The following is a 114,113-nucleotide window of genomic DNA, read 5'->3' as shown; positions in this document are numbered from 1 at the left end:
TCAGCTCTGACCTCCTGGCCCTGACGGGGACACGGTGCCCCCGTGCCACCACCCTCCATGACCCAGCCCCAGCTCCCAGTTTCAGGCTCTGCCACCCACAACACGCGCTGATTCGATGCATAAGGGTATCGAGGGGTCAAAACCTCTTTTGCTGCCCCCACGGGAATCTTTTTGGCTCTCAGCTTTACCCCCCGTAGTGAGATGTTCCTTCATTTTTCCCTATTTCTTTGGTTTTTTGACAGATCCGAGTGTACATGGGGGCCTTCGCCGCCGATTTCAACGAGAACGCCGACCTCAGCGCCCTGCGGTTTCTCTCCGTCAACTCCATTGTCGACCCCTGGGTCTTCATCATCTTCCGCACCTCCTTCTTCCGCATGTTCGTCCGCAGGGTTTGCCGGAGGCTGCATTCCCGGAAAGCCACCTTAAAAGGACCCGGCCCGGGGGGGGACAAGCAGTTCTGTCCCCTGGGCTGGCGCAGGACAGACACCCCGCAGCTCGGCTTTCCCTGAGCGCGTGGGTCTTGCAGAAGCCGGCGGCTGCTGGTGAGGATGAGGAGCGAGCGAGCTTTCGGCCCCGCGCCCCCATCCCGGAGCATCCCGGGGCAGCACGGGGCTGTTGCAGGTGGGGACGGCGTCCGACGGGGACGTCAAGTGTTTCTGCCCCCTCCCCAGGCTGCGTTTCGCCCCGGAGAGGAACCGGGGTGGGGGGTGGGGGCTCCCGGATACCTGTGAATATTTCCGAGCAGCAGCACTTTGTGGAGGGGTTGGGGAGCCCCCGGCTCCAGGAGAGCAGGAAGGGTTTGGCGTGTGGCTTCAGGGCAGCAGGGACGCGCAGGGAGGACAGAGGGGTGCGTGTCCCCGTCAAATAAAAGTGGTTCGGAGCCCTGCTCCATCGCCTCGTCCTGTCCGTGATCCCGTTCCACGCCGATGGGGGGGGGGTTGATCTGGGACTGGTTTGGGGTGTCCCCAGCCTGGGTGAGGGGGGGTGTGAAGGAGTATTTGGGGATGTGGAGGCACAGAAAATCGAGCAGCAGCTCACGGCTGTGCCGAGGAGCCAGAGGGTAGACAGGGTCCCATCCCAGGACCCCCATCATCCCTCCCCGGGACCCCCATCATCCCTCCCTGGGACCCCCACCCCCTAACCCCGTATCCCCCCGAGCAGGGCTGTGGTTTCTCCGCCCTGGCTTGCTCTTCACTCGAAAAATTGATTCGTCCAAGCGCTAATGTTGCATTTGTGTTACTCAGACGGCTACCTGTCCTGCTGTAATTATTTTAATTCGGTATTTATGATGATCCCCAGCCCTAATAAGAGCAGTAATTGAGAGAATACAGAGGCCGGGAGGTCTAACCTCAACGGTGCAAGCACGCAAGCAAGCGATCATTTTAATGAAAGATCCATTTCCCCTCGACCACACGTATTAACTGGATTTGGTATCTGCCTCAAGTGACCATTTAGGCCAAAAAAATTACGATGACCAAAGTCCCCATCTGCTTAGTGTCCTTGGAGGAGACAGGGCAAATACTTCTCCCCCTCGGTTGCAAGGTGTAGTCGTGTTCCTGCCAGTTCTCACGTGATATTTACTCTTGGTGTCAAATGGATTCTCTTTTTGAAGGAAGAAACCCACGCAAATCTATCTTGGGGGCTTTTTGGAGGTGACCCGGTTGGGTTGGCTCTGGCTGTTTGACCGGCCAGGGCTCTCCTGGCTGGAGAAAAGGACAGTCCTGGATTTGAGGATGTATTTGGGGGACCTGCAAGCTCTCAGTGCCTCTTATCGGGGTTTTCTAAGGAGAAAGAAATGAAATGAGGGTTGGTCCGTGGATCGGTTTCATGTTACCAGTGTGTTACTGACTTGGAGATGGCTCACGTGGGACCGCAGAGTCAACAGCACCGAGCCTGCGCTCTGGCTTTCACCGGACCTGTTTCGCCGTGGCAAGATGAAGGCCAGGTGAGATAACGGCTCTGCAAAATCTTGCTGTTGTTCTCCTTGGCCTGACATCTCCTCCACCCTCTGGATCCATGCGCCGCTCGGGACGGAGGACCAGGCACGGCCAGGCTGGGATTGTGGAGCAATGTGAGCCGTGGGCGCTCGGTGCGTGCCCGGACTGGGACAGACCATGACCCCAATGAGGATTCGCTCCTGGAGAGCCTCCCAGGAGAGGTCCCTGCCCCACCAGATGTGACTTTAGAGCCCAGGATACCGTGCTCCTGGAAAGCAGCAATTAAATTAAAAAAAACCAACCAACCAAACAGTTTTTTTTATTAAGGTGCGTGACTACAGACTCCGATCCAAGCCCCAAGATGATGCGCACACCACGGTGTCCGACCCATCCATGAAAGGAAAAAAATTATGGAGCGCGGCGAGGGCTTGCGGGCTGCCAGGGTGACTCCCCGGTCCCTGCATCGTCCCAGTTGCATGTTCTGGCGACCTTGACGTGCTCGTCTGGCTTCTGGTGGTGCTTTTAATCAGCGTTCTGCCCTTACTGGTGTCCTACCTGCTCTGGGAACAGACTTGGAGTCTCCAGCCGGCCACCGTTGCCTCCGGGCGAGCCCAGCTCCGGCTGCAGCCCGGGAGGTTTTGTTCTTGGGGCTGAAAGCCAGGCAGATAAATCACTCCTCGGCGTCTTTCTGGGGCCCAGCACTGCCGTATCGCCATCCTCTCCAGAGATGGCAGCACGTCCCCAGCCAGGGCTGGCCTCCGAGCTGGCCCCAGCGCCCTGGGCATGGCCACTGCGAGGAGGGGGCTGCCACAATCCATCCCGAGTTGCCCCCTCCGCGGGCACCCAACCCACTTCTTAATGCCCAGGCGCGTAGGGTTTGGGGTTGAGGGAGTTACATCAAAGCTCAGAGCCCTTTGCTGTTAGTGGGGTTGGAAAAAAAGCGGAAATAAAAGAGAAAATAAAATAAAAAGGGAAATAAAATTAATAAGAAAAAGAAAAGAAAAGAAAAAAGAAAAGAAAGAAAAGAAAAGAAAAGAAAAGAAAAGAAAAGAAAAGAAAAGAAAAGAAAAGAAAAGAAAAGAAAAGAAAAGAAAAGAAAAGAAAAAAAGAAAAGAAAAGAAAAGAAAAGAAAAGAAAAGATAAAAGAAAAGAAAAATAAAAAAGGGAAGGGAAGGGAAGGGAAGGAAAGGAAAGGAAAGGAAAGGAAAGGAAAGGAAAGGAAAGGAAAGGAAAGGAAAGGAAAGGAAAGGAAAGGAAAGGAAAGGAAAGGAAAGGAAAGGAAAGGAAAGGAAAGGAAAGGAAAGGAAAGGAAAGGAGAAAATAAAAAATAAAATAAAAATGTAAATTAAAAAAAAATCCCTGCAACATGCCATTGAGCTGTAAATGTGGCTAAACAGGACTCAACAAAGCCCAGAGGCTCAGGGCTCTCAGGCAAGATGCTGGAGGGGGTGCAAGCTGCTGTGTGAGTCCCCCCCCCAGCCCCGCCACGATCGCATCCTCCTCCCAGGCTCCCGGCACTGCTCCGTCATTCACTGCTGGCCCCTTGGTGCCGGATTGCTCCTGTGCCAGCCAGCCCCAAAGGGACGGACCTAATGCTTAATGGAGGCACTAAAGAGCCGCCGCTCGCCTCGCACCAAGGATGCTCTTTCCGGAGCTGCTGTGCCGTGCCCTCCGGCACTGCTGGTCCCACGCTCACGCTGTCACCGGTGTCACCGGCATCACCCAAACCCGCATCCCGCTCCTTTGCTGGACATCGAGTGTGGTCAGGGCTTTTTGGGTTTTTTTTTTGGTTTTTTTTTTTTTTTTGTTTTTTTTTGTTTTTTTTCAACTCGTGAAATCCAGGCACGACTTCGCACAAGCTCATTTCCCGGCAAATTGTTTAGTTCTTGCAGAGAGCTCTTTTTTTTTTTTTTAATTTTTTTTTTTTTTTTTTTTATTGTCTGCCTGCATTTTTCAGCCGTTCTGGAAGCAGGAAGGCGCGTGCCTGGGCAGGCAGCAACGCCGGGGCTGCCAGGCACTCCAGCCAGGGCCTGCGGGGCTGGAAGACACAACCAGCGGCTTGATTTTATTTTTAACCCCTGCGCCCAGGTGCTCGCACAGGACGGCGAACCAAGGCGCCGGAACATGAACCCGCCACGTTGGTGCTCAGCCCTGCTTTTTTTGAGGGGGGTAAGCGAGGCCGCTGGCAGCACCAGTGCACGAGATAAGGGATGAGGATGAGAAGGCTTTGGAAGAAAAATGATGTCTGGCTTTGCTAAACGCGAGTTTTTCGTTTAAAAGAGTTGAAATCCATCCATGCGGTCCGGTCCATCCCTCCACGCACAGGAGGGATGGTCTTCTCCCTGCCTGCGGTGACGAAGCTGGCCTTGAAAAGCCACCGGGATCCCGGCGCCCACCCCAGCCGTAGGCAACAAAATCCAGGCGGTTGAGTCCTCTTGGCTGCAGGGTTTCTATGAAATTCATGCAACTTTCCTACGAGCCCAGAGAGTTCTTTTTTTTCTCCAAGTGGGCCAACAAATCTTCTCTTAAGGAAAACAATGCCAGTGACCCTCGGGAGGACATATGGTCCTTGTTAGAGGCAAGACACCCGAGATAAACATGGAAGCAAAAGGAAGACAACAAACACTTCCCAAGAAACAGACAGATTGTGGCACGTTCCCTGGTTTTGAGCTCAGAAGGGGGAGAAAAAACAAGAAAAAAGCCCATCAATTTTCCTATTATTGCAAAAATATCCCATCAGAGGCGACTGTCGGTTGAGAAGCCTGAAGCCCCAAATGGGTATTTAAGGCTCCATTAGCTGCCAGGAAAATGAGCTCCAGGAGATGCCAAAACCCCTTCCTGAGCGGTGACATGAGACACCAGAAAGGAGTGGGAGGCTGGGAAAAGCCTTGGAGCAACCACCCTATGGGGTGCCTTCTGCTCAGAAAAGGTCTCCAGATGAGCAGACCGCAGCCTCCGTAAGCTGCTTGGATGGACCAGGATAGGATTTAGCCTCAACTCCATTTTTTAACCTGATTTCTGTGGATGCCACAGAAGGATGAATGTGGTGAGGTCCCATCGAGCCCTTGGGAAGCCAACAGGATTGTTCCCACCATCGGATGGGTTCCACGTGCTTCGGTGCTCTGCTGGCTCAGGTCTGCAGGGCTGTGAGGGAGGTTAAAAGAGGTACTGGGAGGGGTGTTTTTCCAGCCCACCTGGGTGGAGTGTTAGTCCGGGAACCGGCTAAAACACCTTCCCTTCTGTCACACCCACTGCTTTGACCACGGGTAAGGGAAGGGCTGGGGCTGCGAGTCCTCCCCGCCGTGGTGAAGAAGACTTCAAGCTGCGCGACGAACAAAACCAAAGCGATGAATAGGAGCAGCCCATCAGAAACGGAGGTGCTGTCACAAACCGCAGCTTGCCCGGCCCTGGAGTTTGCCATGTACCGTATTTCCTTTGTGAAATTTCCTGTTGCAAAAGCAAAAGCAAGGTTTTAAAAATAACAGCCAAGACGCGCTTGTGGCAGCAACCTGCCGTGTCCATGCTGGGGTCGATCAATGCTGCGTCGACTCACCGGGGTTTGGGGGGACCAGAGCACTTTGTGAGGACAGTTTTCCATTAGACTATGGATGAAGGGGTGCACCGGAGCCCTGCCTGTTCCCCTGTGGAGCCGGATCCCAGCTTGGAGGTCAAGGGTTTGCTTTCAGCAAAAGTGGGGAGAGGATCAGGGTCACGACCGGGGAAACGCTACGCAACAGCGAGAGCTTCCTGTGCCATCTGTGGTGAAACACTGGCCCAGGTTGCCCAGGGAGGTGGGAGATGCACCATCCCTGGAAACATTCCAGGCCAGGTTGCACGGGGCTCTGAGTAACCTGGTCTAGTTGAAGATGTCCCTGCTCATGGCAGGGGGTTGGACTAGATGGCCTTTAAAGGTCCCTTCCCAACCAAACCATTCTACGATCTGCCAAGCACAAAGCCTCAGCAGAAGCAGCTTTCCTGGAGCTGGTATTTGGGGCAGATGAACCACGCTCAGCCAGGCTTGCAGTGGGAAGAGGGGTTCCCTCCCATGTCGCCCCCACACCCCACTCATGACCAGACACCGGCTGCACCCCCATGGGGACCTCCGATGACATATAGGAGGTCAATGGGGACATTGTGTGGGGCTGGCCATGGGGCAGGGTGTTCTCAGGGGGCTCTGGGTGCCTCTGGGGCCATGGGGGACCCACCTGCATAGCTTGGGCTCAGCTGCAGCTCACCGGTAGCCCGAGATGGCACCGGGGCTCATCACACCTTGGGGTCCTTGGACCAGCACCGAGGGTCCCGGAGCAGCACCGGCACCACGGCTTGACGTGAACTCAGTGCTCCCAGACTGACACCGCGTACCACCATGAGTCGGGGAGTCATGGATTGGTACTGGCTCTTGCTGTCCCTCTCAGGGATCCCAGAATGGCCTCGGGGCTCACGGAGCAGCACCAGGACTCCCGGGCCGATACTGGGACTCCCGGATCAGCACCAGGGCTGGCTCTGCCTCGGGGCTCCCGGAGCTGCACCAGGACTCCTGGACTGGCACCAGGACTTGCCAGGACTCAGGGCTCCCAAAGCCTCATGGGGACTCTCGGACTGGCCAGGGGCTGGCTATCGAGAGCTCCCGGATTGGCACCGGGACCCGCCGTGCCTTGGGGCTCCTGGAGCAGCACCGGGGCTGGCCATGCGAGGGGCTCACGGACTGGGATGGGGACTCACCATGCGAGAGTCTCCTGGATCGGTATTGGGGTTAGCTGTGCCGAGGGGCTCCCGGAGCCACACCAGGGGTCCCGGTCCGGTACCAGGACTCTCGGACGGATTGGGGACTGGCCGTGTGCAGGGCTTCTGTCCCGACACCGTTGCTAGCCCGGCATTGGTTCTTCCTCAGCAATGCCGGGACTCGTGGACCCACCGGCATTCGGCAGTACTCGGGGGTCCCAAAGTTGTACCGGGGCTCTCGGACTGGCTGGGGGCTGGCCACTGAGGGGGCTTCTGGATCAGCACCAGCGCTCCCGGCCCGGCATCGGGGCTGGCCGTGTGAGTGGCTCCCGGCCCGGCACCGGGAATTGCCCAGGACTCGGGGCTCCCGAAGCCTCACCGGGACTCTCGGACTGGCCGGGGGCTGGCCATTGAGGGGGGTCCCGGATCGGCACCGGCGCTCCCGGATCGGCACCGGGACTCCCGGCCCGGCACCGGGACTCACCATGCCTCGGGGCTCCCGTCCTGGCACCGGGACTCGCCGTGCCTGGGGACTCCGGGGCCGGCACCGGGGCTCGCCAGGACTCGGGGCTCCCGGAGCCGCCCCGGGGCTCCGGTGCCCGTACCGGGACTCTCGTCCAGTCCGGGGGCTGGCGGTGCGCGGGGCTCCCGTCCCGACACCATTGCTAGCCCGGCGTCGGTTCTCCCGCAGCAGCCCCGGCGCCGTCCGTGCTCGGTGCCGGGGGCGGCGGCCCGGGGGCCCCGGGGCGGTTGGGGGCGGGCTCGGGGGCTGCGGGCGGGGCGGGGTGGGGGGGTGGGAACGGGGGGGGAGGGCGGTGCCGGCGGGGCGGTGGCGGCGGCGCAGTCGTGCCGCGGCGGCGGGATGAACGGGACGGGCCCGGGGCGGTGCGAGCACGGCGGGAGGCTGCCGGCCGGGGCCGGGCCCCTGGTCAGCGCCCTCATGTTCTCCGCTGGCCTCCTGGGCAACCTCCTGGCCCTGGGGCTACTGTTGCGCTGCCGCCGCGGACCCCGAGCCCGCCCGCCTTCCCTCTTCCACGTCCTCGTGCTGGCCCTGGTGGTCACCGACCTGCTGGGCACCTGCTCCGTCAGCCCCTTCGTCTTGGCTTCCTACCACCGCAACCGCACCCTGACGGCCCTGGCCCAAGGAGGACACATCTGCCTCTACTTCGGCTTCGCCATGAGCTTCTTCGGCCTCACCACCATGCTTATCCTCTTCGCCATGGCGCTGGAGCGATGCCTGGCCCTGGGGCAGCCCTACTTCTACGAGCGCTTTCTCAGCCCCCGCACGGGCTTGGTTGCCCTGCCTGCCATCTACACCTTCTCCGCGGCCTTCTGCTCCTTGCCGCTGGTGGGCTTCGGGCGGTATGTGCAGTATTGCCCCGGCACCTGGTGCTTCATCCAGATGCACCTGGACTACCTCCAGCAGAACGGCGGAAGGGAGGTGTCTGGGTTGGACGTCACCTTCTCGCTGCTCTATGCCACCCTCCTCCTCTTCCTCATCCTCTCCGTGCTCCTCTGCAACCTCAGCGTCATTGCCAACCTGGCCCGCATGCACCACCGCGGGCAGAAGACCCGACGGCTGGCCACGCTCGAGCAGCCCCGGGCGGCTGGCGGCTGCGGCCGGCGCATGTTCTCCATGGCCGAGGAGATTGACCATCTCCTTCTCCTCTCCATCATGACCATCACCTTTGTCATCTGCTCCCTGCCGTTCACGGTGAGTGCGACCGCCTCTCCCCTGGGGGTTCTTCTCCCTCCCTTTATGAGGCTCCCCCCCAACTCCACTGCCCAAACCTCAAGGGCTGAGGTCAAAGCTTAGCTCCTCCTGAAGCTCAGGAGACCCTGGGTCTGCCACAAACTGGCCAATTTACACATCCTACTGTGGGGAACTGGGAAAATCACCCCCTGTATCCCAAGTGCCGGCAGGAGGATGGGGCAGTAGGAGGATGGGGTGGCAGGAGGACAGGACGGCAGGAGGAGAGGGTGGCAGGACAGGGTGGCAGGAAGATGGGGTGGCAGGAAGATGGGGCAGCAGGAGGAGGAGGACGGGGCGGCAGGAGGACGGGGCGGCAGGAGCAGAGGCGCCCTCCCATCCTGCAGAGGCTGTGAAGTCGGGCGGCGTGGCCCAGGGAGGGTCTGGGGTAGGGGTCCCCTGGACTGCAGTGCAGTTGCAGTGGTTCCCAGGAGCCAGGCCATCATCATGGAGGTGTGAGAGGAGGCAGGGCCATAAATTAGACATGCAAAGATGGGGATGAAGGAGGTGCCGCTAGGCTGGGCCAGAGACAGCAGGTATCTGCGCTGGGCAGGCAGAGTTATCCCAGATTTCTGTGGTGAAGGGGAAGGGTGGAGCTGGAGATTGCAGGCAGCACCCACCTCACCGTTAGACGGAGGTCTCCATTCCTCTGCAACAACACTGGGGTGCAGCACGGAGATGGGGGGTTGCTGGCAACAGAAATCCAACACATGGGCCACAGCATCCCTCATCCCAAGGGTCACACCCGCATCCCGTGCCCCTGGGTCTGCTTCCAGCAGAAATACGGGGTCAAAACACGGCAGCCAAGCGAGGAAGGGGAGAGAGCGAGACCCCTGACTCTGCCCCAGGCTCTCCCTGCCAAAAGGTCGCTTTTCATCCATCCAAGCCATATTACACCGGCAGCATCGCAGAGTCCAGAGCACCTCGAGCCACTCGTGTCCCCTGCCTGTGTACGTGAGCCCGCCACCGTGGGAGGTCATTTTCTTCCCATTAGAAGCGAGCCCCACCAAGGTTGGGAGCGCAGCCAGCGCTAATTTTGTGCTCACGGTGTTAAATAGACGTTACCTTCCCTCTGTGCTCCCTTTCTTTTCCCAAGAGAAAAGAAAATAACCACAGGCTGCAGCCGAGCCAGGCTGCCTGGGCTTTAAGATGGAGAAAGGACAAAGCAGTAATGTCCGGGTGCTTGCGAGCATCCCGAGAGCCAGACGCGGCATCCTGAGAGATGGTTCAGCTCCCGTCAATGGGCCCACACATGATGGGCGGCTCTGCCCATGTCCTGAAAAAGCTCAGGTTTGAGCGCTGTGGTCATTACCCCTTGGTGGGGACATGTGGGCAGGGCCCCGCGGGTCTGGGAGGGGGCAGACGGGATGGGAAAGTGCTGCTGGTGGGGATCCCGTGGGCCCTGTGACAGCAGATATAGCCTTATCCAGAAGCACAGCCGGCTTTTCTTTTCCCGTCGCCCAGCTCCCATGCGTTGGGCTGCGTTTTGGCAGCGTCTCAAACCCAGCCTGCTGCGCGCTTGCCGGTGCCTCCTTGGTGCGACACTTTCTCTTCTGGCTGGGGCTGCCCACGGCAGCCACCCTCCGAGGAGCAGCCCGGGCACACCAACCCAGCGAAATCCTTCCCAAAAAAGCCCCGAGCCTGGGACAACCCTCCGGTACCGGCTGCACCTTGGCCACCTGGTGCCCGGGGATGCAGCATCCCTGGGTGGTACCTAACAGATCCCAGCTGGAGGAGGGATGCTCACGCCTCCCGCGCCCCCAGCTCCTGTCCCCTCTCCCCCAAAGCGAGGGGGTGGCGATTCGCCCCGTGTGAGTAAGGAGTGCTGAGTCACCCTTCCAGGAAGCCCCGTAAGCATCTATGAGTCGGCATGTTGCAGGAAGGACCCGAGCGGTCCAGCCCCCCGCATCCTCTCCGTCTCGTACGTGTATCTGTCCCATGTGGTTTACAAGGTGAGACCCACGGCTCCCTCGAGCTGCCTTCGTTGCCTTAGGGCTAAACGAAGCCTCGTCGCCGGCTGAGAGCGGAGCGCGGGTCTGGCTTTCGTTAGCAAGAAGTTCATTTGAACCGGTGGAGGCAGGAAGTGCTCTGTGACAGAGAAGAGACAAAGTGTGTGCTCCTTAGGAAGGACATGGAGCTGTTGGAGCGGGGCCAGAGGAGGCCCCGGAGATGCTGGGAGGGCTGGAGCCCCTCTGCTGTGAGGACAGGCCGAGAGAGCTGGGGGGGTTCAGCCTGGAGAAGAGAAGGCTCCGCGGAGACCTTCCAGCCCCTTCCAGTCCCTAAAGGGGCTCCAGGAAAGCTGGGGAGGGACTCTGGATCAGGGAGGGGAGCCATAGGACAAGGGGGAATGGCTTCAAACTCAAAGAGGGAAGATTTAGAGGAGATCCGAGGAAGAAATTCTTGGCTGTGAGGGTGGTGAGCCCCTGGCCCAGGTTGCCCAGAGAAGCTGTGGCTGCCCCATCCCTGGAGGTGTTCAAGGCCAGGCTGGACGGGGCTTGGAGCAACCTGGTCTGGTGGGAGGTGTCCCTGCCCAGGGCAGGGGGTTGGAGCTAGATGATCTTTAAGGTCCCAAACCATTCCATGATTCTCTGACAGCACAAATCTCCCCAAGAAGCTGCCCGGGGACCAGCTCCTGGAAGCCCAGACCCGACATTATTTCTCCCCATCGTGTTTTGCAGATCCGCGCCTACGTGAACAAGTTCAGTGGCAAAGAGGACACTGACAACACCGACAACTGGGACCTCCTGGCCCTGAGGTTTCTGTCTATTAATTCCATCGTCGACCCTTGGGTCTTTGCCATCCTGCGGCCGCCAGTCCTGCGGTTCATGCGCTCCGTGCTGTGCTGCCAGGTGACCCCCGTGAGCCAGGACAGACGGACTCCGTCCCCCGCAAAGACAAAACTGGCAGCCCGGCTGGACCCCTGTGGGCAGTAGATCCATCAACCATCCCAGGAGACATCTGCCAGGTGAAGCACAGTCCTGGCAGATGTTAAGGAAGCTCTGCCTTGTGGCCCATCAAGAGACGTATCTGCTGCAGGCTGGGCCAGGTACGGGTGGCCTGGCCAGGTGTCACCGCGTGTCTGGGAAGCCCCTGGAAAGCCAGCGCGGTCTCTCACAGGGCAACAAAATACGATGGGACAAGATCGGAAGGGCTGATGAGTACCTGGATACCGCTGTCGCCTTTAGACGGGGCTGCTCCCACCCGGCAAAGGGTACAGGCTGCGTTCGGCCACGCTGCGGGAGGGTCGGGGGGTGAGGCGTGGGGGGGGCTTTGCTATAACACTACTGCCCGGCGTGTGTGGGGGGGATGTCGGGGAACAGAGCTCCCAGCCAGGTCCCCTTTCGGGCTGAAGGCACCGTGCAGGTAGGGGACAGGTCCTGGAGATGGGGCTGGGTGGCCACCGTGGCTGCAAGCACCCATCTCTGCCCCCAGGGTCCATAAAGATCAAGGAATGGAGCAGTGTATCCCCAAATATTCCCCTTCGTTTGGGAGGCTGGCTGCCTAAAGAAATGCACTTTATCAGGTGTAGGTCTGTGTGCATGTGTCTGTCTGTGTGTCTGTCTGTCCCCTGCCCCCAGAGATTTTTAGGCTCCGGCGGGTGCCAGCCCAGCTTGTCCGAGGGGCACCGAGGCAGAAAAAAAAGCCAAATTGTGGCACTTCTTTTGGGCTGTGATGGCAGCTGAGCGCCCTTTTTGGAATTTTCTTTGCCCCATGGTTTGTGCAGGAGCCAACAAGAGGAATAACGAGCCTGACCAAGGAACGAGAGGTTTGGGTCACAGCCATGTACTTTATTCATGTCCAGGGCGATGCTGCCGATGGGTTTTGGGACAAACCGGCTCAGGAGCAGGTTTTATTTGAAAAAAACAAACAAACAAACAAAAAATCCCAAACCAACAAAACCAAAAAAACCCAAGTGCAGAAACGTCCAGGTGATCAATCCCACCCCGTCCGGCAGCATCCTTCAGCGCTGCTGTTTTGTTTCGTGGGATGCCTGTTGCTCTTCGGGGCTCCGGGCTGGTCCCCACTGGGGACAGGAGCATCTGGCCCCCCCGGGGGAGCTGGGTTTGTCCCCGAGGCCATTGCTGCCATTAGGGGTTGCTGGGGGCCAGGGGGTGTTGCGGGGGGGGGGGGGCAGGGCGCGGAATTGTGGCTCCCGTTTGAGCAGCATCCAACAAACGTGGTGTCTTGGTGGGGTGTCTCGTCGTCCGTTTGGGAGCTGCAGCTCCCACTCGGAAAGCCCCAAGGTGGCGAGGTTTGGAGCTTTTCTGCGGTTCGTTAGTTGAGGTGATGTAAAAGAAAAAAATAAATTATTATTTAAACAATAAAGGTCTCTCAAAGGAGCCTGCGGAATCGTGCGTGGGTTTGTGGTGAAGGCGCACCTCAGGGTAGATCTGGCTCCCAGAGGAAATGTGTCACCTGCCTCGAGCATCCGTGGGACGAAGCCTGGGGGTTGTGGGGGGAGAGGGCAGGAGGGGAGGCTGGGAGGGCAAACGCGTGCCTAAAAAGTGAAAACAGGCTGCGTTTTATAGATGTATGATGACATTTCACCTGGCCCCCGAGCTACCAAAATACCCTCCTCTCTGAGCTCTTCCCTAGAACTCGTATATCCCGAAGCCGGGGCGAGGCAGGCCAAGCTCCTACCTGTTGTCAAAATAAAATAGAATTTGGAAAAAAAAAAAAATTAAAAAAAAAAAAATACCCACCCTAAAAAAAGGCAGAATTTATGACACTTCTGTCAGGCAGCCAACATCCACAGGAAGTTTACTGGCCTCCGAAATGTGCGTGTGGGCAGATGTCAGGCATGGGCTGCTATTGCTCAAGCCCTGCCGGCGGGATTCTGGCAGCACCCTGCGGCTGAAGGAGGGGGGTGGGTGGGAGTTCAGAGGGTGGGTTTTGGGGGTGGGGGTTATAGATGTGCCTTGCACGGGGGGGACACGCTGCAGCTGGGGCGCTCCCCACGCTGTCGTGTAACTCGGAGCCGTTATCCCTGTCGCCGCCTCCTGGGTGTCCCGGTTTGGCAGACTCTCAGGTTGCCGCTCGGAGGTGACGGGTCGCCCCCTCCCCAATTAGTCCCCCCCACACACACCTCTGTCCCCACTTTGTGGGTTCGGGGGCTCGTGCCCACCGTCGTGTCCCAGCGGGTGCCTGGCTTGAAAAAGAGCCAAAAGCTTCGGGAAGGGCCGTGGGTCCATGCATTTTATTTGGCTGGGTGGTCGTGACTTGGGTGTTCCCTCTGGAATTTCGGGACCGGTCGCCTAATCCTCTCCTAAGCCGGAGGGAAAAGCTGCCCGGCGTGCAAAAGATGGAAAGAAAAGATTAAAAAAAACCCCCATCACGTTGGAAATGGCGGGGGGGTGGGGGGGCAGGGTGTGTGTCACATCCCGCAGGGAACAGCCTGCCGAGGCGCGTGACAGCGGTGGGAAGGGGACCTCGGGCCATCCATGGCAGCACAGGGGACAACCCAAAGGCGGGATGCTCCCGCTGGCTCTCACTCCAAGGATCTGCTCCCGCCGTCCCACCAGCTCGGCTGCTGACCGCTAATTGCCGGCTGCTTGTTTTTTTGGGAGGTTTATGGCTCCTCATCAGGAAACGCGGGGCTGGGGAGACAATGTCCCAGCGTCCATCCCGCTGGGATCTGCTTTTCGCAGGGTAACGCTGCGGTGGAGTCGCTCTCATTGCGAGCCTGTCCCCGATAAGGGACGGCAATCCTGGCAAGCGGGGTAAGGGGAAACGGTTTGGCTGAAATTGAATGCAAAAATATAAAAGAGAAAGGGATGTGAGGCCGGGAGAGGCTCAGTGCCTGCAAGGAGCTCCCCCCCCGCTGCACCCCGAGACCCACATCCCTTTGCCTGATGCATCCCGCAGAGGTGGGTACCCCTCCTGGAGATGCTGCGGGATACAGCTCTGCTTGGGGACCGCTCTACGTCCCCTCCTTGCGGTGGGACACGGTCTCAGCCCCCCCTCGCGGGGGCTGCTGGCCAGGGATTACCCCAGTCGCTGCTGCCTCTAAGCCCAGAAAATAAAAAAAATAAAAAAAAAAGCCCTATCAGCCCTCCTGCTCCTTCTTTCCGATGAGAAAAGCAACTTAATTAGAGCTCTGCAAAGCCAACAAGGGCCATGAATCTCTCCGCATCCCGAGCCATGAGCCTGCACAAAACACTGCTTTTATTAGCATCACGCAGGAGCCATTACGGAAGCCAAATTAATTTGCCTCTCTTCAGCTCAATCGACGTCTGCTCGGCTTAAACGCAAGATGCCAAAGTGTCATTTCGTTGTCTGCGCCGGCCCTTAATGATTTTTTATTTCCATACAGCGGAGCAGAGCCGGAAACCCGCCGGTGCAAGAAAGCGCCAGGGCAGGTCCTTACGTCTGCCCTTCCATCTGGAAACGAAGCTGCCGAAGAGCAGCGAGGGAGAAGCCACCCCTTGGGGACAAGGGATGGCATCAGCTGCCCACCAGACCTCTTAAAAACGGAGCCGGACTTTCCGCAGATGCTGAAGGGAGAGGGGAGCTGCGGGACACGGGGGATGGGGACCATCCCCAGCTAGCCGGAGTAGCCCGGGGTGGTGGCTCCGAGTTGTCCCCCACGGCAGCAGGCAGGTCACCATCTGCCACTCCTCCCGGCCTGTCTCCCTTAAAAATTAAAAACACGAAGGGTCCGGGCAGTGGGACACGGTTTGGATGGGGAATGATGGCAGCGCGATGCAGCATTTTTGTGGGGGAAATGGGCATTTTTGCAGAGTAGGGAAAAAAAGGAGGGGAGTTTCCCTCCTGTTTGCTCCTTTTCTAGCCTTGCTTGGAAAGATGGGGAGAAATTATTTAGCAGGGCCTGTTGCAATAGGATGAGGGGGGATGGCTTTAAACTAAAAGAGGGAACACTCAGACTAGATATAAGGGAGAAATTTTTTTATGCCGAGGGTGGTGAGACACTGGCCCAGGTTGCCCAGGGAAGTGGGAGATGCCCCGTCTCTGGGAACATCCCAGGTCAGGCTGGACGGGGCTCTGAGCAACCTGATCTCATTGAAGTTGTCCCTGCTCATGGCAGGGGGTTGGACTAGGTGGCCTTTAAAAGTCCCTTCCCACCCAAACTACTCTGTGATTCTATGATTCTATCATCTGTGTGCTGTCAGCGAGGAGTGAACCCTCATTTTTTTGGCCCCTTTGACCTCCTGGCTGAGCCCCATTTACTTGCCTGCAGCTCTGCCGGGAACCCCGGAAGCCCCGTGGCCCCATTCATGGGAGTCACCAAGCTTGGGCAACATTTGGGGACACCCCGCCAAGGTGGGTGACATGATGTGCTGAGTGTGGCGCTGCGTCCCAACCCCGGCATCCCTCCAGAGCTGGGGATTGCTGGCACCTCTGGGATTGCTGGTCCGCTCCTCCGGGAGGCTGGAAGGAAAGCAGAGCCCCGGGAAGACGGGAGGAGGCAGGTGGGGGGCGGCTGCCCTGCAGAGGCGGCCACGTTTCCGGGCAGAGGACGGGCAGCGAGCCCATCTCCCCGGGCTCCAGGAGGGCTTGCAGCGCGAGAGCTATTAAACTGGATTAAATAAATTAAGCGAGGAAGTGACTTCAGGGAAGATGGCACGGCTGGGCTCCCAAACCGGTTCTGAAGCTGTGCCAGGGCTTACCTTGGCGTCGGATGTCGGAGCTGACGGCAATTCCCCCCCCGGCGGGGGAGCACGGGGAAAAGAGGGAGAAGCGTTTGGCTTTACCGTAGCTGCCTTCTGCTTTCACAGCTGGTTTCGGATCTCTGCATCCCCATGTACTGACGCAAAACCTTTCCAGCTCCTCTGGGTTCCTCGGGTCGCCCCAAGTCTCCCATTTCCCTGGATTCACCAGGTTCCTGTTTCACCACCGGGAACTACCGCTTTCCTACAGCATCCCCAGAGGGGAGAGCTTGCAGCGTAAATCAGGCTGTATTTTACCTCTGATTTTATGCCTATGGTGTTTGGGGTAGCCCAGCAGCCTTCCTGGAAAGGGCGATCAGCCTTTTTTTTTTTTTTTTTTGCAATGTATGAATAATAACAATTTTCTTCATTCTGGCTTTTTGATTCAGCGTTGCAGGGAGTGAAGGTCTCCTCTGAGTTTTCCCCAAAACTGGCTGAATTGCTGCCGTTTTGGCTGTTTGGGGGATTTTCTGGTTTCCAGCACGCTCCCAGGTCTTTGTCCCTCCCTGGTACCCGGCTCCAGCTCCAGGAGCCGATGCACGAAGGGGGAATGCGGGGATGGAGGTGCAGTCCCCCCCCCCCTGCTGCCGACAGCTCCTCCTTTCTCCCCACAGCTGGATCGAGGCATATCCTGGGGGATGAGCTGGAGGATGCCGGGGACAGCGCTGGGGCCTGGGATGCCGAGGGCAGCCCTGCATCCGTACTGGCCATCCTGGAGCCAAAAGACATGTGCAGGGGTAGGATCAGAGGGAGCAGAGACTCCCCCATCCCGGGGTCCTCCGTCTGCGGGACGTGCTGCTGCGGGAAAACCAACGGAGGGGACAACCGATGGGCTGGGAAAAATCCAGCCAGAGCTCGGAGTTGATCCATGGCTGATTGAAAACACAAGGAGGGAAAGTTTTACAAACCCAAGTGGGATGCGGAGCTAAAAATACAGCTGCCGTGGCCGGGCGAGGGAGCGAGCCAAGGCCACCGCTTGTTTGTTTGCTTGCTGCGGCGATGCGCGCGCACGGTGGGGCTGGCACTCGCCCCCAGAGAAAGTCCTCTCCCTGAAGACCATCCAGCTGAGGCATTGCAATAATATATATTCTCGCTTGCCGCTTTTGGGAGACACGTTGCCTTTCCCCGAGCGGGAGATGCCGGCGGCGAGGACTGGACGGTGCTGTCCCGATGCTCAGGGGCTTTGCCGTGGGGACAAAGCCACCGCGAGAGGTTTGGAAAGGACACACCGCGTCCCTGCTTGAAAGCCCGAGGTGGGCACGTGTTCGCTCCTGGAAGTCTCAAGGGTTTCTCATGCCGAGCTGCTTTTTTTCACCGGACTTCCCTGAAATGTGGAAACATCCGCACCCGTCAAATCCGCAGGGAAATGCCGCCGATCTGCCAGCGCTGGTGCGGTTCCCAAAGCGATCTGGATCTTCAAAAACAAGAGACTAAACAGTGTCAAACTCATGTCAAGCATCTGGCTTTTAAAAAGGCCATAAAAGTTACGAGGCATCGCTCAGCATGATGGATCGCTCGCCACCCTGCCCCGCGTGCCGAACGCTGTGACCTCGCCTGCAAAAACCCATTAATTAGGTAAAATCGGGGCCCCGTTAACAGCCTCGTGAGTTGAGCTCATGCGAGGAGGAGAGCAAAGGTCCCCCCCCCCGGGGTTTCCGAGCGAGTCAGGCCATAAATCTGTGTAGGGTTTTGGGTCCTGAGAGCAGCCACCCCCACCCCCCCCACCCCCCGCCGGGCTCTGGTTTTGCTGCGGTTCCCGCGGAGCCGCCCCAGCTGCAGAAGGTGCCAGTTTGTGGCTGAAATAAAAACCCTCTAAAAAAAAAAAAAAAAAAGCAGAACCCCCAAAAAGAAAACACCTGCAAAAGCTTGTTTCTCTCAGCGGCCAGTTTGTGAGTGAGGTCCCTGCCACGGTCAAAAACACCCTGCAGTCCTACGAGTCTGGTACCACGCTGCATTTCTCTGCCTCAGTTTCCCCTCTGGGCTCTGGGAGCATCTTTTCGCAGGCTGGGAGCTGCATCCCTCCCATGGCCGTTCCCCCAGCGAGGCTGCGTCGACTGGCAACATTCCACAAAATTAATAAAGGGACTAAAAAGGGGAAATAACAACGGGGAAACCGCCTGGGAGCCAGGGCTGGGGATGGCCTCTGCCCCAGGGCACAGGGCTCTGCCAGCCAGAAGCTGCTGCTCCCTCCGGCTCCTGCCTTTGCTCCTGTTGGGGTTGGCAGCTTTTGCGGTGATGAAAGGTCCCTGCTCCAGCTCAGCTTTCCCTCCCCGCAGCCAGCCCCGCGCTGCCGGCACCGTGCCGTGCCGAGAGGAGCCCGGCCGAGCCGCAGAGCGAGGTTCCCACAGGGCTGGCGGAGCCGTTCCTCGTGCCGAGCGTCCGCAGACTTCGCTCTTCCCACCATCTAAAGAGCACCCACCAGATGCAAACAGCTCCAGCAAGCTTTCCCAGCGAATCCTTCCTTATTTTGTTTTTCTGCACGGCTTTTCGCTCAGCTGGGATGCTGGGGAGGGGGCAGGATCGATTCACAGATCGATGCTCCCCGCCGCCTCCTCGTCCTCTTCCTAGAGGGACTGAAATGGTGTTGGGAGAAACCCCCGGAGCCCGTCGAGCCCACCACCCTCCCCAAACCTGCTCCAGCACCAGCGTCCTCACTGACCTCCTCCCTTTGCCATCACCTGCACTGCAATTTCAGCCCTAGAAACCACCTAGATGATGCTGAATGAGCAGCACAGCCATGGTTTGGCAGGACCAGGGTGGATAAAACCCACTAAGGATGCCATTTACTGTGAGCCCAACGTCCCCAACACCGCTGCGGCGGCACGCCGGGGACAAGGTTTTATCTCTCTATAGGTGGGAGGGAGGGAGGTGGGGGGGGGGCGGCGGGAGGAGATGGTGTCGCCTGGGCCAGATGTGAGACATCAAAGCAGACAGCGTTTTGAACAGACTTAAAAGGAGAAGTAACTGTGTTTACAAGAAGCCATTCCAGGGCTGTTTGGTTCGCCTGTGTTTATCCCCGAACATTCGTGCTACTAGAGTTTTTTGGCCATGCAGCTGATTGAGCGCGATGGAGTTTGTCATGAGGAGTGGATGTATACACCAGCAACCATTTATTTGTCATGAGCAGCTGCTATTTCCTCTGCTAAAGACCTTTTTCCTCCAATCGGGGCTGGGAAATGCTCATTTACAGCCTTGAGGACTCGCCGAGGGCCCCGGGGAGGCCGGACCGACCCGTAGCAGCTCCGTGAGGATGAGTCTTCGGCACTTACCCTCAGCAAACTTGTGCAAGTCCAGACAGTGACCTGGCTGGGGGACTCTGCCGAGTGGTCCACGGGGCTGCTGGAGGAAGCTGCTCTGGATCTTGGAGTGATGGCGTCAGTCATCAGTTTTGGAAACCTCTTGCACGCTGCAAGAGTGGTCCTGCTTCCTCCAGGACCCTGGGTCATCCCTGTCCCCAACACCTCCTGGGGCTGTTCCCCAGCAAGGCCACCACCATCCCTCGTTTCTGCTGCAGGACCACGTCCACGGTGTGGATAAGAAAGAGCATGAAGCCTCTGCAAACCTCCTGCAGCTCCTTATACTGGGAAGGGGACAGGGGAGAGGGAACAGGGGACAGGCAACAGGGGAAAGGCTTCTGGGCTCTGTCCTGGCGTGTTTGGCCATCAGGAATTGCCATGTTCAGAAGGTTTCTCTGTGGGGAGTGCTTTGCCATCAGCCACCCGGTCATTGACTTTTGCCTTCCCAATCCGGGCTAAATCGTCCTGGAAACCTGAGCGCTCCCTGCAAGACGCTCAGGGAGCCAGAGGCTTCTCGCTGCCAGGGGGGTTGGGGACATCATGGGACAGCAAAACGCAGAGCCCCGGGCGAGTCTGAGAGGGCTTCAGGGGTCAAAACCGAATACCAGGAAATCCAGGGCAGGATGTCCTGTGGTTTGAGCCCCATGGTTACTCCCTCGAGAGGTCCTTCCCTCTGAGTATCCTTCCCAGGGCGGCTTTTTCAGTACTTTCCTCCCTGGAGGAGCTGTTTGTGGGCATCAGGGCCAGTTCTTCCTCCCAGGCACAGCATTTTTGGGACCCCCACCTGCAGTTCTGCATCCAGCTTTGGAATCCTCAGCACAAAAAGGACACGGAGCTGTTGGAGCGGGGCCAGAGGGGGCCCCGGAGATGCTGGGAGGGCTGGAGCCCCTCTGCTGTGAGGACAGGCTGAGACAGCTGGGGGGATTCAGCCTGGAGAAGAGAAGGCTCCGGGGAGACCTTGGAGCCCCTTCCAGTCCCTAAAGGGGCTCCAGGAAAGCTGGGGAGGGACTCTGGATCAGGGAGGGGAGCCATGGGACGAGGGGGAATCGTTTTAAACTAAAAGAGGGGAGATTTAGATGAGATCTGAGGAAGAAATGTTTTATGCTGAGGGTGGTGAGCCCCTGGCCCGGGTTGCCCAGAGAAGCTGTGGCTGCCCCATCCCTGGAGGTGTTCAAGGCCAGGCTGGACGGGGCTTTGAGTGATCTGGTCTGGTGGGAGGTGTCCCTGCCCAGGTCAGGAGAGGGTGGAACTGGGTGATCTTTAAGGTCATTCGAACTCTCACCGTCCCATGATTCTATTTTCCTGCCAGCGTTTCCCACCAGCACCAGCTTTGGCCATGCCGCGAAGCAACTGGGCTCAGCTTCAAACAGCCGCGATGCCAAATGCTTCTCGAATAGCTACGCAAGAGGCTCTCGATTATCTTAATTATTTATTATTGTGATGAATGCACTGTAATTATTAGAATAAATCATGAAGATTTGCAAAGTTTATAATCAATAATCTCTCCCTGAGAGGGAGCTGCGGGGCCCTGGTGCACAGCGTCCCTTCTGCAGGGTGTTTGGGAGCATTCAAGCATTCAGCATCTGACAACTTTTTAAGGGAGATCATCTTCTCCCGGGGGGCGCGGCGATGCTCCCAGGGGTATCTGCTGCCGATGGCCCCACTCCTCCATCCAGCCCACCCAAAGGCCCCGGGAGCGCAGTCCCCATCCCTACCAGGATGCAAATGCAGGTCAGGTCAGCAACCACCATCACGTTGCTGCTTCGCTTTATTTTTTGACTCTCTCGGGGGAAGAGCAGCTCATGTTTTCTCACATTTTTCTGAAGTCATTCTGTGTTTTTAGAAGGACACGCTAAGCCGGGAAGGATTTCTTCTTGCGGGCGTGTTTGCTTTGAGACTTGCCTTTGCACAGCAGCGCCCGGTGCATTTTTTAAATCGTATTTAATTGCCCTTTCCCCTTGCTTGGACTCGCTGGTGCCTTTCTGGGAGTGGAAGGGCGCTGGCAGCCTGCAGGGTCACACGGCTGCTGGAGCAGCAGATCTCTACAGGGGACACCTTTGGGGTCCCCGTCCTTGCAGAGCAGTCCCTGCCCTCCTAGGAGGTCCCTGACCTTGCAGGGGGGTCCTGTGGAGTCCTTGTCCTTTCAGGGCGGTCACCGTAGGGTCCTTGTCCTGGCATAGGGGTCCCTGTTCTCACAGGGGGAGCTCTGTCTTTGTAGGGGGTCATTGTGGGGTCCTCATCCTTGCAGAGGATCTAAGCCCCTTGTAGAGTACCGTCATCCTTATCAGCGGTCCCTGTCCTTTCAGGGAGAACCTGTGGTGTCCCTGTCCTGGTAGGAGGTCATTGTGGGGTCCTCATCTTTGCAGTGGGTCTGAGCCCCTTGTAGGGCACCATTGTCCTCATAGGGGGTCCCTGTCCTTTCAGGGGGGGCTTGTGGTGTCCCTGTCTTGTAGGGGGTCATTGTGGGGTCCTCATCTTTGCAGCGGGTCTGAGCCCCTTGTAGGGCACCATTGTCCTCATAGGGGGTCCCTGTCCTTTTGGGGGGTCCTGTGGTGCCCTTGTTCTCATAGGGGGTCATTGTAGGGTCCTCATCTTTGCAGAGGGTGTAAGTCCCTTGTAGGGCACCATTGTCCTCCCTGTCCTTGCAGGGGGGCATCCCTGTCCTCAGAGGGGGTCCATAGGGCACTGGAGTGGCCGGGAGGCAGCAGGGCTGTGTCCCACCAGCAGCCACATCCCAGGGCCTGGCACAGCAGGGGACAGCCAGGATGGAGGGGGACGAGGAGTCGGCTAAAAACTCCCTGTCAGCCTGCAGCTCTGCGGCGTGTCCCACCCCGGCCCGTGGGACCCCCCAGTCCATCCCAACACAGACCAACGGCCACTGTGGTTTGGAAAAACCCCACGTAGACCCATGCAAAGGGCGCCAGAGGGGCACAGGGCAGGCGGAGGTCACTGCAAGAAGGCAACAGCCAGGAAAGCAAAGAGCAATTAGTAAGAGCTGAGATTTGCTGAGAGTGAAACGATGACAGCAGTGTCATCATCCCGCTGCCAGCTGGATTTTGCAGCCTGGGAGGAACAAAAAAATATCTTTCTCTATTTGGGCAAGAAAACGGAGGGGACCTATCTGCTAAGTCCAAGAAAAATACTTCCTATCCTTGATATCAAGCAGTAAATGGAAGGGCTTGGGTGAAGAGCTGGGGCATCTGGGTCTCAATAAGCTCATGTTGGTGCAGGGACCGGGGCACCAGTGTCCGTAGCATTGTGACACCACTAGTGAGCCCAGACTGGGGGACTGGGCTGGGTAAAATAAGACATTTCTCTCTACGAAGACCGGTCCCGCTCCCTGCTGAGGCTGGGCAGCAGGGACCCCATCCCCGGTGGAGCTGGGGCTGTCACCAAGGTTGGCTGGTTGTAGGCAAAGGGTAAGCAAAACCTTCCAGGGTAAAAGCCCAGCCCTGCTTTCCTGGGAAACTGCAGGGTGCTTCCCGGCACCACTGGAACACTCTTTTACCCTGGAAATCCCTGACCCACCACGGCAGGGCGAGCGCACAGAGGCGTTTGCCCTCGTCGTGCTGTGGTCTATCAGGGAAGACCCGTGGCGCGGGAGAGAGGAGAGCAGGGCTAAGTGGTCCTCGCTGCCGATGACTCAATTTTCAGCCATCCTCGGGATCTTGGAGGGGTGTTGCTCAAGAAAAAAAAATCATGGAAAGCCAAGGAGGTCCAAAGGAAATGGACATCAAGGAGGGTTGTGATTTAAATGGCTTTAACTCATACCCTTAAACACATAGATCTACTTTGGGAGCTGTTTGGGGAGAGAAATGTAACGCTGGCCCTGCTGGCTCACACTGAAGGTCTCTTTGTAGCTTATCTCCATCAGCAGACGTTAGCTGGGATTTCGGGAATGAGTTCAAGAACGGGGCAAGTCAGATCAACCTCAGCTGGCCATGGCCAGCAGACACCAAGAACTGACCCAGCCCCTCTGAATTCTCCTACCCCCTTTCCAAAGGGACCACCACCCCGCAGCAAGAAGCTTGAGGTCTAGCCAGGGGTGGGAAACGCACCTCTCAGGGACAGGGGACGCGGTGGGGTGTCCTCCCAGAGCAATGCTGGGTCCCTGGGGCCGTCAGCATCGGGGAAAGGCTGGGAAGAGCAGCCAGCTGGCCCCGCTCCTCCGGTACCACAGGACACGGCTTGCCAGGGGAATAGTTGAAGCTTTGCCACGGGGAGCTGGGGACGGCTGGGTTGTGTTGTGAAGCCCTTCCCATTCCCTGGGAATCAGGCTGCAGAGATAAAGTAAAATATCTGAGACCTCGTCCCAGCTGGAGTCGAGTCCTTAAAACAAACTGTGCTGGGGTCCTGGCTGTGATAAAGGAAGGGAGAAATCCCTCCTGGTGGAAGATCCCAGCTTTCTCTCCTACTCAGCCCATGCATCATTTCGGAGACCTGTGTGTCACCCCCGGCATCTCGCTGCCTCCTCCGCGGCCAGGCTGCAGTGAGCCAGGGAGAGATGCTGGCGTCTGGCCGTGCCCCGTCACCCAGAGCCCTCTGCACTGTGGGATGGCATCGCTGGGTCACCGCGGTCCCCATAAGCCACAGGACTTCCCAAGCCATGAATCAAGCGGGTTTTCCTCCGGCTGGTGCGGCGCTGCCCTGGGGTGACACAGCCTGAATCATGCTCCCGCCCTCCCTTTTCACTCTCCATGGCTTGGCCCAGCTTTGTCCCAGGGAGATCCCCGTTTGCCCAGTCCAAGCACTGGGGACAGTGAGGGACCCATCTGCCTCCGACGCAGAAAGCCCTGCGCCCACCAGTTGCAAACTGGGAGAAAGGACTGGGTGTCCCTCCGGATGGATGGGGAAAGGCAGGGCTGGATGCCAACCCCCTCCTGCCCTACGCTGCTGCCGTCGGTCTCTGGTGCAGATACAGCCTTGGTCCCACCCAGGATGGCTGTCCTGTTGTCCCTGGGGTCAGTGAGGGTGCCACACATGAGGTGACCCATCCCCAGCATGGGTGATGGGACCTCTGAGCCCCTTGGAACCTGTCTCCAAGCCCTGCTCCAACATCCCGCTGCCCGAGACTGCAGCATTGTGGCCGAGCTGGCAGCCACCAACATCCCCAGCTCCTCACTCAACCCCCCACTGCAAACCGTGGGGTGAGGACAAACGAACAGGTTGGGCTTCCAGTGGCTTTTTCTTCCTGGATCCTGGGTTTTGCTAATCCCCTGGGAACAGGGATCAGTGGGGATCACACACACTGAGTAGTGCTGCCCGAGAGCTAGACGGGACCCAGGGACACACGAATGTCACAGCCAGCCCCAACGTGGAGTCACAGCTTTTGCCAGCATGTAATTAAGGCTCCAAAAGGACTTTGAGTGCATGCCCTGGTGAGGAAGGCTCTGATGAGGAGGTCTCTGCAGAGAAGAAGAAGAAATGAAGCAGGTTCCTGCCTGCACCCGGAGCCTGCGGTGCCTTGCTGCTGCCTCCTCCCCGGCCCGGGGGGAAGAGCAAGAGGCTGCAGGAGAAGCAAAGGGACCTGGAGCTTTTGGGATTTGTCCCTCTGGGGTTCTCAGCTATCCTCCCTGTCCCCCAGGAGCTGGAGCCCCTGAGGGCTCTGCATTAGAGGGTTGCAAGTTCGTATTTTTCATGGTCTTCATTAGGGGCAGGAGAGGGAGGTGGCACCACGCCGAAGGGGGACAGGAGGTTGCACCCTGGGGTCTGCTCAGAACATGGTCAATTAACCCTGGAGAAACCCAGCTCTGTGCAAAAGGCTGGCAGTGGGAGCTGCTGCATGCAGCGCGAGGAGGAAGGACGAGTGCCACCAGGGTGGGGACCATGGTGGGGGACCATGACTAGGGGTCAAAAGGCAATCATTCACACCCTGGTTGTCATCTTAGCTCATTCATAGAATCATAGAATCATAGGGCTGGAAGGGACCTCTGGAGATCATCTAGTCCAACCCCCTGCCAGAGCAGGGTCACCCAGAGCAGGTGGCACAGGAACGCGTCCAGGTGGGTTTGGAATGTCTCCAGAGTTGGAGACTCCACCACCTCTCTGGGAAGCCTGTGCCAGGGCTCTGCAACCGTCAAAGGAAAGAAGTTCCTCCTCATGTTTAGGTGGAACTTCCTATGCTCAGGTTTGTGCCCATTACCTCTTGTCCTGTTGCCGGGCACCACTGGGAAGAGTCTGGCCCCATCCTCCTGACACCCACCCTTTAAGTGTTTATAAGTGTTGATCAGGTCCCCCCTCAGCCGTCTTTTTTCCAGACTGAAGAGACCCAAATCCCTCAGCCTTTCTCCATAAGAGAGGTGTTCCAGTCCCCTCAGCATCTTGGTAGCCCTTTGCTGCACCCTCTCCAGCAGTTCCCTGTCCCTCTGGAACCGGGGAGCCCAGAACTGGACACGGCACTCCAGGTGCAGCCTCACCAGGGCAGAGCAGAGGGGGAGGATGACCTCCCTCCACCTGCTGGCCACACTCTTCTTGATGCCCCCCAGGATGCCATTGGCCTTCTTGGCCACGAGGGCACACTGCTGGCTCATGGTCATCCTGTTGTCCACCAGGACTCCCAGGTCTCTTTACAGCAGGTCACCCCCAACCTGTCCTGGTGCAGGGGGTTATTCCTCCCCAGGTGCAACACCCTACACTTGCCCTCATTGAATTTCATAAGGTTCCTCTTTGCCCAAATCTCCAGCCTGTCCAGGACTCTCTGTATGGTGGCACAGCCTTCCTGCGTGTCAGCCACCCCCCCCAAGCTTTGTGTCATCGGCCAACTTGCTGAGGGTGTGCTCTATCCCCTCATCCAGGTCATTGATCTCCCACGCCTGGGAGATGGGGTTTGACACTGCGTGTACTTTCGGGGGCTGTGCTCTTCCCGGCGAGCGGGTGGGGGCTTGGGGAGAGACTGGGGGGGTTCAGCAGGAGGGAAATGGGGAAGCTTGGGGGTGGTTCAGGAGGAGGCAGGATTGGGCTTTGGAGACAACATCCCAGCGAGGAAACACACTCAGATGTCCCTGGTGCCTGTCGCTGCTGCCTGCTCAGGTTTACACCCAGCTCCGGCTCAGTGGGAGCGGGAAGGGGCTTTTGCTGAGGTTTTCCAAGCATCTGGAGCTCCAAGCCGGGTGTCTGGAGCAGGGATCTGCTGCACCCTTCTCCCGCCTTACGCCCCCCCCAAACCACACAGCCCCCAGGGAAGCTCAGACTCACCCCCCAGGCACTGAAGGATGCTTCTTGGTGGGATGCTGTGCCCGGACCCCTGGCTTGGGGGGGCCTGGCACCTTGCTGGGGGGGTCCCACCCCAGAGGGGTCTCTGGTGGCAGCAGTGTGACAGTCACTGTCAGCTTTTCCTGCATGTCCCACCCCAGGGTGGCCTGGCCGGGCTGCTGCTGGGGATGGTGGGTGGACTGGGGACACGAGGAGCAGATTTGGGGCGACCTGGGTGCTTGGCAAGGATGGGGGCTGGAGCTCATTTGAAGCCTGCGTTTGTCACGCTGGGTCTCCAGCGGAAATACTCCATCGGAGTGACCCTGCCAGGATCCCTGTGTCCCCATAAGCCATCCCAGCATCCTTCTGTCCCCAGCATGGGGATCATTCCCAGGGCAACTCAGTAGCCAAGGAAACAGGCTGCTCAAGCACTGGGACGGGACGGTCCCCTCCCTGCCACCCCAAGCTCAGACGGTTCCCAATTAACCTGGACACTGGGCTGATGTCTCATGATGGGGTCACTTGGGTTTGGGCAGGTCCCTGGGGACAGGGACGTCTGCCTAAGCGCCCCCCCTCCCCGTAGCTGGTGCTAATCCCTTTGGGCTCTCAAATATCCTCCCCCTGGCCCATAGTTCAACAGAGGTTGAATTTGAACTCAAAGGTGGTGACTCCTGGGAGCCAAATGAGGAGATTGTCTGGATGCCAGTACTCAAATTTCAGCATCCATGCACCGATGAGGGAGGAGAGGCTGGTTTTCACCCCCTCAGCTGCCAGGTCCGTGGGGATGGGGTGTCTCCAAATAGCTCAGCCAAAAGAAGCCCCAGAGACCCCACACGCTGCCCCAGTGCTGGCCACATCCCTGCTCTACCTCTGTCCCCAGCGCTGGGGGCAGCTCCGGGCCTGGGGACTCCGGCTGCTGCACACGGACATTGTTCCAGCTTTGCTCCTGAAAGTGTTTGCAGTTATTTTGGGGCACTTACTGCCTTTCCAAATATTTGCCTTGGTGTTAGTGCCTGGTCCCGCTCGCAGCTGGGGCTCCCTCCTCTGCTGGCTGCTGCATGAAGCTGAACTCTCCCAGCCAAAGCATCCTCCCCGCGGCACTTCCATGTCCAGCATCCCACCTCTCCCCAAGCAACACTTCTCCCACCCACCACCCCACGGCAGGTTTGGGGTGCACAGAGTCACCCAGAGCACCTCTCCAGGGCAACACAGCCCTCCAAAACTCCCGCTCCCCAACATGGGTCAGTCAAGCCCAGCTGCAGGAGAGAAGATCCCAAGACTTACATCTCAAAAAAAGCCTGAGGAGATGCTCCAAGCACTACACCGAGAGCCTCTGCTCTCTGCTCTTCTCCAGACAGGACCACTCATGGAGCAAGGCTCAGCCAGGGACACCATGGCTTTCATCCCTGAGAGCCCACTTCAGCCCTGGCTACAAGAAGCCACAACAAGAAGTCCATGGCTTTGCCCTCAACCAGGGTCCTGGTTTTCACTCTTTGCAGGTCCATGGGCAGAGTGAGTCCAGCCCGTGAGCATGGGCAGCTGCCAACGGAGAGGAACAACACCAAGTTTAGCGATACGACTATTTGTGTTGCAAGCAAGCCAAGAAATCCCCAACTGACGGAGCAAAGGCCCTTCCCCACCTCCCCACCCCGCCCGAGAGCCCAGCATCGCCCTCCAGGGCCGGAGCGAAGCTGGGAACCATCCCGTGTGTTACCACCGAGGGCTGAATCACGGTATTGCAACCACCACCGCTCTTTCAACATACAAAAGGGATTTGGCAACCCCATGGGCTATTAATAGAGGCGTGCTGTTGTCCCCAGGCCCCGTGCCGCGCTGGATGAGTGCGGGAGAGCAAAGCAAACTCTACGGGAGGCGAAACGCTGAGTTTACCTAAGGAGAGGTCGGGCGAGTGGGGAAATAATGTGCCGGAGACCAGGAACCGGAGCAGTGCCCTCTCTCCCCTTATCGCTTTCCATCCCCACGCTGGCTCCAACGAGCCAAGAGGGAACAATGAACAATGGAGCCAGCGACGTGGCGCCAGGGGATGTGCCACCTCCGCTGCCTTCCCAGCCCCACAGAACCCCGGGGGCTCCCACTCTGCAGGGGGAAACACACTGTGGAGGGATTGCCATGGGATGGTCCATTGTGGTTGCTGTTCTTCCAGCCTGGTCTTTGACTTCATCCACTGGGTGAGGGTCACCCTGACCAGCAGTGGCATGAGCAGCAAGTTGCCTGCATGGACAGCCACATCACCTGGCTTGGGGACAGAGCAGGACGCCGTAGACGGGATGTAGTCCCGGAAGGAGACGCTGGAGGTGGAGCACATCTCTGCTGGGAAGGGAAAATACAGAGAGAAGGGGTGCAGGGAGGAGCTGGTTTGGCTGCTCATCTCGGCTCCATCCCAATCCCCAGCTCCAGCAGGATGGAGCCAGTGGTGCCCTCGAGACCTGTGCTGAGCATGGGGCAGAAGGGATGGAGGGCCCATCATGGCCACCTTGCAAACCACCATGGGCAGCACGGGGTTGAGTGCTGCGGGCACCTGCCCTGGGACTGCACCAGGAGCGCGGCTGTATTTTTAGCAATGGAAGCGCCAGGCGGAAGAGCCACCCTAGGCAAGGAGGAAACCCATCCTGCCCAGCTGCCATCCCTTATCTCACATCCCAGTTCCATCCTGCCCTGGCACCCTCCCTTCCCCAGCGCAGCTCCTCTGCCACCTCCAGCCCTGCCAGTAAGGCACCGAATGCTTCCCGTCCCACCCCTGGACCAACGTCTGTCTCTCCGTCTGTCTGTTTCCAGATTCCCCACCACCGTGCTCCAGCCACCAGCCCTGCCCCACATGGGCAGGCAGCAAGGGCGTCGTGTGGGCTCGGGGAGCTGGTTTGGGTCTGGCCAGGGGGACCCGCTGGTGATGGCAGACCACCCCAGGCACCGCCGAGCCATGGGACCCTTCTCCCATCCCCTCAGGCAATGCCAAGGGCCCGGGGATCACAGCCCCAGCGTCCCAGGATGGTTTATAAAATTGGTCGTCGCCAGGGATGGACTGAGGTCTGGCCGTCTGCCTGCCCATGGCAATTTGAGGAAGCCTCAGCAGGAGACCAGCCTCACCCAGCGACTCCGGGCAAACAGCCCTGGCCACGGCTCCGTCACTGCCGGCCGGGCCCCGCGGCAGGGGAGGGTGCCCCATGGCAGGGATTGTGGCCAAGCCATTGCCGGGCGGCAGCAGGGAAAGCATCCCTGCCAGGCTGAACATCCAGCTGGGATGGAGTGGCTGGTCCCCACCTTCCCCCGAGCCCTGCCAGATGCCAGGCACCGATGAGACCAAGAGACACAAGCCAGCCCACCAGGTCTCTGTCCTGCTCCGCATCCTGGCAGCGCTGCCAGGAACGGCTGGCGCGGCAGCTGCCTGCCCACAGGCAGACGTGTCCTTCCCGTGCCCCCGCTCCTGCCTTCCAGCATCTCCCTCCTGGGGACAATGTCAACTCCCGCCTCCTCCCTCCTACAGCCTTCTCTTCCACCCTCCTGCAGCTGTATCCCTATGGCATAGCCGGACAAGAGCCTGGCCACAGAGCGAGGCTTACCGGGAGGGACTGTGGCCATCAGTGGTCCAGGATGGGTTGAGAAGAGCCGATTTTGGAAAATTCACCTTCCACCACAAGGAACTTGTCTTTCACCCTCCTCCTTTTGCTGAAAGGGCCAAAAAGCTGGGAGAAACGCCACGATTGCTTCCCGATGTCCCACGGGTTGGAGAGCACCCAGCAGAGAGGTCGGAGGGTGGCAGACGGCATGGGAACAACCGTCCCACAGCCAGGTCCCCAGGGCTTTCGTGCTGTTCAACTCCCCAACCCCTTGGCCCAGCCAGGCCATCGCTCTTCCTTTCAAAGCTCTTTAAACGTGGAAAACGCAACGAGTACCCTTGATGTTCCCTCACACTGCTGCTGCAAGCCTTCCTCCCTCCCAGCCGACGATGATGGCTCTGCAGGGCTCATCGAGGATGGCGAAAGATCAGTCAGACCGCAGCACGTGGAGAATTTTCTGTCATTTCAGACAGTAATTTAAATTGTTTTGCTCTCTGGGGCAAGCACGTAATCCTTTTTTTGTGTGTGTGTGTGTGCCTGTGCGCATCGTTTATCTTCTGATCAACCACTGACATTTAAACACCCCTTAAAAAGGCTCCCAAAGGGCACGAAGTACATGCAAACCTCCAGCTTTGGCGCAGCGCTGAAGTAAAGTACCATCAAAAGAAGAGTTTGGTCTGAAGCCATAAATAGCCGATCCCGTTATCTGTCCGGAAATCTTTCTGTTCCTCAGCTCAGCACCCACCTCGCTAGCGTCACCTAGGGAGATGGATCCGTGGTTTACCCAGACAGACACGTCCTTTGGTGTCAAGTGGTTGGAAAGGGAGCTGATGGCATCGGCGTTCATTGTGCTCTCGCCTCACTTCAGCATCGGAGTGTGCCGAGACCCGCGCACACGTCCCCGGCCGTCGCCGCTTCGCCGAGCGGTGCCTGCGGGACGGCATCCCACTCCTCCAGCCCGGTGGGATGCGCTCCGTCCCTCGCAGCTGCCCCCCCAGGGTTGAGACCTCTCCTTCCTCCGACTCGCTCCTCTCAAGGCCATAAACATCCACGGAATATTTCTTTCCCCACCCTTTTTCCCCCAGAGCCGTAACTATAAAAAGCAACCAGGAGCATTTCCTCCAGCGAGTGAGCGCACTGTGGGATGCAGACCCCAATCAAACCGTCCCCAATATCTCTAAGGTTTTCTCTCTATCCGTACATATCCTGGCACATTCCTGCCTCGATAGATTTCCCTAAGCACCTGCTTGTGCTGCTCAATGAAAAAGATGGTTTGCATTTTAAAAAAAAACCCCAAACAACACACTCATGTGAGTGTGCTGCACCCTGATGCGGCCCAGGACCCCAACCCGTGCCTGTGCTGACAGTCAGCAGCTCCAGCAAACACTGCTGCCGACCCAGTTTGATGGTGGCAATGGTGGGACACGGACAAGCACGTCCCTTCCCCGTGTCACCGTGGGTGCCTGCACTGGGGGATGCGCTGGTTGGGCTGGGCTCGGGGCTCCTGGCACCCCCAAACCCAGCTGAACCCCAGCCAGGAGGCTCAAGCTGGTGGATCCCACCATTGATGTGGGGGCTGAAGCCTGTAGAGTCGGGACTCCCCAAGCCCTCCAGGCTTGCTACAGCCTCTGCTCCTGGGACCAAACAGCCCCTCGGCCACCAACATCCCCACTAGCTAGCCGTTCCTGTCCCGCCATCACTTTGGCGGCAACGCTGCGGCATCGATTTAACCAACACTGGGAGAGGCAGCAATTTTTGCGGCCACAACCGAGATGTGGCACTGACCCCTAGTGACAAGCTCCCGCCCCGATGCTGCACAAGAGAAGGACTGCGCTTGAAAAAGGACGGGCGGTCAAGAACAGCGGGGATGCGGGAAGGCTCCTCATCTCGCACGAACCCTGCAGAAGGAAGAGATGCTTCTGCTGCAAGGAGCTGGAGGAGCATCCCCATAAGGACGCAGCCGCCCCAGCCCAGGACACCAGCCCCTCCGCTCGCCCCGCTGCACCCCACAGACACGGATTGACAGCACTTGAGACAGAATTTATTGAAGACATCCACGACAAGCCCGAATATCGCACTTCACCTGCACCCAGCGGGAGAGCGATGCTGCAAGAGCAGCAGTGGCGTCATGAGGGACAGGATGGGAAACGACCGACGTCCAGCTCATGGACCTTATACAGCAGAGGAATGACGGGAACTCACGGAGGATCTGTCTGTGCCCCGACCTACTCCTTCCCTTGGGAATACTCAGCTGCATGGCAAGCTCTCCCATCTGCATGCTGCAGTTTATTACTTTAAATACATACATTTTGGCTCTAAGCCGGTCATTAAGTCCAAAAATGGTCTGTTTCAATTAAGGGCTTCAAGGAGAGACCAGGACTAATGGTCTATTTCTGGGCATTTCAAAATACTCCCAACCATGCGGGCTGCTTGCAGGATGAGAAATACAGACATTACAATGCTCTCAGCAGTTCCTTACCATCAATTTTTCCTCTCCTCAGAGCCATGAGGAGGAGGAGGAGGAGGAGGAGGAGGAGGGGGGTCCGACCCTCCCGGCACACCTCAGGGGTGCTGTGGGAGGGAGGAGATGTTTATTGTAAGGGGTGGGAAGATGGTCATGGGATTAGACAGTTTCCCTCCAAGCAGACGGCTCTCCCCAGCCCACGTCCCATCTTGGCCTGCAAGCTCAGCTCCTCCAGCAAGGAACGACCGAGATGGCATCTCCTGTCCCCAGGAGATGGGTAGAGCCTGGCAAGCCAGGTCCTGCATCTCCCCATCGAGCCATGGATGCGAAGCAGCTCCATCCCACCTCGGAAGGGTCTGCCCCCAGCACTGCCAGCCTTTTCCCTCATCTCCCTCCCCTGGTTTCCAAAGAGCTAGGCTTTCTGCGGACCTCGCTCCCCGCACCATCCCCGGCTCACAAAGCACCGACCTCGCTGCAGTCACCGACTGCAAAGAAAAATCGAGGCTGCAAATAAACCCCCGGGCTTGCAACCAAGAAAATGCCAGCGTTGAGCAAAGCCATCTTCCAACCTGCCTGCCCTTGGGATTTGCTGGCAGATTTTTGTCCCAGCTATTCGTGGCTGTTGTGATGATCCGAGCTCTGGCCTTCGTAATAAAACTGCTTTAACCAGATACTCCTCTTACCCCCCTCCCGAGGATGAACACGCTCACAAATTCGGTTCATGAGTGAGGTGTAAACACAAGCGGGAGCCAGTTTCAGCAGCTCTGGAGTGGGTGACACGTTTGCCCTCTCAGCTCCGCACAGTTACAGGGCGGATTTAATCACTTTTTGAGAGCAGGGCTGGCCGACACACAACAGTAGAGCTGCTACTGCAACCTGGGGGAGAGAGAAATGTGCTTTTTTTATCCTGCAATCGCTCACCCCTTCCTGCTGGGGGGCCACCGAGGCGCCTTAGGTGAGACATACAGAAACTACAGAGCAAGGCTGCGCTGATTCGACTTTTCCAGCCTCGTCTGTCATGGGGGCAAGCTTCCAGCGCGCGGTGAGCTCGCCCCATCTCAGAAGAAGTGCTGCTCTCGTTGCTTGCTGTGAAATACAATCCCACCAGCAGCCGGGGGTGGAGGTGGGGTGTCCAAGGTGAGGGATGTACCCACACCTTTCTGCCATCAGGGGCCACAGAAGGACCAAGGTACCACAGCAGGGATCTCACACTGAGACTTAGGGGCTGTTTTATCCCTTCACCGTGAATTTACAGCTAAAAGCACTTCTCTCCTTGGTGTAAAGGCTCCCGGAGGGCTGGAAAAGGGAGCGGGTTTTCCGGGCACCATCCCACGTCTTTCGCTGTCCCAGCTCTCAGAGCTCGCTGTGCCTCTTGCCCTGCTTCTCCCTTGCCGCCAGCCTGGGGGCAGTCCCCCGCAGGTCCCTCCCAGGGGACCCTCCTTTCTCTGCCTTGGTCTCCTGGGACGGCTCCTCCTGGATGGTGGTGTCCCCTCCTGGGTTTTTGGGCACCAGCGTGTCCCCATGGTGGTGGGAGGGGTGGAGGGGGACCTCGGGCACGGCCGTCTCCATCATCCGGAGGAAGTCGTAAGCAGGGAGAGGTGGTTTCCAGTCTTCCTCAGACAAGGTACCTGAGAAACGGATACAGTCCCACGTTAATGAGTAATGAATTATGCAGCCCCACTCCATGGACATTTCCCTTTCAGAGGAATTATGACCTTTTTTGCCCTTCCAGTGAAAGCAAAACAAAAGATCTTTTCTGCAAGGTCACCCTTTGTCCTCCAAAACTAATACCACCACCCAAATTGAACTAGCCAGGGGTGCGTTAGAATTTACTGGCCAGGGCTCCGCTCCCTGAAGACTCGGGGGGGTCCCTCTGTCCCTTGGGGTCTATCCACCAGTGGGTGGCTGTTTTGTCCAGGTCTCAGACAACCGTGTTCATGGCTGTGCGTTACTGAGATGCCACCAGGAGTGAGGGGAGGCTGCTGTCTATATTGGGAGGAAGCGGTCCCATTACTTGAGGATGCTCTTTAATTTCTGCTTTTAAGACCGCGCACAGGGTTGGCAGCACTTAAAAGCCTGAGGAAGGAGGCCGCGAAGGCTGGCACAGCCCTTGGCTGCGCCGTGAGCTGCTCAGCCACCAACACACCCTGCTGAGACCCCTGAAAAATGAGGTCCCCACCTACAGACACACTGACCTCCTGATCTAGTGGAAGATGTCCATGCTCATGGCAGGGGGTTGGACTAGATGGGCTTTAAAGGTCCCTTCCCACCCAAACTGTCCCATGATTCTATGATACGTGACAGCCGGTGTCTTTAGCAGTGGCAATGGAAAGAGGTGTGGGAGGACGTCCTGGCTCACAGGGTTCTCCCAGCGATTACTGAGTCAGAAATGGTGTCTTCAGCCCCGGCAAGAGCCTACACATCCTACTACCCCACTACGCTTTTGGAAACACTTGCTTTGAAAGGCTCACTTTAAAATTCACAAAGATCAAGTGGAGTCACCCCATCGCCTCTCTGGAGCCCGGGGCAGGCTTGCAGCCGGCAATTCCCAAGATCCCTGCAGCACCCCGTAACACACGAGGAAGGCACATCTGTGCTGCCTTCCCCCAAAGCTTCAGCGGGCTGGCCAAGGCAGGAGGGACACAGTGAAAAGCTTCACGGTACAGGCCAACCCTTTACGTCCCAAAGCACCAGCTTCCTTATCCTCTCCCCTCCAAAAAAATGCTGGAAGGTGCCCAAAGAGCAGCTATTTCTTATGCTGACAACTGGGAGTCAGAAGATTTTTTTTTTTTATTAGCAAGCTGTGTTTCGGAAGGTCCGTTTGCAGGAACCGGAGAGCACAGCCAGGTTGGGGGATTATCGCAGGGAAGAGATGTCGATTCAGAGCTCTTCCCGCTTGGCTCTCAACATTAAACAGTCCCAAAGCAAACTCGTGAGTGCGGGTATTCTCTTCTGGCCGGACTATTTGTACTTCTCCAGCTCAAACTAGCAGCGCTAGTTTTTCCATCATTAAATTCCAGGGCAGACAATTTATTGCACGTAGCATCTTCTCATAAACAGACCAGAGCTCACAGTGCGTGCTTAGGAACGTTAACAAACGTGTGTCCACTTACTGCTGGGAATCTCCAGGCCTGCTTTTAGCCTCTCCAGCCAAGACAAGACGTTCATTTCGGTGATGGTCTGCTCTGATGGGAACTGGAATACCTGACCCCCGGCGTGAAGGTTCACCCAGAGGAGGAGAGGCGGCGAAGGCACGGTGGCAAAATAGACCTTCAGGACCCCGCGCCCCACCGGCGTTTTTTTCCTGTTGGGAAGAGGAGATTCGAGTTGCTCACCAGCGGTTTGGCAGCACACCAGGACCGAGAGCCAAGCAAGCACCAAAGCCCTTGGGCCGCATCCAGCAAAGCAGAGAGTTTTGCCTGTGGGACAGCTGTAGAAGCTTACCGTGTTATTTATAAGCTCAACGTCTTAAAGCAAGCCATTAGGGTCCGATGGAGAAGGAGCGGACAGCGGATTGGATGCGTAAAGAAATCCTGGAGCAGGAGGAGCTGGGGCAAACTCTGCAGGAGGGTGTGAAATGTTCTCCACCGTAAGTTTTTAAGGACAGGTGAGACAGGAGGGGGACAGATCCTGCAGTTCCCCCCGCCCCTGTGGTGAGCTCCTGTTTGCAGGGAGAGCTACCAGCTCCCTCCAGCCCACCCCGTGGCTGTGTCAAGTCCGCAGGGGATGGAAAGGCAGAAGGAGGTGATGCAGAGGGCTGTGCTCTGGTGGTCCAGCCCCTGGGCAGCCGCTGGGTGGTTCCCACAGCCTGAGGAGAGCTGGGACGGCAGCTTCCCCAGGCAACACAGAAAGAGCCAAAAGAGGACACAGAGATGGAGGGACAGCAAGCCCGTGAAGACGCCGAGTCTTTCCAGCCCTATTTTCAGGCTGGGAGGGATGCTCGAGGTCTGAGCTGGCTCTCGCCATGGGAATGAGGTCCTCTTTCTAGGACTGTGCTGCTCTTTCCAAACCAATGGCCATATTCTGCCCTCTTTTGTGGCTCTGACAAAGGCCAGCTCGCTCTTTCTCAGGAAGGGAGAACAAAGGCAGATGTGTAGGTGGGGGAAGTTCCAGGGGCTCTCGTTTCTTGTGCATTACTGGCAAACAAATCGCCTTCTCTTCGAAAACATGTGCATTCCCCATCAGCTAAACTTCAGCCCACGCTGCGAGGCGCTTCCCAGACTTCAAAGCACGTTATGATTAAGATGGTGAGGTGTCTCTGGGCTTGGGCAAAACAAACAGGGGCTAAAAATTGAAAATGCAACCAGGGAGGGGAGGACTAAAACAAATCCCCGCTGCTACAACTTTGCCTTTCTTAGCTCCTGGATTCATTTTGTTGCTTGAATATTTTTTTAAGTTTGCCTTACGAGGCTTCTTCTGGCTGTCCCTTCTTCTGAGGACTTTCTTTCTCACAGTCAACAATCAGTAATTGCCCTGTTGTGCTTCCCTCTAATAGCGGGTGGAAAAATCACCACAAGATGCTCCAGGAGGGCAAACTTCCTTTTTTTTGTCCCACATGTGACAAAAATACAAATAACATCAGAGCCAGGGTGAAGCTACCGTGCCATATCCTTGAGAACGTTTTACTCTACTGAAAATTATTTCTGCAATCAATTAAAAAATTACTAATTTTGCTTTGTTGTGCAATTTTGCAGCTGCCCAGAATACACCCTGAACCACTGCTAAATGATTTGACCTCCCAAGTCGTGATGACTTCAGACCGAGAAATCACATTACCAGCTAGACAGCGTTTTCAGTAATTGCAGACTCAGTTTTTTCGTGCCCTGATACGCTAAGAGCGAGCGAACGGAAAGAAGAAAAGAGGTTTTTACACACTCACAAGTTCAACCAGCAAGCCACAAACGCTTGCCGGGGTCTTCCTTTTGCCAGCTTCAGCATTTCCTCGCTTTCCATTTCACCGATGTCACCATCGCTGAACAAGATGAGGAAGGGCTTCCTGAGTTGCAAGTAGCGGGGTAGATTTTGCACAGTGATTTCTGGCTGCAACACATCAAAACAAGAAATTGAGGTTTATGGGGAGGAGAGAACAGGACAAAATTAGACTTTCTGTCCTTTCGTGATAGGTGAAAGGGCTAAGCAAGGCTGTAGGGTCCGTGCTGAATGCAAGGACCTCGAAAAGTAGGTTAGAGCCCCTCTGCTGTGAGGACAGGCTGAGAGAGCTGGGGGGGTTCAGCCTGGAGAAGAGAAGGCTCCAGGGAGACCTTCCAGCCCCTTCCAGTCCCTAAAGGGGCTCCAGGAAAGCTGGGGAGGGACTCTGGATCAGGGAGGGGAGCCATGGGACGAGGGGGAACGGTTTTAAGCTGAAAAGAGGGGAGATTTAGATGAGATCTGAGGGAGAAATTCTTGGCTATGAGGGCGGTGAGCCCCTGGCCCAGGTTGCCCAGAGAAGCTGTGACTGCCCCATCCCTGGAGGGGTTCAAGGCCAGGCTGGACGGGGTTTGGAGCAACCTGGTCTGGTGGGAGGTGTCCCTGCCCAGGGCAGGGGGTGGCACTGGGTAGTCTTTAAGGTCCCTTCCAACCTAAATCATTCTGATCCTATGATCCTATAAAGACAAGTGCTGATGCTGGGATCTTGGAGCATGTTGGAGATGTCTATGCCCAACCCAAGTCTGTGCAGGCTGAGATGAATGGGTGTGAGCCCAGAAGGCAGAAGCAAGGCCAGTTCAGCCCAGCTCCATATGTTACAGCGCTCTGGAAGGCACCTGTGAGAGGCAGGGAGCAGCCCGTGTGAGGCACCAAGCCACCCCACCAGCGGGTCTGTGACTACGAGCACAAGCCAGGCTATCGACTCCCAGGAGACCACACAGCAAACAGCAGATTTCTGTCCAGCCTGTCTGATCCGAGCCACAAAATTTAAAAACAAGTGTAACTCAGCATGACAAAAATAAAGAACAAACATATTAGGACAAGAGGAAATGGTCTCGAGTTGTGCCAGGGAAGGTTTAGATGGGATATTAGGAAAAATTTCTTCACCAAAAGGGTTATCAACCCAGGGAAGTGGTGGAGTCGCCATCCCTGGAGGTATTTAAAAGCCGGGCAGACGTGGTGCTAAGGAACATGGGTCAGTGTTGGGTTTGGCAGTGTTGGGTTGATGGTTGGACTCCATGATCTGAAAGGTCCCTTCCAACCCAGATGATTCTATGATTCTATATTTATTCTGCACAGCTCCACGCTATAATCAGTGCTTCTCCGCTTCTCCAAACGACCGCAATGGAAAAAGGACACTTTTATTTTTTTTTTTAACTTACAAAAATGTCCAGCAATTTGTATCTGATCATCCGCACCATGTCCTGCGCGCTCTGTTTGGACAAAGCGACGCCTTCCACGCTCTGACCTCCGCTCCTGGCGAGGAGGAGGGCTGGGGGGGACACTGCGTATTTACGGGATCTGAAAAAGAGGGATGGAAATAAGATCTGGCCGGGGGATTTGGCACGCAACAAACCTTGCTGGTCGCAGACCTGGCATCCTCATGGTGGGGACAAGTTGGGACAGGGATGTCAGGGAGGGACAGGGTGATGTTAGGAAGGAAGGTCCTGTGGGAGGAAAGGGTCCTGAGCTGCCTGCCCTGCCCATCGCGTTCCCCATCTCTCCAGCCCCCGCACAATCCTGATTTGAGCCAACGGGGAGAGATGGAGCTGACGCGTTCCCTCGTCCCCTTCGGAAACAGGCACTCACCCAGCTCGCACCTGATGCTAAACACACACACAAACAGCACTTTCTTCTGCAAAAAGCCATCAGCAGCTAAATAACAGGGAAAATCCAAAACCACCATTTAAACTATTTGCTGGCATTTCTCTTTCATTTTCACACCTAAGGTTAGGTAGTGAAAATACCCACCCAGGGCTTCACCCTGCCTCCCAAACCAAGGCAAACAGAAGGTCTTCGACTCCACCCGAGGGACACCCACCTACACAAAATAAGCTCCAGGAGATCTGATTTTTGGCTCAGTGAACACGGGCGACTTTGCCAAAGTCCAGCCCCACGTTCGAGCAACACAGACAACCCGCGCACACGTACTCTGGGTGCAGAAACCAGCTCACCCTTTGTTCCCCAGTGCTCTTCTGGTTAAGAGGGTTCAAGGGTATTTAAAGAAAAGCTGAGAAGGTGGAAAGAGCAAAAATAGGAGAAGTCTGGGCCATGAAAGGGCAGGGGGTACACACCAAGACGGGAGAGTAATTTTCTGGAAGTTTGAGGAACTTCAGTCCCGAAGGCTCCAGATGTCAGTGCCCAGAGGAAGGGTGCGACAGAGGAAGTCAGCTGCCTCAACAGTTGTTTTTTTTTTGAGGGGTGTCTGTAGTTTATTTTTCAAAGGCTGCTGGCAATTTTTCAAAAGCCGTGACACCAGAATTTCTGGGGAAAGTGAGTGAGCTGTAAGGACATTTGAGGGGGAGCTGGGGGAGATGGAAAACCTTTGATTCCCTTTTCAAAAGGAATCTGGTCCATCTCCATTTTTCCCCCGGTGAGAAAGATACAACAGAGACTCAGCCAACTGCAGAACAAACTACTTATTTTTAAGGAAAGGCCGCTCGTAGAAAAGTCATGTTACAACCTCTTGCACTTCCCTCCACAGTTTGCTCAGGCAAGTTCAGTCTGGGCGTGCGCTTCAGCAGTTCTGAATGGGATGGAGAAGTGTTTAAATTTGCTTTAAAAGTCTCGGTGTTTGGTGGTTTAGGTCACCAATGACAAAGCAAGCGGAGGGAACCGTAGACGACACATTTCCATGAGGTTCAGCTCATCCGCAGGCCTCTCGCTTCCTCCACCACAGCACTTATCTGCCTGGAAATAATACACCCCCAGCAAATTTCTAAGGGGCACCCCAGATCTGCACTGATGTCTTGATAAAGAGCAGCTGTAATGGATGACCTTGGACTATCCTGAGGCCTTCAAGCGTTGTGAATCCTGTTGCTAAGCTGTTCTTGGATTTACCCGAGCCGTTTCAGTTACATTTTGCGGTATCCTCTGCTTTTTTGAATTTATCTTCGTAAATCCAGCCCTGAGCTAAGCTTTCCCCTTTCTGCCCAGGCTCCCACACTCCACCAGTCAAGGAGGTTGAGTTTTGCCCTTCTGGTCATTCCTGGGAATCCTCTGATCTATTAGGAAGCTCCTTAACCTTCCTCTCTGCCGTTTTTCAAACTAACCTGTATTTGCAATCAATGAAAAATGGTTAAACCCTAGAAAATTTTTAAATTCAGGGATTTTGAACTTCACAAACTTCCCCAGGTCTTAAAGAGACTCTCTGGCTTGGTGACTTCTCAGAGGAGGTGAGGACTCTGGCTCCCTATGTCTAATTACATCAAGCTGTTCAGCAGCCTTTGATAAGGAAGTTTCTTAAATACTGCCAGAAACGCAACAATTCCCCCACCTAATACCTAGAGCCTACCCTGAAATCACTTCTCACGTTACTGCTACCGAGGGCTTGTATCGTCGCTTACGACAGCTTTCGGGCAGGGGCATTCGATGGGTAACGTGAGACTTGCATTTAAATGAAAAACATCTGCAAACAAATACTTGGCAGGAATCTGTGACATCGAAATATTTGAGAAATAAATAATGACTTCATTCAAAGTATTTCTTCCTTAACGCTTTTTTTTTTTTTTTTTAACCAACTGAGCAGGTGCTTGCTGAGCAAACAGTTTTGCAAACAACATTGTGTATTTTGTATGCCTTTTTCTCTGGGAAGAGGGGACTCAGCTCTCCGTGACCTGGGAGCCACAAACGTTTCCTCCTTCAGCGTTTAGCAGAAGAATAGCTTTTCTTTTCTTAAGAAGGGAAGTGAGCCTGGCTCTTGCATAAGGAATTCCTGTAAGTGTTTACTTTCTACTTACAGTTGCGAAGAAGACCATCTACAGTAGCTTCACCCACAAGCCACAGCCAAAATCCAAACTTGGCAGAATGAATATCTACATAAACTGTACCAACTATTCCAGCTAAACAGGAGCGCAGCCGGAGCAGGACGGAGGTGTGTTCTCCCATGTGTCACTGCTGAGAGAACACAGGCTTTTTCTCTTGGTATCTTGTTTTGTAACGTCACCTTCACTTTTTTCCCTTTATCATCTGGGCTGAGATCCTTTGGGGAAGAAAAGTCTTTCGGCACCGGGGGTCAGCTTTTACACCCAGACGCTGCTGGTTTTGCCTCCCGTACCTGCCGTCGCCCACTGGTCCCCCCACCCCAGCAACGAACAAGCCTGGCACCGTCTCGCCTCTACGACCCGACCACAGCTGGTGCTTTGAGCACAGTTCGGTTAATAGAGACGTACCCTCACGATATTTCCATTTTTATTCTCCGTGCACGCCACAAAAATGTCCGTGTCTCATCAGACATGCTAGAGACGCGGCGTGTCTGTGAGAAACCAAGGAAAATAATTCACTGTTGCGTTACTGGCTGCTAAACCCACACCTGGAAAACAGGCCAAGGACCTTCTGGGGTTTTTAACTCTGCCTTGGGAGCTAACTCCCGATGGAAATTAAATGCTAGGACAAGCTGAAGATTCCCCTTGGATCTAGCTGCGTTTACGGGCGCTGACGCATCTCTCTCAGTCCAGTCCAAAGCGCTTTGCCCCTTGCTGGGGTGTCTATAATGACACAATTAAGCGCGTGGACTGACAAATGCTCAGGTCCCATTCGCTCCAATTTGGCTTGAAGTTAGGCACGCAACCGATGCTCTTATTCAATCAGGAACTGACCAAGAAAGCCTTGACTTCGCCTTCACCACATTTGCAGGAGGAAGGCTGCTATATTCCGCCAGCGCTCTTCCTCCAGGAAGAGGACGGACCTCCCCAAAGCTCTCTCTGGAACTGGTGGTAACATCTTGCTCGGGCCAAGGGGAGGGAAAGGGGTGGGTACGTCTTCCAAGAAAAAAAGATCCACGGTAAGATTAACCGCTGAAAAGACAGAGGGAGGTTCCTCCCCACCCTTGGCAGTTGCAAACCTCTGACAGCCAGACGCGAGTGCCCGCGAGGAAGCTGAATGAGACCAAAGGGGTTTAAGGCCTTTCACAGTGCTGCAGAAAAGCCTTCTGCTCCACACCAAGGCAGCTCCATGGAACGACGCCGTTTATTTCGGGGCTTTCAAACCATTTTCCAGCACCCAGACACAAGAAAGCATGCAAGTAGTCGCCAGCAGCCCCTCTCTTGGCTGCTCTTGGCAAGTCTCATATTTACCCCCCTGGCTTTGCAGCAACGCCCTCACGCTCCCCCTCCCCGTCCCCACCTCAGCAGCTGCTTTCACAGCATCAGGGCAGGGAAGAGGAGACGAGAAGGTGAAGGGACCGCAGAAAGAGGAAGGCCAGTGACCATTTGTCACTTCTTCCTGACGGAAAGAGAAGGGCCGAACTGTTTTTCTTCCTCACAGACTGATCCTAGCTACAGGGTATCATTTTTCCAGCCTGTAAAGTTTGGTCCTGTCTGTATGAGGAACCCAAGAGACGCACGGCGGGGCTGGCACAGCTGGAGGACTGAAAATACCCAGCGTGAACACGAACAGCAGGAAGGGAGAGGACCGTTTATTACACCAGGGCTAAATGAGTTGACCGTGGGCAGGTTGGAAATCAGTGGCAGAGCCAGGGCTACATCTTTCTCTGGCCGAGCCCTGACCAACCTCCCTACAGGAATAAGTCACTCGTAACTTTTTGGGGCTGCTGCTAAACACTCGGCATGGCCGGTGACACTCGCTCTAGGCATTGGCTTTCACTAAATGCAGATCAATTTGAATCCTCTCCAAAAAAAAAAAAAGAGAAGCAACTTACAAAGCCAACGCATCATCTTCAAAATACATCCCCATCGTTACATGGCCACTTAAGATGTTTCCTGCCTCTTCAAAAGCTTCCCTGGCTGTAAAAAAAAAAAAGAAAAAGACACACAAACAAACGATAGAAAGAGAAGTGTCAGCTTCCTCCTGCAAAACAAATCGCCGTCTGCATACGTAACACCCTCCCACAGCAAACTGTCAGCTGGGAACAAAACTAGGATTAGAGGCTCATGAGAAATGGATGTGTCTCGTGGCCGCAGGCTACGGGAGGAGGAGTTGGCAGCGGCCGAAAGGATCGGAAGGAAAGCTCCTATTATGAGAACGGCATTTGCTCTTTAGCCACCAGCACCGAGCTTCCAGGATCTGCATGGCAGAAGTCACTGATGGAAAATGAAATGTCTTTAAGGACTTAAAAGTCCGTAAGTGTTCTTAGAAACAGGAGACCAATTATTTAAGTCTAAATAGTGATGTTATAAATCCCAGTGACCTCTTGGAAATGACTGACGATGACTTAACTGGAGTAGCGCTAAGTGCCCAGCAGATAAACCAACTTCTCCCCCGATGTCTTTTGGTTTTATCTGGTTCCTCGGAGCAGGCAGGGTCTGCTACAGCCACCAGCTGGGACAGGGAAGGTGAAAAAAGTAGATGCCTCGCAGACACAGCGTCCTCCACCGCTTTGGGTGGCTGCAAGGAGAGGGCAGGACCTCTGCATGGCACGGTCAGGGAGAGGATGAGGAGGAAAGGACCGGGTTGTGGTCCCGGTTGATTCAGCTTGATCCGTCACAGCTGAATCTCTCCGTGCTGGGAGACGGAGAGCGAGAGCTCCCCAAATGAAGCTGACTCCAGAGCTGGTTTATGCCCTTATAAAACAGCCACGGTTTTAGGCGGCTGGACGCACGGGAGAGGCACGACGGGTGAGAAATACGCAAACCAGAGCGTGTGAGCTTGTAAAAGACAGTTATGGACCAGAGATCAAACCCCCTGCTGCCAAAGGTAGGGTGCAATCGGGAAGGATTTCAACCCCGCCCCTCCTCCCCCTTTGGATTGAGCAATTGAAAGCAACAAAAAAGGCTCTTCCGACTTAAAGAGAGTGAGAAATCACACACTCTTTGGAGAAGTTCGGTTTTCCCAAGAGTTAGGCTTACATCTGATACAGCCATGATGTACGTTGCTTTATAACTTAAATAAGATCTCATTCAGATGCTATTTAGTGATCCTCATAACGTTCACCGCAGTGTCACTACTGGCCAGCCCAAGCTCTTGGGACCGGTGACTCAGACCCCAATAGCCTGAGGCTGGTTCACCACTGGTCACTTTTTGGTCCTTTGCCTCCTGCTTTCAAGCTATGTTCAAAGCCATATTTTCCACTGTGTTCCCTGTGGAACCACAGGGACCACAGACTTTCCTTTATCCTATTTTCATTCACAAATGGAACCTTAGATCCTTAAAGGACTGGCTCATTGAGGGCTCAGACATTGCAGGAAACACCACAAATACAACAAAACTGGCGACACAGCTCGGCTGGTTCATCTTGTGATATAGAGAAACCACCGTTGGATGGGTTTGACATTGGTTTCCAGCTCTTTGATCTTCGGTCACTTGATTTTATCAGCGTTGAAAGAAAAGCAACCCCTAGGACCAGCTGATAAGGATCACCGAGAACTTCAGCAACAAACCCCTTGTGAAATTGCCTGTGTCCCAGCTACAGGAGAGAAGGCCATGGGGCAGACGGTGAGCCATAAGGCACTGAAGGACACAGCCTGACGTGGAAAGAGCAGGCTCACATCCAAACTTCCGCAGGAGAGCATTTCTACAGGCATTTAACTCTAAACACCCACTTGAGACGTAAGCCCATGCTGAAGTGCTGCCCTGCAGCGTCCCTGGCTGCAGGAATTCTCTCCTAAATCAGGACAACCTTCAGCTCACTCCTTTCGTCTGGGTGATTCCCGACGAGATTTCCCCTCCCTATCATGCTTCCAAATTTTCTCTGTATTTTGAGAACCGTGCCGACCCCAGAGCCAGGCACCTGCCTTCGTTTCTCAACAGCTCACCGTGAGAGCCTCTTAGCGCTGCACAAGAAACCCCCCAAATTCACACGGCTCCTACTACAGACACGACGTGCTTTTAGAGAAGCTATTTAAATATTTCCTAGAAAACTTAGTCCCCCCCTAAGAACGCTGTTTTAATTCCCCGTGGGACCCGATCACGTGCTGCAGCACATGCCTTGAGCCCAGGGAATTGCACAAGCCCAGCTGCACCGCAGGATTTGGGAAGGAGGAGGAATAGAACGGCCAGATGACGAAGGGTTTTCGGTAGCAGGATCTGAGCATCGCCCCTCGCCCCTCCAGCAGAAGGCATCTCACGAAACCGCGCTCTCCAGCAGCACCTTCGCATCCCTTCTTCGCTTGGTTTACCGCGATGCGGGCAAGCCCATCAACGGTACCTTTGCTTTGCAGAACACGGGTGTATTTTTAAATATTTAAACGAGTTAGGGCAGTCTTACTTCCCAAGTATGTTTCCAGTTTCTGCAGAGCAAACAAATTTCTCTCCTATCCGTTCTCCAAGTTTCCAGGAAAATGCTCATTCATTTTCCTGGTAATACCATTCACTTCTTTCTTTGTAATAAATTTTTATCATTAATTTTCTGACAAGCCTTTTTTAGCTCATTGAACGGCTTCTTAACATAGTTCTGACGTTAAATGTTGGGGAAAAAATCCCAGGGCTTTATTTAACTGGACATCTCGTTGCTCTGTTTCAGTTAGTTAGAAATGGCAATGACATGGTTCAGGTTAGAGCAGGAATTCTCACCGTGAGAAAATCATTGGAAATTCCAGATAAATCTGCAGGCTGATAAGAGCAGCCATGTGGTTTCCCTGACTCGGGCTCGGGTTCGGTGCCAGAACAGCCGGCTCCAGTTTTCTGCTCCCTCAGGTTATTCTGTGTGACGCTCCAACACCCCTCAGGTTCCAGGCGGTGAAAGCATCCCGGATTTCATCTCCCTTGGCATCAGCAGCTGCGTTACCCCAGACTGCGGATGCCGTTCCAGATTGCAGACGGAGTGTGCCCTGAGGGAAGAGGCAATCTCCAGGCGGAGCCGCCTGGAAACCTCCAAGATTTTTGTTTGCACCAAAGGAAATGAACAGCTTCTATATAGGAAAGAGTCGGAGCTCACACGTCCAGCGGGATGCAGGCACGTTCCTTCCATATCTCTCTGTCCCCATGTTGTCCAAGGTCCTATCCCGGGGCTAACTCAGGCTCTGCTACCGCAGAGAGTGGAATATATGGAATAAAGGGGAGATTTTGGAGCTCAGCTGATGAAAACCAGGTAAAAATGGGCTAAAGGTTTCTGAAGATCAGTAAGATTTTCTGCTATATTTAACAGACAGACCCTCCAGAAGAAGACAGGCGTGTTTGCTGTCAGCGGGCTCGGTGAATGCAGCCCAAGTGTTTTCCGCTTGGCTCCAGACGTTTTATTTTGTTCTTACCTCTGAGCACAGCAGATTCCCTCTGGGCCTCCTCACGTGAGACAGTAGCTGGGTTTGCATTTAACCAAAGTTTACAGGCACAAGGGGGCTTCAAAATGAAAAAATGGGCTGAAATTTTGATCTTAAGACAGACTGGAAAATTCTCCTTTTTCTTTTAATGCAGTAATTCCCAGGGGTAGGTGGCAACTGAGAGACCGTGGGGTTGGAAGGTCCCAGCTCGCCGCTGTGGATCTGACTGAAACGTGACATGATGTTCCCTTTCCAAAATGACTTTGCTCCCTCGCCCTCGTTAATGTGTAGGACTGACACGTGAAAAAATCACGGCAGCTCTCAGAAAAATCCATTTTCCCATTCTCTCAGAAAGGAAACCCAATGGATCCTGGATTGCTGGAGCAGCATCTGAGTGACCAACAGCACCCTGGGCAGCCACTGGCCAGGACTATATTGACCAAGACTATGAAGTGAGACAAATTCAAACAAGCTTCATTCCTTTTGATGTAAGAAATTTGCATTTTCCCTTATTGCTGCTTTTTTTTCTTTTTTAATATAAAAAACAAAGGTTTGGGATTGTGTGTTGGTTGCCAAGGACTGGGACTACCACATCTGCAGGAGGAGGAGTCAGCAAGATAACGATCAAGCCAATAGTGGAAAGGCCTTTCTTTAAGAAAGAACGTGCTGTGACATGTTTGCTGTAGATGGACTACAAGAAGAGGCTGACGGATCCGGGCTTGTGCAGACAGAGGCTAAGAGGGGAATTAATGGCAGCCTATGACTACTTTGAAGAGCACTTATAAAGAGGACAGAGCCAAACTCCTCATGGTAAGGAGCACAAATTGTGGCTTGGTGAGTTCAGACTGGACATCTTTGCAGAGACAGGTCACCCGGGGCACTGTTGTTTCGTACTGTGCCAAGCACGATGTCTCAGCCTCCGTCGGGGTTGTCAGATGGTTCCACACTGGGTGTGGTAAACACGCCTGGCAGCTGGATGTCCTCTGAGCCAGGAGATGGACCTTTACGTCCCACATCTGGAATCGCTTGTTGTCTTCTACTTGCCAAAATAAGAAGGGTGGTGCCAGGCAGGCTGTGATCTGGGCAAAGGCAGTCAATCACTTAGAGAAAATGAAACACGGAGGAACTTCTAAGCACCTGGAATCATGCCGCATCCCTGGAGGTGTTCAAGGCCAGGCTGGACGGGGCTTGGTGCAACATGGGCTGGTGGGAGGTGTCCCTGCCCAGGGCAGGGGGGTGGGATTGGGTGGTCTTTAAGGTCCCTTCCAACGCAAACCATTCTGTGATTCTAGGATTCTACGATCAGGAAAGAAATCGAGTGTTTAGTCCACAAATACCACACTAACCTTCACTCGTGGCCATGCTAAATACTCCTAGAACCGAAGTGTGGTGATAGGATGACAGCTCAGATGGAAACTCTCCTCTTAAATATCCTTCTGCTTCCTCAATCGTGGCCAGCTTCAGAGGGCAGGAAACTCGGCTCCTACGGAACGGCAGGGAAACAACATGGGCTGCCTTCTCCTTCACTTTTGGGATGAAGAGACAAAAGGGCAACCACAATCCTCGTTATAGTAACAACCTCCCAGCCCAATATGCCAACCGTTATGCCTCGTTAGAGACAAAAATCAGTCGCCTGGGAAGGAAGGGCAACACCTAGTCACAGAAAGGCACTGGAGCTGGTTATGGGGAAGGGAGAACAGCCCTGAGCCAAACTAGTTGCTCTGAGATCCTTGGGATCCCCATTAACAATAACAGAGAGAGGGACAATGACAACAGATGGATGCACTGTCCAAGAACGGACGTTCCCTGACATAGAAAAGCACAAAAAGTTATTAAGCTAATTTCAAAACCAGGTCTACAATCAGATCTGACATTAATGTTCCAGAAAGGATTTCCATTACACAGGCCGTGAAGTATCCAGAACATCATCTAGCAGACGTGCCAGTCCTACTGGGTGGGGACTCATTAACAAGACACTTACAGCATGATGAAGCTGGTCAGTTCTTCGGTCCCCCACATGCCATCGTACATCACCCATCGCTCTCCCTTCTCGTAAATCTTGATGGTCGGAAACTGAGTGACATTCTCCGTTGCGCAAACTCCGGGCCAGTCCCAGCAGTTTACCTGAGCGAGCAAAACACCCTGAGTTCCTACAGTGGGAAACAAACATGTATAACTAATAATTTTTTTTAAAAAAAGAAGGTCGAAATAGAGAGTTTTGTGAGCTTCTTCGGATATTATCACATATAATTGTATTAACACTGCCAGAACTCCTGTTTGCTTTGGCGTGCACCCTACGGGGCTGGATCCTAACAAACTGGAGCGAGCCCAGGTGGGCTACCCCTCAGAAGCTGCTGGACCATTCCCAGAGTCAAATGCTGCTTCCTGAGGACAGGATGCCAAAATGCAGCCCCATTGAGCACAGGCTATCCCCGTCTTGAAATCATTCATGGATATGCCTTACGCTTCTTGAGGATAATAGTAACTATTTCCAGCCTGCGCATGTGTTAAGTACCCCCCAGCAGGTGTGGATTGATCCAAACAACAGACCACGGAGATAATGAAGTCAGGGAAGTGGTCGGTTGCACTTCTCAGAAGGCGATTCCCAGAGGCATTCACATCTGGCTGGTTACTCAAAGGAACACCATGAAACCCTGAGGCAACTGTCCAGGAGCACAAAAGGCAGTAAGGAAGGTACTGGAAATACCTTAGGAATAAGGCCAAGACAAAGAAACGATGCAGGCCCTCACTTACAGGAAAGAGGGAAGATAAAGCTTGGCATGGAGGAGGCTGATGCATTCAAAGATTTTTCATTTATAAAGGTGCTCAGTATTGAAAAGTGTCCGTTCTACCTAAAAGCATGGAGCCCAACATACAAGGAGCAGTTAAAGGTGACATAAACACGACAGATGTAATGGAGACCGGCAGTTTGATGGCATTCACGCTATTCTACCTATGCAAGCTGCTCATCTCCAAGCCACTAGCAGGTACCTTTAGGACCTTAAGAAAGAGCCTGGGGTCTCACAGGTAAGGGAAAGGAAAGGGAGAGAGCACTTGGGAATTACAGAGCAGTCAGTCCAATTTTGGTTCCTGGTACTAAAAAAGCTTTTTATGGGTCTTACCAAAGCAATAAGCTCAAGGATTCATAAGCAGTGAAGCAAATGAAGGTTGGGTCCCCGCATGCTCTCCAGGAGCCCAAGACCACCTGCAGCTCCAGCACGCCCTTGTCTTTCTCAGCCTTTCTTTCATCTGCAGCTTGGGCAACGACCAGCACACGCTTCTGCTGGTCCATGGCTAAGCCCGTGCTGACCAGCTGGCAGGTGAACCCTCACCGGCTTCACTAGCCACCACCCCTTGTTTGCCAGCCTCGCCTGACCTGCCTCCTACCTACTTGCAGGCTTGACCAAGGACAAGCAGGGTTGTGTACAGTCCTTGGGCCGTACGTCGTCCATGCCCACTGCAGGAATGCCATATCTCAGAAATCTTCATGCCTTCCCTAAATTCCCTTGATCAGGATTCAAGATTTACATGGGAAAGGTGGGACGAAACCTAGAGGCAAGTACGCACAGGGAGGCAGACCATCGCAAAGTGGCCTTCAGAAACCAGGGTGAGGGCAGGTGATGAGGATTTCTCAAGAGTCCGTCCAAAACAATCAAAACAGCCAAGCTTTCTTCTCTGTCTGTCCTGGGTTTGATTCTGATCGCTATTTTCATCAAAGGCCTGGCTGATGGAATAAAACCCACACATCCAATCTGCAAAGGATCCCAAGCCCAAAAGGGCAGAAAGCAATTTGAAGGGCCAAGTGTAACAACACTCAGGGCGCGCAGATATCAACAGTGCTGCAGGAAAGGGCAAAGCTCGTTCTGGGATGAACTCTCAACAGTGCCTGCAAGACACGGGAGGAAAACGACACTCTTCTGTCCTGGTGAGACCCCTGCAGAGCCCAGCGAGTCAGGCTGGGAAACACATCCTTTTTTAAAGGCTTATGCAGATGAGAGAGAATCTGCAGAAGTTTGGAAGATGTGCCTCCTGAGGAAAAACCTAAAGAACCGTGTTTCTTTTGATTGGAAATTGCCCGGAAAAAAGAAACAATAAAATCTAACAATGTGTAAAGTCAGCTCTGGAGGCGACAGCGAGATCCAGCTGGGCAAGGACAAGCAACAACCCATTCCCAGGTAGGGAGGTTTGACCAAATATTAAAACAAGCTACTGAGAACCAAGCAGAAATGAGTCTTTTTGGCAGAGAAGCTGCGGAAGGGTTTTTTAATCACAGGTTAGAAATGTGCCTGCCAGGGATGGGCGAGGCATCTCCACAGACAAGGGGTGAACGCAGAGGTGACCTTACCATGTCTCCCTATCCCCTATCCCTATGTCCTTGGCATCCCACCGGACCATTTTCTGCGAACCTCATTTCAGGTTCTGCTTTGCAGCTCACAAGAGGAGTTTGCTGCCCTTCTGCCTTGTGTCAAACTCCTGTACAGAAAAAGCCAGCGGCAGCACAGGGCTAAGGGTCTGCAATTCCACTCAGACGGTCCAGAGTTTTCAAAACACTCCCCGAGGGCAGAAATGGTTTGTGTCATTCTCCAGGCTCTGAAATAACATCTCGCACTAACAGCCTGGCCCTGGATTTATTTCACACCACTGGTCCAGTATAGCTGGTTCTCATCATCTGTTACCACAGAATCTTACGTCTTGCCCAACTCTGAAAAATAACGACACGGAAACAGGGCTTAGATGTCTTGTTAAAAGTCAGTTGCAATGCTGCTCTAAGGTCCCTCAAATATGAGTTTTAGTATCTGGAGGCTACCTTGGGGGATTACTTACCAAAAGTGCTCCAAAGGAGCCCCGTCTGGCCTGAGGAACACCTTGTACAGGATGACCACCCTCCCATCCCAATCTGCACCATATTATTAATTATGACTGCGCAGCAGTTTCAGGAGTTGAGAAACTCAGCAACAGACTGTTCAGCCCTGTGGTCACTGCGGAGCTGCTGCGTGGGAAGAAGGGTGAAAGAGGAACAGAAGATCCTACCGTTCTGTGATTTTAGGTGCTACCAAAACCAGCAACAGTGAGAACGTCTGTCCTAGGGGTCTTATAAAACCAGGACAAGACAAATCATCAACGCTACAGGGAACAAGAAACTGCAAGAATCCCTTAAAACTTCTAAACCTTTGGAAGGCAGTACTGAAATCACAAACAGCTCACTTGAAGAGCGGTCCAAGATGAAAGAGAGGTAAGTTATGTGTGAAGTGCTGCACTTCAAGAGGAGGAATCCAATACGGAATGGGAAATGACTACCCGGAGAGCATCACACAATGGACTTCTAAAATCTTACTTCAGATTTAGGTTCCATGAATATACATTGTGATTTTCATGCCTTTGAACTCCAACTTCAAGCCCCTGTCTTTGGAAGCCATTGGTCACGAAGACTCCACGTGCACAGAAGAGGGAAGCAGAACTGTTTTTCATCACAGTATGTTGCTCTTCTTAGATATTGGTTTCCTCTCTTCTTTGCAAAAAAAAGGCCAATGACGCACCTAAGAAATGCTCAGCCCTGTCTCACCTTCACATCCTCTTCTCCTGTCCCAGGGTGCTGCTTCCATAAATCCACATCTTGCAAAAGAAACCAAGAGCGGCAGCAGTTAGCCCCGGTGGCAGTGACGATGGCACGCTCTTGCTGGAAGGGCAGAAAAGGTGCTCAGTTCAGCAAGACGGAGATGCTTCTCTTTATCTCTTGTTAGACTGGATCTCTCAACAAAAGGAAAAATTTGGGGGACTATAAACTTAATTTGGGGATGATCTGCTGGACGTCTGCTACTGGATGATTCACAGGGTCATTCCAGTCCCCAGCCTCCTCCATCCCTTTGTGTTTGATCTCATGTGGCCTATTCTCAGTGCCATTTTGCACAAAGAATTGGTATTAAAAGTGGGACCTGGTTCTGCAACTCAAATTGTATCTCTAGAGCAGGTGATTCACGGCTCAGACAGCTGGTCTTGGCTTCTCAGCCCTTAGGAAGAAAGCTCCACCCCAGAGAGCAGACAGGAACACCCGCGCTTCTGGGGGAGCTGAGAGATTGCCCCAAAGACATATCCAATGTTTTATACTCAACCTTGCATAGATCAAGCTCTTCTTCCCGGTCCAGACTTCTGCCCCTTGTATCTTCCCTCATCCCGGCCATAACTGAGAGCCCAGGGCCCCCATCCTTTTAGGTCTTCCAGCTCCCCTGGTAGCCCTGCCTGCAACGGAGGCTCCCTCAGCAGCAGAGACAAAGGATCTCCAGATCCACTAATACAGCCTTTCTCCAACCTCACGGAGGCCGCAGTGGGGAAAGCAGACTGGAGTCATTCCACAGGTCACATCTGGCCTGGGAGTCATTGGTAGGACCTCACTCATCACAGAGGGAAGGCTCTGACCCCAATCAGTCCATAATCTCTGTGGAGAATCTGCCTGTGGATGCGTCCATATATCCCGAGATTGTTATCAAATGATACAAAAAACACATGGTGCAAGCCTGGCCGCACGGAATCAGCCAAGGTTTGACCACTGGCTCAGGAAGAGGCAGGGTTTCATCCACTGACTCTCCCGGGTTGCTCCTCTAGCTGGGCTGACTGCTGGGGAGTCTAAAAGAAACCCCAAACCATCAACAACCGTAACGTCTCTAACAACAACAACAACAACCCTTCCTAAGCTTTCCTGTTTATTCCCAGGATTTCAGTCCAGATCAAAGCTGCCGGTGACTTTCCCTTCATGCAAACTATGAATGCAGAACCGCTTTCTTCCAAACCACAGCACTGTCTGCAGCGTTCCCAGGAGGGCTTCTCGTAAGCAACTCCCACTGCATCTGCTTCCCAGAAAGCTGGCTGGGTCCTCTGCAGACTCTAGACATGTCCCCACTGCTGAGAGCTCAGCCTGAATCCTGCTTGCACCCGGCAGGACATGGTGCCCAGTCCCAGGGAAGTGCCATCACTAGGAGAAACAAACCTTGATGAAGAAGGAAAAACCAAGAGAAGGCACCAGCCACCTCAAGGATGCCAGAACAGCTTTCACCCGGTTCCATGCGACTTCCCCACTGCGTTGCAATGAGTTGGGGATGAAGCCACCTGAGTGTCCCCTGCAGCCAGGGGCAGAAAGAGGCACCTCTGGAAGAGATTCAGCCCATGTAAGAATGATGGATGTGCAGAATAACACACCTCTCTCCACTAACTGTAGAGAGGGATGGGGCTGAAGACCTGAAGAAGCTGAATTGGGGCTTACACTGTTCAGGAACTGCTCAGACCCTCTTGAAAGATCACTCCCTCCTGCCTTTACTACCAGACTACCCGAGGTGTGCTGTCTTTAAGTGTTGCTGAGTCTTCACTGTCACGTGTTATTTATGGAGTTCTGTGGCCGTCTGCAAGAATTCCCATGTAATTAAGCTGGTCTCCAGGCCCTGAAGGCATCATCATTGTAAATTCTTCCTCTGCCACCGTCCTGCCCTGGTGGATCTGGGCCTGCCCACACCTGTCTGTCACGCTTTCCACCAAAACCAGGGCCAATTACTGCTCCTTTCCAGATCAAGTCCTTCCAAGAACAGGAGATCTGATGTGCCACCAGCACATTGCTTTGCTGTGCAGCGTGTAGTGCATCTACTTGGTCTGTGCAGGACCTTGCACTGAGGGGCACAAACAGGACCCTGTTTCCGTGATGCAAGCTACAGTCCCTCCTTGCTCCAAAGCCCCCCCGTGTCACCCACTGCCCCTGGTGCTCTGCCCATGCGCTTGGGCATTCATCACGCAGTCACTGTGCCCACCATCATCATCATCACCACCATCACCATCATTCCTCAGGCAGTCACTCTGCCCACCAACATCACCATCATTGTCCCCACCCATCACCATCCTCCATCAAGCTGTCACGGTGCCCACCAACATCACCACCCATCACCACCATTCATCTAGCAGTCACAGTGCCCACCAACATGACCACCACGATCACCACCATCCATTACGCTGTCACTCTGCCCACGAACATCGCCATCTCAGCTGCAAGGCAGTCTGGGCAGCTGGCGTGTACCAGTTTACACCAACGTAAGGTGACTGCAGAAGGCTGCATTCCCAATCCCACGACTTTATAGAGGCACAAATGGACCACAAAGATCCCTAAATAAGAAACAAAGGACTCTTCCTAAGCAACCTGATGTTGGTATGCCTTCCTTAAGCGTTTGAGGGTGAAAAAATGAGTATATTCTGGGTGAAGGAATGAGGTACCACCAACGTCCTCCCAGTCTTCTGGACCAGGGCAGGTGGATGCCAGCTGTAAAGCACTCAGACCTGTGGCACCTTACCTTTCAGGTGATCAGCCACCTCGGTGTAAGACCGCAGCACTGCCAGGGACACTGCCTCCCCTGAAACACAGGAGAGACAAAGCCCTGAAGGACGTACAGGGGACAGACCAGCCCCACCCCGCTCTCTGATAGTCACGTTACGATTCTCTGCATCCTAAGGTGTTTCAAGATCTGAAAAGCTTGAAAGAAATAAGGAAAATTGGCCTTTATGCTTCTGTGCAGCAGATGGCAACCAGGTTGTCTAGGCTGGCCCATGCGCCCATGCTACCACAGTTTCCCCTCTTGTCCTACACTCAGTCCCTGTAAAATGAAGGTTAAAAACCTATGAACATTGATATCTTCCATACTGAGAGATACTGTCTTCACACTGTATCAGTCGAGGAGAAGAACCGATTTAATCTGATTGCTAACGTTGGCTGGGGGCCCACAGAGCAGGATGTGGCATTTATTTATCATTAAAACTTGTCGACAGGATCATCGTATTATGGAAAGCATGCTGAGAAGCGCGAGCTTAGAGAAGGGACAGCCGGGCCACGTTTCATACTCACAGCTGGCATAAAAAAGCACCACAGTCCGGGCAGTCTCCAGGAGGGCAGAGTGGAAGGTCTCCTCCGTCAGGACAAGGATCTGCTCCAGGGGCAGCTCTCGCTTCTTGTCCCTGGAAACTGCTTCCACCACCTGGTCGTCCTGAATGTCTGCAAGGGACCCACAGCCGCGCGTGAACACATGAGCCACAGCCCCCCACCCCCGGGCCACCCCATCAGCACGTTTTGGTAAGGCAGGAGCTCCTCTAATTCTGAGGCACTTTTTCTGATGCTTGAAAAGGACACAGCGTTGGGTGCACTTTCAACCCTGACGGCCCTGAAGCTGGATGCATTCAAGCAGAAGCACCCCTGTCCCGCAGGCAGCACCTCTGCAAATGCTCCTTTAACAGCTGCCGATTTTCTTCCCTGGTGTTTCCCGTAAAAATGACGCCTGTCCGGCACAAAACTCCAGCGATCTGCAGAGAATTAAAGAGCCTATTTGTGCAACTGTGACGTGACTGTGATGGTCTGCCTTGGATTTGCAAAAGTGCTCTCTAACGCTTTAACATATGCCTGCATGTGTCCAGCAGATGCGGATTGCACGTCCCATCTGATGACAATCAGCTTCTCACTGTTTAGTTGCACACCTTGATTGTTGTTCTGTTTTTCATCCTCATCTTCCTCCTCCTCCTCCTCCTCCTCCTGGATTTGTCCGACCTTGCTTTTATCTTCCACCAGGGTTATAACTTCATCAGTGTCTTCCAAGACCAGGTATTTGACTGGCACTCCCTAAAGAAAACAGAATAAACGGGTGAGAAGAAAACATCACCCTCTGCCTATTCTGTCCACAAACCGAACTCAACGCTTATGGGGCACCATCATCCAACTGCTTTTTTTGGGGGGTACATCAGCAGATTCCTAAAGCTGCGAAACAGGGGAGCTTCTGGGGTGTGTTTCTTTGATCCAGGTTCACCTGCGCTTGAGTTTTTCTCACTCCACATCAATTTTTCCTCGCCAAGAAGAAACTGTGGCTATGTGGGATCCGGTGCTCGGAGTGGTGAAAGCCAACACCCGCTCCACCTCCCAGAATCTTACCATAGATCCACCACCGCAAGAAAAAGCCCAGCGGCCAGTAAACGCATCCAGTTTGGGGAGGTACAGGGGCCGCTCGGCTGTCCCCCCTCTAAAGGGGCCAGGCTGGGTCAGAGCAGCCCATCACAGCCTGGGAAACCAGCACAAAAATATCCTTTATCTCATGGAGCTCCACAAAGTAGAGTGATCCCAAGCGAACGTGGGCAGCCAACCCATGGAAAGAAAAGGGTGAAATGTATTTCTCAGAAATGAGACCTTGCCGGCTTAAAACCAGTTCTGGCACCCTCTCAGCGAAAGGCACTTCAGAGAAAATGAATTTTATAATGAACTGAGAGAAATGACAAACTGTTGGCACCTCCCATTGGCTCTAAGAGGAGAAACACAACGTGCACGTCTCTCAGCAGGATAGGGGAAGCCCTCAGGGGACGCCCACGTTCAGGTCTGATCCTGTATCTTCGCAATCACAAGTGTGACAGTTCGGATGATCTGGGGCAATGTGTGCTGCCTGGCATTTGTCGGCGCTGAATTCCATCTTGCCTCACAAGCTGGGTCAGGTCCCTCCAGAGTTTAGCTCATCTTGATCAGCCTCATTTAACTTACACCCTGCCCTTTTCCCAGATCACTGCCAGAGGCATTTGGTTACATCAGTTCAGCACAGACCTTGGGTTGTTTGCTCTTAGTTTCACACCCATTTCCTCTCCCATCTTTTGAACGCCTTTCCTAAGCGGGCAAGAGCCTCTAGAAGTCCAAACCTTTGGAGAATTTGCACTTGGACTACTACCTTAGGTAGTTCACAACCTTGTGTTGCCTTAAGGTATAATGGAGATGTCACTCTACGTTTTGAAGCCAAAATAAACTCAATATTTTATCTTTACTAGCAGGCACAATTGCTCTGCAGTACCAAACTCGGGCAGTTCCAAATACAGGCGTGCATCAAAGGAAAAACACTTCCCCTCGAGCTTCTGGGAAGGCTGTCAAATAACAATGGAGCCGAACAACACCCCAACACCTCTGAAGAGCACCATGCCCAGATAGGGAAATCCGAGTTGTACAACAAAGAAATTCAGCATCTAACCTCATCCGGTGTCTTGAGAGCGACGTTTGACCGGAGCAGAATGTTCAAATCTACGAGGTCCCTTTCAAAACACAAAGTGAACATTAGATGGTGCGCTGTGCACGGTCACCCCCTCCATTCAGCCCACCTCTCTCAGCAGCACCTCATCCTCATGGAGTTGTGCTTCAGGGCCCTGAGAACTTGCAGGAAACCCAGAATCAATGTCAGTGGTGGAGAAATAGGCTCCAAGTGACCTCCTGGTGGGACTGCATTGCATAGCGTGCCTATTTTGCAAGGGGTTTGGATTCCCTTTCTGTGATTTGGGTCTTTGCTCATGCACTGGTAGCCACATCCCAGTGCAGCTGATCTGCTGGTGGACCTCAGCTCATAGAATCATAGAATGGTTAGAGTTGCAAGGGACCTTAAAGATCATCTAGTTCCAACCCTAGACCATCTAGTTCCAGCCCTGGCCAGGGACACCTCCCACTAGACCAGGTTGCTCAAAGCCCCATCCTGGCTTTGGTTGGATGAGTAAATGCATCCAGGAAGTGCATCCATACAGGGAGGTACCGTGGTGGCAGAATGCTGGAAGAAGAGAGCCTACACCCACCCTTCCTCCATCTCCTCCTGTTTGCACAGCTGCCAGCAGACATCCCCAAAGGCAACCATGCCTACTGGGGCTGCACACCTCCTTTGGCAGGACACTGTGGAAGCATTTGCAAACATAAGCCAGTCTGGTGTTTGCAAATGCTCCCAAGCCCACGGAGCAGAGATAAGTAACTGGTGGTCAACCGCAGAGGAAGTAAACGGATCTCCACAGCACAGCCACCCTATGTCCAGCCACAAGCGTGTCTCCTGTCCTCCTGAGGAACAAGCGTGCTGGTCTAATTTGGAGAGCCCTCGTTGACTGAGGAGGCACTGCTTACTGAGCAGAGACCCCTGTCACATCCCAGCACCCACAGTCTACCTCCTGTACTGGATCTCCTTCTGCCCTTAATTTGAGGGCAGAATACAAGCCTTCCATCTGTGCTAAGGTTCCTTTCCAAAATCGCTCTTAGTCTGACTGTTTTTCCACTTCTAAGTCAGCAAGAGACTCTGACATTTCTACACTTCCAGTCAGTCTGAAACAAAACTAATCTGATTCTGGACAAGTTCTTAAATGCGACATCCTCTTGCAGGATATAGCCTAGTTTTACTGCCTCTCACGCAAATCTGAATTAGCCCACTGACTCTCATCCTGGCTGTGGGTCAACTGAGCTCAGAAACAACACAAAAAGCAAGGAGAACCCCAAACCACCTGAAAGCAAATACCTGGACAAAAGGGCAACTCCTGCTTTCCCCAAGAGCTGCCAGGCCACAAACTCTGCTGTCCTCCTGTCAGCTTCGTAGGTCTCTTTCTGGCTGAGGATGAACACAAGTGGTAGCCCAAGCTGTAAGTGAACAGTGGAAACCTTCTCTGGGTCCTCCGCAACCTCTGTCTGGAGAAGAGACATGGTCATACTGCAGCGCATCTCCATACTGTTGAAGGTGCCTCAACTCTTCTCCTGCACAGCCCAAGCCACCGTGTGTTCCCCAGCCACAGAAATAATGATACCCTCGAGAAAAAGCCTCCAACCCCGATACTAAAACATCCATGGAAGCAGAACCCACCCAACCCTGGTTAAACTGTTCCAACCTGCCATGATCCTCCCTGTTAAAAACCTGGGCTTTACTATGCGTGTTCTTTGTCACTTAGCAACTCCAGATGGCAAATCCCCATTAATTTTTATATATCTGGCATCCATTCCCCAGAGCAGTTTGAAAACCCCGGCCGCAACATGCAAGAGCTGGCATCCTCTCCCTTCCTGCCTTGGACGTGCTGCTTCATGACAGCACGGAGCTGCTTAACAAAGCACCTTCCCTCCACGGGCCTAACCCAGGAGGCTGGGTGAAGGAGGCACTTCCCAGCTCACCTACCCATCCTTTTGGCTGGGCAGAGGTGTCACCAGTGGGAACTGGAGGCCTGCTGAAGTTCACTGCCCAGTGGGAAGAGGAGATAGGATGAAGCCTCCTGTCCCTTGTGCTCACCAAGGCATGAATCACTGGCATCCATCTCCCCAAGGTGCTGAGACTCCTGCGGGGAGCCTAAAGGAGCGGCTGAGGACTTTAGGTTTGTCTAGTTTGGAGACAAGGAGGTTGAAGGGCAACCTCATTGCTCTCCACAGCTTCCTGAGGAGGGGACATGGAGAGGGAGGAGCTGAGCTCCTCTCCCTGGGATCCAGTGACAGGACATGTGGGAATGGTTCAAAGCTGCTCCAGGAGAGGTTTAGATTGGACATTAGGAAGCATCTCTTTATCATGAGAGTGCTCAAACACTGGAACAGGCTTCCTAGAGAGGTGGCTGATGCCCCAAGCCCATCAGTGTTTAAGAGGCATTTGGACTATGCCCTTAATAATTTGCTTTAACTTTTGGTCAGCCAAGAAGCAGTCAGGCAGTTGGACTAGGTGATCATAGGTCCCTTCCAGCTGAACTGTGCTATGCTATGCTATGCTATTCTATATGTCCCAGTAAAGTCCAAGGGGCACCTCCACCCTCTTCCCATTCATGGTGCTTACAGACAACTGGAGGAGCACACACCGGTGCCTGGAAAGGTCTAACCAAGCTGAGCAGCGCAATGGAGTGTCGCTCCTGTCCAGCCCCATGCCTCTTCCTTGCTTGGACCCAACTTGGGAGTTTTGTCATTAACTTCACGGGGAAGGAGCAGATTCTCACGCTCAGCCTTGCCCTCTGCTCACACCTCCCTTGTCCTCACGTCCCCCCCAGCTGCCCTCATGCCTACAGCCCAAGTGGCTCCTCTTCCCCGGTCGTACCACCAGAGGAGCCCCCATGAGCTTGAGGTGCCTGTGGATGTTGAGCATCGTCAAGGCCTGCCCCATGGCTGTCCTCCTGCAGGGCTGTGCCAGGTCCATGGCCCGCTGGCAGTGGCAGAACAACAGCTGAGCAGACACCACATCAGGCTCATCATCGCTGTGAGAGAGAAAACAAAACCCATGGTGAGCTAGGCACCACCATAGGGTTTTAATACGCCCTGACAGAATGGCCGTGTTTGCTGATATCTTCTACAGGGCAGATGATCCTCAAGTTCAGGGTTTGGCAGGCTTGTGGGACGTCTTCGAGACTCCTATTACTAACAGGTACAATTGTGTCCAGGTGCTTTTCAGAATTGTGCTGGACATCTAACAAAACCCCTGGCTCATGGGGTGTAAATGATGTCAATCCCAGAATATTTGGCTCAAGAAGGACACAAATTAAGCTTTTCTCAGTGGGACCAGCCACGCCACTCCAGTGGAGATCCTGGCAGAAAGACAGCTGAAGTACAGCTTTGCTCATGTCTTTTACCTCACTGACAACATCTTACAGACTGTATATGGAATATTCCACCTTTTGAACAGCATTGGGTTTGGCTGCACCGAAGGAAGCGGTGAGATGGAGTTCCCTGGCTGGTTCCCTGGTTAGTGGTTCCTGCTCTGGTGTTAGCCTGCGGGTCAGCTTTGGGAGGTCACATTTCTTTCCTTACGCACCCATTCCCCACCTCTAAAATAGGGATCACCTTTTTGTAAAGGCTTTTAAGATCTCCCTGTGGAAGAGCAGGGTTTAGTATTAAGACCCCAAAGCCTGCCACCCCGGTTGGCTGAAGGCTATTCATGTTGGGGAAGCCACCACCTTTTCATCAGCTGAGGAGATGGCCTGCTGGTGTCCTCTGCTTTAAGCAGAATGAAGCAAATTCCTATCCAAATGACAACCGTGCCATCTAGTGGCAGCCACAAAATGTTATCCCTCATCACTGCCCTGCAAGGATGGGGTGGCATCTTGGGGAAGGACAGCTTTGGTGGCTGCCCTGGTGCCACCTGTGAAAGCAGGCAGATCGTTGTATAAACGCTTTGCTGAAGATGCAACATGCCATGTGGTATTCCCACCTTCCTTCTGCTCCGTTTCCTGACTGCAGTGGGCCACAGCAAACCAGATCTGACTGTCCACCCTCGGCATAACACCCTAATGCCATCCCAGATTTGACCTGGGAATCGGAGAAACCAAGAGTAGAGCAAACAGCACAGGGGAGCAGCTCTACCTGGTTGGGGGTGCGTGTGTCTCTGGACATACCCAGTGTCTCTCAGCAGCGTTGCCTCAGTTGTCAGAACAAACTGGTGGACGGTCCCATAGACAAAAGCCGCCTCCATCACGGCTCTGTGCTCTGGAAAGAGAAAGGCAAGACAAACTCATCCCAGCTCCCTCCAGATCTCCCTCCCTTCACCCTTCCCCAGTTGTAAATATCAATGCCCAGGCTTTCAGAAACTCTCAGGAAAAAGTTCTAGCTGTTTGAAGACACACTATGAAGGTAACTGAGTAAGTGGAGCTGAACCCACTTGGTGATGCCCAGTAAACACCCAGATGGTGTAAGTGAACCCATTCTGCTGCATAACCAGAGGTGGTCTGCCAATGGCTTTGTTTATTTATTTATTAGGACGGCAACCCCTGGCTTGCTTTCCCTCTCAAGTCCATCTCTGAAAGTTTGTGTGCTCCCAGCAAAACTTTTCCGGTGTGCCTGATCCCATTGGAAACACACCAAGACAGGCAGAGGCGGAGAACTCGTGTCTAGGTGGCCCTTTCAGGTTCTCTTGATCCTCCATTTGCAGGATTCGGGGACAGAAACCCAGATCCCTTCCATCTTAGTAAAAAAGTCTCTGGGAAGAGGGCAAAGATGAAAAGCTGAGCTTTAATACCTGCTGTCCCAGTAGCTGGTACATAGGCGAAGACCATGTTTGACCTCCCTTTCAGTGCATTTTCAATGTTCTGAAGATCTGCCAGTGTTTCAACGTATTTAACTTCATTAAAGAGCAGGGCACTGAGGAGTCAGAAAAAATTCATTAGCACCTGTTTCGTTTTAAGAGCGAATTGGGCAGATTGAAGATTCACAGCCAAATACAGCTGCCCAGATGTGTGCTGGTGAGTCAACTCATGGGCATAGATATAACAGGGTCAAAGCACCCCAAAGAGAGAAGCAGCCTTCTGTGTGGCTGAGGGCAGCCTCTGGAATACGTGGAGGTTGTATTTTTGCAGAACTTTATATCAACAAGAGAAAACAAAAAGTAAATTATTTCACAGAGCTGCACCTGGTCTGTACTTACAACAAAACGTTAGCAACAACGGAGTTCACGTCAAACAAGGCATCGGTAGGGAACTCTCTGATCAGCATGCTGCCTCTGGGGAGGGAAGAAAGAACATCACCAAAGAAACTATGTAAGACTAGCTACACGTTCTTAATTCATTTTCGCTCTGCTGAATACCTCCAGGTATCTGCTGGAAAGAAAATGTCAGAAACGTGGGGATTTCACAGGACCAGGGGTCCAGGCAACGCTGTTTCAGAGAAGTCACCTCTGCCATTTCATTCAGCTTCTGGGGACTGCTGCTGAGAACCACAGACTGACAGAAGGTCTCTATATACCAAGCATCACCCTGCAGACCCCCACCCCTGCTGGAAATGTTTCTGCGGGTCATATACAACAGTCAATGAGAACCGAGCTGATACACGGAGAAGCTTCCAGCTGTATCAGGAACAGTGCGGCCAACAGGACTGGGGCAGTGATTGTCTCCCTGTACTGATGAGGCCCCACCTCAAGTGTTGTGTCCAGTTTTGGGCCCCCCACTACAAGAAAGACATTGAGGTGCTGGAGCGTGTCCAGAGAAGGGCAATGGAGCTGGTGAGGGGTCTGGAGCACAAGTCTTGTGAGGAGCGGCTGAGGGACCTGGGGGTGTTCAGCCTGGAGAAGAGGAGGCTGAGGGGAGACCTTCTCGCTCTCTACAGCTCCCTGAAAGGAGGGGGTAGCCAGGGGGGGTCGGTCTCTTCTCCCAAGGAACAGGCGATGGGACAAGAGGAAATGGCCTCAAGTTGCGCCAGGGGAGGTTTAGGATGGATATTAGGAAAGATTTCTTCACTGAAAGGGTTGTCGAGCATTGGAACAGGCTGCCCAGGGAAGCAGTGGAATCACCATCCCTGAAGGGATTTAAAAGCCGGGCAGACGTGGTGCTGAGGGACACGGGTTAGTGGTGGGTTTGGCAGTGTTAGGTGGATGTCTGGACTCGATGATCTTAAAGGTCCTTTCCAACCTAGACGACTCTATGATTCTATAACCTCTTGGAGAGACGAAGAGCTAAACCTTCACATCCAGGGCAGATGAAGTAACCACGCCAACAGGAAGAGGACCAAAGAGTGTTTCTTTCAAGGACTAGACCCAAAACCTAGTGGTCTGAGTGTAACTCTGGAGGAACCTGGTGGTGGAAGGCCAGAAGGACAGAACACTGATGGAGGACTTCCATCCTCCCAGTTTCATGTGGCAGCAGAGCCCTCTGCTGCTCAGAGGAACATGGGGCAGGACGGGAGGTTTCACACTGAGGACAAAGCATCTATTTTGCCTGTGTTGGACCTATTGGGGGTCCTTTTCACTAAACTCTGTGTATCACTGCTGCCCTCATGGCTCCTGTCTTCCTACGCTGCCATCTTTGATCCCTGACAGAGTTTCCTCCAAAGACTTGCACTGGGAAGCAATCACAGTGTGGTGTCCCGAAAATCCCCCTCACCTGAACAGGTAGGCTTTCCTTAACGTATTTTCTTTCCCACAGTATCTTGAGACATCCTCTTTGCGACAATTAACCTAGACATCGAAAGCATCTAATTAGACATTCAGCTCCACAAATGACTACAAGCATACAGCGCTACAGCCTTCTTCCATTCAAGGGTGTAAATACAGCCTTTCCGAACCTCCTGGGGGAGAAAATACAATAAAATGGAATCCAGAGCTGGGGGCTGGAGTTTGTGCTTCAGTTTTCCAGCTCAGCCTGCCTTGAACTGGGTCAGATGGGATCAAGAGATCTTACGATCTGCCCAGCATATGCAAAGTGACAGATTGCTGCTTGCTTATTAAACTCACCCTGTATCTGGAGGAAATTAAATACATACACACACATATATAAGCACTTCTTATTATCTAATTACACTTGCCTGAATATGTAATTCCCTCACCTAAATCCGCGTAAGATTTCCACTAAAAATCCCTTCATATGAAATATTTATAGCACTGAATTGAAAAGAAGTGAACGGACGCCATCCGTCCCTCTTCGCCATTTGAGTTGGCAGGAGGGAGCCATGGAGGGAGTCGGGCAAGTCCCGCCTGAGTGAGACGAGCGGGCTGGTGCCCTCCTGGGCACGCTGGGGACCGTGTTCTCCCTTGTGCCATGTCCCTGGGTACAAAGCAACGACCCAGCAACTCCATGCACCCCATGCGGCTGCTGGGAGGCCAGATTAGATCAGTTAAACCTGGTAAGTTGCCCAGGAAAAAGACCGATCTGCAGGAAAGATGTGAGTAGCCGAATGTCCCCTAAACCCATGAATGCAATCAGAGTGCACAAGTTCGTCTACTGGGACTGGACTGGGAGGTCAGGGGCAGCTCAGGGCCGACCGACAGCACTGCCAGCCCTCTGCTTTGCTGCCTTTGGAGACGCAGGCGCAACATCGAGCCTCTCTGGGACGCAGGGACCTGCCCGTATTCCACAGGCAGAAGATGTGACACCACCCACAAGCAGCAGACATAAGGCCAGGGCAAGGGATAAAATGGGATGCCCTGCTCAGCCAACATCTGTTTTCTTGTGGGGTCCCATAAGAAGAGTCGAGAGAAGTTCTGGCCACCCCACAGGAAGCCCCACAGAAATAACCTGGAGAAACAGCCTGTCCCGCTCCTTGTCCCCTTTACCTTCACCACCGAAATGCCATAGTCCTGGAGGGCCTCGGCCGAGTTCTCAATCTGCTCCAAGAAGGGCTGGGCACCAGGAGAAGCTGAAACATAAAAAAAAAAAAAAAAAAGCTGGTTTCCATCCCTTCCCCTTATGGATGAGGCGGATGAGAGCACCTTCAGGGCAAGCACTGTCTGCATTCTGGTGTGGTACCAGCATGCTAGCGTCCCCGTCCAAACCTCCCTGGGACATCCGAGCAGACCAGGGTCAGGGCAAACAGGGAGCCGTGGTGCGCTGCGGGTGGAGGTGCCTGCGAGGATGTGGCTGGGGGAGACAGAGGCCGGGACTGGTTTTGTCAGATGGGTGCTGCTGGGCTGGGCTGCAAGTCCTCAGAGTCAAGAGCATCCTCCTGCCATGCACTAAGACAGTGCTTGACACAATACAGTCTTGCTCTCACTCAAAAAGTAAGGTGTTTACTGAAACAAAGGTATGGGCAACAACAGAAATGCCCACAGACTCCCCACCTTCCTTTCTAACATGCTCAGTGCTGATGTGGGAGCTGCGTTGGTGTCTCAGCCCACGCTGATGTCTCTGGGAAACCATACTTGGGAGTCATGAAGGAGCAGAACAAGAAAGGCAAGGCCAAGGATCTCCTTCTTAGTTCCTCTGCGTGCAAGGGATCCCTCTTTTCCTGGGAGGTACCACAAAAAAAAAAAAAAGAAACCCAGCCCCGTCTGAGGGGACAACTCCTTAGGGGGCTGGGTTTCTCTTCCATGGTACCTCCAGAAAATAATCCAGGTTTGAAGAGGTTTGAAGGAGTGTGCCTGGGGACAGAGCAAGGGAAGATCCCACCCCAAAAGGTCTCTGCCTGTCGGGCAGTGCAAACTCAGATTTACCAGCTGAGCTCAACTGGCTCTTCAAAAATCACTTTGGGTTCAAAAAACTCAGGAATTACCTCTTCATTGTTCCGCTTTCACACACACCCTCACACGAAAAGCCCAGGCTGGTGTAAACACACACTGTCAAATACGTACCGTGATGGCTGAAATAAGCCAGGGATGCTCTGCCGGCTTGCAAGCTACTGAAATACTCCTGGGGGCTCAGCTCCTGCAGCAGCCTCGCGCTTCCCCGCCTTGGGATGGAGGAAGCACAGAAGAGCAGGAAAGAGAAGGAAGAAACCCATCTGTCCTTTTGGGCTGACATGGCTGTCACCAGCTCCAGGCACGGGAGAGTCACAACTGGGAAAAAAAATCAAAACCACATATATATATATATTATTTATATATACACAAACATATATATACGAGTGTCTTGTATTTAGGTAGGTGCAGCATGACTGTAACTTCCAGATGTGACACAAACATCTTGAGGACGTCATGAATTAGTCACTAGAACAGCAGGTGATTCAGACAACTGTTAAGATGACAGCAAAGGCTGTCATCTGAGTGGTATTTATATGAAATATATACTGAGTGGTATATATACAAGGTACACTTTCCTCTGAGCAGTATCTGCAAGTGCATGGACACTCAGTGCTTTCAATTTAGGGCTGTTTTTCTTCCCTCCTTTTTTTCTTTTCTGTCAAACAGAAATTAGATGCACAGGCAGAAAACAGCGACAGCGGCATACAAAAAAAAAAAAAATAAACCACCCAAACTGCCTCAATTCTTGTTAAAAAGCTTTGAGGATGCCACTAGGATCGTATGTGCCACTGAAAGAGGTGTTCACAAAGGGACGGGCCACGTCGCTGACCTCTGATCAAGCCAAATGACATGGAGAGGTCCCAGATCCCTCCCCCAGCACCTGCCCCATCTCTCTGCCCTTCGAGGTTTCACCTCCACCAAACGGGAGAGGGGTTCATGCAAACTCCTCGGGTTTGTCACGTCTTGCTCGCTCCAGCCTCACGTTATTCTGACGTGGGTGGCATGGGAGCCAAACCCATGACCAGGCTGGAGGGCAGTCCTGGCAGCTTCCCTTCCACGCCAGGTCTCCACGTGGAGCTGGTTAGGAGAGGAGCCAAGGAAATTTGTGAGATGCTTCAGAGAACAGGGCAAAGACCAAGCGTGCGAGTCTGCTGCCAGGGTTCACCAGCAGCCCTCCCCACCACAGCTATGTAACTCTTCTCGCTCAGGTTAAAGGTCTCAGGAGAGCTTCGTGTGGACAACCACCACGGGATGAGAAAACACCTTCTTCCCACTTCATTCCCCTGTTTAATACCAGGTTCCTTCGCAGCCTGCTCTTCAGGAATTGGTCTTTGCCACCGAGTGTGCTAGAGCGTGGCTGGACACTGGTCAACAAAGAGACAAAGCCGGAATTGAAGCCATGCTGTTTGCTTTGCATCGTGAGCCGCAGCTGTTTTCGTTAACAACTGCCCCTGTGTCCATGGACTGTCATTCCCTCCAGCACCCCGTCAGATGCCATCAGCTTACTATCGCTGCTCTGTGACGAACCCAAACTCAAGCGCTCAAAAAACAAGCAGGCAAAGTCCCTCTGCCTTGCTCCAAGAGTGGGGAGTTAGCGAAAGCCAGGCATGCTCAACCTTCTCATATAGGCGAGGAGTTTGGATCAGGCCTGAACGGCACAAAGGAACAAAGCCAGAGCTGAGAAAAGCATGATTTGTTTGTTTGTTTGTTTTAATCTGAAAGTCTCCACTTCTCACCCTTCCAGCTTTGGGAATTGCCAGGCATTTCTGATCCTTTGCCCTTCCATCTGTTCCTCTGGCTTACAGAGGTGACAGAGATCGGGGCTTGGGGGGATGATCTTTATTAAATGACAAACTTGGCTATGGCAGGATGGAAAAGTAAACACAATCCTGGCACATGGGAACCAGCCCGGGTCAAATGGGAGAGCTTGCTGTCCAGGAGGCAAGGCCAGAGGAGCAGCCTCCAGTGATTTAGACTTCAAAGACGGCATTATACCTGGAGGAGGGTGCCAACAGTTTGAAACACAACTCCAGGCTCTACCCAGCCCCGATCTCTTTTCATGTCTCCTCTGGCTCTTGCAGTTTTTCCAGCATCCACCTTCTGCCCTCTCCACATCCCCATCCACATCATGATGCTGCTCCCCTCCTTGCACCTCTCCCGAAGTCACACAGAATCCCAGACTCGCAGGGGTTGGAAGGGACCTCTGGAGAGCATCTAGTCCAAACCCTGCCAAAGCAGGGTCACCCAGAGCAGGTTGGACAGGAACGCATCCAACCAAAGTTCTTCCTCATGTTGAGATGGAATTTCCCCTGTTCCAGTCTGTGCCCGTTGCCCCTTGTCCTGTCGCTGGGCACCACTGAGAAGAGTCTGGCCCCATCCTCTTGCCACCCGCCCTTGAGATATTGATGAGCATTGATGAGATCCCCTCTCATCTTCTCTTCTCCAGGCTGAACCCCCCCAGCTCTCTCAGCCTGTCCTCACAGCAGAGGGGCTCCAGCCCTCCCAGCATCTCCGGGGCCTCCTCTGGCCCCGCTCCAACAGCTCCATGTCCTTCTGCTGTTGGTGCCCCAGTGCTGGAGGCAGCACTGCAGGGGGGTCTCATGGAGCGGAGCACAGGGGCAGAATCCCCCCCCTTGCCCTGCTGCCCACACTGCTGGGGATGCAGCCCAGGCTGCTGGGGGGTTCTGGGCTGCCAGCGCATGTTGCCCGCTCATGTTGAGCTTCTCATCCATCAACACCTCCAAGTTCTTCTCCTCAGGGCTGCTCTCCATCCATCTCTGCCCAGCCCAGATCTGCGCTTGGGATTGCCCCAAACCATGTGTTTATCCTGCATTTATCCACAAACGCTGTTTCCACCCGCAGTGCTGCCAGGCCCTTCGTGCACAGGCAGGCGGCACTTTTCACCCAGCAGCGTTTTAAGGACGTTGCAGATTGCTGCATAATCAGCCTGCGGCACAAATCCGCGCCAGGGCGGCTGACGAGAGCGGAGGCAGAGCCGGCACACCACATCCGAAGATAACGGAGCTCCTCTCCCCCAGCTTCTGACCCCCTGCGTCAGATTTGTCTGTTTTTCAGTGGACATGCGAGACAGGGGCCTGCATTCAGGGGATGAGGACGGGGCGAGGGGCGGCTGCGGGAGCAGCATCTCGCCGTGCAGAGGTGGGAAACACAACTGACCTCAAAGCGCGTCCCGGCCTGTTGCCCAGGCTGCTTTGCCTCGCTGGGGTTTTTCGCAGGGATGCTTCATCTACTGCCACTTCCTGGAGAGTTTCACTTTCATTTTCACTTCCAGGTCTCACTTCCCGGCATCCAGCATCCCTGCTGGGCCTTGCTGGCCAGCCCAGGCCATGGGAGGCACACGCTGCAGCCTTTCCCTCTGACCACACCGGGAGAGGAGCCCACGGTGTCACCCACTGCTGCTGTCCCGCTGTCCTCATTCAGTCTGTCCCTGGGGACCAGCCCCCCCCAAAAGTCCCTGGAGCTGGCAGGGATGATGGACAACTGTGATGATGGACAACATTGCTGAGCTGCCTCCAAGGTGACTTAGGGATGTCACCTACCTGAGTGTCCTGAGCTGAAGTCCTTGTCCCTGGGTGTCTTGAGCATTCGAGGCTGGCGTCCTCCTCCCTCCACCACGGCTGCTAGGAGAGCATCGCCCATCCAGGTCTCCCCTGGGCCTCAGCAGTCCCCTGAAGTCGGTGGCCTGGCTGTAGGGCTGGAGAATCTGGGGTGCCAAAAATACAGACGGGGGGGTGTCCAGTCCAGCGCTTCCAGCGGTGGGATCTCCGAGCCCTGAGCTGAGACCTTGGTAGCGGGATGCTCACCCACCTTGGGCTTTCCGCACAGCCATAGGGATCGCTGCCCAGAGAGAAGAGACACCGCAGACCCAACCTACGGCGGTGGGGCTTCCTCCCGCACCCCGGGGCAGGCTGCAAGGGGTCCTCGGGTCCCCCCAGCAGCTCCAGGGATCCCTCGAGGGACGCTCCCCCGTCCCCGGTGGGCACACCGCTGCTGCAGCCGACCCCACCGGGCGGGGGAGCTCTCTGCCCGTATTGCAGCGGGGCCCCCCGGTGGCTGAGGAGGGTCCCCAGGGCCGCTGGAGCGCCGTCACAACGCGCACCCCCGTTACAAGGCGCACCGCGGGGCGGGGAGAGGCGGCGCCTCCACTCCGCCGCTGCGAGGGGCGGGAGAAGAAAGGGAAGGCGGGCGGCGGCGGCAACCCAAGAAACGAGGCGGTGCGCGGGCGGGGGCGGGCCGGTGAGTGACAGGCGGCGGCGGCCGCCACTCGGGGAGACGGGCGGGCGCAGGGGGGGCGGGCCGGGCGGCAGCCAATGGGGAGGGCGCGCTGTCAGGAGCGAGCGCCTCAAATAATCGGGCTCAGCTGATTGTCCCCGGCAGAGAGTTGTTTGGCGGCGGGCGGGCGGCGCAGCCAGGAGGGCGGGCGGCGGCGGAGGAGGAGAAGGAGGCGGGGGGCTCCTCTTTGTTGTATGGGGGTGTCCAGCCGGGGCTGAGGGGAGGGGAGGGCGCGGCGGGCGTTGGCGGGCCGTTTCCTCCCCTCCTCCTTCTTTCCCCCCCCGCCCCTCGACCCCGGCGCTGCCCCATGAGCTCGACGGCGGCGGCCCTCGCTGAGGGGGCGGCCCTGGCGGAGGGGCCCGCCGTGCCCTACGCGGTGGAGCTGGGGCTGACCGTGCTCCACACGGCGCTCTACGCCGCCCTCTTCCTCTTCGCCTACCTGCAGCTCTGGCTGCTCCTCTACTACCGGGAGCGGCGCCTGAGCTACCACACGCTCTGCCTCTTCCTCTGCCTGCTCTGGGCTGCCCTCAGGACCACCCTCTTCTCCTTCTACCTGCAGAACTCCCTGCAGGCCCTCCGCCTCCAGCAGCCCTTCGCCCACTGGCTCCTCTACTGCCTGCCCGGCTGCCTGCTCTTCTCCAGCCTCTGCCTCCTCAACCTCTATTTTGCTGAGGTAAGTTGTTTTTCTTTGGGGGGTAGAGACACAGCAACCCCCACCACCACCCTTTCCCCTTCAGCCACCCCCCCGAACTTGGAGGTGTGCTGAGGTGTCCCCCGAAGCCGGGGTTTGGGGGGGGAGGGGGGGGGCTGTGTGGAGGTGTGCCCTGGGCCAGGCTCGGTGGGAGAAGGGTGCTGAGAGGTCTCCCCTCAGTGCAGGCCTTGGGGCAGGTTGGGGGGATGTTGCGGAGATGCCCTGAATCCAGGCTTGGGGGGGATATGGGGAGGGCACAGGGATTATGCCCTGAATCCAGGCTGGGGGGTGGGGAGGGATGGGGGGGGTGAGGAGAAAGCATGCCCTGAATCCCGGTGTCAGGGTGGTGGGGCGCATGGTGTGCAGCCCCCCCGGGGTGGCTTTTGAGGGGGGAGACCTGAATCTCCCCATGCCCTGAGTCTGGGGTTGGGGGGGTGCAGAGATGTGCCCTGCTCCCCAGTGGGGCTTTCCCCTTTGCAGCCCTACAGGGGAGGTCTCTTAGGGGACTGTTTTGCATATTATTTTTTTTAATTGATTCCCCTTCTCTAAAGGGGACCAGAAAGTGGCAGCAGCAGGGGCTGCTCTGGCCTGGAGTGATGCCAACCATTACGTCACCAGCTAGAGCCTCTTCTGCTATTGTTGCTGCGCTCCCTCCTTCTCTCCATCGCTCCGCTCTGAACTGGGCTTGTTGTTCTGCAGCTTGTTGTCACACACAAAAAAAAAAACCCAAAACAAAACCCTGGGATCCCTCTGCCTCCCCAGACAACAGCCCGCGGCTGGAGAGGTGGGCCCCTTCCGAGCACAATGATCGCTACTGGGACAGTGCGGAGCTGCTTGTTATTGTTGCTGAGCTGTATTCCTCCTTTTCTGGGTTCCCCATCACTTGTTTTGTGACTATTCTATTTTTTCAGTCCTCCTTTCTCTAGTCTTTTCACTTGTCTTTATCTTTTAAAGCCTTGGCTCTCCCCTCCCCTTCTTCCTCTGAATATTTTGTTTCTGCTCCAGTTTCTCGTGAGCAGCCCTTTGCTCGCCTGCCTTCCAGTTTGGTGACTTGTTTCATAAATAGGCAGTACTTTCCTTCCAGCTTTGTTGTTCAGATTCTTTGCTCTGCAGCTCTCAGCTGTTTGCCAGCCTCACAAAGGAATCGCTAACACACAGCGAAATCGCTCCATCGCACCGATGTGTCACCGATGGGAATTATGATTTCATTTTCCCGAGGACATCAATGTTCACATGATAATGTGAGACTTGGAGCAATTGGGTTGTTCAGCTGTTTTGGTTCTTCCCCCTCTGACACAAACACCTGGAAGCTGGGGTAAACTGCCTGTTGCAAAAGCTGTTGGTGTTAGATATGCTGCTGATCAAGTGGCAGCAAAATAACAAGTGGTGCATAGTGTGCATAATCCATCTTGTCTGTTAAAGGGAGTCTGACCTACCAATTGCTCCAACCGGTGGGTGCTTTTGTGTCCCTTGAAAGACAAGCAGAGAAAGGGATCCCATGTTCTGGTACCACAAAGTGGCTGGATTTCTGTTTTCCTCCAAGTCTCACTGGACTTGACAGAAGATTTGCCTCTCTGCAGCTGTGTTAAAAGGCTCCTTTAAAGAACAGCAAAGTAAACTCAATAGGTTCTCAGGCTTCCCTTCCTCCCAGGGTACCTGTTTTTCAGTGGACTCTGGCTGAATATACCCCATTTCTTTCTCCTTGAAGACCTAGAGCCAAGGGAAATCCTGTTTGAGGAAATAAGACCTCAGAATCTAGAGTGGGGAAGGATGAAATGACTTACTAAAATGGGTATACATGTGTAGTTACAGCGAGGGTCTGACACTTGGCTGTTGCAAGCAGAACAGGCGTCCAGCACTTTGTGGTGTTTGTGGGTGGTGGTAGGGAAGCCTGCAGCTCCAGAGGTTTAGAGAAAGTGCAGTGAACAGAAAGCTTTTGGTGTTTTTCTGGCTTCCATTTTAACAAAAGAAATGATGTGAGTGGTGATATTTGGCTTCCTCTGCTTGGGGAACAGGCTGATAAAACTAGTGCATCCCTCCCTTGACAGAAGGGTGCCATGTGCTGGTAGCTGAGATGTTCCTGGCTTGGCTGTGTTCAGTGTTTCTCTTAAAGCACAAGAGGCATTGTGTTAAGGGAGCTTAGGGTGTAATTAAAGAAGAATTGTCACTACCTCGAGGAAGGAGAGAAGCTGAGGTGGAACCACAGCAGTTTAGCTGAAGTGGCTCAAGATCTAGAGAGGACTGGTATGTTTACCAGTGTGACTCCAAGCAGAACCTGCTGTGGGTGGCCCATCCATTCCCAGTTCTTTAAGGGCCAGTTGGTAGCAACCTGTAGAAGGGCACTGGGCTTCTGCTACTCTGGGGGCAGTATCCTGGTCTGAGATCGCCTCAGATAAAAGCATAGGCTGCTTTTGTGTGGAAGGCCTGGCTAATTGTCTGTGTACACAGTGCCTCCTTTGTGGAGATGCTGGAGACATGGCATCTGTCTAAGCAGTGGATGAAAATGTGGCCTGTGCTATGTTATTTGAACTAATCTTGCTTGATTTACGGAGCTCCCCAGGCTATTTACAAGCTGAGGATGAAATGGTGCTGGGTGGGGGAAGAGCTCAGGGAAACAACACATACCCATGGAGACCTAGCATTATTTTGCACTTCAGGCTGTTCTGGGGCTGAAATTCAAACTTGTGAAACTGTCCGGTGTTCCCCCTTTCTGTGGGGAGAGGGTATCCTCTTCCTATCACCTCCCAGCCCCTGAGATTCCTGAGGGGATGTGGAAGCCTGACCAAATGCGTGTGGGATGCTCATTTGGTGGTGACAGTTTCTTTCTGTCACCGCCTTACTTCCACCTGGCACATCAAAAGGTGTGATGCCCTTTTGCTTGGGAGCATCTCATCCTCTCTGATTCAACTTGTAACAGAATGAGATCCTTTCCAGGAAATCTGGAGTTCACAGGTTGTCAGGTCAGAATTCCTCAGATGTGTTCCCAGTCTTGCCTAAAACAGGCAGAACCAGTGGTTCGGATATCCAACCCGGGGTGCTTCTCTGCCTTGCTTTTGGACTAGCTCCTCTGCTGCCAGCTAGACATCTACTTGAGTAATGCTACCTTTCCCAAGAGCCTGCCAATTCCTGCTTTCCCCCAGGTCATTGTCAGGAGCACAGCACATGAAATGTAGCCACAACAACCTCCATCTTGACCCTTTCAAAGACCTTCTTGAGCACTTGGCATCCTGGACTCACTCGGGAGTCAGCAACTGTGCGCAACAATGAGTAAGGACTTCTGCTGGAGTGGTGAGGCTCTGACAGGCTGCTCTGCCAGACTGGTGTGGCCATAACCCTTAACCTGTCTGGGTTTCTTTAAGTGCTCCATCTGATTAGATGACATCAGCCTTTCTTCATCTCTTGCTGCTCTAATTGCTCTGGAGCAGACAGGCATGGAAAGAGCATCCAGCCTGGGAGCTGTTTGTCCTTGCTCTCCTGTATCTTCCCGCTGTCTCAGATGGAAAACTGAAAAAGCCTTCATCTGTTCTTGCACTTTTCCACCTTCCTTATCTGGCAGACACCTAGCATGTGCCCTCTGCCTCAGAGGGACAGCTGGTAAGGGGTCACTTAAAACCAAAACTGCTCCATCCCATAGCTGGTGATTCCCATGGGCCCCATGGGAACAGGTGTCCATGCCAGCAACCAGCTATTCTAGGAAATCAGGGTACATGAGTTGCACCCTGTGTTCATGATGGCATAGGATGACCTCAGTATTAGTGGGGATGGTGAGAGGTCCTCCTCACAGATAGTTCCAGCTTTTTCTCTGAGGGGCGGGTGTGGGCTCAAACACTTGTTTTGGGGTGTAGTCCCAAAATAGTCCATGCTCTGCTCTGGTACTGAGTGACTGTGGTGAAAGAAGGAATGTAGCTGTGGATGTTCTTGCAGCTGAGCGAGGGCTGTGTTCATGTCAAGGCAGGACATGGTTATGTCTTGCATCTGGAGAGCCTAAACTCATGATTTTGTTTATGGAGCAAAAGAGACTTTGGTTCCATCAGACAGACAATGACAAGTTGCTGGTGCTCATGGATCTTTCAGATCTGTTGTGAATGGCTGCACGAAAACCAAGCTGAAGTGCTATCGGAGGCTCGATGTTAGGGCTGAGATCCTGGCTTGTACTGATACTGAAAGTGGCCCTTAGAACTACCTGTGGGTTATGGTGTCTGTCACTTGTTGTCATGTCTTTGCAGCTGTGACACATCCAGTACACCTCTGAAGACTGAGTGTGTTTTTAATGCTCTGAGAATGTACCCTTAGCAAGTTTACTTTCTGGACTCAGTGATGTAAGGCATTCACTTTTGTGAAATATATCCAGGCATCACAAAAACAAAAGCCCTCAGCATCACAGGGCACTTTGAGTTCTGTAGCTTTTCTCGGCCTTGCCTTCCTCCCAAGTCTGTGGCTGATGTGAAGTGCTCAAAGGACTTGTGGCTCCAGAAAGACAACAGGCTCTGAGTGTTGCCTAACTGTTATAAAAGGCTTGCTTAGGAGGACATGTTCTCAGCCCTCCTGCTCTGGGCTAGCAGAGACCTTGTTCCTTGTTTTCAGCAGGCAACTGATGACTTTTGGAGCCGGCCTCTCGGCTAGGAACTGGAGGAACTGTTCAGTTTGCAAGGGTTGCTACTAGCAACTTGGCATCATGCACCTGTTTCAGGGCAGGGGTCTGTATTTCCTATTTTTATGAAGAACAGGACTGCTCCTGAGCTCTCTGTGCTGGTTTCTTCCCAGCAGAACCCACTACATCAGCTGTCCTTGGGCTTTGAAAACCAGCAGTGCTGGAAGGCTTGCAAGATTGTCTCAAGGGCAAGAACCCAAAGGTGCATTGTGAACACTACTGGTGTCACCTACTGACCTATGAAGAAAAAAGCAACCTTCAGATGAGTTATCATGTCTTAATAACTAAAACCACTGTAAACCGAGTGATGCCTGTTCTTTTCCCGAAGTTACAGGACTAAATAGCTGGGGGCTAATAAAAGTGTAAGGCTGGTGCCGTGGTCTCCCTCCGCTTTCCGTGGCAGCGGTCCAAGTGTGAGGCTCAGGTTGCCATTGCACTCTTAACTCTGAGACAGCTCTGTGTGCCTTAGTCCCCAGGGCTCAGGGCCACAGGGGTGGGTCTTGGGAGAGTCCCTTGCTCAGGGCTGCTGCAGAAGCCAGCATCTTCTTTCTGTTAGCCATTGGCATTTCCCTGCTCAGCTGAGGGGCTGTTCTCATGCAAGGGCGATCAGCTGGAACACAAGCCAGGGACTCTTGCTCAGCTCTTCAGAGGCTGCAGTGACAGAGTGTTTTTCTGGGAGTCAGAGCAGCAGTGCAAATACCTCAAATGGACTTCCATGCTCCACAAATGGGTGCTGAACCAAGAGGTTTCCCAGCTGGATGTTCTTGATGTCTGTTTTGACACTCCCAAAGCGCTTGAACATAGCCTACAGGCAAACTAGGCACAGAGGGAGGATTCAGGGATTTTTCTGTTTTGAAGTCACCACATGGTCCTTCAAGGCCCAGGTTTCCTTGTAACTCAGATGAGCTGGATCAGACCCTCAAACCCTGAAATGTCTCTGGAAATCCTGTTGGCAGAAGCCTGATTTCTGAAGCTTCAGAGTGCCATCATGACCTCAGTGCTGACTGGAAGGCAGGACCCAAGAAATTCCATCAGAAAAAAAGCTGGCTGAGGCTGCCTTGTGAGAGATGAGTGATTATTCACTGCAGCCACAGTCTGGAAGCTGACAGGGAGGACTCCTTGCAGAAGCAGTGAAACTAAACCTCCACACCTGGGCAGCAAGCTCACAGTGGTCTTGTGTTCACCCCACAAGTATATGTCTGCTGGACCTGGCTAAATGGCTCTCTACCTCTTCCCAAGTTCCTTCAAAGTCTCTAGTCAGGACACGAGCTTTGTCTGAGGCTGAATGTGACCTCAGCTCTGGGGTCTGCACCAGGGTCTGCCTCTTTCACAGGACAAACCCCAGTTCCTGCCATGGCTGTGCTGAATCTGTGTGTGACAAGTGAGCTCCATGTAGCTCTGCCAGCATGCTGCTTGCCCTGACCGTGTGGGAGCACCAGTTACCTGTCCTCTTGCGGTGGGACCCCTGTGCTCCCATCTAAGCTGTGACTTGGGTGTGCGTCCGCACCTTCCTGAGCTGTCCATATGTCCTTAGGCTAGAAGTCCTGCCCCTGTAGGCTTCAGTAGCAGCCACTCTCCAGCCCAAAGGGACATGGAGGCTTGTCTGCCATACTGGAAAGGGTGTTGTAGGGCTGCCTGAGTGTGAGATGATGGTTCTCCTCTAGCCTCAACCCAAATGGCTGGGGGTGCAGGCATGGGTTCAGTACCTGCAATCCGAGGAGAGGCCCGTGAGTTTTTGCTTTTGAAGCATTGATCCTTCTTGTGCAACTGTCAACTTGAGTCTCCTAATCCCTTGTGCGGTGAGGAGATTCACAGAACCCAGATCCACTCTTGGACAGTGCGTGTTGCTTTGAAGAGTGAAACAGTCTGTAAATGACTGACATCTTATACGCTTGTCTGTCAAATGTGCTGTGGAAATGGGCCTTCCACCTCTACAGGACTTCCTGCCATCTCAGAGTTACTTTTCAGGTGTATATGGCCTACAACCATCTTCAGGATGGAGGAGCTGCGAGTTCTAAATGCGTGTTACAGCCTGCGGGTCCATAATCCGATACCAGAGGGCTATTTTAGATCAGCTATTTGTCTTGCTAAAGCACAGCAGCTGAAGTGGCCTTCTCTAACAGGGAAATTGAGCATGATTGAGGTTCTAAAATATGCAGCACAGAACACTGGGCGAAGCAGATGTATTTTTGAATGTTCTTAGTGACTACTGAGTACTAAACTCCCTGCTTTTCTTGAAGTCCTTAGGTGTGGTGTTATTAAAGTCCTTGTTACATATGGGATATTAAATACTTTTATAGGGACATAGTTTAGTGGTGGACTTGGCAGTGTTAGGACTCCATTGTAAAGGTCTCTTCCAACACAAATGATTCTATGGCTACTGGACACCTACATTTGGGCTTGGTTCTTGCAGGAAAAAAAGAATACCAGTCTTTCTTGCAAGTGTGTCTGGTTGCAAGACTTGGTGCTAATAGATAATCTAGAGTCCTTCAAGATGTCCAGCTGGATGCTGGCTCTGCTGTTGTATATGCCTTTACTAAGGTTAAAGGAGAACTGTAGGTCATGTTAAGTAATGCTGTGCAAATCTTTCCCCTAGGTCATATTCAAAGTGAAATGTGCAGCTGAATTCAACAAGTACAAGTAAGTGATACTTTCCTAATGTTACCTTCAAAGCTGGCTTAAGGTGAACTTGTGCTGCAGTGCTGGGAATGGGAACTTCAGACCCCAAAGACTGAACAGAGCTAATGCCATACCTAGCTGTGCTCTGACAAAGGATCAGTCTTGTGCCTTGGAGTGGAGCTTCAAGTGTACCAAGGAAGCTAAAGCATATGCTGCATGCCTCCATCAGCATCCCAGTACTGGTGTTGCTCACAAACCACGTGAACTCTCAAGGTCATCCTGAGTTGTCCTACCCCAGAAAAGCTCTGCAGAACAAGGCTTGAGTAATAGGTGGGACCTGTGTTTGTGCAATCCAGGTGCTTCCTAGCCATTTCCAGGGAAACCCACAATGGAAAATGCAAGCTCCAGTGGCTTTCAATAAAGAAGTTGCAGTGGTTGTGATGACTCATAGCTTATTGACTGAAGTTAATGCAGAGCTAGAGCAACACTTAAAATCTGCAAGATAAGAACCTGACTGTCAGAAGATGAGTCTTGTAACTCATGACTACTTACACTGCTCATGCATTATGAGAGCAGCTCAAACAAACACTCTGCAGACTTGGACTGTCAATAGAACCACTGAAACTTACTGGAATGTCTGATCTTCATAGCAAGCAGAGCACTGGGCATGCTGGGAGGTTCTTTTGCCTGATGAGACAGGAGGGTGGTGGAGAATGGCCACAGAATTGTCTGACTTCAACTCCTTTATTTTTTTTTTCTTTTCCCCCACCATCTCTCCAGGGTCCTGTTGTACCTGGGCTCCGTATTTACCAGCCTCCTCTTCTTAGTTGTGAATTTAACTTGTGCAATGTTAATCCACGGTGAGGTCCCGGAGAACCAGTTGAGGTGGACAGTCCTTGCCCGTGCCCTAGTTAACGACAGCCTCTTCATCCTCTGTGCCATCTCGCTGGCTTGCTGCATGTGCAAACTGGGAAAGATGTCTTCAGCGAATGTCTACCTCGAGTCTAAGGTAGGTAAATGCCTTGTAAACTACACTGGAACTGCACTGTCGTCAGCTGGATTGTTAACTGGATCTGTGTGTGCTTGCTCAGAGCAGTGCTGACCTGGTTGCACCTGAGCTATTTCTGCTCAAATACTCCTTCCAGTGTGGAGGTGGCAGCTCTTGGACTCCTCCCTCCAGAAAGTGCATGCTCCTGCTGTAGCAGCGAAGTGCCCTGCACGTTTTAAGGGAATACTTTGTCTGCAGCTTTGGAGCTGCTTATGCGTTTCAGGTTTAGAGGTACAATTCAGGGTTTGTCTGCAAGAGGGTTCTCTAAGGAGTAGCAGATGCAGTTTCGGCAGCATATTGTCACTAAGGACAGTAAAATCTGCAGCATATTGTTATCTCTGGCAGATGCATGACAACTATCTGCAAAGGGGATCCCCCTGCAGCAGTCCAGCTTTAGCTGCCTGCTTGCTTGAGCCAGAGGCAGTGCTCACCTGTCCTGGATGAGATGAGCGTCTTAGAAGGGGAGGAAAAGTTGCTGTAAGTCCTGCCCCAAGGCAGAAGGACAGATGAGGGTCTAAACATACATGGCTCTTCTTCAGCAGGTAGGAAAATGGATAAGCCACCAGCAGTCTTGTGTTAGTGTGGCAGTAGGCCGCAATTAAGTGTGTGCTTAAGCTGTCTCCTCTTCTTCTGGGAAGCCATATCACTCCTATCAAAGGCAGTGACTCCAGGGTGGGGATCTGGCCTGGTGAGAAGGGCAGATGTAGTCTCTTGATGAGCCTGGAAAGATCTATAGAAAAACTTGAGCCCTGAGCATGGGGAAACACAGCTCAGGGAAGCCAGCTGCCTGGCTCTGGTACTTCTGAGTTACTGCCTTTTCCCAATAGTACAGCTCCTCACCTCATGTGGTCCGAATCACCTCTTTCCCGGTGTCAGAATAAGGTCTCCTGCAGAGACTTTATTTCCAGTGTGTCCTCAGTCAGGTGAATCTGTATGGGCTGAAACCACTGCTGAGGCTGGCCAGGGCGTAGAGCTCCTGGTGGCTGTCGGATGCCTCTGTCCCCCCCTCAGAAGAGGGTGACAAGCAGCCTTGCAACAGACACTGATGCAAAGACATTCTGGATCCTGACAACTGCCTTGGGTTGGTTGGAGGCATCTCCTTGCTCCTTAGCGGGCCATCTGCGGGACCACTCAAAGTCCATTGCCCCTTCTTTTAGAGAGGGTTGCCAGAGCTGGGCTGACAAGGTTGAAGCTGGGGCTTTCTGTAGGAGAAGTCTGGGTCTCTTAGGCAGTGGAGAGCATCGGTGGCTGCCCAGAATCCAGGATGTGTGTGGGCCATAGGTACTGGGACCAGCTGCCTACCTGGCTCTTGTGACAGCTGTCCACAGAGGCCACAGATTGCAGCTGGATGATCTGAAGTGAGACAGAAGAGCTGTGACTAAGCTGAGAACCTGCTCAAATCCCTGCTTGCACGGGCCAGGTACCCAGCTCTGACTGGATCTGGACATTAATTAACTTATCAAGTTCACCCAGCAGTGGTTTATGAATGCAGTAACTTCCTCTAGTTACATGCCTGAGGCTGCCTGTGGGGCCTTGCTCTTGTACAACACAGCGCTAAAGAAGCCTTGCTCTCAAGTTGAATACTCAACCTGACTGTCTGGTAAAGGTCTCTTGCATTCAAATGCTGTCTCCCTTCCCTGCCTTGAAGGCATCCCCCGGCTTTGTGTTGTGGAGGAGCTGCAAAAATAGGGTGGGGATGAGCAGAAGTGTTACACAAATGCCTGAAAAGGCTGTCCTGCCTCCTGAACTCCAGCTCTGAACCTGCTGACTCAAAGCAATGCAGGAAGGCTGGAGGGGCCCAGTGAGGTGGCTGCCTCCACCACGGAAGGTAGGAAGGTTTGAGCCATTTGATGCTTGAGGAGGCTGCGCTATTGAACCGCTGCCAGATCCTATACTGTGGTCCTTGTCTGCTGGAGACTTGCTTCACTAGCCTTTCTGCCTCTTATTCTGCTCTCCTGAACACCATGGACTTGGCTAACAGTGCTAGAGCAGGCTGTGTTCTTGTGCTTTGGTGCTGCCACAGGGGCCTGTCTGTCAGCAGCACTTTCATGCTGACTCTTCCAAGGCACTGTCTTGAGCAAGTGCTGGAAAGCTAGGAAAGTAGAACTGGTGTACCCATAGCTTGGATGTGGAGCAGGTCAATGAGATGAGCTTCCTGAGCAGATTTGTCTCCCTAACTACAAAGGCAAGTCAGCTGCTGAGATGTGTTTGCCTGCCCACTTCCTGGCTTCTGCTCTGCAGTGACTTGGTGGCTCCTGGTAGCTATTAAAAGGCTGTATTTAAGGGGTGTATTTAGCAAAGAACTGGAGACACTTGCAGATCTTCAAGTGGCTGCTTCTCCCATGGCTATCTGTCCGAGAAAGGTAGGACCTTCAGGGTACCTCATGCAGCTGTCCCTCTGACAGCACTGCATCTGAAACACTGTGGAGAAAGTTGTTCTTCACCAACACAAGACAGATAGTAGGAGGCAGATGTCCCACAACATCTAGCTGCCCTTTATCACACTGCCTTCTTTACAGTTGTGTTTAGCAAAGCCTGGTTTGTCCCACAGCAGCGCCGGGGTTCAGGTGCTGGATCTGTCTCCCTGTTCTCAGAGTTGCCCACCCCAAATATTTGGGCTTCCTTCCTAGATAAATGTGTTCAATGTGGGGGTGCTGAACTGCTGCAGAGTGAATGAGCTGGGTGGACATCTCTGCTGCAGAGTCTGATCAGGGTGTAGAAGCAGCAAGTTGATTTTCTTAATGGTTGTTGGTTGGCCTTCAGGAGACCACCACAGAAAGGCAGTGGGTGGGGTGGCATCTCTCTGGACTACCAGTTTGAAGCTGACTGAGATCCTGAGTGGCACTCCTGTGCCTCAAGTTGTCCCTTGCTCCCTGGTGACACTGGCTGTGTAGCTCTGCTACTGCAATGAACTCATCACACAAGGAAGCTCTTAACCAGCTCTGAATATTTTAGCAACAACATACAAATGTTCTAGGTCATTCTTGCCTGCACACCTTCTCACGCATTTAAGGGGAAGGCGGGGGGCGTGTGTGTGGAATTCTGGCTTTGTAGGAAGGTCTGTATTAAAACTGTTTTTCTTCCTGCTCTAGGGAACATCTGTCTGCCAGGCGATTCTTGTGGGATCTGTAGTCGCTCTTCTGTATTCCTCAAGGGCTTGCTATAACCTGGTAGCTGTGGCCATATCTCCTGACAACGTTCCTGGTCCTTTTAACTATGGCTGGGACAACCTTTCAGATAAGGTAAGTGTCTGTGACACCAATCAAGAGCTAGTAAAGTGACAAGCAGTTACTCTGCCACCCTGTGAGGGCATGTGTAGGGGAAAAGAGCTTTGGGTAATGGTGTCTGGTTCTCGACATCCCCAGGTGAGCTGGATTTCTGCCTTCAGAAGCCGTGCTTGCTCTCTCCACCAGAGCAAGCTGGAATCTTCCTCTGGCTACTTCTTCAGGCAGGATCCCCTGTTGTGCTCTTCAGTTTTAGCCTGCCAACTCTTCTTTTGGGGGAGAGGAGGAACAAGTCAACTAGAGCAGAAAAGCAATGCTTAATAAGGCATGGCTGTGTGCAAGGGAGAGTCACTGGTGTGAGGAGGGAGCTAACAGTACCCTGGTAGCACACTAAAGAGAACTATCTCACTAAAAAAGTAGTTGAGTAAGGGTCGCTATTCTGGTTTAGGGACTCCTGTCTTCATAAAGAGTTTCTCTGCATTCCTAGTTCTCCAGAGCTGTGTGCAGTGTCCAGCTTTGGGAGCTGTGTAGGTCTACTGATGGCTAGGATTATACAGAGACCTCTAACTTCTGTCCACAGGTGCATGTGGAAGTGAGCAGTGAAGAGTACGTGGTGTTTGGAGTGGTCCTTTTCCTCTGGGAGCTGGTGCCAACGACTTTCGTGGTGCTGTTCTTTCGGGCTCAGAGACTGAGTCAGAACTTGGTAGGTGTGAGCAAGCTGCTGTAGCTTGAGGAGTCACGAGGTGCCTGGGGTATGGGTACAGGCCTTTAGGAACACTGTCAGAAACATCTCACTTGTGGCCTATCTCCTTTCTCTTTAACAGACTCCAGCGGGGATGGTCAATAGTCACAGCTACAGCTCCAGAGCCTACTTCTTTGACAATCCAAGGCGCTATGACAGCGATGATGACTTGTCACGGCTTGGGGCCAGAGAAGGAGGGTAAGTGTTGTGCTGGGCAAGGGAAAGCCCAGCTGCTGTTCGGCTGCCCTGTGTGGACGCAGCAGAGCTCTTGGCTTCTGCTCTTAGGAAAAAAATTTTGGTCTAAGAGGCAGCTTGGGCAAGGTGGATGGGCCAAGGAGCCTTCTGACTAAGCTTGGGTTTGTTCCCTTCTGCAGCTCACAAGGAGCTGTTTTTATGAGATAGAAGTGACCAGCTCTGAGGGGTGGCTATTGCTCTGGGTGCTGGCAGGTAGAAGTATGCAGTGGCTACAGAGAGGAGGCCTCATCCAGGAGGGCTAATCCTGCTAGGATCCTTCCTCAGCTGTGGGGACAGAGGGCTCTTAAATGACCTCCAGAGGAGTTTCTCCACTGGGAAGTGAGAGGTGGTGAAGTCCTGGGAGGGACATGATCCCTGGGAGCCAGCTGGGACAAAGCTCTGCAGGAACACCTGGTACAGGGGAGAATGGTCTGGTATCCCCAGCAGAACTAGGGGGAAACCTGACAGCCTTGGCCTTCACTTGCTGCTCAGGGTGTAGTGGGGGGTTCAGAGGTTCTGGCTCTTCTTGACCAGTGGTGTAGGGCCTGGTCCTCTTCTCCTTGTACCTGTTTCATCAAAGCCAGGTTCCTTGGAGATGCTGTGCTTGCATGGCATAGTGTGCTTCTGCAGACCTGGATACTGGGAGCAGAAGTCTTTCCTGGCAGTGGAGACTAGCTGCAGCCAAATTACTCATCTCTAAGAGTCTGTGTCTGTTTTTTTTTCCTGTCTCTCCTCCCAGCTTGGCCACCCCCCAGTGCTCTGGCTGCTATGGGTCCCTGGCTGGCAATGACAACTACACCGTGGGTCCCCATCTCAGCGGAACGGTTACAGACAGTGCCCCCTTGCTCTTTGCCGCAGGCGGCTCGGAGATGAATAATCACCATAGGTCATACCCTGCACCACAGAACTGAAGAGGCTGCGAGGTCCCTTTCTTCCCCAGAAGTGGCATTCATGTATAGGATTGTAACCTGGTTTTCTCTTTCCTTCTTCCCTGGAGTATCTAACTCATCGACACAAACATTCCACTACCTGCTGCAGCTGTAAGTGGGACTGAGCCTATGGCTGCAGGCAGTAAGCAAGAGAACTGTGACTTTAAGGTACCATGTAGCAAAGTGAAGCTGAACTCTCTGGAAGCTTTTTCTTGGTCTGGTCTTCAAGATGTTGGCAGCTAAATGCACCAGAGCTTCCTCACTAGAAAAGAAACATCAAATGCATATTTGCACTTTTATCTGCACACTTGGAAGGAACGAAATCTTGCTCAGACCGCGCTTGGTCTGAGACTGTTCTAGTTACTCTTTTAATTGCACATCCATAGCTGGGAGAGGCACTGTCTTCCTGCAAAGACGTGTTCCGTGAAGTACTCTGCATCCTGACTCACTTGGGAGTGTGAAGCTCTGGCCGAGCGTGTTACAGGCAGGGCCTCCTGTGGTGAATGTTCAAGCATACTGTGCCATATTCACACCTGGCAGGGCTGATGCCTCTGGGCTGAGTGTGGTCTTGCTCTTGACTGCTGGGCCTCGTTTCACCTGGTTGCTGAAGTGTCCTGCCTAGGACTGTGGGCTCAAAGCTGGGCTCTAAGCATATCCTAGTGGACGCCTGGGAGGGTGAGATCAAGTGCTCCTACTGGCATTAAGATCACTATGTTGTAACCAACCCACTAGCTCGTGGCAAAGGAAGAGGGCTGGCGTGGATGGAGGGGGCAAGACTTCATAGGCTGCTGCCTTCCGGGAGAGCTTAGAGCTGGCTTGGCGAGAGCGTGCCTGTAGGAACACGTGTGGCCCAAAGCATGTGTAAAACTAGGGCTGCTTTAACTGGTGGGTGGCGAGAGCAGTCCTGCTTCCTCTTCCTCTTCACCCGCCGTGGGGCTCCCCTTTCCCCCTCAGTATTAAATTGCATTTAGCAGATAACCAAGAGTTTTAACCTGAAGCGAATGTGAACCAGTGGGGTCCCCACAGAGGTGCGGGAAGTGTCTGTCTGCGGAGGCAATGCCTGCTGTTGCAGAGGGAAGTTGCAGATGCTGCAGAGAGCTGGTCCCTGGGCTCCTTTGCTCTCCCTTCCCCTGCCATGGGGCAGGACTGTGGGCCTGGAGTCCTCCCACTGCCACAGGAGCTGTGTCAGCAGGCTTTGGGTGTACACAGGGTTTGAGTGTGTTGGGTCAGTCTGGGAAGGTTTCTCTGTCTGTCTTTAACCAAAATTGCCAAGTTTGACCTGGCCTATAGCTCCATCTGGCTCTTGGAGATGACGCTTGGTGTTATTTCTGGCTTCCTGGGGCTGAGCGAAGCAGCTTTGGACACAGCCTTGGATGGAGGCACTGGTCCAGGGAGGGCAACTGCTCTGACCTCTAGTGACAACCTGAACTGGAACTGCTTTTCACGTACCTAGAGCTGCTCCCGCTGTTCAAACCAGAGTCTGACACTGAAGGACCCAGCTGGGGTGAAGGACTTAGCTGGGCAGGGGCTGGCGTGGTGCTGTGGGATGTGGGGCTGGGCTCTGGTGCTGGAAGCAGCCTCGGTGTCCACAGCTGTGTGTGAGAGAAACCCCCAGCACTGGGGCAGCCCCGGCCTCTCCTCACTTGCCGTGTGCTCACTGGTATGGCCTGGTCACCCATCACCTGCATCACTTGTACTGAGCTAGATGTCACTTGTCACTGAGAACACCCAGTCCCTCTGTGTGGCTTCTGGGCCTCTCCTTGCTAACCTGCTTCACTTGTACTGGCCCAAAAAAAAAAAAAAAAAAAAACAAACCCCTGCTGCTTTTTAGAGAAGGCTCTGAGGGGGACAACTTTCGGCACATCCCTCTTGCTCTAGTACTTGAACCAGAGAGCTCCACCCTGACTGCTCTGGCTCTCCCGGCTGCTCTGCCTGGTGTGGCCTAAGGGACCTGTCCCCTTGCCTCAGCTGGGCTGCAGAAACGGGTTGTTCCATCTCAAATCACTGCTTGACTTATGGCAAAGCTAATGAAGGACCTGGACTCGGTGCGTTGCCCTTCTTTCTTCTCCCGTAAGTCACCAAAGACAAGAAGTGACGCTAGTGGCCCCTGTTCTTGCTTAAATTCCAAAGCACTAGGAGCACTTTAATTTATTTTTTTTTTTTGGAAGGAAAGGAGTGTAGTGCAAAAAAAAATTAAAAAATAAAAAATTAAAGGGCTACAGGCTCCTTGTTCATATTGCACTGAAGCACACAACAACCATACGATCTTCCTGGCATTTGGATGGCAGGTCGGGGCAGTGAGTCTCATTGCTTAATGTACTTGTGAGTGACTGGCAAAAAGTGTTTTGGTTTTATTCATTTGTACGGATGGCCATTAATTTCAAAACTCTGACCGCTCCTGCTGGGGCTGGTCCTGTGTTTTACTGAAGTAATTTATAGCTGAGAAGTACAATGACTTTTTTAATGCATAGTTGCCTTTCATTAAACTTTCTTTATTTTTTTTTTTTTGGTATGGTTTAACAGTATTTTGGCTTTGCAGTCAGGCAGCAGCTGGCTGCAACAGGAAGCTGTGGCCAATGAATGTACCTATTTGTTCTTCACTAAACTGTAACCAAGCACTACTATGTTGAAATAAAAAAAAAAAATAATAAAAAAAAAAAAAGGGGGTTTTCAGTGCTAGGTTGCTGGAGGCCTGGCTGGGTTTCTGCTCTTGGTGTGACCCAGCTCCAGCTGTGGTCCTGCAGCCCCCCTTGTCCTGGCCAGGGGCTCAGTGGCTGTGTTGGACATCTCATGGCTCTGCTGAGACGTCGGTAAAGCTGCTTCTTGATGGGTTTGGAGCGCTGAGCCTGACCTCCTGTAGCTCAGTCCTGGCCAGTGTGACCAGTATCCCCACGAGTCCCTCTCTGGTTGGGTGCAGAACACACAGAGGTGGCTTTTGCTAGGGGTCCTGCAGTTCCCCTTTGCAGCTGTGGTTTTTCCAGGGCTGGGGAGGGCAGAGCACCCTTCCTTCCTGTTGCCCTCACAGGGTGCTTTACCCTCTGATGTTTCTCGGGGCTGGCTGTGGCCCAGAGGGACGCAGTGCTTCCCCTTGTCCCTGTCTCATGAGGTACAAGCTCAAACCATGTCCTCTGCCCCTCGCCGCCTTCTGCTTCCACACGCACAGCTCCTGGGGCAGGAGATGATTCAGGGCATGGGCTGTGCTCTGTCCCCTTCTTGGGACTTGTGATCCCTCCGGCCTCCTCTGCAGCACCGAGCTGCGGAGGAGCCAAAAACCCCAGCTCAGGAACTCGGTGCTTGCCTTATTTCCTTGCACAGGTTTATCTGCGTGGCCTTGAGCTTGCCGCAGACAGCAGCGGCTTTGCTGGAGCACACGCTGGCTGCACCTTCCTGTCCCTACAAGCGCGTTTTTTTGGGGGGCTCAGGGTGAAAAGCAGCATGGCTGCTGGGGCTGTTGCACCCCTGTCCTGGGGTTGTCTAGTCTCTGGCAGCTCTGACTACGTGCCAGCCTGTCCTTTGCCCCCATTGCGAAGGCGGATGGTGTAATCGGGGCTGGCAGCAGGACGGGGTGTCTTGCCCCTCCATGCCTGGCCCAGGAAGGGTCCCCCTGCTCTGCTCCAGGAGCTCTTTGTCCTACTTCCCTGGCTGTTTGTCCTTGCAGCGGCAAAATTCAACTTCGCTTCAGCCACTGAGCAGCTCTGCGCTGCCTCTGAGGAGCTGCAGCCCCGCAGCGGGTATGTCCTTTCCCTTTTTAGCCCTGCCTGGCTACCAGCGCCAGGCAAGCGGCTCCCAAACGAGGACAGACCCGCTTTAACGGGCTGGGAGCGGCAGGAAGGCCAATGGGTCCCAGTGCTCACTGCAAGAGAGGCTGTAACTCAGGCCCTGGCTCCCCTTGCCCTACGTGAGGAAGAGGAGAGATGCCTTCAGGCGCTGGCTGGAAGCTGAGCACCTTTGCAGGGCTCATAAAAAAACCCCCAATCTTCTGCTGCAGCAGCAGAACTGTGCTGTGCTTGCCCTGTTGGCCTTCGCCTCCTCCTGTACCCACCTTCTCCCTCCAGCAAGAGACCAAAAGCCAGCGCCACCTTTTCAAAGGCGCTCTCTTACTCTTCCCCGGCCAGCTGGTGCTCCCCCAAGGTTCTAGCCAAGAAGGAGGCACAAGGCTGGCCCAACAGCGAGTATCGGCATTCCTCCAGCGCACTGCTGCTTCTCACTTCATCTCTCCTTGCCTTCAACAAGGACACCATCGCTGAAGCCTGCAACACGCAGGGTTACCGCAGCAGAGACCACCAGGAGCAGCCCATCGCCACAAGGACGTTCCACCAGGGTGAGGAAGGCACCTTGGTATGGAAGCAGAAGGCTCCTACAATCCCTTGCAGTCTTTTTTTACCCAGCAAAAAGTTAGTGTAGAGACACTGGCAGCAAGGGACTGGTTGGAAGCATGGAGCAGACACGGAATTTTCACCAAATTTATTCAGTGTCACGGTTCTTGCCCTACCTCCAGCTTCTGAAGGCAGAGAGATGGGTCTAATCCATCAAAACAGTACAACAATATTTATAAGAAGGCGTTCCGAATCATCTTCCAATATATAAAATAAACTTCACGTATAGTCCCCACCTTTATACAAAAAAAATGTAGCTTTTTCTTTTTTTTTCCCCTTAGAAAAATATTTGTCATCAGCAGGTTACAGACAATCAGCTGCAACGAGGAGGTCCAGTGAGTGGTTTTCACCGTGGAGTGGTTGGGAGTGCGACGGAATGATGGTGTTTGTCCATTTTTTAGAGAACCCAGAACAACAGCCCAGCAGTACAACTGTAAGTCTCTCTTTCTCCGATGAACTCACCGCATATCTCGTAAGATGTTCCTGAAGTTTTCCAGTTCTCTAACACTTGTTGAAATCCTGCATTGCAAGGAAAGCAGAAGGGAAACATTAGAGCAGCGTGTGCATCGCATCTTATTTCAAACTTGAGAGAAAGGGACGGCGATCGAGCAAAGCTTCCAGGAGCTCTTGGGAAGAGAGAATTTAGAATTTCAGCTAAATTAGGTTCTGGGTATGACCAGGCCCTTCGCTAATTTCACAGCCTCTTTTTTAAAGCAAACACTGAGAGACACAGTGGAACAGGATATTACAGAGAGCTCAGCGGTGATCAGACAAACCCATTAACTAGAGGTCAAGAAGCAGACCATAATATTACCAGACGGGCAGGCAGGTCACAAGAGTCTCCTTGCAATAGAAGCTTGTTTCTTCTGAAGGGTTTAGTGTTGTTTTGAACGACCTACCTCATTTTTCTTGCTGAGTGCATTCCACCCCTGGAGCCTCAGCAGCAGTGAGGATGCCAGATCGGGTTCTGAGGATACAGCCTGTGAGGGCCTCCCGTGAAGAAGGGATCTGCCCTTCCTGGTCAGGACAAGCCTCGGCTTTAAGGAGGTTCTGAATAACCCAAATCGCTTTTGAACAACAAGCAAAAGGTGAAGGTCTGTTTTAAAAGGCTCTTCTAATCCAGGTAGGTGGACCCCACCTGGAGTATACTGCGTCCAGCTCTGGGGCCACCAACAGCAGAAGGACACGGAGCTGCTGGAGCAGGGCCAGAGGAGGCCCCGGAGATGCTGGGAGGGCTGGAGCCCCTCTGCTGTGAGGACAGGCTGAGAGAGCTGGGGGGGTTCAGCCTGGAGAAGAGAAGGCTCCAGGGAGACCTTGGAGCCCCTTCCAGTCCCTAAAGGGGCTCCAGGAAAGCTGGGGAGGGACTCTGGATCAGGGAGGGGAGCCACGGGATGAGGGGGAATGGTTTTAAACTGAAAGAGGGGAGATTTAGACGAGATTTGAGGACGAAATTGCCCAGGGAAGCTGTGGCTGCCCCATCCCTGGAGGGGTTCAAGGCCAGGTTGGACGGGGCTTGGAGCAACCTGGGCTGGTGGGAGGTGTCCCTGCCCAGGGCAGGGGGCGGCACTGGATGACCTTTAAGGTCCCTTCCAACCCAAACCATTCCATGGTTCTACAACATGAGGCTGGAGTCTGAGGAATAGCTGCCTGGCCCCAGTGGCTTCCCACAGCAGGGGACTTCCAGGGTAGAGTTTTAGCCGGGCAGCAGAGGGGGAAGGGAAGAAAGAAAAAGGCTCTCTGCCTGCCAGCCCTCAGCTTCCTCTGAACACAGATGTTCAGAGGGTCTGCGAGTCTCCTCCATGCTGTTCCCAAATGCCGTGTTGACAGGGCAATAGAAAGGCAGAAGGAAGCCCAGCTCCTCTGGTGCAATCGGAATGTGGCAGCTGCGCTCAGGAGGGGAGCACCACAGCATCCCTGGGGAAGAGGATTTCTGGGGTTTCTGATGCACATGAGGGTCTCCCCATCGCTGGCTGTTCACTCACAGAAGGTGCAGTCAGTAACTTTGAAGAGAGACAGAGCAGGACCCCCGAGCTTTAGCATCGGCAGCAATGCCGCCTGAAGAAGCCTTTGAAAAACCTGTTTGCCAGAAACTCCAGGTCTGTCAACACCACGGAGCCGTCATGTATAACCAGAGCGTCTTGCAATCTCTTCTCCCTCCCAAAGGCCTCGTTACCCTCCTTTACTGCCAAAAACTCCTCATCTGGCTCTCCACAAGGGCTGGACTGATGGATTCCTAAGTGCAACCATTGCAAACAGAGCTGGGAAAGAACTGGTGGAAGTGAGATGCCTGAAGGAAAGCTCCAAAGCGAGCATAGAGCAAGAACAGCAACCCTTGTCTGGGGACAACATGCTCCGAGGGCAGAGTCATGCAGTTTCTTAAAAACTACCAAATCCTTTGTATCTTAATACAAATGCTTCCTTGAATCCCTTACAGAAATGTAGAGTATAAAGGAGTTTGTTTTTTTTTTTTTTTTAAATTGTTCCAACTGTTGCACTCCATATTAACAGCATCTGATATTGGAGAGCTTCTTTATGAGACAGTGTGATCAGAGCGGGAGTTAACGCCAATATTGCTGATGAGAACGGACTGCTTAGGCTTAAATGGGATGTAACACAGCAACTTGCGCAAAAGCAGAGGAAAAAAGAGTCTCATACTAACCTTCCAAAAGCATTAAATAAGGCAACAATTTCTTGTCTGGTCAGCTGGAATCCATAGGATGGGCCGCTTTCAGGTATCTTTTCTATCAGGTTTTCGGAAAAGAGGATCTTCAGCGCTGTACCCAAGCCCTGCGTCTGTGCGTGACAAACAAGATCACTTAACAGCGGGGAGACATCCAGGGCCTGACCCACAAGTTTAACTTTACTTTCTTCCTTTGTCTTTGCAAGGATTCCTGTTAACATCATCTTAACGGAGCGAGACTTGGCTTTCACTTAACACACCTCAGAGCAGGGAGCTGAACAGAGCCAGGATGCTTTTATTTATTCAGCGTCGCTGTGACAGCAGAGCTTCCCAGCAGAGGCTTCCTGTCTCACTCTGACCGCATGTAAAAGCCAGCGCAGATCTCGCCGAACACCCGGTTTTACAGCACCCTCTGCCTCGCTTGCTCTGCGTCCCCCACTCCTCTCCTGGGGAGCAGCCGTAGCAGCTTAACCCAGTTTTCAACTGCAAAAGCAGCTTCTGCCAGGCCTGGCAAGCTGGAATCAGCACACCGCTTCCCACTGACTGGACTGGGAAACGACTCCAGCAGCCCCGAGCTCTATCTAGGAGCTGACTCGTACCTAAAAACCGCATCTGCGCGCCAGAGTCCCACCAGATGAGGTGCTTCCAGACACCTCCCCAGCTGCTGACAAAGCTTACCTGCAACTTCCCCCACAGGCGACATTTGAAGCAGCCAACGCAGTCCATTATCTTAGAAATATTCTTAAAGTGTAGCCTGAATTCCTCCTAGGGGAAAAAGGCATTCAAGCTGATCATGCTTACACACTAATTAGAACCTCTTCCATGTGTTAATCCAAACCCCATAATGGATTAATCCTGGACGTCAGGCTAAATTCAGTGGGACCGAGTTAGGGAAATGCTTCCTGAAGTGGGGTCCTCGGCAGCAATCCCCCTCTCTCCTTAAGAGAAGGTCTGTAGGTACCCCCAAGTATCCAAACCATTCAGAAAAGTAAAATCAATTGGAAATACCCAATCCAGTACCTCACGTGTACTGGGGTCCCTTTCAGATGTAGAATTATCCCAGACACCCACCTCAAAACACCCTTTTGGGTAGCAAGTGCCCCAAAGGGAAGGGCTGGCCAATTACCTTTAGTTTGGCGGCTTCTTTTTTATTCCCTGCAAAGAATGAGTTTTCATCGAAATGCAGTGGGAAAGACCTGAAACAGAAGGAAAAGAGTTTTATCCCTCCACAGCTTGTTTGTACGGCTGGAGTCCAGATCCACAGAAGCATCCAGTCAGGTGTGCAAATGAAACTGATGGGTGTCAGACACTGGACATCTCTAGATGTATTTTAAGTCCAGCTCTTTGTTTCTTAAATCTCTTGGAGGCTTTCAATTTTACCTTGTGTCTCACCTTGGAGACGTTTTCAGCAATTGCTCTACAGTTTCTAAGCAATCGTAGTCTGTTTTCTAACAGACGTAAGTGCCGAAGGCATGGGAGTGCGACAAGATAAATTCAAACATTGATTGCATTTCCATCTGGTTCCGGTATCTTCCATTCCTCTTATTCCAAACTCTGTCCAACAGCCCAAACCTCTGTTACCGACATGCTTAGGACTTTTTTTCTAGTCAAAAACACGAAGCCAGGGCTGGTATTCCACAGATGAGTCAAAGAGGTAGCCAATTTCAGGGCTGACGCATAGGCGGTTATTAAATTCAACTCTGCTAAATCAAACCGGCAGCCTAGACTATTAAACCGTGGGCTTAATTACCCTGTTTTGCAGTTTGACTACAGATACCAACGTCCTCCCAGCAATGCTACCCCTACTGCACAAATCACACTATCCCGCTACAAGAAAGAACCCCCAAACCTGCCTTTCTGGGCGCTTTAAGTGAAAAGTTAAGCACGCTCAGAGATGCCAAGGTGGAAAGAGCCATTCTCCCCGGGTACCGAATGCAATTACTTGGCCAGACGGAGAATTTCCAGCAACAGGTTTTTCACTTCCACGTCCTGACTTTTATTCCCCGTGTAGAGCTGGAAACCCGGGCGCTCGAAGAAGGGCAGGACTTTGGATAAGGCCCGCAGCTCGATCAGGTAGAGAAAATACAGGTTTTTGAGTCTTCTGGGCCCTTCCCCTCTGGTGAGGACTTCATCAAATCTCTGCTGGAACTCGGTAACATTGGGGCCCCATTTCTTCTCGGACCAAGTATCTGAGAGAGCCAAAAAAAAAGAAGCCAGAACAATGACGTGAGGTGGATGGGCATAGTTCTGGTTCTCCTCCTCCCGCCGTCCCAGGCTAACCGGCAAAATGTAACTCTACCCAGGGAGATCCAACCTTTGCAGTAGTCGCAGCCCTTTCACTAACCGCAAATCGTTCCAGAGTCAAGAAAAGCATGTTTTTAACCAACCTCAGACCCCAACAGATGCAGAACTCCTGTGGAGCTTTGTCAGTTGGATTAAAACACAGGCTGCATCCCCAGCAGCGTGGCCAGCAGGTCGAGGGAGTGATTCTACCCCGCTGCTCCCCTCTGGTGAGACCCCACCTGGAGTACTGCGTCCAGCTTTGGAGTGCTCAGCACAAGAAGGACACAGACCTGTTGGAACAGGTCCAGAGGCGGCCACGAAGATGCTCTAGGCTGAGGTGGGCTCTCTGCAAGGTGATCATGGCGCCTGCAGATGGGAATCCCTGCATGGAGCCAAGCTGAGCCAAGGAAGACCTTCTCAGAGCAGAGATCATCTGTAGCCTTTCACCAACAGAAGCTGTCCCTTTCTACACAAGCCAAGCAAAGACGCACACTCGGCTGTCTGTGGCCAACCTTATTTTCCTAATCCTCTCTGCAGACTCCCAACTCATCTCTTGCCTTTGATGTTTCCCTGTTATTCTCCCAACTCTAACGTAGCCTAACTCACGCCAAGGTGAGGCCTACATGGGCTGTAGAGACTTAAATATAATTACTTAGTTAAATCTAAATTATTTATCCAAATTCCAACAGCCGTCTCTAAATCTGTACTTGATTTTTGTAAGCTTTAGCAGAATACGGGTAGTAGGCTTGGTCTGCAGGTACCGCTCTAAACTACCATGACTAAATCCTTCAGGAAGCCCATCAGAAACCTGCATCCCGCGCCGCAGGAGCGGCGTGCCACAGCCCTTGTCCAGGCGAGACATGCGAATCGTGTTTTCACATCGATTTTCAACCCCAGGGTTGAAATGTAGATTCTTCAGGTAGCTATTTCTGGACAAAGGAAACACAAGCAGCATATGGAAACAGATCAAGGGCCTTGGGAAAGCCCAGCCAAGTCTCAGGCTTTCACAGTCTAGGTGAGATTATTGCTAAACTGAACAGCGTAAAAATGGGCTAGGGAGGGAGGGCCTCCATACGCAGTTAGAAACCCACTCCAAAATAACCTTGGAGGAAGAACAGAAGGAATACGTGCTGGAAGTCTTGGTACAGAGCACAGTACAGCCATTTTTAGACCTGAAGGCATGTGGTCACTGCATTCCTGATTCTGTCACACAACCTACGTGCCGAGGGAGGGAAGGGAAGAGCCCAGAAGTTGGCCTGAACCTTGCTGGAACGGGCTCCAGCTAGCATTTACCGGAGCCACAGAAATGCCAATTTAGGATTGACGCGGGACAGCCAAGGCAGAAAGTAGCATTTACCTTGTAAAAGGTACCTGGCACTCAAGTGGATGTTGATGCTTGCATGGAGACCAGAAATGAGTTTGTAGAAAGCTCGTTTCTCTACACAGACACCTGAAAAGAAACAGACACTTCAAAATACTGAAAGCATACGTTGAGTTTTCCTCTCCTAGAAATCAAATCCCACTCGAGTGTGGCCAGTAACTCCCACCCGCTCCCTGGCCGTTTTGCGTTCATCCCAGGAAGAGCGACCAAGTTGAGGGCAAGGATTACCTTTCAGCCACTTGTAGAACATATGCCCTGGGAACAAAAAAAGAAAACAAGCGCATCAGTTTGAGACACCTCACAGCAGCAGGAGGGCTTTAGCACGCTGCGTCATGGTTTTTGGCCCCTTCTTTGGCCACATCTTTCAGAGTACAAGGTGACACAGGAGTGAGACCAGGCAGTACCTTCCCCTCTGCAGCACGGGAGGGCTGTTGCCTGATGCCCTGAAACCACCCCTGAGACCAGCCCTGGAGGACCTCTGGACCTTCCGGAGGTCCAATCCTAAATCTGGACCACTCCGGTTGGCAGAAGCTGGGAGGGGAGCGTTGGAAAAGTATGAAAATAGTTTTCCTCCCCGCTCTTCCGACTGATGCTTCTATAACGCAGCGTGGCAGCAGCTAAATGTGGTCCTTCCCACCCATCTCAGCAAGGGCTGGTGGCGTAGAAGCACCGCAGAATGGCACAGCATAAGGGGAAACAAGGTCCATGGATTACTTTTCTCTTCTGGCCAGGGTGGGGAGACAGGTATTTTCATTAAAAATACAATAAAACAGTACAACCAAGTGTGTGCAGCCACACAAGCCTGTGTTTCACCTACTACATGCTTGAAAGTAACGTGGAGAACACAAATTTGGAGATAATTTGGAGACAAAGACATGCCATATAGAGAGGCCCGGGGCTGCAGAGGGTGAAGGGCTCCAGGGCACGGCCCTTCCCAGATGTTCCCCCTGCAGAGCCTAAGGGATTTGGGCGCCCACCTCCTGCCAGCTGTCAGAGGCTGTTGGGACTACGAGTCTTCTCAAAGCTCCAGCCGGAAAGCTGCTTTCTCAGCAATAACAAGCGCTGAAAAAAACCCCCCACAACCCAAGTCCTGTTCCTAAAGGCTTACGACACTTCCGTGACTACCTTCAAACAGGACTTGTACTCTTAAAAAAACCCGCCAGTGCTTTTTAAGACCTCCATACAAGGATGGGCTGGCCTGGGGGACAGGGAGCTCAGAGGGGCCTCTCCACAGGGTCACAAACACAAGAGAATTTCAAAGACAACTTCTGATTTTGCCCGAATAATGCTTTTGCCAACCAGGTGCATTATCTAATGGTACAGCTCCTGACGGCGTCATAAAGAAGCCACGTTTGTGTCCATTATCAGTAAAAACAAACAGAGCGCCACTCACCTCCATCGTCTCCTGATGAAAAAATAAAAAAAGCACGGATGGTGGAGGGAGAGAAAGAGAGATAAAAATTACACATGACCAAAATTAAACTCCAAAGCACAAGCGTTAAGATCACTCTGTTAATCTGCTCTGACAAGAGAATGAGCCTCTCCGGGGAGGTTCAGAAATGCTCCGAACACAGAAAACACCATCTCTAACTCCAGCAGTGGCCATACCAGATGAGCAATTGCTCCCGAATAACCCGACCAACAAAGGAAGGATCAATATTTGCAAAGAAAGTGAAACCACCACACATTTGAAGCAGAAAAGGGATACAAATGGGTACCTCTGCCAGAGATCTCCTGTATGACCTCCGATAGGATACTCAAAAGTCCCTCCCTGCTTCCTGCAGTTTATTAGTTGCTTGCAACAACTCTTGGAGATATCAGGTCAGATCCTCTGTTTTCCTGTCCTCCTGCTTCCTCATCTGCAAAACGGCAGTCCTTCCCTCTCCCCTCAACGTACCTGGGCTATTTCATTCTGATCTTGCCCTAAATAACAGACGCGGTCAATGGAAGGACTGATATTTTAAAGGACATTGTACATTTCCTTCAGCGGTGCTGCTCCTGAAGAGCCGCTCCTTTGCACGGGGTCAAGGGAGGAGGGAAACACCTACAGAGTTTAAGGAAAATCCAGAGACCACCCTGAGGGTGCTGCTGGAGCCATGTTCGGGTCCAACAAACAGGGAGCGAGACTGATGATGTTCTAGATGTCTGGGCATGATGAGGCATCAGGAGACATGGGGTCTCTTAGAAAGAAGCTCTTAAGTTTCCCAAACCCTTCATTTACACATTTAGCCTTAGCCTCTAGGGCAGAATTTCTCTTACTGGATGGTTTCCACAGAGAATCCCAGACAGGTTCTCATTTCAGACCATCACAGATGGCTTGGCGTTCCCAAGTACAGAAACCAGGGACCCAGGAAGAGCTCAGAGTTCAGTCCTGCTCCCAGTCCCTCCAAAGCTCACATTTCTTCCAGGAGTGGAGGATCAGCCTTTCTTTCTCCATGATGGATGCTACGAAGCCACACCTCCAGGTGCCCTTGTGTTGGCCCTAAAATTCTACCCTTGATCAAGAGCTACGACATATTTCTCATTCAGCAGGAGAAGTATCTCAGAGAGCATTTACTGTTCCTGGAGTTAGGATCAGTACACTACTAAACCACGTAGGGAGATAAATAAATGACTCACCTCTACCAGATGCCAAAGGTCTTTTTACATTGTGAGGCCTAAGAGGAAAAAAATAATAATCATTTAAATAAGATATGTAAATAAGTGACTATCTCCTTGCTGTGCAGAAACACAGCACAGCAGAAGTAGTTACTTCTCTGCAGTCAAACAGCCTAAGGAGATCCAAGAAACCATTCTATGCTTAAGCTTTGCTCAGACAGGAAAAGGATGGAGCAAAATGTGGCTTCCTCTGGGTTTTTGGGTTTTTAGAAAGAACAACTACGAAAACTCAAGTGTCGACACAGGTGCTACTGGACATTATCCCACGGCCTTGGTGCAACACAATACACTAGTACAAATGGGAAGGAAATCACTAGAGACATCATAGCAGGCAAGACTACAGACCAGTGCCCACCAGTACTGTGCACCAGCCCCAGGGGTACCCACAGCAGAGCTCAAATCGGCAGAGACTGGGGAGAGAGCTCACCCCACCTCTGCAATGGCCAGGGAGGACAGGACCGTGCCCCCAGGACCACACCACACAGGAGATGTGTCCCCCGACCAGGCTGCTGTCTCACCAGGCTGCAGGGCTTGTATCAGGAGCCCACACCAGGTCCAAAGAACGGCCCAGGGAGGCTCAAGGGGCAGCCACATGGCTTGTCCCCTCCTCTGATAGGCCACACTGCACAAGCATTGCAGCACAGACAGGAGGATCACAGAATCACAGAATGGGTTGGGTTGGAAGGGACCTTAAAGGTCATCCAGTTCCACCCCCCTGCCCTGGGCAGGGACACCTCCCACCAGCCCAGGTTGCTCCAAGCCCCGTCCAGCCTGGCCTTGAACACCTCCAGGGATGGGGCAGCCACAGCTTCTCTGGGCAAATCCCCAAAGGATGGGGAATAACGGAGCAGTTTAAGCACATGCAGCCTCTCTGCAAAAATCAGCACCTGCAGCTTGTGCAAGCTGTCTCCCAAAGCACCTACTTGAAGCAGTTCTCTTCATAAATACTGTTCCAGATCTTCCAGGCATCTGGTCCTTTGTAGCCAGTATAGCGTTCAGGATTCAGGAGTAAATCCACGTACTCTGCGTCGGGAGAATAGATATCTGCGAAGCAGAGTGCTGGGTCAGTGCCAAACACTTCTGAAGGAAAACGCCACCTTCCAAGCCTGATCCAGCCACCCCTTCGCACCCTGAACGCTCCCACCAGCGGAGAGAGCAGCTCATCCCCCCCCAGAGAGGCACGTACACAGTGTCTGTTTCTCATCCACCCACTGCAGCGGGGCAAAGCTCTCTGGCCTTCAGAGCTATCGCAGCACAAGGCCACCGATGGCAAAGCAAACTCTGAGCCTGCTCCATCCAAGTTGCTAAACGTGGCAAGACCCTGACCAGCAGCGAAGCTTTCTCAAAAATATTTACATCGTCTTATTTTCAAAATACTGAGAGCAGGAGCGGGGCGGAAAAGAGAAGAAATGCTACGCATGCTCCAGGCTTGCTGAAATATCACACATTGGCCTGAAAGCTCTGCAGAGGTGCTTAAAATCCCATGAGAAGACTTGTCAGATCAAACAGGTCCCTGTACCATCAGCTTCGCAGAAGCTGTCTGAAGAGTCATCGTGCCGCGTCCACTGCAGCACTGCCTGCTGGGTTTCCTCGCTGCAAAGAAAGTGGAAAAAGACCATCAGCAAGAGCACCAATACCAGGGTTCCTTCCAGACAAGTAAGGCTTGTGGAAAAAGCAGCCAAACCTCAAAGAGCCATCAACAGCTCCAAGTCTCTTGGCTTCTTCACACTCTTCAGCAAGGCTATTGGCTTCTTCCGAATACTGGGTTGAAAAGCAAAGGGGCGGGGAGAGAGGAGGATTAAAAAGCAGTTTTTCTGCTGTTAGAATTCCGCCTTTAATGCGCTAACCAGTTTAAGCATCAGAAAGACTTTCATGATTCATCCCACCCTGTATTTCCACAGGATGTCTGCAGTTATTCAGAGGCTTATGCAATTGTGCTGATTGTGGCCGGGCCTCACAGCAGCCCCTGGCACTGCTGTAGGAGCATTTCGCTCTTGGAGAAGTCTCCTCTATGTTAGTGGAAGGGAATATCTGAGTTCAGGACAACCACCTCAGGGACTCTACAGCATGCCAAACGCTGGAGAGGGTAAGAATTTAGCCACAAAGTGCATTCCAACAAATACTGCCCTTAAAGCAGCTTTTATCAGCTGCAGTGACACAAAACTTGCCCTACAAAGCAGCGTCATTTTGCGCTCACGGGCACACCTACCTTGTAACTTCCAGACCGGATTCCATCAGGGACTTTGTCCTGAAAGACAAAATTGGGCACATGCTACACACGAGCCTGCTGTGGCCTTCCAGCTTCATCTTTGAGAAAGATGAGGGAGGTTACCACAGTTTCTAGGAGTTAGAAAGTAATCAAAGCACTCGGCTTAGCTTACAACACGTCCAATTTCTGGCTCCTCCACAGACTAAGGTTAAGCAATATTCTTGGTGTTTTATTTTGATTTTTCGCAAGACTCTAATTCTCAAAAGGTCAGCAGCCTTCCGCGGGTGCTACATCAGGTTATGTTTTGCTTACCCAAGCGTGAAGGTTGGGGAAGCCAATATAAACTTCAGAGGAGCCGGAGTTGCCTCCGGCCAGCCGATGTCTGGCATCGGTCCCTTCCAACCCCAACCGTCCTATGATTCTGCGATCCTGTCTCCCGGCGATGCCAGCGCTCCTGGCAGGAGCCCAGGCACCTCTTTTCAGATATTGCATCTCCCAGCCCCTGATATACATCATCCAAAAAACTTCCCTTTTGCCGCTCCACCACGTTAACGTGAGGCCGGCCAGCCCCACACAACCCAAGCAGGACGCGCAAGGCCCTAAATTCTCCTCAACTTCCATCTCCTCCATCAGTAGGAAGGCAATAAAACCACTTCCACGCTGCTGGAGCAAATACTGTGATGGCGAGCAGCACAGGAAGAGAAAAATTAAGCAATGAATAAGAGCTATTTTTGTTGCTTTCAGAATGAAGTGGACCCAAATCCAAGTAATTAAAACCAGCAGCGACACAGACAGTTCTTAAAATAAGAACAACTTCTAGCTACTACTAACGTAATTGTAATACTACTCCTTTGCGTTGGTCACCCTCATTACCAAAAACATCCTTTTTAAGGGAAAAAAAAAAAAAAGTATTTAAACATAATTTTGGGTCCATATTAGGTGCTTTTTGAAGACTGGGGAAGCAAAGGACACTTGTTTGAGAGGTAGGGCGGTTGCTGAGAAGAAGCATCAGCACACGCCGACCACAACGCCAGGCTGGGTGGCATCGTCACCACCTCTGTCAGCCCAGCAACCAAGTTCTGATTCACTCACTTTCTCTTCAGCCAGACACCTGCAGTCAAGAGGTCTTCTTTTAGCTCAGTGAACAAACCCCTTTTGTCCAGGATACAGGGACAAGAGCTTTTGCTTTTGTACCGGGAAACAGAGGACTCGGAAAGAGCCATTTCACATGAAGAGAAAGGGGCCAGTCAAATTTGTCAGCCAAAGCTGCAAATCACAGCCTAGCTCATGGGCCAACAGGGTGAATATTCTGGGAGTTAACACAAGAGGTACTTCTTGTAACAACAGTAGATTTGCCCAAAACCCATCTCACTAATACCAAAAGTAAAAGAGGGACCAGGAAAAGTCTTTGGCTGTTCATGGAGGGCCAGCTATTAAAAGCCCAGCCTTTCTTTAAACTTTTAGAATTTAGCATTTTGGTCTTTCTCATAGATACCAGTATTACTACACCTAAGAAAGCTCCAAAGCCACAGTTTTGCTATAGTTACAATAATGAAAAGAGTAAATCATCTGCCTGCTTCTTCCTCTTAGTTTGCAAAAGCCGAATATAGAAAAGCAGTAAAAGAATGGATTTGATACTTACGGATGGGCAGGGCTTTACGGCACAGTCTCTTATTCCACAGTGACTGTTGTCGTTCCAAAAAGGACAAGGTTTCTTTAGGTTTACCTACAAATAACATATTATCCTATTACACGTTTCCTCCGTGCAACCAAGCCAACCTTCCACACCACGGTTCACCGACACACACGTCTTCAGTGTCTTAGTGCAAGACTTCGAATCATAAAATGTGTTGGGTTGGAAGGGACCTATAAAGGTCACCTAGTCCAACCCCCCTGCAGTAAGCAGGGACATCTTCAACTAGATCAGACTTCAGATAACGAAACTCAGAGCAAGGTTCTTCTCATGCTTTCACACACAGACATCTCCATCCATGCTTCAGTCAGGCCAATCTTAATATTTCTGTTAAAAATCCCAACACTGGAAGGGGAAAGGTCATTAACAAATCCTAGTCTTTCTGTTTTGTGAGTTGGTATCAAGTATCGTTCTTCCAAAACAATTAACATTTAACAAGATTTTGTGCGTTTGGTAGAGAAGGGGCAGGGAAAAGCAGCTCTACCCCAGTGATTTTATATATGGCCCCGTTCAAGTTTGCAGTGCAGTGGTCGGGAACTTTTAAAATTGTTCTTACAGAAGAATGAATACTTATTTTGTCTGTGGAAACAATCAGGCAACAGTCGCTGTTCAATATCTGTATTCGACAGGTAAAATACCGCCCCATAACCCAAGCTCGCTCAAACAAACCCCACATTTAGTCATATACATGCAGTCTCCCTGCAGAATGCAGCTAATACCGATGGTCTGGCAGTCATCAGTTCACCCGACGGTTGGGTAACTAAATCAGGCTTCCCATGTCGATGGGGAGACACTAAGAACACCCTCGTGATGCAATGTAGATGCCCAGTCATCACCAGTTTGGAGCCCCAGCTCAACAAAATAAAAGTAATTTCATTGCATAAGTTCTTAAGAGGAAAGAATGCATACGAAAATATTAGGAAATTAAGCATTTCTTTACCAAAAGGGTGGTCAAACATAGGAACGGTGGCGTTCCTGGAGTGGTGGCCCATGCTGCAAGCCCATCAGTGTTTGAGAGGCACGTGGACAATTTTTTCAATAATTTGCTTTAACTTTTGGTCAGCCCTGAAGCAGTCAGGCAGTTGGGCCAGATGATCATTGTAGGTTCCTTCCAACTGGAACTATTCTATTCTCTGTCTTTAAAAACATGCAATTTATTTTAGAAGCATGTTGTATACCACATTAAGCTTCTCCTCACAGCAGAAGAGTCACACTTACTGACCGCGTTGTTAAAAATCAGTATTAAAATGGGGGTACCTGATTTTAAAAAGACCAGCAATAACTTCAAGGAAGATTTTTTTTTTTTAAATAAGCAGCAGCAGCATACAGAACTAACGCAATAATACAATTCTTGCATGAGAAAATTACCTTGTAATATCTAAAATAGTCACTTTCCAGAAGCTCATTCAGTCTAGGAAAAAGCTTGTAGTTGTTGAAGGCATCAATGGTTTCTACATCACAGGTGCAGTCATCTAAATGACCCGTAACCTGTTGGATAAAAAAATAAAAATAAATAAAAAAACCGAAACCAAATATGAACAATTTAGCCAGTACTTTTTAACACTGACTATAAAACAATTCACAGTTTTCTTTCCTTTTACTGACTAGTTCAGTCTAACCAGAATTGAACAACATTAAACCTGGCTCTGGTGAATTAGCAGAGAATTTCTTTTGATGCACCCATTGGGATGCATCCTGCACTTGTTGCTTGGGGACAGGCAGCTTTATTTGGGAACACTTTTCCTCTAACACACACTGATACATTAGAATTCACTGATGTCGGAGTAACAGGCATCAGACGGACGCTTCCATCTCTAAAAAGCAGAGATGACAGACAGGTTCAAGGAGACGGTGTCACACACACACACAGACAAAATCCACACAGCTCTTATCCACGCATCAGACAGTTACAGAGACCACGGATGTTTCTGCCGGGGCCAAATCCAGCAAGACGTGGGATATCGGCAGCTGGAAGAGCTGTGACTCCACGCGCGGCCAGCTCAGGCTCCCATTTGTCACCCCGGCAGGATGGCACAGGGGTGAGAGCTGGCGTTTGCAGAAGGGACCAGGCAGGCAGCAATAACGCCACCAAAAATGACAGCGCCCAAAGAAAATCCTTGTTGTTAACCGAGGGCGCTGCAGCCATTTGTTTGATTTCATCGGAATCACAGCAACTGCACCGGCCTCCCTCCTCGCCTTGGAGAGCCGTTTGGCAAGGAAACATTTGTTCTAAATCTGATGTGGAAAGCCAGTACCTCTTGCATCATCCTGAACAACTCAACAAGCCATGTGCAAGCCCTGAAGAAAAAAAAAAAAAAAAAAAAGGACGTAGCACAAATTCAGCTCTGGCTTTCTGACACGTAGATTACCGTCTGGATGACAAAGTTGCCCAATGCAGAAGGAGTTTTGCTTCCCCCACACCCCCTGACGAGCGCTTTGGGAAATCACCCCGGCCAAAATCAAGCATTACAACTCATTCACTCTTAACACCACGCCAGGGATTTTTCCTGGATGTTAATGTAGCAATAGAAGACGTGCCAAGCTGCCATCCCCCAGGACCAGATAAATTCAGGGGTTTAAGACCAAGGAAGTTGTTTTATGTGAGTATTGTTGATTTAGGAGGCAAAGAATGGGACATTTGACACAGCCTGCAATGAGAAATGCTCTTGCCACTTCTGTCCCAGAAAGCCTACGAAATCCTGGTAGCAGAGAGCACAGAAATGATGTACCTCGCACTGCACCATTCTGGGGGGGAGGGGGGATGTCCAGTCTCTACCTTCTCTCCTACTCCGCTCTGTGAGACCCCCCTGCAGTGCTGCCTCCAGCACTGGGGCACCAACAGCAGAAGGACACGGAGCTGTTGGAGCGGGGCCAGAGGAGGCTCCGGAGATACTGGGAGGGCTGGAGCCCCTCTGCTGTGAGGACAGGCTGAGAGAGCTGGGGGGATTCAGCCTGGAGAAGAGAAGGCTCCGCGAAGACCTTCCAGCCCCTTCCAGTCCCTAAAGGGGCTCCAGGAAAGCTGGGGAGGGACTCTGGATCAGGGAGGGGAGCCATGGGATGAGGGGGAATGGTTTTAAACTGAAAGAGGGGAGATTCAGACGAGATCTGAGGAAGAAATTCTTGGCTGTGAGGGTGGTGAGCCCCTGGCCCAGGTTGCCCAGGGAAGCTGTGGCTGCCCCATCCCTGGAGGGGTTCAAGGCCAGGCTGGACGGGGCTTTGAGTGACCTGGTCTGGTGGGAGGTGTCCCTGCCCAGGGCAGGGGGTTGGAACTAGATGAGCTTTAAGGTCCCTTCCAACCCAAACTATTCTACGATTCTATGAACAAAGCAAGCTGGAAGCAGCGACAAGCAGAACAAGCCTGGAAACACTGGGACAGGCAACTCCCGTGAGGTGTGACAGGGTGCACTGCCCAGCAATGGCACAAAAGCTCCCCAGGGGAGGCCAGGAACAAACAGGAAAATGGGGGATGCACAAGAGCTAAGGTGGTGCTGGATTGTATTTAAGGGGCTTATTATTTTTTATTATATTATTATATACAGACAGAAAAGAAAGAGCCACATGAGGTACATGAGCCACCTGCCTTGACGCATTTCCGGAGAGCCCTCAGATAACTCAGTAAGAGCTATACATCAACTTCAATAAAACCATTATAATTACTACTGTAGAAATGAAGCTCCCTGCCCTCCTTCCAAGAAGGAAGGCAGAAATGGAGCACTTGCCTTCCAAGCACAGTCACACAAAACAGGGAACGGGGGAAGAAAAATACCCTGGATTAAGCACAGAGTACCTCAAAGGCAAGTGCAAGTTTCCTCCTGAAACCCTGGAGAGGGGGAAGGAATCCAGGCTCTAGATCCAGACTGCACCATATCAGGAATTAGTAATTCTGGAAACAGCTTTTTTGTTTTTTTTTTTCCAAAAGGGCTTTGATATTTTGGACTCAGCCAATACTGATCTACTGGGGAGCAAAGGGAAATCTATTAAAGCTTCTCAGAATGTCCTACTCCACTTGAGCACATAGTTTTTTTGTTGAGACACCTTCTTTGGAGGCTCACTACCATTTCTCGTGGTCATGCTGAAGCCCGCCGCCTCATCCTCACACATGTACTGTATTCCATCGTACATTTTGCATGGTAATGAAGATTAACAGCATAGCAATTAAGCTTTCCACTAACCTGAATCACCCCTGTAAAAAACAACCGCAATTTGCTAATCCAGTTACACAATTTAAAACTGTTTCAAAATTTAAAAGAAAAACAACAAACCAACCGCAACCAAAAAAAAAACAAAACCAAGCAACCACATATTTTATTTCCTGGAAATTTGGCATCCTTCGAGGAAGGCAGCTTATAGATTGGGTCTACAAGTGGCTGGCAAAAAAATTTGTGGATAACCTTCAGCTGCTCTCTGTATCCACACTACACAAATGTGTCACTCCAAAGGAATGACACCCCTGGAAGGGGTAACATCGGAGCGTGCAGCAAGCCCTCAACCAAAATAACATGCACCATTTCCACCAGGCCCGTCTTTGCTATGTCTAGTGACCGATTCAAGCCAGAACCAACCTGGCAAAACTATTATCATCCTGCAAATAATCCAGGGTGAAGGCTCTGCAGATGCTCCCACAACATTCAAGAGTAGGTGAAGGTCACGCTTTGAAGATCTCCAAATATCCACTGCTCAGTTTAGAAGACCACAAATGGGAAGATCAGCCACAATGGCACCAAGAACATGTCTGCAGGGGTAGCACAGGCAAAGGGGAAGGCTCAAGTTCTGCCCAAATCAGAGGGAAAACTCCTTCCTCCAAGGATTTCAGTCAGACTGTGCAGAAATGGGCAATTTCCCTAGTGGGCACATGGCCAATGAGGTATTGCTGGTCAGATGACCTTCCTGCTCTGCCTCCTAAGCCACTGGGCTGCTGTGAAAGAAAGCCTGGTGACATCGCCTCTGTGTGGCCAACCCACCAAACTCCACAGCCAAAGGAGTTCAGAAGACAGCATCAAGAGCCAAGTCTCTTCAGAGACCAAGATGAAAGCTCCAGTGATGCCACCACCAGACAGCATTGACCCACTTTGAGACACAGGGAAGTATGAGACCACCTGGCAGGGCACGTTCCCTCTTGCTCTATGACCACCTGCCACCTCAGTACCTGTTTCTTCCAGCCCTGTATGCAGCCACTCACTTGTTTTGGACTCCAGTTCCTGCTGTCAGTGCAGTTGAGCTACAGCACATGCCAAAGATGCCCTGCAACACTTTCTCCCCACCTCCCTAAAATATTTTATCGACACCTTCAGCCCTGTAATAATCAGAACAGTTGTTCAAGATGAAGCATAAACTCATCCAGTCCCAAACATGTGCCATGTGCCTGCTGGCACCTGTGATGCAGGAGCAGAGCAGCAACGCTCCACCCCACAGAGGTGTGGGAGCCTGGCAGGAGACCAATGGGCAGGGCTTGGGTTTGCCTGGTGGGAAGAGATGCATCGGAGCCGCCAGGACAGACGTGACACAAGTGGCTCCGGCTGCTGAGCAAGCACCGAGGAAGGCGGTTGGCCCCACAATAGCCGCTCTCAATCCCTTAACACCGATGTACCCGCCTTGTGTGCGTAACACAGGTTGAAACACCACCACACGTGGATTTGGCATAATCCTTGGGTTTGGCCTTCGCTTCATCTTGTTCTATCTCCATCCCAGGCTCCTGCCGGCCTGCTCACTCCTGTACTGCTGGTCTGTCTCTCCACACCTCTTTCTCCTTCCCCCAGGCTCCCAGAAGTGTCCCCTGGGCAGTGTATTTAGGGATTTCTTCTCTGGCTATGGGCTCCATCCCAGACCCATACACCATCTTCTGCACAGGCGGGCAGGAAAGAAGGAAAACTCTTTTCTGCATTTCCCACTTGCAGCTACAACAGGGCACAGGAAAGGGAATACTACAGGGGCTGAGGAGGTGCTTTTAGCCTGTACCAACTTCACTGGCAGCTCCCTGCGCTGGTAGACAAGCCACACCACTGCCGGGCTGATGGAAAGCTGATGCATTCCCTGCTGCCCCAGCAGAGGTTTCCTTGCAGTTGCCCTGCAGAAGCGATTTGTGACTCTGCCTGTGGCACTCAGTCCAACCAGGTCTCCCTTTCATCCTTGCCAGGGCACTCAGAGCAAGCAGCTGGCAGCCAGGTGAGGACAGTCATGACCAGCACAGAATCATGGAATGGTTAGAGTTGGAAGGGACCTTAAAGATCATTCAGTTCCCACCCCCTGCCCTGGGCAGGGACACCTCCCACCAGACCAGGTCACTCAAAGCCCCATCCAGCCTGGCCTTGAACACCTCCAGGGATGGGGCAGCCACAGCTTCTCTGGGCAACCTGGGCCAGGGGCTCACCACCCTCACAGCCAAGAATTTCTTCCTCAGATCTCATCTAAATCTCCCCTCTTCCAGTTTAAAACTGTGCCCCCTCGTCCCATGGCTCCCCTCCCTGATCCAGAGTCCCTCCCCATCTTCCCTGGAGCCCCTTTAGGGACTGGAAGGGGCTCCAAGGTCTCCCCGGAGCCTTCTCTTCTGGAGGCTGAACCCCCGCAACTCTCTCAGCATTCCCTCATAGAAGAGGTGCTCCAGCCCTCGGATCTTCTGCCCTGGAAGCAGCATATGCTGTCCCAGGCGCTCTTCCCCCTCTTCTTTTCCCCAGAAAACAAGAACTGAGGCTTCTGGAGCTCACATAGAAGCAAACCTCACATGGGAGCCTGAGGATGAAGTTAAACTGTAGAGGCTGAAGAGCTGTCAGATGGCACCTCCAAGCATCTGCTAGCAAAGAAGGCTCTCCAGCTGTTCTGCACTTGGAGGCTACCTCTCAGCCACCCCACAGGGAACTGTGGTACTGTGCTAGGTATGAATTCCTGCCCTGGAGGCTGCTGAGTGAACACCAGTTCAACAGGAACACAAGAGTGGCTCGAAAGCCACTCCCAGTGCCCAGGCTTCCCCCCTAATGACAGCGTACTGACCACAAAAATGCCCTCGAAGGCAACCAGCCCTCTATCAGACCAGAAACCTAGTCAAAATCCCAGTCTGCCAAACACCTGCAGCACATGAGCTTAATGCAGCTACATCGCTCTGTAAACACTGAATGAGCAATAATTACCAGGAATACAGAGAATTGATTGATGGCTGACTAAAGCGTTGGTGCAAACAGGAATATCTGGGTGGGGGACAAGCCGTCTGTAAAGTTTGAGGGAACTCCGATAGCGAAATGTCATTCAGCACCAATGAGACAGATTGGAAAGCAAGAAACAGTATGTGAAACTTAAGTGGTTTTAGTAACAGATGGACGTTTCTACTAAGAGTTTCGAGACTGGTTAGCAACCTTTCTACATAAATGAAGAGCTAAAATAACAGTCGTAAAAAGCAGGTGAGGCATTGCTCTTAGTTGTACGGACAAGACACAAGCACAACGCCCATTCCAGAATTATGGCCAGCTTATGTCAGCATTTGGAATATCGCTACAGCAGCCGCTCTCAAAAGAGGCCCTTGTCAACTGTCCCAACACGGGCTGATGGACAAGTCAAAGCTCTTCCATTCACCCTACGCCAGGGCTTCTTCACCCAACAAGGCCATGAGACAGCAACAGATGGTTCACAGGAGGAAACCAAAAGCTATACCCAGGCCTTCGCGTATATTAACAAAGAAGGGTAAAACACACCATTAAAGGCTTGTCCTGTATTTCATTTGGTGGTAAATAAAGACCACCAGACCAGTTCTGCACAAGATTATCAGCAGATTAATTTTTACAAAAAGATGAGGCAGCCCTCAGGGGTGTTTTTAAGAGGTGAAGTGGTTGGTAAGGCTGAGAAACGCTGCCCTACATAACATGCTTGCCCAAAGGCAGTAAGGTCTGGAAAAATCCTGAGCACTTGTACTGAAAACTAAACTAAAGCACATGCTACTCCATAAACAAGAAATGCCTTGCAATAAACCAGCAGTGTATGAAGTACAACGCCAGTTCCTCTGACCCAAGGGAAAAAATCTGCAAGCCATTCCTATGCCAGTTCATGCAGTGGATTGGGCTTGGTACCCCACACCACCCTCCTGACTCAGACGTTGATCCTTAGGAGACAAACTTTATTGCTAACCAGGAAGCGTACAAGCAAAAACCCTATAGAGATACAGAATCAAAACCCGTGCTTTTCCATTCTTTATCAGCATAGCTTGTATTTACCATTTCCACATGAAACTGAAGCATCAAGAGCCACCCAGAAGGCAAAGGCAAAGCCAAGCGCACAACCGCGTTTGCTTTCCTTCTCCATTCTCAATTTCTGACTTGCATTTAAGCACTACAATTTTAATACAGAAAAGTAGGCTTTACAATAGCTTCCCTTTTCAAAAGGCAACAGAAACTACGCCCCAAATACACTTTATTGTCTTCATTCCTTGATGTTGCAAATATGCTCGAGCAAAGTGTTAAAGGCCAGGCTGGATGGGGCTTTGGGCAAACTGGTCTAGTGGGAGGTGTCCCTGCCCAGGGCAGGGGGGTTGGAATGAGATTCTTTAAGGTCTCTTCCAACTCAAACCGTCCTATGATTCTAAAGCTAAAGTCAAAAGGAAGCTGCATGGCAACCATTCCCCCAAATCCAGCTGCTTAGTCCAATCTCAAGGTTGACTATACCCGGCTCTCTCATTGCTGCACATCAACAGAAGGTGCACCAAGCATCAGGCAGTAACACGCTCATCACCAAGGGGAATTAACCCTGGAAGAGCTTTAACAAGCGGGGCAACCCCATTCACCCCTGGACATGGCGGGGTATCAGGTGCCCGCTGCAGCCACACTCTCTCCTGGACAGCAGAGCCGGGAGGAAGAGCAAGGCAGAGCTGGCAGGAAGAGGGGATGAGACAGCTCCCAGACATTAGAGCAACACGCATCCCCAAAACATCCGTCGAGAGGCTCCTGGGTGGGTAGGGGAGAAAAGCTCCCCCAGCTGAAACACCTTCCCTGCTAGGGGCAGGGAGAGAACACAGTTAAGATGACAAGGAAGAGGGCAAGGGGCTGCTCAGCAGGCAAAATCATAGAATTGTCTAGGTAGCAAGGAACCTTTAAGATTACTGAGTCCAACCATCAACCCAACACTACCAAACCCACCACTACCCCATGTCCCTCAACACCACGTCTGCCTGGCTTTTAAATACCTCCACGGATGGCGACTCCACCACTTCCCTGGGCAGCCTGTTCCAATGCATGACAACCCTTTCAGTGAAGGAAATTTTTCCTAATATCCAATCTAAACCTCCCCTGGCGCAACTTGAGGCTGTTTCCTCTTGTCCTGCCACCTGTTACTAGGGAGAAGAGACCGACCCCCCGCGGCTACATCCTCCTTTCAGGGAGTTGTAGAGGGCGAGAAGGTCTCCCGGTTTCAAGGCCAGGCTGAACAGGGCTTGGAGCAACCTGGTCCAGTGGGAGGTGTCCCTGCCCAGGGCAGGGGTTGGAATGAGATGCTCTTTAAGGTTCCTTTCAACACAAACCATTCCATGATTCTATGATTCCGCTCAGCCTCCTTCTCTCCAGGCTAAACCACCCCAGCTCCCTCAGCCGCTCCGAATCCCTTTCCCCCAAGCACCTCCGATGCCCGGCGGGACACAGGGACACCAGGGTCCCGCCCCCCCCGCCCCCTCCCCCGGCCTAGCCCACCTGGCAGAAGCACCGCCGCTCCGCCGCGCCGGGCTGCCCGCGGGCCACCACCGGCAGCAAGAAGGTGGCGAGCCCCAGCACCGGCAACAGTAGCCCACTGCTCGCCGCCATCTCTCCGCGCCAGTCCAGCCGCCGCCGCCGCCGCCACCGCCGGCGGAAGAAGCGGGCCGTCCCCGGGCCGCCCCCGCACCGCACCGCCCCGCCGCGGGGCGCGGCCGCAGCCGGCTACGGGCCGCCCCGCACGCAGCCCGGAACGGGCCGGCCCGGCCCTTAACCCCTGAGCGGCTACCGGCCAGCGCCGGGAACCCGCCCAGTTCGGGGAATGGAACTCGTAATTCTGCTGTGAATAATCGAGGGGCTTGTCTGCTTCCTTGACAGCCTCAAAGCTCCTGAAATGCTGTTGTAGAGTCATAGAATCATGGAATGGTTTGGGTTGGAAGGGGCCTTAAAGCTCATCCAGTTCCACCCCCTGCCCTGGGCAGGGACACCTCCCACCAGACCAGGTTGCTCCAAGCCCCGTCCAACCTGGCCTTGAACCCCTCCAGGGATGGGGCAGCCACAGCTTCTCTGGGCAACCTGGGCCAGGGGCTCACCACCCTCACAGCCAAGAATTTCTTCCTCAGATCTCATCTAAATCTCCCCTCTTTCACCTTAAAACAGTTTCCCCTCATCCTATGGCTCCCCTCCCTGATCCAGAGTCCCTCCCCAGCTTTCCTGGAGCCCCTTTAGGGACTGGAAGGGGCTGGAAGGTCTCCGCGGAGCCTTCTCTTCTCCAGGCTGACCCCCCCCAGCTCTCTCAGCCTGTCCTCACAGCAGAGGGGCTCCAGCCCTCCCAGCATCTCCGGGGCCTCCTCTGGCCCCGCTCCAACAGCTCCGTGTCCTTCTGCTGTTGGTGCCCCAGCGCTGGAGGCAGCACTGCAGGGGGATCTCACAGAGCGGAGCAGAGGGGCAGAATCCCCTGCCTTGCCCTGCTGCCCACGCTGCTGGGGATGCAGCCCATGGCAAGGACAGAGGAGAAGCTTTCATCCCAAACACTTCACTGGCACCTTTCTCCTTTGATTATTTGAATTTTGATCATTCTGTCCTGTCTGGCAAATCAAGCTCTGTTTGAGTAGCTCCTAAGCTTAGTTAACTTGCCTTTTGCAGCAGGCTCTAGTGGAGGATCACACTGTGTTTCCTTCCCTTGTGATACTGAAATTTGGGAAAGGCCATATGCGTGTCTCCTTACCAGCAGGAACCTTCTCCCTGGCGCTGACCTTAGTTTTCAATGGTTTAAACTGTTTGAACTTTCTTCCTTTACCCTCACTCAGTGAAAACGTCCTTTTCAGTGACTGTTGTGTCAGCTACAAGAGCTGATGAAATTCAGGCTCTCAAAGTGTGCCCAGATATTGCATTCCTTAGTGGTCATTTTTAGACTTTATCCGACGTTTACAGCAAAAGAGAGTCAGACTCTTGGCTTAGCCGGTCAGTCTATCCTCATTTCCCCTTTTCTTTCCTATTTCTCACCAAAATCTTCCCCGATCCCAGATGACACAAAATTTAAAACTCTTGAAACGTTGTGCATGCTGAAATTTTTTACTAGAAAAACTGTGATTATTTCAGCTCTCAGTTAAGGTTTTTATTGTATATGCGAAGAGCTTACAGAGGCAGCCTGTGTGTACCCGGAGGCGACCAGAATGCCTTTCTGGGCCTTCCAAACTGAATCTTAACTTGATTGAGGCTCATGTAAGACTGGGTATGAAACATGAATTGTTGATCCTTGGATTTCCAGATGCAGTTTGATGTCCTGACACTGTTGGTATGCTATCAGTGTAGATCATACACTTTGTATGGTTGTCTTATAGCTTTGTTTTTTTAAGTTTCGCTCTCCTCCTGCCTTCAGACAAGCGTGCAAATGTCTCTGTAGGAATGCATTCTGCCCTGAGTTACTCCAGGAATGGGTTTGGTGGACTTGGCAGTGTTAGGTTTTCAGTTGGACTTGATGATCGTAAAGGTCTTTTCCAACCTAAATGATTGCATGGTTCTAACCCCGCGGGAGCCACCTCTGAACAGGAAACCCTGGTGCCATGACTGAGGAGAGGAGCCCTTGGGGGGCTCCTGAGACAGCTCGGTCTGGCTGTTCCTTGTGCCAGACACAGTGGTGCACAGCTATACAAACA

The 114,113-nt window shown here is 52.9% G+C and overlaps 5 protein-coding genes across 5 annotated transcripts in view; 3 read left to right on the top strand and 2 right to left on the bottom strand.

Annotated features, from left to right (window-relative positions):
• Positions 1 to 842, top strand: part of PTGDR (prostaglandin D2 receptor) — a 3,688-nt gene extending 2,846 nt beyond the window's left edge. Inside the window, exon 2 of the mRNA XM_074586911.1 lies at positions 243 to 842. Within this exon, the coding sequence (XP_074443012.1) occupies positions 243 to 509 (267 nt within the window). The 3' untranslated portion in view covers positions 510 to 842. The remainder of the gene's footprint in view (positions 1 to 242) is intronic.
• A 6,679-nt stretch (positions 843 to 7,521) lies between these two features.
• Positions 7,522 to 12,748, top strand: PTGER2 (prostaglandin E receptor 2). Its single transcript, XM_074586910.1, has 2 exons — positions 7,522 to 8,373; positions 11,088 to 12,748. Exons 1-2 carry the CDS (start codon positions 7,522 to 7,524, stop codon positions 11,340 to 11,342), a joined length of 1,107 nt encoding a protein of 368 aa, XP_074443011.1. The 3' UTR covers positions 11,343 to 12,748.
• A 19,411-nt stretch (positions 12,749 to 32,159) lies between these two features.
• TXNDC16 (thioredoxin domain containing 16) lies at positions 32,160 to 70,550 on the bottom strand. The gene is made up of 21 exons (XM_074583540.1): positions 70,413 to 70,550; positions 70,145 to 70,308; positions 66,696 to 66,899; positions 65,682 to 65,764; positions 64,513 to 64,586; positions 63,063 to 63,137; positions 62,658 to 62,779; positions 62,038 to 62,128; positions 60,747 to 60,903; positions 59,208 to 59,374; positions 57,918 to 57,978; positions 56,398 to 56,539; positions 55,775 to 55,921; positions 55,227 to 55,286; positions 48,884 to 49,052; positions 48,249 to 48,385; positions 43,407 to 43,491; positions 38,911 to 39,049; positions 37,482 to 37,642; positions 35,716 to 35,906; positions 32,160 to 34,230 (listed from the first exon to the last, which is right to left on the bottom strand). The coding sequence occupies exons 2-21, from the start codon at positions 70,242 to 70,244 to the stop codon at positions 33,956 to 33,958; spliced, it is 2,640 nt and encodes an 879-aa protein (XP_074439641.1). The 5' UTR covers positions 70,245 to 70,308; positions 70,413 to 70,550; the 3' UTR covers positions 32,160 to 33,955.
• Positions 70,551 to 71,035: 485 nt separating this feature from the next.
• GPR137C (G protein-coupled receptor 137C) lies at positions 71,036 to 87,644 on the top strand. The gene is made up of 7 exons (XM_074583539.1): positions 71,036 to 71,550; positions 78,816 to 78,859; positions 79,619 to 79,847; positions 82,979 to 83,128; positions 83,691 to 83,813; positions 83,935 to 84,050; positions 84,826 to 87,644. The coding sequence occupies exons 1-7, from the start codon at positions 71,185 to 71,187 to the stop codon at positions 84,995 to 84,997; spliced, it is 1,200 nt and encodes a 399-aa protein (XP_074439640.1). The 5' UTR covers positions 71,036 to 71,184; the 3' UTR covers positions 84,998 to 87,644.
• A 1,820-nt stretch (positions 87,645 to 89,464) lies between these two features.
• On the bottom strand, positions 89,465 to 112,139 carry ERO1A (endoplasmic reticulum oxidoreductase 1 alpha). The gene is made up of 16 exons (XM_074583538.1): positions 111,955 to 112,139; positions 103,664 to 103,783; positions 102,245 to 102,328; positions 100,603 to 100,641; positions 100,078 to 100,154; positions 99,913 to 99,986; positions 99,317 to 99,437; positions 98,355 to 98,392; positions 97,129 to 97,140; positions 95,964 to 95,990; positions 95,712 to 95,804; positions 94,014 to 94,260; positions 93,198 to 93,267; positions 92,750 to 92,836; positions 92,051 to 92,184; positions 89,465 to 89,910 (listed from the first exon to the last, which is right to left on the bottom strand). The coding sequence occupies exons 1-16, from the start codon at positions 112,063 to 112,065 to the stop codon at positions 89,850 to 89,852; spliced, it is 1,395 nt and encodes a 464-aa protein (XP_074439639.1). The 5' UTR covers positions 112,066 to 112,139; the 3' UTR covers positions 89,465 to 89,849.
• Between the last annotated feature and the right edge of the window lie 1,974 nt (positions 112,140 to 114,113).

This window comes from Larus michahellis, chromosome 4 (assembly GCF_964199755.1).
Source record: "Larus michahellis chromosome 4, bLarMic1.1, whole genome shotgun sequence".
Taxonomy (NCBI): domain Eukaryota; kingdom Metazoa; phylum Chordata; class Aves; order Charadriiformes; family Laridae; genus Larus; species Larus michahellis.
Note: the sequence above shows the minus strand (reverse complement) of the source record. Positions and strands in the feature narration are given on the sequence as shown.

Bases quoted from the DNA above. Each gene is read 5' to 3' on its own strand.
- PTGER2 (XM_074586910.1), top strand. From the start codon at position 7,522: ATGAACGGGACGGGCCCGGGGCGGTGCGAGCACGGCGGGAGGCTGCCG. The intron at 8,374-11,087 runs GTGAGTGCGACC...CGTGTTTTGCAG, and splicing joins TCTGCTCCCTGCCGTTCACG to ATCCGCGCCTACGTGAACAA.
- TXNDC16 (XM_074583540.1), bottom strand. From the start codon at position 70,244: ATGGGCGATGCTCTCCTAGCAGCCGTGGTGGAGGGAGGAGGACGCCAG. The intron at 60,904-62,037 runs GTATGTCCAGAG...TCTCTCTCACAG, and splicing joins ACGCTGCTGAGAGACACTGG to CGATGATGAGCCTGATGTGG. The intron at 56,540-57,917 runs GTTAGATGCTGA...TGTTTTCTTTAG, and splicing joins CTCTCAAGACACCGGATGAG to GGAGTGCCAGTCAAATACCT.
- GPR137C (XM_074583539.1), top strand. From the start codon at position 71,185: ATGAGCTCGACGGCGGCGGCCCTCGCTGAGGGGGCGGCCCTGGCGGAG. The intron at 79,848-82,978 runs GTAGGTAAATGC...TTCCTGCTCTAG, and splicing joins ATGTCTACCTCGAGTCTAAG to GGAACATCTGTCTGCCAGGC. The intron at 84,051-84,825 runs GTAAGTGTTGTG...CTCTCCTCCCAG, and splicing joins CTTGGGGCCAGAGAAGGAGG to CTTGGCCACCCCCCAGTGCT.
- ERO1A (XM_074583538.1), bottom strand. From the start codon at position 112,065: ATGGCGGCGAGCAGTGGGCTACTGTTGCCGGTGCTGGGGCTCGCCACC. The intron at 103,784-111,954 runs GTGGGCTAGGCC...TTTATCCAACAG, and splicing joins AGCGGCGGTGCTTCTGCCAG to GTTACGGGTCATTTAGATGA. The intron at 99,987-100,077 runs GTTTGGCTGCTT...CTTTCTTTGCAG, and splicing joins GCTGTTGATGGCTCTTTGAG to CGAGGAAACCCAGCAGGCAG.